The sequence below is a fragment of the Schistocerca serialis genome, chromosome 2, assembly GCF_023864345.2.
Source record: "Schistocerca serialis cubense isolate TAMUIC-IGC-003099 chromosome 2, iqSchSeri2.2, whole genome shotgun sequence".
NCBI classification, from domain to species: domain Eukaryota; kingdom Metazoa; phylum Arthropoda; class Insecta; order Orthoptera; family Acrididae; genus Schistocerca; species Schistocerca serialis.
The window spans coordinates 649080401-649216932 of NC_064639.1; the positions used below are offsets into that span (position 1 = coordinate 649080401).

The following is a 136532-nucleotide window of genomic DNA, read 5'->3' on the forward strand; positions in this document are numbered from 1 at the left end:
GTATCTTGTCATTAACTGAAAAGATTTCTCGATCTGATCTTATTGTTCAAACCCTATTTTGTCCATTTTATTACAGCCTCTTATATACAGGGTAGACAAAATTGTGTCAAGAAATTTTGACTCTGGGCAGCTGATGCCAGTAGCAACCAAAATTACTAAAGTTGTGTAGGTCGACAAAAAAATGCCTCTAAGCACTATGGGAATTAACATCTGAGGTCATCAGTCGCCTAGACGTAGAACTACTTAAACCAAACTACCCTAAGGACATCAAACACATCCATGCCCGAGGCAGGATTCGAACCTGCGACAGTAGCAGCAGCGCGGTTCCGAACTGAAGGGCCTAGAACCGCTAGGGCACAGCTGATGGCTGTAGGTCGACAACGCACAATTTTTAAACCACAGAATCTTGGCGCTACGAACTCCGATTGGCCGTGGGATTGTCCTGTTGCCGTTCGCTGACGGGCAGCGTTATGGTTGTCGGTTCACACGTACAAATGTCCTTCGCCCCGTCTCTGCCCCTATTGTGATACGAAAACGGCAGAACAAGGCATTCACCGTCATGCATTGTCCAGAGCATCCGGCAAGAGTCGAATCTCGCGGCCAATCGGAGCTCGTGGCGCCAAGTTTCCGTAGTTTAAGAATTGTACGTTGTCGACCTACACATCATCTGTAATTTTGATTCGTTCTGGCATCAGCTATCCAGGGTTGACATTTCGTGACACAATTTTTCTCCATCCCGTATTTCATTAACTTCATCTCTGCTGCCAATGCATGCTATTTTTCTTTTTCTGGTACTGTACATGATTCAGAGACATACACAAAAGCAGGTAAAGCCATAACTTTATAGGATTTCATTTGTGTTTCATTTCTCGTTTTAGTTCCCAAAGTTCCTTCAATTGTTGCAGAGACACCTTGATATTTATTAACTTTCTTCTCAATGTCTTCATCATAGTTAAAATTAATATTACATCAAAGATAACTGAAGTGGAACACTAGTTCTAAAATGTTCTTGTTTCCTCTGAAAATTATTATCTTTGTCTCCTTTGCAGATATATTTAAGTTGTAATATATAGCGTTTTGGCTCAATATATGTATATTGCTCTTTGTAAATTGTCTTCTCTTTCCTATATAATTATTGTTCGTTAGCATATAACAGAGTATTTAATGCAACGCTAGATCATATTTTAATCTCTAAGTGATTTCATTTTTCGGTTCATAACTAGGTCGTAAATACATAAATAAAATAAAGTGGGTGAGAGATTGCGCTCTTGTCGAACACCTTCATTTCATCTCACGTTTTCGAACCTGACCATATAACTGTTTTTGTATTTTCGTATAGACTCTTTACAGTATTAATGAAGTGTTTAGTAAAAACCTTTTATTTCCAATATTTTCCACTAAAGAGATCTTTTTACCTTATCGAAGGCTTTTTCATAATCAATAAATAACTGAATGTGTTTCTAAGTCAAATTTCCGACGTTCTTCAAACAATTTATGTAATAAATATATTATTATCACACAAACCTTCCCTTCTGAGATTGCTGCATCAATGATTGTTTGACACACTTGTTGCCTATATTTTCGCATAATCGCCATCCCGTCCACCGTACGTTGTGAACCGTGGCACAAGCTTCTTTATGCTCTCCTCGAAGAAAGTTCCCGCCAGCTCCTTCCTCCGCTTTAAAACCTCTTTCTGCACCTGCTCGTCCGCTGAAAATGTCATTCAACTCATGTGTGCCTTCAGGGAGAGGAAAATATAATCTGAAGGCGCCAAGTCAGGTGTTTAGGGGCACTAGGAACAGAGGGCTTGAAGTAGTTCCAAACATCCCAACTAAATCAGTCCAAGAGCGCCTTGGTGGCTAAGGCTGTGTAAGGGTGGGCGTTGTCGTGCGAAAGCACCCTCGTCTCGTCTGTATTCCCCTACTTTTCTTCTGAATGGTCCTTTTGAGATTTCCTGAAGCTTTCACAATGTCGCTGTGCGTTAACGATAGCCCCCTGAGGTAGAAATTCGACCAAAATGATGCCTTTCCGGTCCCACATTACTGAGACCATAATTTTCTTGCCTGAAATTCTGGTTCTGAAAATTTGGCAGATGGAAATGCCACTGTGACAACCGTCTTTTTGGCAGATGCTTGTACTGAGCCTTCCACGTTTCATCTCCAATTACAACAAACTCGCGCGCGCTACGGACGCGATTTTTCTTGTGCTGCTCTGTCAGCTGTTCTGGGAACCATCTTGCATACAGTTTCTGGTATCCCAGTCTTTCTGCGAATATCGTGTAAGACATGTGGAGATTTCTGAAAACACTGCAGAAATTCCATCCACTGTCAATCGGAGATATTTAAAAACAGCTTCCTCGATTTTTTAGTCATCAGTCAAAATGGAATATCTCCCATTCCTCTTCCTGTCATGAACATTTGCTCTGCCTCTTCTAAACTCCCTACAACACTTAAATACACTTGTTCCGTTCATATAAACTTCACCGTAAACCGTTTTGATTCGAGAAAACATTTCGATATGCATTATTCCTTCCGCGACTAGAAAGCGGGTCACAGCACATGGCTCGTAGTTTACGAGATTTCTGCCAACATCTTTCACGCAATGATACTACAAGTTGAATTTACGTACTACCGTGTTCCTGTGATGTTCACTCTGGTGAGGGGACCTCCCACTACCACTCTCTACCACTCAGGGTTGGCAACCCTCAAAGAACAAAAAAAACAGCGGTCTATTATGGTTACAGAACACTTACTTTCTGAATATGCCTCCTACCTAGACACGCTACTGCCTCATCACCGCTATTTTCCAGATTTGTATCATATTGCATTTTGCAGAGATTAATTAACTGACTATAAGTGTCCTACCCGCTTCATCACAGGAAAATTTATAAGGAAATTCTCCAAAATGTATATAAATTATCATATAAGTATTTGGTTCTTAACAGGGATGGGAAGAAGTACATACTAAAAATTCCAACGCCGTATTACAAAAACTACAACTCAGCATTTAGCAAAGGTATATTCAACAGCAATATAGAATATCATTTAATGTGGGCTGTAGTAAACCACGCATACATGGATATCGGGAGTCACATTTTGCGCATCATCAAAACATACGAAGAGTGCTAATGTCAAACGTTCTACAAGGCAGTTTTTCCCAAAATGCAATTTCAGTCACTCTGTGTTTTCGGTAGCTACTCTCTTGCATGGCACTAGATTTGTTCCTAGTGCCAAATCATTCAGAATTTTTTTCAAATATTCGTTAATAGATGGCACACGGTGTTGTGCCATTCAGTTCTTTCTTCTGGAGTTCCAAGTGCCATATATCACTGTTTCCTCCATCTAGTTGATGCATAGTTCGTGTGGTACGCATAATACGTGTAAGTTTTTGTTTGTATGAATAAAACATCATTGCACTGGAACGACATAATTCGAGTTTCAAAAGCAGTAAAAGAAAATAGAGAAGTGAACCCACAAAAGAAAGCGTATCTGTAAAATGTTACGAAAAGAGGAAGATAACAGATCTTAGTAGCTCTGAAGTGATTTGTAGAGATAAAGTGAGTGGGTACAGCTTTTCGAGCTGCTACAGACTGAGAAAGACCAATAAAAAGGTGTTAGCATATGGACGTAATGTGCTGTTCCAGTCTCTTCTGTACCTAAGGTCCATCACCGTTGCCTTTGGATCCCTACGTAATTCGGTGCTCTCCGATACACATGACCGAACAGCGGAGGAGTGGTACTCAAGCGTCAACTTTAGGTTACAATATCTCCGGATGTAATTAACATTTTACAATGCAACAAACGGCACTGATTACGTATTTGTTTATATGTTCAGATGTGCTAACAAAACTAACGGGTTCAATTTAAAAAAACGTAGGTTTGTGTTAAAAGACATACTTCTGTGCTTTTTTTTATGGTTTGTATTAACCAATTACACTAGCCCCTCTCCTCACGTTCGGTCTGTGGAATCGATTCGTCGGTATTTGATGTGGTTTACGAAATACATCCAGCGGTAACGTTAGGTGAATCACCCTGTATATATATCATTCCAGATGGGACACTGAGACACAAAGTGTACCGGAATCCAGCCCACACAACTCGATACATGCACGCGGAGAGCCACCATTATCCATTTCAGAGATATACAATTCTCCCCACGCCGACTGCCCATGCTTACCGAATACGTGACACAACGTAAAAGTAGAATTGAGAGAGCTACACCACACGTTTCGCCCAACGGCTTATGAGAACAACGTTATAAGAAAAGAGACAAAGGCTAGCCGGAATAAAAGAAGAGAAGAGGGCAATGAAGAAAAGCTTCCGTTAGTGCAGTTACCACAAGTGAAGGGCGACAGTGAAGGGCTGGGCAACGTCCTCCGCCGAGTAGGTTTAAAACCGATTTTCCACAGCAGCCACGAAATCCACAACATTGTAAGTACCACGAAGGTTGTAGTCAACAAACTAAATACTGCAGGAGTATATGAACTACGTTGTGAGTGCGCAGTTCCCTAAATAGTGGAGACGGGGAGACCCGTTAGCACACGTGTAGCAGAATATGAAAGCTATGTGTGATTAGCACAGGACACTAAATGGGCGATGGTGGAACACCGCCGTAACCATGGGCATCATCTCTTGTTCCAGGCATCCCTTGTGCTGGTGAAAGAGTCGTGGACGCGGCAACGCAAAATTTGAGAGAAGGTAGAAATTATTTACATAGACTGACTATATCAACAGAGTAGACGGCTACAAGATTTCCAGCGTTCTGGCTGCTAACTATCCCAGCCGAAAGGGCCGCGAACACGCGGAAACCTCACCGGGAGCGGAAACGACACCATAAACAACTGTAGGGAAACTGTCGGTGCATTTCCGCGCATACCAGGAAGAATACGCACCCACCAGAAGCCATATGCTGGTTTACAGACTGTCACCAATCACTGTCAAACCGCCGAGCCGACGAATAGCTTCTTTCCTACCCTCTTCCACTCCATCATGACTAGCCTATTATATCCAAGGGTCAATAAACATTCAAAAATGTGGCATATTGACACCTATCGTCTGCAATAAATACAGCTATCTTTTCTTCAGCAAAACCATTCTTATCCTGAGGAAGGCAGTTTATAATTAAAGTATTTTACACAATGACGCATTGCAATACCAAGAAGAATTTTAATCATCACGACCCCGGCTACGGGAGCCTACGTAGTTAAATGCTTATGAAACTATATGGAACGTTGTTCAATTCAGCATCTGATGGTTACACACATCTTATATTACTGTTCTTCTCAGTCAAGCTGCTACTCAGTTTGTCTCACAAGGGCTGAGTGCACCTCGCTTACCAACGCACTCCGCAGACCTCATGGTCGTTCATCAAAGTGCTAGACCAGCCAGACAGCGCTTAACTTCGGTGATATGACGGGAACCGATGTTACCATTGCGGTAAGGCCGTTGACATGGATTGCTCAATAGGTTCAACAATTCGTTACAGTTTACACATCCACAACTGGAGGCGTCAGCAGAATAAAATACTAATCTTCAATTTAGCGAGAACCAACCTGATCATGCTGTACGTCGTGGGTTTAGCTGCACTTCATGTTGCCAACCAGGAGCTCCATTTGAACTGCTAGAAAGCATTTATCGGTTACATAATTTGTTTTACCTCTATACTTGGATGAAAACAGAGTATGCCACAGTGGAAAAGTCGAAATCTTGTAAAAGAGTAAAGAAATGAATGTTTGGCAGGGTCGCAAATGAAAAAAGTGATGCAGACCCTGATTACGCACTGGGGAATACATCAGATATTGAGAATACTGTAAGTGTGGGTTAGCGCTTTATCGCAACCAGTCGAATCTCTAAACGTTTACTCACGGTATTCGCTAAAACTTTAACGTTATACGGGGTGTTCAAAATGTCTCTCCGCAGTGCCGTATGATTGTTAACCGTGCGTGCCATATGCCGCAGTGAATATACCGAAATGAAACTCAGTGAAATACAAATTATTAATTTATTGAATATTCATTTTTACTAACAAATTTTCACATTAAATACTGAAAGTGTCCCCCCTCCCCCCCCCCCCCCTGTTGATGAATACATAATTCAATTCGTCTTATCATATGGCACGCGCGGCTAACAATCATCCGGCACTGCGGAGAGACTTTTTGAACACTCCAGTGTAATACGTATGAATAAAGACATTTAAAGTCGTCACAGTCACTGCTTCGTTTTACCCTGTACCAATAGAAAGGTAGCCCTAAATGTGGAAAAATGTAAGTTAATGCGTATGAGTAGGAAGAAAAAACGTGTAATTTTCGGATGCAGCATTAATAGTGTCCAACTTGACGCAGTCAAACCGTTTAAATTTAGGGCGTGACGTTACAAAGAGATATGAGGTGGAATGATCATGTGAAAACCGTGATAGGGAAAGGAAATGGTCGAACTCAGTTTTCTGGGAAATTTTTAGGAAATAGTAGTGGAGACCACATATATGACGCTGGTGCGACCTATTCTTGAGTAATGCTCGAATGTTAGGAATCCATACCAGGGCAGATTGAAGGCAGACATTGAAGCAATTCAGAGGGGGGCTGCTAGATTTGTTGCCGGTAAGTTCGAACAAAATGTGAGTGTTAAGGAGGTGCTTCGGGAAGTCAAATGAGAATCCCTCGAGCAAGGACGGCGCTCTTTTCGGGAATCACTATTGAGAAAATGTAGAGAACCGGCATTTGAAACTGACCGCCGAAAGATTCTGCTGCCGTCAACATACAGTGCGCTTAGGGACCACGAAAATAAGACAGTAAAAATTAGGGTTCATACGGAGGCGTACAGACAATTGCTTTCCCCTCGCTCTGTTTGCGAGTGGAACAGAAGGGGAAATGTGTATGTGTGTGTGTGTGTGTGTGTGTGTGTGTGTGTGTGTGTGTATGAGAATTCCTGAGGGACGAAACTGATGACTTACACACTAGACTTAGAACGTACTTAAACTATCTAACTTACGCTAAGAACAACACACACACCCATGCCCGAAGGAGGACTCGAACCTCCAGCAGGAGGGGCCTTACAGTCCGTGACATGGTGCCCCCAAATCGCGCGGCCACTCTACACGGCGGAGGGGAAATGACAAGTAGTGGTACAGAGTACCCTCCGTCGCGCACCTTACGGTAGCCTGCGGAATATCTACGCATATGAAGAGGTGTATGTTGACGAAAGGTCTGTAATAATCATATTTAAAGGTCAGCATGTTTTATCGCTAACGTTAAACATATCAATTAACACTACTTTTATCCTGTTTTACTTCTCTACAAACGTTTGTGTATATTTATTTTTCCGAAGGAACACAGTCTACATCCCTTGAAAGAGAAGTGGGAAGTATTGAGGGACAATTTCTACCACTTTAGAATTAGCAAACAACTTTGATGGGCCACACCCTCTCAGCCAGAAAGCTACATATCTCCCATAAATCACTACTATTTTGGAAGCTATGAAGACAATAATGGCGAAAAGGAATATAGCAGTACATATGGTTCAGTGATGAGATGTGCTTCCACCTACCTGGCTATGTAAACTCTGAGAATACAGGTTAGTGGTGTAATGAAAATCCGCATGCACTGTTTGAGCAATCCCTGCATTCACAAAAGACTGGCGTGCGTTGTGCAGTATCAAAGTGTCGCATCATCGGACCAATTTTTTTCGAGTCTACTGTGACAAGTGTAGCTTGCATCGAAATGTTTCGGAAATTTGTGATCCAGTTGGACGTTGAAGAACTTACCCTCGGCTGGTACCAACAGTACAGCGCTACATGCCACATGTCTCGAGTGACCATGGCTGAGGTCGAAATATTTTCCCCCGACAAAGTGAGTTCGTAAGGTCACCTGATTTAACACCAGCTGACTTTTTCCTCTGGGGTGGCCTAAAAGGCAAGGTCTACAGGATCAAACCACACAATATGGAAGATTTACGAGAGAACATCATCCTTGAAATCCAGGCAGTGACACCAGAGGTTCTGTCAGCAACATTCGAGAATCTGCAGATTCATGTATAGCTGGGTTTACATGTTGAGGGCGTTCACTTCCAGTACCTTTCGTGATTGACCTTTATTTCTCCATGAACAAGGTGTGTCATGTCCATTTCGTTTCCTGATATTTATGCAAAGCCTTTAAGTGTAATTAAGCAAATGTCTCTTTGGGGAGACCTCTTTCGAGTTGGACACACCGTAGAACACGCGCACTTGTGGGCTAGCATTTTCTTTCAGCGACCCCTTCAATTTTACACGAGAAAATCCATTCCAGTTACACTGATGCACAACAACTGAGTTACAACAGAGAAGCAATTTATCAATCTAAATAACTGATTAAACGTTATTGGGATTTCATACTTGCACTTCTTTATGTAAGTGAGAATGTTCATTTGTGTGTGCGAGAAACTAGGAGGCCCACCATAGACAAGGGCAGACTTGTGACTAACTACAAATAGGTCAGTTGGAAGCATTTCTTTAGCACTGAATGGCCGCGCGGGGTAGGCTCGCGGTCTGGACGCATTGCCACGGTTCGCGCGGCTCCTTCCGTCGAAGGTTCGAGTCCTCCTTCGCGCATGTGTGTGTGTGATGTCCTGAGCGTAAGTTAGTTTAAGCTAGATTAAGTAGTGAGTAAGCCTAGGGACCGATGACCTCCGCATTTTGGTCGCATAAGAACTTACCACAAGTTTCCAAGTTTTAGCACTGAATTAATTCTGCGAAACAGAGCAAATCTGGTGGTAGCACTTCACGTGTTTCTTGTTGACAGTGATAGCAGGCAGTCATTCAGGCACACGTCAGCGGCAGTTCTTTTTTTTTTTTATCTTTCTTTGGGCCTTGTCCCACTTCTACGTGGGGTTGGCCTTATTATTATGGATTTGGCAGTGTTAGTGACAGGGGGTGGCTGGATGCCCTTCCTGCCGCCAACACAAACCCTCTGGGACGTCATTAGTGCACCCCAGATGTCTGCGTCTACTGTAAGCGATGAAATAGTGCGAACGTCTTCAAATATTTCCGAGTTGTGTAACTGAAGCGGAACGTGGGGACCAGCCCGGTGTTCACCTAGCGGGATGTGGAAACCGCCAAAAACCACATCCAGGCTGGCCAGCACACTGGCTCTCGTCGTTAATCCGCCGGGCGGATTCGACCCAGGGCAGAGGCGCCTACCCGAGTCCAGGAAGCAGCGCGTTAGCGCTCTCTTCTACCCTCGCTGGTGCACGTCATGTGTATGAAAGCAGTACTCCAGGTTTATTTAAGCAATCAGTCGAAGAGGGGGGACTCAGCTGCCCCTACCTATAGGTTTTACACAACCCACAAAGCGTTCAAAAGCCAATAGTGTGGCTCAAATGGTTCAAAAGGCTCTGAGCACTATGCGACTTAACTTCTGAGGTCATCAGTCGCCTAACTTAGAACTAATTAAACCTAACTAACCTAAGGACATCTCGCCCATCCATTCCCGAGGCAGGATTCGAACCTGCGACAGTAGCGGTCGCCCGGCTCCAGACTGTAGCGCCTAGAACCGCACGGCCACTCCGGCCGGCTTCCAATAGTGTGATTTTCATATTCTCTCTCTCGCTATGCATAAGCTATTATTCCTACAGAAAAAAATGTACTGGAACGTTTTTTAGTGGCTTACGGTTTCGCTGAAGGCCGCAATTTTCGAGATATTCAAGAAAAACGCGTTTGAAAGTCGCTTTGTACGTTTCTCTTGAATAATTCGAAAACTACGGTCTGTAGCGAAAACGTATCCTAGAACAACATTAGCTGCATTACATTTTGTACAAAGGTTCTGCCCATTTTTTTCTGTAGGGCTAATGATTTGCACGTAGCAAGGGAGAGAATTTGAAAAAATTGCGCATTTGATTGAAGGCTTTTTGGGCTGTGAGAGGATCGTCAGGCAGAAACTTAACGGCCCCATGCAACTAGCACTCGAGAGAACATATATGTTATTTGTTTCGTCTTCCCTCGATATAACAGCATATAGAGATGTGCTGGCAGTGGTGAGCCCAATGACAGCAATGAACAAATGTGTGTCTGTGTACAGACTCATGACGGATGTATTCATATGTGAAGGTTCAGAGGAAAGCGAACGTTGAAAGACTGCATCTGTCATCATCACAACGTCCCAGAACTTGCAGTGATATTATTAATTGTCTGTGCGCACGTTCACCTCTTCATAGCAGTAATGTGAACAGCAGTCGCTAGACACCTTAGGGGGAAAAAGACATTGCAACAAGAAGTAATTAACCGAAAGGGATAGAAGTCAGTAGATGTGATGCATGTGTACAGGCAAACAAATGGTTGCAGTTTCAGAAGACTTGGATGATTCATTCAGTAGAAAGATCTCCACAAATTGAGGGAGTCAATAACGTGTTAGTCTCCTCTGGCCCTTACGCAAGCAGATATTCGGTTTGTCATTGATTGATAGAGTTGTTGGATGTTCTCCTAATGGATAATGTGCCACTTTCTGTCCCACTGGCGTGTTAGTTAAAATTCGGAGCAGGTTTGAGGGCCCTGCCCATAATGCTCCAGACGTTGTCAATTGGGGAGATATCCAAAGACCTGTCTATCCAAGGTGTGGTTTGGCAAGCATGGAGACAAGCCGTAAAAACTCTCGTCGTGTGTGGTCTGGCATTATCTTGCTGAAACGTAATCCCAGAATGACTTGCCATGAATAGCAACAAGAATATCGTCGAGGTACCGCTTTGCTATAAGGGTGCCACAAATGACGACCCAAAGGGTGCTGTTATCAAAGAATGCCACTCCAGGCCATCATTCATGGTTCCTGGCCGTATGGTGTGTGACAGACAGGTTGGTATCCCATAGCTGTCTGGAACGTATCCAGGTACGTACTTCGCTGGTCATCGAGGCTCAGTTTACAGTGAAACTCCATCACTGAAGACAGTTCTACTGCAGTCAATGTGATTACAGGCCGAATACGTGCCTGGAGATTCCCCAGAAATTGGTGATATACCAACCTGACTGTCGTCTGCCATTCAGCTCTGCAACCAGGTTTGATGGTCTGATGTGCCATTTAATTTGATAGCAGGGCCCCTTTTATTGTCATAAGCGACTCCTTTACAGCGAAGTGGTATGTCGACGGTAGTCTATGCCCAGCTTTGTGGTCCTTCATGGCAAGCCATCCTGAGATTATGTTTCAGCAAGATAATGTGCGCCTGCACACAGCGCGCGTTCCTACAACTTGCCTTCGTGGTTGCTAAACCCTACTGTGACCAGTATGGTCTCCGGATCTCTTTCCAACTGAGAAAGTTTGGAGCATTACGGGCAGAGCACTCCAACCAGCTCGGGATTCTCACTGTCTAACGCACCAGGTGGACAGAATTTGTCATGGTATTCCTCAGGTTGACATCCATCAACTCTGTTTGACAATGCCAAGCCGAATAACTGTTTGCATAAGGGCGGAAAGGGCATCAACCCGTTATTGACTTGCTCGATTTGTGACGCTTTTTCTCATGACTTAATCATCCAATTCTTCTGAAGTTGTAACCATTTGTTTGTCTGTACATGCACGTCACATATACCGAATTCCGTGTCATTTGGATAATTTTATGTCAATTTTTCTATTTTTTTATTTCCTTTCGTTCGAAGTCTCCACAACATGTGTTTCAAGAAGATACAGCAGCACATTGCCCGTATTGTTCTGACCCACCTCGATACAGATGGTGTGCGACTTTGTCCTTGGCCAGTATGATCTGCACATCACTGTCCCACTGAAAAATGTTTGGCCAGTGATTAATGATAGACTGGCACGCTACCACTCGCCGGCCACTATTACTCATGAACTCCGACACAGAGTTACAGCAGTATGGAATTATGTACTCGTATGAGTCTATCAAGCTCATATCAACTCAGAGCTCAGCCTGGTTAAAACCATTGTTGCTGCTATAGGTGACAGCTCTGTGTATTAAATTTTGCACCCAGTATACCACAGACATTCTACAAATTCAGTCGTGTATTCGTGTTTCTATACTGTTCACACACGACCAACGAACTCGCCATACTTTCCATCTTTCCTTATTTTGATATTTCAACGCCCAGAAATGTACCTCGGATATAGTACACTGTACATCATGTAATTATTCACTGTAGAAGGCACAGTCAGTTGACGTTATACAATATTTATATACCTTATTAACGTGTTCTTGATTTTCAAGGCTATCATCAGACAATAAGGAACTGTTTTAAGATATGTGAGCTAGATAATGGGTAGGAGAGATGTGTCTGCGAAAGCCACAGAGTAAAAGTTATCTTTGAGAATGCAATCACAACATAGCAGAAAATATTAAAAGTAAGCAAAAAACTGAAGGTAGAGGTGTTGTAGAGCGTTAACCTTACGAAATTAATGCATTCAAACCAGGTTGAAAATAAATCGCTATTTCCTGCATATTATGACAATTTGCATATGTGTGTATTAATATAGAATTACTCATGACTACAAGGAAGATAATAAAAGATGTGTGACTGGGGCCTCCCGTCGGGTAGACCGTTCGCCGGGTGCAGGTCTTTCGAGTTGACGCCACTTCGGCGACTTGCGCGTCGATGGGGATAAAATGATGATAATTAGGACAACACAACACCCAGTCCCTGAGCGGAGAAAATCTCCGACCTAGCCGGGAATCGAACCAGAGTCCGTAGGATTGACATTTTGTTGCGCTGACCACTCAGCTACCGGGTGCGGACGACAGGGGAGATGAACATAATGTAAAAGTTTAGAAACTTATAAGTCGTTGAAATTCATAATAAGATAAATACAAAACAAAAGAAATGTCCAGCTGTCCACTCAGTGTTACATCCTCTCACATCTTTTCAAGTGCTAAACATTTCCAAACAATGCTCATCACCATAAAAATCATTATCTCTGTCAACAGTAATACTCTTGTTCTAATTCGCCGTATAGTCAACCGAAGAAAAAGAACGACAGCTAAAGGTTATTCTGCTCTTATATGCGTCATAGGCGAATCCTTTAGTTGCTTACAGAAAATGGAGGCATACTGCCCATACGTAATTTTAATGTGTTTAATTCATCATACAACCATTGTTTCGAAATTTACCTGTTCAGTTTATACACATTTCACATACTTTCCTACCCATTCTGCTCATTCACTTTGCTAAGCGTTTATTGCACTGTAATTTTCAAAGCATTACACACTATTTAGTATTCTCCTGTTTTACCATTTGTGCATCTTCTCAGCAGTTTTGCGTAAATTTTTGTATTTACAAGTATCTACTATGTATTTAACCAGAATTGAGCTTGTAATCTAGCTTGAGTCACCATAAAACCCTTGTTTTTTGTATTTACCTTTTCTTAGTTTTAATGTTTTCTGTTACGCCCTCATTATACTTTGATAATGAGTTTTACTCTGTGAGTTTTACAATAAACCTTTTACATACAGTATCTAATTGTTGAAGTACAGTCACGCTTCATCAGAAAGTATTTTCGATCTGTCTCGAAATCATGCACAGACTGCAGTAGCCACTTGCAGGACTGACGTGGGATAATAGTATCTGAATTGGCCTGTCGATGCTCTATCGTTTTTCATTCGGTTTCAGTTTGTTTTTCCACAGCTCAGTGAGCAAATGCTAGTGGCATGTTCCAAGGCTACTCCTTCACATCTACGTCTACTGCCGGTTGACAGACTGCTCCAACAATGGGCCGGAGTGTCATGCGGCGATAGCTCCGCTCAACGCCGCAGGCAGCACGTGCGTCTTACGTGGAACATGTTATGTAAAATAGGTCAAAGTAGCAGCTGTAGCTGCGTGTATCTTGCTGTCATATTAAAAAGACCCAACTGGAGCAGGCAACAACTACAAAGAAGAATGCACTGATTCTTTATTCTCCGTGGTGATGTTGAAACTTGCCTAACGATTCCTATAATCGCTTTCAGGTACTCGATATGACAACGTCGTTCGGGGCATCACCAAACTGAAGCCGCTCACTGCAGGTACAGTCTCTTATTGTGCACATCATCCCAGAAGTCCATCCTGTCCTTGAGCATGTTTTCCTTGATGGCGAGTCCACTGTTGCTGATCTCCAGGTACTTCCCGTTGTCAACACTGAAAGTTGGCCAGGACACACCCAGCACTGGATCATTCAGGTCTGGAGTGGGATTGCTGTGAACAAATTTGAAATCACAAGTGAACGGCAGGAAAATTATGTTGATGCAGGTATTATTCGTTTTGCGAAAGACAATCTGCATCATAAGTAAGCACATACCTAACGGAAACCATTATAAGTGAAGGGAAAGAAAAATTCTTGTTTCTAAAATGCGATCGTACGTAACACATTATTAGGACCTCGACTGTGATTCGATCCCGTAGGCCAGCCCTTTGTGACAATATTCTTTCCGTTTAGCTACCAGGACAAGGAAGAAAGAATAGAAAAACACAATATAACATTAAATATTCCACTTATGTTACGAAAAATCACAAGACATCTGATACCATCCAATAAAGACCGATGGTACTGACAACAAATTCTTTGTAACACTGCATTCACTCTACTTCACAGTACATGTCGCGTTTCTAAGCCCAGTGATAACGAATAACTTGATGGAGATTCCAGTTAATGTAGTTCTGTAGAGTACTACACCCACCTACTGAGATCACGCTGTGCGGTTCCACATTAGACTCGCTTTCGTCAGGAACGGGGTTCAAATCACCGTGTGGCCTTCCAGCTTTGTTTTCTGCAGTTTCCTGAACGATCTTGACGTAAATGCCAATATGGTACTAAGAAGACCAATGATGTCCTGCTCGACCCCGGTTCAGTGTTGTCAAATTAGCCGTTTTGCCCCCCTAATTTAGGGGGAAGATAGATGGAAAAGGGGTTTTTGGAGGGACTTCATTTTTACAGGGGTATTTTTTTTTTTTTGGGAGGGGGGGACTCTGAGAGAAAGAGAGACAGCGCATATGAACGACAGCGGTTGACATCATGGAGACTAGAGCAAAGCGCACATAGCGAGCTCCAGCAGTGGACACGAAAGCCGTACCTCTTGTGGCGGCGCTGCGGTCGGCAACATCTAAGACGTATATGTATGTAGACGGGGCTGTGATGGGAATTGTTTACTCTAGTCTCCAAGGCAACGGGATAGAACTTCGTACTGCGCAAGCGCTGAACGGAATTGTACTGCTATTGGTGGATGTTAACAAACAGCGTTACTAAGTTTTTCAAATAATGAATCAAACACCCTTACATAAAAATGTCTATTTTTATATCAATTAACATCATCACAACGCTTAAAAATTAGTCGATAAAATTCACCAGTGTCTGTTTATCATAATAGGTTATTTAGAGTATAAAATACAACTATGTAAGTAAAATCATCATTTCTTCCTACCCGAATGTTTCTATCAAATACAAATGCGTATTCAGAGTTTTAGGGGGTTAGAAGGAAAATTTAGAGGGATTTCGAATTGATCCTAGGGGGAACGTTTATTAAGAGTTGGCAACACGGCCCCAGTTTGTGATCCACGTACGATGACTTAACGTTGATGTAATGTTAAACTCATACATTTCTTGAATTAAATTTTCAAGCTGCAGTGGAGTGTGTACCGATGTGAAACCTCCTCGCAGGTTAAAACTGTGTGGCAGATTGAGACTCGAACTCGAGTCCGTTGCTTTTCGTGGGCAAGTGCTCTACCAACTAAGCTACCCAAGCACGACTCACGACCCGTTCTCATACTTTTACTTCCGCCAGTACCCCGTCTCATACCGTTCCAACTTTACAGAAGCTGTCCTGCGAAACTTGCAGAACTGCAGCTCTGCAAGTTCCGCAGGAAAGCTTCTGTGAAGTTGGGAATGTAGGAGACGAGGTACTGGCGGTAGTACAGCTGTGAGGACGGGTCGTGAGTCGTGCTTGGAGAGCTCAGTTTGGCACCGACACGGTAGCTCAGCGTTTTCGGTCAAAGGGTTAGGCTACTCTCTGTAACAAAAAAACCGTATGAACGGATCATCGATGAACTTGAACCAGTGCTATGGGATGTCTGCAGCGAACAAATGCAACGAACATTAACAAACAAAATGTGTTCAAGAGAAAAAAAAAAAAAGGTGGCAGAGCACTTATCCGCAAAAGGCAAAGGTCTCGAGTTCGAGTCTCGATCTGGCACACTGTTTTAATTTGTCAGGAAATTTGTATTCTTCTTACTTACGAGAAACTTAGGAAATTATAGAACCGTATTAGACAGAAACTGTTTTAGATTCATCCGAAATGGCAATAATACACTGTGAATGTACCCTGTTTTAGCGAAATTGGTCCACAGCTTGGTCATAGTGGAGATGGTACGCCTTTCTACGGAGGTCGGTTCGGGGATTCTCAGCAACCTTGGCTTCCAAACGTAGGCGATGTCGTCAGCGTGAGCAGCTCCTACGATAGAAAAAAAAAAATCTGCATCACAATTGTACTGCGGTTACATCATAAATCAGAAATACATTTGTGAGCAAAAATTAAGGACGACAACAAGTTTAGCATCAGGTGTGACTTTCAAGTAACTTAGCTCGATGCAACTTGTACCACACACAGAAAGACCTGCTGCTGCAAAGTGCAATAGATAACTGAAAGAATCATGCAGTGAGACGGACATAAACGACTCATTCATATACAATAATTACACTGAGGACACCCCTGGGCATTACAAAAAGTTCCTAGTAGTGGATGTCATCACCACTTACAGCAATGCTTTCTTTGCAGCGTGCTCCCAAGCTGGTCACAAGGTTAGTACGGAGTTGTTGCGATAGAGCTTTCCATTGCTCCACAATTGCGGTTGATAACTGTCGGATGGTCGTTGGTGCTTGTGGACGTTCCGCAATACGTCTCCCCAACGCATCGCACACATGTTCGATGGTATTTAAGACGGGGAGACAGGCAGGCCAATCTATTCGCTAAATATCCTATGGTTCCAAGAGCTGACCCGTCTGCACCACTGTTAGATGGAGTCACCAACCGACACTCACAAAAATGAAATCAGGATCGAATTCACCCCTGAAAAGACGCACATGGGAAGGAACACAGTAACACAATAACGTTGACCGGTGACTAATGTCGAACTTGATTGATTTAGCGTTTCAGATGTTATAATGAGGAGGAAATGACCATTTCTTTGAATACAGTACACTCAATAGTCAACGCTATTGCGACACTGTTAAGTGAACACTGTCGAATGTGATCGTTTTGTGGGTCCAGATGTTACGATGATGGCGTAATGATCTCTTAACCGTTCAATACGGTACAATCACTTGTCAACGTCATTCTAGCACTCAAGTCTTTCCCTTCTTTTTAGAAGTGTATTCAACCTTTACTTAATTTTTTGTATGTACACTACTAAAATTGCAACGCACAGAGTGTAGCATTCGATCCAGTAAAATTATTTGTATACTGAGGAGTCATTTCCATTTTTCTCGTTTGAGAGTATAGAGTTTTAAGTAAGTTTTAGGGAGACTATTTTATGTTTGCGTTATCATCCAACTAAGTTTATGATACACGTTCTCCAAAACTGTTTGTATTCAGTATCTTGGGAAACCGAGTCGAACGTAGTTACCATCATTTAACGTGATCTAGGCGTACAATGCCGGTAGTTGCGTAGTACGTCCGATCTGTACAGTGAACTACTTTTGTCAGGGTGTTTCCTATGACAGTTGCTCACACGTTTCGGATCGTTTTCAGGTGGTTCATGGTTCTATATAGCGTTTATTCCTCAACAACCCCGGGAAATAGAGACTAAGAGGTGTTAGATGCGACGCCGTGTTTAGGTCACACCAGCACTTCTTCGACTGACTGATGGTCCAGGTAGAGAATATCGCGAAAACGCCAAACATGAGGATGAGAGCAAGCGTGTCATATTTCTACCTTTCACAAAACAGCTCCGGAATGATAGAATATTGAGGTGTATGTGACTAGTGTGACTAATGCACCATCGAAGTGGAAGGGATCAATCACATGGCGCCATAAGAGACCACACCTTAAATTACTGCATTAACTTCCATGTCTAGTTGTACAGAGAGTGGGTTTCAGAGTCAAGTATTCGTCATCAGAACAGCTAGCCCACTCCGAAAACCCGCCACTCTCTCACAAACCATTTGAGCACTGATGCGTGCTATCTTAGGTAACCCCATTCACAGCTGATATTAGTCTTGTAATGAATAGTGTAACATAACCAGATGAAATGTCCTTATGTAAGAACAATTTGACAGCAGAATGACAGCTAGCAGCCACCCACTGGTTTACTGGGGCAGGCCGACTTGTAGGCGAGACCCATTTCGACAGGGTGTGCCTCACACCACATCATGAGATGGGCTGTCATTTGTTGGTGGATGGAAAACCGCGACCGTTGTAAACTGTGAAGCTGTAAAACTGTGGACTACTGCCGGCGTTTGCACAGACGGTAAAAATGGCGTAGCGGCACTGCTCCTATTATGATATTTCACAAAGGAGTAAAGGTATTCAATATGTAAAAACGGATGTTTGATGATAAAAATTGAGAGGAAATTGACTGTTTGTGATTCTTTCTGACACAACTAGCAGTTCCAGAGGTACACATAGTAAAAAACATATTTCACTACCAGTCTCAGAAATAAATTGATACGATATTCAACGAGGTGTCATAGATAGATCTTGGGGAGAATTATTTACTGACATACTTTCATTGTTAGCATGCTGGTTAGCTGGCTTGAGACCGTCGCTAATTATCGTACTTTCAGAGTAACTATATTTGTTCACAAAATTGATATGAGAGCAATGTGTCAACAGATCTCTGTGAAAGCTATCTTCAAATAAATGCATCTAGAACGATCGCTGGCCGGAGCGGCCGTCCGTTTCTAGGCGCTAAAGTCTTGAGCCGAGCGACCGCTTCGGTCGCAGGCAAGAATCCTGCCTAGGGCATGGATGTGTGTGATGTCCTTAGGTTAGTTAGGTTTAATTAGTTCTAAGTTCTAGGCGACTGATGATCTCGGAAGTTAAGTCGCATAGTGCTCAGAGCCATTTAAACCATTTGAACCTAGAACGATCGTACGTAGGTGTAGGTAGCAGGAGGTTGTCATTGATTACTGAACTCGATTAATGACTTTTGAGAAGCTTCAAAAATAGAAGAATGTTAGACACAGTGGCATGCACTAGTATGAAGGCCTAGTTATCAGAATAAAAATAAATTTCTATGCTTGTCGTATAAATTAAATCAAAATTAGGTGACGGTACATGCGTATTATTAATAACGTCAATTATGTGATACCTAGATGTACTACGCTAATTCTGAGTGCACTCTTCGAAATGGGGGCTTTTCCCCATAGGAAAGAACCTCTACTAGCTGTGTCAGCATAAAATTAAGATACATTTCAGCTGTTTAAAGGTTAGTACTCCACAAAAATGTTACATATGTTGGTATCGAGAGATTAAAACACATACAGTGAAAGATGGTGCATAGAAACAAGTTTCCAAATTACAAAAAAAGTGATAAAATTAAAAAGCAATAAGAAAATCAAAATTAAATGGGATAATAGGTATTCTGCTTAAATGTCAACTTATAATTACTTTTGGGACCTAGCTCTAGATTTTATAACAAAAATAAATAAATAAAGCAAATAAATTAGATAAAAAGTTTGTGCTTCTCTTCGCCCCCCTGAGATGAGTGTTACTCTTATTATGTTGTCTATTTATTGGCCTTTGTGCTCAATAGGGACATGCCAGAATCTGTTTTAGGTTCAAGAGAGTAAGAAACGAAATTTATCTGGCTCAAGAAACGTTTCATTAGCACAAAAAATTAAATTTTTGTCTGAATTGTGGTTTTTTGTTATGTTTTCCAAATGAAAGTTGTATGTGTATAATAACTTATTGAGACATAAAATGCTTAAGTTGCTTTGCCTCTCAGTACATTAAGTCGACATACTATTTCAAATTGATGTCACTGAATCTACAATTCACACCACAAGATATAGTGACAAGCTGTCAAACAACATCTTCCTGAACAAACATGACTCCTAATTTCCTAAAATAAATGTTTTTATTCTCCCTAGATTTTCAAAAAGAATAGTCATAATCTTTGCTTTCCAGATGATAAACTTATAGTGTGTACAATCTAAATGACTGCTTATTTCCTCCATGTACCTTAATCCAGCATAATCTCCTGTGTTGAGATCCCGTAAATTCTTGGTCATCTTGAAGAAGCTCTATGGATTGCTGTTTCTGTTCACCCCGCAAACATCGGAAACACCACTCTACATTTTAAGTTAGCCGAAATGCAAGTCACATTAAATTATACTTTAAATCTGAACTTCTGCTTAATGAAAAAGATCTCCAAATTCGCAGTCCCATTTCATTAACTAGAAGTTATTTTAAAGTGTAATTTAATGTGACTTGTATTTCGACTAATAGGAAATGTAGAGTTTTGTTTTCGGAATTTGTAGGGTGAATAGAAACAGTAAAAGTCGGTGCTTCTTCAGAAGAACAACAAGAATTTGACGGATACGAAGAACGACCAGACAGTGTTCTCAACACAGGAACGTTTAGATTGTATTGATGTAAAATTTATTATTTAGAAGCAAAGATCTTTTTGGGGGGGGGGGGGGGGAGACAAAGGCAGTTTAACACATGAGGAGTCACTTTCTAGTCAACGATTTGCCATTCTAGGTCTACGACTTATACATTCGAAGACATCATTTTGAAACATGTTGTCAGTGACTTCTTCAATTTAAATTTAGAATAAAGATTTATGCTAGAAACACAATAAAACAGCAGTTCATGTAATAACTTTTTGTATAGAAAAGAACATTTTGTGAACATGACAATTTTTTTTCTTGTCCTCTAAAATCCGAAACAAATTCTAGCGTGCTCCCACTCACCGCAAAAACCAATAAATAGAAAACATTATAAGATTAACACTGATGGTATCTATTGACCACTCTCTGTGCAGCGAAGATAGAAACCAAGTTTTTATTTTATTTTATTCTATGTTATATGAGACTCGTTTGTGCGAGGCACCTGTGTCGGTTTGGCCGGTGATTTAGCTTGCGAGGCACCTGTGTCGGTTTGGCTACATTGGCAAAATATTTGTAGCGAGAAGTACTACCGTCCAGAACCTAACTGTCCCAGGGACTTGGTGTTTGGCCCGTAATGAGCAACTCGTGATTAACTTTCGAAGATTCTCAGTGCAGTGAGCTGGATAATTAGTCGAAGATTTAGGTACTCCGATAGGACATTGATATAGTCACCATGCCCTGTGCATGTGTCTGAGGGTAATAAACAATTAACTGGACTTTAATTCTTACATTTGCGACTAGCGTTATTTGAAATTATCTGTAATCACTATTATTTAGGAACATACTCTGGTCATTTCCATGAGTAATACTTTCGGGAACAGAATGAGACGGTGTATGGAAACCCCTTTTGACACTACTGAGCCACAAACATTAATTATTCATTCATCGCATTGCACTTACGGGGTAATATTGTGGAAATTAATAAACATTAGTTTTATTTCAAAACTCCAGATGGGAGCAGAAGCGTCGCAACGCTCTTCACATCATAATTCATTGTATTCTTCACATAACTTGTCGACTTTCATGTTCGCATACATTCATTCACAGCCGTTTACTGTTATTGTGCACAGTTTGCATACCTTACCGTTCAAGTCTTTACTGTCGATAATTTCCTATATCTTTGCTTGTGGACACGCACTGCTGACCCAAAACATTATGACTCCATGATTAATAGCTTGGTTGTCCGTCTTAGAAAGAAATACTTGACTGATTCTGGATATCAGTTTCTTGGTATGTTTGTTGAGGTATGTGACGTCAGATGTCTTCACACTGGTCGTATACTTCGCGTAAATAACGGGCCGCTGATTTGAGTACGTGGTGGTTGTGCCCGAAAGCGACCCAGATGGGTTCCATAACATTTAGAACAGGCGAACTCAGTCGCCGAAACTTTTAACGTGAGTTCACTGTAATGCTCCTCAAACGACTGTAGCTGCGAGACATGGCCAATTATACTGCTGAAATATGACATCGCCGTCGAGGAAGACATTAAGCATGAAGGGATTCAGGTGGTTTGCGGCTGTCAGCGTGTCTTCGATTACTACCTCAGGTCCCATGCAAGCGCAGGAGAATGCCTCCCTCAGCATAATACTGCTCCCGCCAGCCTGTCTCCGTGGCGCGCTGCACGTATTGAGCCGCCGTTCACCTCGATGACGGCGTTTGTGGAGACGACCATCGACCTAGTGTAGCAACATTGCGATTCATCCGAAGAGCCCATACGTTTCCATTGATCGACGTTCGAATCCCGTTGGCTCTATGCTCATTGCAGTCGTAATTAACGATGTCGTCGTGAACAAATTGGTGTGATCTGATACGGAACTCCATGTTCAACAATGTACGATGAACGGTGTGTTCCAAAACACTTGTTCGTGCAGATCACCAAGATTATATATTCTACTTTACAGGGTAGACAACAGAGAAGCCTCCAAACAACTTGGCGCTTGGTGGTAGTTTCACTGTCCTTCTACCTCTTTGTGTAGATGCTCACGACAGTAGCACTTGAACAGCTTCACCTTTTTCGAGATACTCACTCACAGGCTTTGCGTAGCAATAACCCGTCCTTTGAAAATGTCGCTCATCTTCATGGATTTTGGCATTTGCAGCTTATATCTTAGCTAGGGTTATCCCCATCCATCTCTCCTTACCTTACATATTTTTCATGGCGCATCAGATTCCAGCATCATCACCAGGTGGCATCGAACCTCGCTTTGGGCAGTGGCTATAAATTTTTGGCTTATGAGTGTATGTACCGTGGCGACTGGCCTCAAATTCATCTCGAATGTGGGAAATTTTTTGACGTTTTGGTGGTACAATTCGAATTTATTTTTATTTGTAGCTATCATTTTTCAAGTACCGCTTCGTTATACTCAAGGAGAAACTTAATTTTATCCAGATTTTCACATTAAAATATATCGTCAGTTGGCTCCATGACGCTGAGTGCAATGCATCTTCTCAGTAAGAATATTCCTAGCAATGCAGGGAACTGAATGCAGGTCATCTAAATGGCAGTGAGACTAGCTGACCGTTCAGCAAACGAAAATAAAGGAATTTAGCTGTGGAGGAAATTTCTGAAAGTATAACAGATGTTACAACGTAATGCCTTTTCACCGCTTTCCGTAGATCTAGAGGAAATTGAGAGTAGTTGAAGGTTAAAAAAAATGGCTCTGAGCACTATGGGGCTTCACATCTTAGGTCATCAGTCCCCTAGAACTACTTAAAGCTAACCAAACTAAGCACATGACACACATCCATGCCCGAGGCAGGATTCGAACCTGCAACCGTAGCAGTCACGCGGTTCCGGACTGAAGCGCCTAGAACCGCACGGCCACCGCGGCCGGCCAGTAGTTGAAGCGACTCACCTGGATATTTGTGGAGTTTTAACATCTGTTTGTATAGGTTGAACTTGGCGTCTACGTCGAAATAGCTAAAGTAGACAGGCGTAGATGGGGCAAGAGCCAGCTGCACCTTGGCCACCTGTTGAGCAGCGTACGGAAACACAGGGTCACCCCTCGCCTAAAACAGACACAATTAACTGGACTGTGGCCAGTATTCCACTAACAGTTCTGCTGTCATGTCTACTGATGACGGTATAATACCATGTCAACTACTCAGTACGGGCTCTGCAGATTTAAATACAAGGAAGTGCGTCTCATCACTGACATCAAATTACAGGGATTAGTGTTGCTTATTTTTACATCCAGAAAAGCAAAACATGGTTCAAATGGCTCTGAGCACTATGGGACTTAACATCTGAGGTCATCAGTCCCCTAGAACTTAGAACTACTTAAACCTAACTAACCTAAGGACATCACACACATCCATGCCCGAGGCAGGATTCGAACTTGCGACCGTAGCAGTCGCGCGGTTCCGGACTTAGGCCTCTAGAACCGCTTGGCCACCGCGGCAGGCAGAAAAGCAATGAATTGTTCATTTCCATAGAAAATTTTATTTTAAAATGTAGATTGTTAAGCTGTTGGTGGACTAGTTGTTCATCTACATATGATCCTTCTGTTAGCAGTAGTGTATCGCCTGTATATCTGTAATAATACACTGATCAGCCTGAACATTATGACCAACTACCTAATAGCCAGCATATCCACTTTCGACACGTATAGCAGCGGTGACGCATCCTGACATGGAAACAGTGAGGCCTTGGGAGAGGGGCGTTGAGCTCTGACGCCACGTTCAATCACATACAATAGGTATTCGATCGAGTTCAGATCTAGTGAGTTGGGGGGCCAACACATGAACTGGATCTCGCCACTGGGTTCCTCGAACCCCTCCACCACACTCCTGCCCTTGTGACCTGGCGCATTATCTTGCTGAAAATTGCCACTGCCGTCGGGAAACATGATAGTCATGAAGGTATGTACGTGGTGTGCAACGAGTGTACTATACCCATTGGCCGTCGTGGTATCTTGAACGAGCCCCACTGGACCCATGGATGCTCAGGTGAACGTTTCCTAGTGGATAATGAAGCCCCCACCAGCTTGTCTGCGTCCTGCAGAACAGGTGTCAAGCAGGTGTTGGCCTGGAAGACAAGAGATTCGTGCCCTTCCATCGAGATGACGAAGATGGTATCGGGATTCATTAGACCATATAACGCTCTGCCACTGCGCCAACGTCCAGTGCCGATGGCCACGTGTCCAGTCGTAGTTGCCCATTTGTCGTGGTCTTATAACATTGGCAGAAGCATGGGTCGTCGGTTGCGGAGGCCCATCGTTAGGATTGTTCGGTGCACTGCGTGTTCAGACACAGTTGTACTCTGCCCAGCATTAAAGTATGATGTTAGTTCCGCCACAGTCCGCCGCCTGTCCTGTTTAACCAGTCTGCCCAGTCGACGACGTGCTACTTCTGTAATAAGGGGTGGCCGCTCAACCCCACGACGTCTGGAAGTGGATTCACTTTGGTTTTGCCATGTGTTGAAGACACGCATCACAGCATTCCTCGAACACCTGACGTGTAGTGAAGCTTCCGAAATGTTCGTGCGGAGACTCCGGTCCCTCGTAATCAACACTCTCGCAAACTCAGATAATTAACTTGTAAGCTGGCCGCTGTAGCCGAGCGGTTCTAAGCGCTTCAGTGCGGATCCCAGCTGCTGCTGCGGTCGCAGGTTCAAATCCTGTCTCGCGCATGGATGTGTGTGATGTCCTTAGATTAGTTAGGTTTAAGTAGTTCTAAGTCCAAGGGCCTGATGACCTCAGATGTTAAGTCTCATGGCTTAGAGCCATTTGAACCACTTTTGAATTAACTAGTAGTTCACATAACCATAGAAACATAAGTTCGTACGTCATAGTTGTATCTCCAATACAAATGTATCTCAAAACCAACGAACACGTTCTTCAGTTAGTGTGTTTCACAGAAAGCAATAAGAAAGTTTTCTGTTGTTTTGGGTACATTTACTGTCCTTAAAATAAAAATATTTTTATGTTGTGAGTATCTTATAAGGGGATGATCATAAAGTGTGCCAAGGGTTCATGATCGGTTAAAACAGTTTCCTGAATGTAACTTAAACAACTCTGTTCTTCGGAGGGTGTAAACTAAACTGTTTACACGCGATGGACCAAATCAAACATTCACTCAATTCGCCTCTCTGCTGTTTTAAATCCAACATAGTCTCCCCTACTGCTCTCAATCCGACAACCCGTGAAGGTAAGGAGTATGTTGGAGAACACATTTTCAACCTATCTCGTACTGGTAGAAAACTGCCTAATTCTAAATTTTTCTGTTTACGTGATGATACAGGGAGAAATCAAATTAGTGAGGGTAAGTCTAACAGGGGAACGAATGATACAAATATTTGCAGGTAGATGGTAGCAAATGGCTCTGAGCGCTTGGGACTTAAATGCTGAGGTCATCAGTCCCCTAGAACGTAGAACTACTTAAACCTAACTAACCTAAGGACATCACACACATCAATGCCCGAGGCAGGATTCGAACTTACGAGCGTAGCGGTGGCGCAGTTCCAGACTACAGCGCCTAAAACCTCTCGGCCACTCCGGTCGGCGATGATAGCAAATATCGTTATCTCCTGTCAGCGAGACCAAATACGTTTGGGTGGCACTGAATTAAGAAACAGAGTACTGGTGGACTCGGAGAGCTCTGCGATTTTCTTTACAGTAATATACGACTTGGCAAACAAAAGGTAATGAGATGGGGAGCTATTAATATCAATGGGGGCTACTCTCGGAAGAAGGTAGAGCTGGCAGAGGCTGCAAGTAAGATGGCGTTGGACGTTTTAGCTGTTAGTGACATTCGGGTAAGGGGTGAGAAAGAAGAGGAAGTGGGAGAATTCAAGGTCTACCTGTCAGAAGTCAAAGCAGGAATAGCACAATGAGGTGTAGGGCTTTACATCAGGAAAGAAATGGAACCCAGCGTAATTGCAATAACGTATGTAAACGAACGACTGATGTGGATAGATTTGACAGTGTCTAGCAAGAAAATTAGGATTGTGTCAGTATATTCGCATTGTGAAGGGACAGACCAAGATAAGATGGATAGTTTTTATGAGGCACTCAGTGATGTAGTTGTTAGAGTAAAGGGCAAGGACAGTGTTCTGCTCATGGTTGATTTTAATACCAGGATTGGAAATCGAACAGAAGGATATGAAAAGGTTATGGGTAAATTTGGAGAGGATATGGAGGCCAACAGGAACGGGAAACAACTCTTGGATTTCTGTGCCAGTATGGGCTTAGTAATCACAAACTCCTTTTTTAAACATAAGAACATTCCCCGGTATACTTGGGAAGACAGGGGAACCAGATCTGTCATTGACTATATAATAACAGATCAGGAAATCAGGAAGGGTGTGAGGGACCCACGTGTATTCAGGGTATTCTTTGATGACACTGATCATTATTTAATCTGCAGTGAAATTGGGATCGTGAGGCCAAAGGTGCAGGAGGTCAGGTCCATATGTAGGAGGATAAGAGTGGAGAAACTTCAGGATAAGGAAATCAGGCACAAGTACATAACAATGATCTCAGAAAGGTACCAGTTAGTTGAATGTAGTCAATTACAGTCATTGGAAAAGGAACGGACGAGGTACAAGGACTCAGTACTAGAAGTGGCTAAAGAATGTCTTCGGACAGTTAGTGTGTAAAGGTAGGATGAAGCAAACAGCTTGGTGGAATGACACAGTCAAGGCAGCCTGTAAAAGGAAAAAGAAGGCGTATCAAAAATGGCTACATACTAGAACTCAGGTAGACAGAGAAAGTTATGTTGAAGAAAGAAACAAAGCCAAATAGATAATTGCAGCATCCAAGAAGAAATCTTGGGAAGGCTTTGGAAACAGGTTGGAGACTTTGGATCAAGCTGCTGGAAAACCATTCTGGAGTGTAATTAGCAGTCTTCGAAAGGGAGGAAAGAAGGAAATGACAAGTATTTTAACAGGTCAGGAAAACTGCTGGTGAATCCTGTGGATTCCTTGGGCAGATGGAGGGAATATTTTGAAGAGTTGCTCAATGTAGGTGAAAATACGACCAGTAATGTTTCAGATTTCGAGGTACAATGGGATAGGAATGATGATGGAAATAGGATTACATTTGAGGAAGTGGAGAAAATGGTCAGTAGATTGCAGTGCAATAAAGCAGCTGGGGTGGATGAAATTAAGTCGGAACTCATCAAATACAGTGGAATGTCAGGTCTTAAATGGCTACACAGGATAACTGAAATGGCCTGGGAGTCGGGACAGGTTCCATGAGACTGGACGAAAGCAGTAAACACACCAATCTTTAAACATGGAAACAGAAAAGATTGTAACAACTACAGAGGTATCTCTTTAATCAGCGTTGTGGGTAAAATCTTCTCAGGTATTGTTGAAAGGAAAGTGCGAGTATTAGTTGAGGACCAATGGGATGAAAATCAGTGTGGGTTTAGGCCTCTTAGAGGTTGTCAGGACCAGATCTTTAGCTTACGGCAAATAATGGAGAAGTGTTACGAGTGGAACAGGGAATTGTATCTATGCTTTATAGATCTAGAAAAGGCATATGACCGGGTTCCTAGGAGGAAGTTATTGTCTGTTCTACGAGATTATGGAATAGGAGGCAAACTTTTGCAAGCAATTAAAGGGCTTTACATGGATAGTCAGGCAGCAGTTAGAGTTGACGGTAAATTGAGTTCATGGTTCAGAGTAGTCTCAGGGGTAAGACAAGGCTGCAACCTGTCTCCACTGTTGTTCATATTATTTATGGATCATATGTTGAGAACAATAGACTGGCTGGGTGAGATCACGATACGTGAACACAAAATAAGCAGTCTTGCATGTGTGGATGACTTGGTTGTGATGGCAGATTCGATTGAAAGTTTGCAAAGTAATATTTCAGAGCTAGATCAGAAATGTAAGGACTATGGTATGAAGATTAGCATCTCCAAAACGAAAGTAATGCCATTGGGAAAGAGATATAAACGGATTGGGTGCCAAATAGGAGGAACAAAGTTAGAACAGGTGGACGGTTTCAAGTACTTAGGATGCATATTCTCACAGGATGGCATTATAGTGAAAGAACTGGAAGCGAGGTGTAGCAAAGCTAATGCAGTGAGCGCTCAGCTACGATCTACTCTCTTCTGCAAGAAGGAAGTCAGTACCAAGACTAAGTTATCTGTGCACCGTTCAATCTTTCGACCAACTTTGTTGTATGGGAGCGAAAGCTGGGTGGATTCAGGTTACCTTATCAACAAGGTTGAGGTTACGGATATGAAAGTAGCTAGGAGGATTGCAGATTCTAGTAGATGGGAACAATGGCAGGATGGTGTCCACAATGAGGAAATCAAAGAAAAACTGGGAATGAACTCTATAGATGTAGCAGTCAGGGCGAACAGGCTTAAATGGTGGGGTCATGTTACGCGCATGGGAGAAGCAAGGTTACCCAAGAGACTCATGGGTTCAGCAGTAGAGGGTAGGAGGAGTCGGGGCAGACCAAGGAGAAGGTATCTGGATTCGGTTAAGAATAATTTTGAAGTAATAGGCTTAACATCAGAAGAGGCACCAATGTTAGCACTGAATAGGGGATCATGGAGGAATTTTATAAGGGGGACTATGCTCCAGACTGAACGCTGAAAGGCATAATCAGCCTTAAATGATGATGATGATGATGATGAAAGCAAGAGGCAATCAAACGTCCTTCAAAGGAAGGAAATTCTTCCGCATGTCAATGAATATGGTTGAGTTTCGACAGCTAATAGCTTACCTTGTGTTACGCAATCAAGCAAAAGGACAGTTGGTAATGTATTACCGAAGAGTTAGCTGATAACTGATTAGCGACGAGCGACTACCCAACCGATGGATCAGGTAATAGGTGGACCCTACGGTTTGAGATTATGAGTGAGGAAACCATCCGCCTTTCGTAAGACAAGAATATAGAGAGAAATATGAATCAGTGAGAAACTATTCATCCATATAATGTATCTTACTAAACCTATGAGACTTCCATTTAGGTTTCCAACAGAAATTCCTGGAATCTTTCCAACGCTGACGAAACAGCCAATTTGAGAATAAGCTTCCCGCTTCAAAGGAAGACACTCTCACAAAATAAATAAATAACAGGACGAAATCACCAAATTTAAGGTTAATTTCAGGAGTACCACAGGAGAATGTAGTCGCGTTGTTACTGTTTATAGTATATATGTCTGATCAAAAGTACCCAGACACCTATTATTAGACATTAATTTGGGTGGTCGAACCTTCGGCTTTATCGTGGCTTGAGCTCTGCTGGAGACACTTTCAATGAGGTGTTTGAATGAGTGTGATGGAATGGTAGCCCATTGTTGCTCACAAGCAGAAACCAGAAAAGGCAGTGATTTTGGATGCTGGCTTTTTGAGCGACGTCGACTTTGAAACTCACCCCAGAGGTGTTCCATTAAGTTCAGGTCGGGACTCCGAGTAGGAAAATCATTTCATGAATCTTTTTGTCTATAACCAATTGTCTCACACGTGCTTCTTTTTGACCCGGTGCACTGTCATGTTGATACAATCATCGTCCCTGAACTGTTCCTCTACCGTTCTACACAATGCTTTAAAATGTGTCCATATCGTTCCACATTTTGCGTTTTCTCAAGCGCTATAAAGGAATCACATCCTAACTGAAGTGGACTGACAAGGCAGCCAGTCCACAGTGACGGGTAGCCGAAAGAAAGGCACGCGTACACACACACGCCGACGGGCGTCAAGTACTGGAACAGGCTACGTAATTAATGCTATGAAGAAAAGTACGTAGCTGGATTAATACTTATCTTTAATCAATCATTGTGGTACATCGCTCTTGACTATACACAGGAGACTTTAATTACAATCACTGTAAGGCTAATGGCGCCTTGCTAGTTCGTAGCCATTAACTTAGCTGAAGGCTATTCTGTCTCTCGGCTAATGAGAGTGAAAGGCTTCGTACATCTAGTCGCTAGCTAGGTCGTCCGTCCAACTGGGACGAGTGCTTGTTCGTATCACGAGACCTGCCTTGTGGTGGCGCTAGGTCTGCGATCACACAGTGGCGACACGCGGGTCCGACATGTACTAAATGGACCGCGGCCGATTTAATCTACCACCTAGCAAGTGTGGTGTCTGGCGGTGACACCACACTAACCACGACAGACATCACCGTAACACCACAATTCATCACTCACAATCACTCGCTTCGAGTCATCCACTGTCCAGTGTTGTCGCCCCTTATGCCACAGCAAGTGCCGTTTAGCATTGAATAAAGAAGTGTGTGGCTTATGAGAAACTGCTCAACCACTGTACCCTAGCAATTGCAGAAATCTTTACGGAGCATCTACGATCACTTCAGGGACGGGTAGTTGATCCTGTAAGTAAATAACTGTGCCGCACATAAACAGGCGAAAATACGTATAATTGACAGATTACAGTACTGCTTATAAACCAACGGAAAACGGAAAATCCTGAAGATACCTAGAAGTAACCTTCCAGAGCGACCCGCTATTGCCTAACCACGTAAAACTAATTGTAGACAAGCAAATGCCAGACTGAGCTTCACGGGAAAAATTTTAAGGAAATTTAATTTAATCCCTGGTTGGATTAATAGAAAAAGTGGGGTACATCCAACGAAGAGCGGGAAGTTTCTCCCCGGGGTCGTTTAATAAGTGCGAGACTGCTACGAAGGGGAGACATTACACATTACGGAGAGGTATACTCTTAAGACTTCGATAGCGTACAGTCTACGAAGCCGAACATTATTTCCTCCAGTATACCTCTTGTGAAATGAGATAAATTGGGAGTACATACGGAGGTTCATCGATAGCCTTTATTCCAAGCACAATTCGCGAACGGGACAGGGAAGGGAGAAAATGGTAGCGGTACCAGAAGTTTCCTACATCGCAACCGTAAGTTGGCTTGTAGAGTATAGATGTAGATGTAAACAGATTTCAGAGAGGTGAGAGCGATCCTGGGGGAGCACCAGTGCGATGGACCATCCAGTTTTATTGTTTTCCTCAAGACTTCCCGATAAACAGTGCTTCAGGAGCGTAGTAAAGGCAGGTTATGATTAAAGTGCAGCTACTCACAGAGATCCAGCGTGGTCTGTAATTAACGTATGGGGGCCAAACTTGATAGATTTGCTAATGCGTTAATGTGGAACCGATTTACGCTGGAAAAAAATTAGTTCCAATTTTGGCCACCAGGTGCTGGCGCTGTACAGCATATTGTCGACGTCTCCAGTGCTCATATTGAGCAAATTTTGTAAGCGGCGGTTAATAATGAAATCAATATTACGGCCTTGTCATGTTATCTTCCATTAGGAACGTGGGTGCACTCGACAACTGTGATATGACCTTCAAACGATAGAGCACAGCACTCAGTCGTCTTTTTCTTTCAGATTTTATTAGGCAAATCTAGATTTCCGCTGGTGCCTAGCGATTATCAATGCACTATCTCATGATATCAATGCATGTTCTAGTACGTCATTCCTATATTTTTCGGGCTTCTGTCACAGTTCGTTCAAGACTGTACCTGTCTATTCTGCTCACGTCTCGTTCCTGTTCCATTATACACGGTGTTACAAAAAGGTACGGCCAAACTTTCAGGAAACGTTCCTCACACACAAATAAAGAAAAGATGTTATGTGGACATGTGTCCGGAAACGCTTAATTTCCATGTTAGAGCTCATTTTAGTTTCGTCAGTATGTACTGTACTTCCTCGATTCACCGCCAGTTGGCCCAATTGAAGGAAGGTAATGTTGACTTCGGTGCTTGTGTTGACATGCGACTCATTGCTCTACAGTACTAGCATCAAGCACATCAGTACGTAGCATCAACAGGTCAGTGTTCATAACGAACGTGGTTTTGCAGTCAGTGGAATGTTTACAAAAGTGGAGTTGGCAGATGTCCTTTTGATGTATGGATTAGCACGGGGCAATAGCCGTGGCGCGGTACGTTTGTATCGAGACAGATTTCCAGAACGAAGGTGTCCCGACAGGAAGACGTTCGAAGCAATTGATCGGCGTCTTAGGGAACGCGGAACATTCCAGCCTATGACTCGCGACTGGGGAAGACCTAGAACGACGAGGACACCTGCAATGGACGAGGCAATTCTTCGTGCAGTTGACGATAACCCTAATGTCAGCGTCAGAGAAGTTGCTGCTGTACAAGGTAACGTTGACCACCTCACTGTATGGAGAGTGCTACGGGAGAACCAGTTGTTTCCGTACCATGTACAGCGTGTGCAGGCACTATTAGCAGCTAATTGGCCTCCACGGGTACACTTCTGCGAATGGTTCATCCAACAATGTGTCAATCCTCATTTCAGTGCAAATGTTCTCTTTACGGATGAGGCTTCATTCCAACGTGATCAAATTGTAAATTTTCACAATCAACATGTGTGGGCTGACGAGAATCCGCACGTAATTGTGCAATCACGTCATCAACACAGATTTTCTGTGAACGTTTGAGCACGCATTGTTGGTGATGTCTTGATTGGGCCCCATGTTCTTCCACCTTCGCTCAATGGAGCACGTTATCATGATTTCATACGGGATACTCTACCTGTGCTGCTAGAACATGTGCCTTTACAAGTACGACACAACATGTGGTTCATACACGATGGGGCTCCTGCACATTTCAGTCGAAGTGCTCGTACGCTTCTCAACAACAGATTCGGTGACCGATGGATTGGTAGAGGCGGACCAATTCCATGGCCTCCACGCTCTCCTGACCTCAACTCTCTTGACTTTCATTTATGGGGGCATTTGAAAGCTCTTGTCTATGCAACCCCGGTACCAAATGTAGAGACTCTTCGTGCTCGTATTGTGGACGTCTGTGATACAATACGCCACTCTCCAGGGCTGCATCAGCGCATCAGGGATTCCATGCGACGGAGGGTGGATGCATGTATTCTCGCTAACAGAGGACATTTTGAACATTTCCAGTATCAAAGTGTTTGAAGTCACGCTGGTACGTTCTGTTGCTGTGTGTTTCCGATCCATGATTAATGTGATTTGAAGAGAAGTAATAAAATGAGCTCTAACATGGAAAGTAAGCGTTTCCGGACACATGTCCACATAACATATTTTCTTTCTTTGTGTGCGAGGAATCTTTCCTGAAAGTTTGGCCGTATCTTTTTGTAACACCCTGCATATGGAAATGTTTCCATGTGTTTTTCGTGCATTCACAGCGCCAGATTTTCACCTGGTAGACAAAATTGGAACTAATTTTTTTCCAGCGTGGACTGGTTTCGCTTATTTACCAATTTTGGCTGGCGTACGATAATTACAGCTCTTAATGGACCTCTGTGTGTGGTTGCACTTTGGTTATAACCACGCAGTGTGACAGGTCCTTTGTTTTATTGCTGAGACAGCACTGCTTTACAGATTCCACATGCCAAAAGTGGCCACTGTTGAAGTGGAGGTGGCCGATGGTACCTGCGAGTACTGCTGAAAGGTGTCGTCGCCGAGCGGCCTGTCCCCCAGGTAGAAGTTGCGGATGGCCCTCGCGATTGCCGGCCTCTCGTGCTTCTCGGCGCGCACGCTCGCCGGCACCAGGACCTCGAAATTAGCGTCGATGTCGCGCCACGCCGCCGCGTTGCCCATCACCCCTGGACACAACAACAAGACCGTCGTTTAATCACAATCGATAGCAGCGTCCCTCATCTGCGTTATTGCCTGGGCGCCTATCGTTTTTCCATTACTGAAACATTATCCTGAAATACAGATTGCTGACTGCCGCTGTTAGCATTTCAATGGAAAATTGTTCCATCAGCACGTGCCAGCCCAGTTATCAGATGGAAAACGCTAACGATTATACGTAACGAGCACGTCCTTTCTTTTATATGTCGGCTAGTTATGTGCCCCGTTACCATGTTTCATTCTGAAATCCCAACAGAACCTGTAGGAGATAAGTGCTATTAACAATAAAGCACGAAATCACGCAAACGATCACAAATGCTGAAACGACAGTGCATGAGCAACGTTCGGATTCATCATCGCACCTTAAAGTGGTGCAATCTAAACACTGCGCTATACCGCCACTAAATGACGGAAAAACTGATACTGTCAGACGACAGTCACTATGTGATCCCCCATACTTACACCCTTATACTGCAAATCTGCGCGGACTGGATACAGTAGGACACATTTATTGTTCTATACACTGGACTTCCAGAAAGCTACAAAGATATCCACGTAATGTAATAAAGAACTAATATATTAATTACTTTGATGATTTTTCTGTTTTGCTTCCGCTAACAGTCTTCCTAGTACACAGACATAAATACGTTATGTTTAGCGTCCATTTCTGTCAATCCAAATACATTACTAGCCATCAAAATTGCTACACCACGAAGATGACGTCCTACAGACGCGAAATTTAACCGACAGGAAGAAGATGCTGTGATATGCAAATGATTAGCTTTTGAGAGCATTCACACAAGGTTAGCGCCGGTGGTGACACCTACAACGTGCTGACATGAGGAAAGTTTCCAACCGATTTCTCATACACAGACAGCAATTGACGGACGTTTCCTGGTGAAACGTTGTTGTGATGCCTCGTGTAAGGAGGAGAAATGTGTACCATCACGTTTCCGACTTTAATAAAGGTCGGATTGTAGCCTATCGCGATTGGGATCTATCCCATCGCGACATTGCTGCTCGCGTTGGTCGAGATCCGATGACTGTTAGCAGAATATGGGTTCAGGACGGTAATATGGAACGCCGTGCTGGATCCCAACGGCCTCGTATCACTAGCAGTCGAGATACAGGCACCTTATCCGCATGGCTCTAACGGATCGTGCAGCCACGTCTCGATCCCTGAGTCAATAGATGGGGATGTTCGCAAGACAACAACCATCTGCACGAACAGTTCGACGACGTTTGCAGCAGCATGGACTATCAGCTCAGAGACCATGACTGCGGTAACCCTTGACGCTGCGTCATAGACAGGAGTATCTGCGATTGTGTACTCATCGACGAACCTGGGTGCACGAATGGTAAACTGTCATTTGTTCCGAAGAATCCAGGTTCTGTTTACAGCATCATGATGGTCGCATCCGTGTTTGGCGACATCGCGGTGAACGCACATTGGAAGCGTGTATTCGACATCGCCATACTGTCGTATCACCTGGCGTGATGCTATGCGGTGCCAGTCACCTCTTGTTCGCATTGACGGACTTTGAAAAGTGGACGTTACATTTCAGAAGTATTACGACTCGTGACTCTACCCTTCATTCGATCCCTGCGAAATCCTACATTTCAACAGGATAATGCACGACCGAAAGTTGCAGGCCTTTCTGGATACAGAAAATGTTCGACTGCTCCCCTGGCCAGCACGTTCTCCAGATCTCTCACCAACTGAAAACGTCTGGTCAATGGTGGCCGAGCAACTGGCTCGTCACAATACGCCAGTCACTACTGTTGATGAACTGCGGTATCGTGTTGAAGCTGCATGGGCAGCTGTACCCGTACACGCCATCCAAGCTCTGTTTGACTCAATGCCCAGGCGTATCAAGGTCATTGTTATGGCCAGAGGTGGTTGTTCTGGGTACTGATTTCTCAGGGTCTATGCACCCAAATTGCGTGAAAATGTAATCACATGTCAGTTCTAGTATAACATATTTGTCCAATGAATACCCGTTTCTCATCTGCATTTCTTCTTGGTGTAGCAATTTTAATGGCCAGCAGTGTATATTGAGCAGTGTTGTATACTGCCTACTTGTCAAATATGGAGTGTCTAGGAAACCTGCTTTCTCGGGTTGCTAGAAAACAATTCAAGCAAACTGTATAAGTAAATTTTATTACAAAATGAAATGGTTACAATACTTAGCTGTATGAGATTCAGACGTGTCGCGAGCAACGGGCGACAGACAAACAATAAATCTCTTCAGTATACACAGTTCGTAATACAAGAGAAATAAGACAGTTCCTAAGTCGCTGCTACACAAGTGGCTACTTCTGATGCCGCTGTGGAAGTTGTAGAACTGCTAGTCTTCATCTGGGCCGCGGCCAGGCGGCGGGGCGCTTATGTTATCTTCGTGTCGAGGGCGCTGCCGTCAGGTTGTCGTCCTAGAGAGGGGTCGGTCCACGTGCAATTGGCTGACATCTTCACTGCTGCAATGTTCCCGACCGGCGTGCCGTCGTTAGACTTTACGCAGGAACAAAATGTGGCTGTTACTTGGCTCTCCCATTGTTTCCTTTCCAAACATACATCTTTTTCGTGATTTGTAATATTTGTTTTAGTACTATCGTCGATCGCTTGCAATAACCACTTTCTATGTATCTACTCAGTTAATTTAGCAGACTTTTTGCTAGACCACTACATCGGTAATAGGTCTTTCGAGAGCCGGCAGGCCATCAGCCAACAGAATTATTTGACGGCTAGCAAGCCATGTGGGTGCCTTGTTCAGCCATTATTACTATTCTATTTTCTGTTACGTTGCTGCACAGTATTCTGGCATGAGTTCTGATGAAGTCACTTTTGTTTGATGGAAAGCCACATTACTGAACAGGCTGAACGACGTCTGGTAAGATGAATCCGATTTGTGTTCTGTGCTGAAATGCCATTATTGCGTGATTACCAGGGTTATATTAATATCGCTCCGCGCACTGCTATCCTTCCAATGCATACGCGCAGTGGAATACGTTCGTAGAGGTTGAGAATTATTGAGTCTTTCGAACCTGGTTACTATATCATTTACAGCTTCATTTCACTACGCGCACTGTTGAAAACCGTAATATTAACCTGCATAGTGAGGTTACTGTCGTACTGATAATTTTGATTACGTACCAACACGATTTTCTGGGTTTCGTAACGAGAAGCGTGCGTTATGTTACTGCTGCAAGTTTGGAAAGAGTGTGCTTCCTTTCTCAAGTTCAATACATCGTCGTAAGTTGAACTTTATCTACTAGCAACGTATCTTCCTGGATACAAACTTTAATCAAATGTGCCACGTCGCCAAGGTGCCATCTTGTCTTGTGTATCTCAAGCACGTTCCCTCCAGCTGTTTTCATCAACAGGCACTCACTCAGGGAGTGAAGGCTGATTATTATTATTAGTAACAAATCCCACAGTCTTTTACCATGCTAGTTAGTTTTCAGGAATTGTGTAAGATTCTGCGTCACTAGACGCAGATATGAGATATGTAGCAGCACTGCCTCAGTGAACTACTATCGTTATAGCACCGAAAGAATCTTATGTTTCTGTTGAATGATTTTTCAGCTGGTTGTCTATTTTCTCCATTCTCAGTTTGTGTGTACATAACAGGTGAAACAGCCCCATTGCACTGTCGGACTCTATAAGCGGAAGGCTAATACGTACTCACGCAACCTGTTGCTTTCATGAAACCGTTCATTCATGTATTGCGCACTATTTTAAGATGTGCAGGGCCCCAAAGTCCCCTATTGCTGCGCTCGGTTAATGAAAGTGTATGCTGTGCCATTACCTTATAGATGTTTCTCGAGTCAGCAATACGAACTTATTGTTTGGGCACTTCTTATTTCATTGTAGATATCACAAAAAATATCAGGGCATATTTATCATTACCGAAAAGATTAGTCGATGTTCCTTACACAAACACAGGCACAGCTTACAATACGAGTATTCATCGGCTAACTCATTCATTTACACTAGTCTTCTTTTCTGTGGTTGCGTACTAATTTCATGACGCTATTTAATGTTATATAAAAGGCATCGCTTGTTTTGATGTACGTACACTAATCAGGCAGTTCATTTTGGTCCAGTTTTGGCATTCGATACATTTACAGCTGTCGCGACGTGCTATGTTTAAGTTAATTCTTCGACGACTGACTCAGAGGCACTACATATCCACCCACCCCCCAAATGTTACGAGATGAAGGTTTAGGAATACTGAAGTTGCACCCGATGTTGCCAGAAATTTGTTCAGTAGGCTTGATATGTGCTGTGGTGGTTCAGTGAAATTGTAATTCGAAACTACAATCACCAAACTCCCAAGAATAGTAGATAGTAAACATCAACAACTGGATATGATCATACCCGATGTGGACGAAATTGACGACGAAAGGACGTGACTTTCGCAGCTTTCAGTACGTCTGCTGTAAAAAATTCACACCTCATGAACTACCAGGTGAGCCCTCTCCACGTCACAATACTGCCAGTACTGGCCCGTGTAAGTCTTTCGCTGCTTTTGTTGCGCAAGTCTTCTGAAGGACAGCATACCTTGACGCCACCATCGAAGTAAAACTTTAGACCAAGCAGCTATTTTATTGTACCTCAATTCAGTCACTAAATTCCCAAGACGACTAAAAAAGCGAAGCTTACAAAATCGCTGTGTCAACTTGGATAGGTTTCAAGTTGCCATTTGCCGAATCGTGTTTGCACTCCGCTATCAGTTGCGCCACGAACTGAGGCTTTACTGAGCTGAAATGCCCACATTTTATGAAATATAGATGGACGAGATAATTCAGCAAACCACGCCACTTGGGGTATTCACGTTCCCTACTCTGTGCCATGGCAGTCTGTTACAGGAAACAGCTGAAACTAATAACAGATGCAATTAGGATCGCTAGAGCTGCTTCTACAAATGAAGTCCGTTTTATTTTCACTGCATCACATACTGTGTTGCGTATTTATATTGCATGGTGTGGTTTACGTTGCCCACATTTCATGCCCACGTGGAAGGAATAGTCCTAATACATCGAAAAAGTCGCGCTTAAGGTCTCTTGTGTGGATGAAAATCGATGAGAATGAGTGATTATATCCCTGTGAGTGAACTATTGTTAATATGGTATTATTAACGCTAACAACAGACTACTTACAGATACATACATTAATAATTGCTTTGGAATATTGTTCTCAAGTTGTTGCGGTGTGTTAGTTGTCATTAATTCATCTGATTTTTTAGTCCATGCAGACAAAAAGTGAAGTATACAGGAGTATTATGAAGTTTTTGTGCTAGCGTAAAGACACTTAAACTGTCGATTTAAAGTAGACAAGGCTAAATTCGAATGTTCCTCCTGCACCAGATACAGTCTACGAGCTTCGCTACGGATCTTGTCATACCATTATCACTTTTACCGAAAGCGGAATATTTTTGAAAACAATATGTAGTAAATATAGCACTGAAATAAACAGTTTTAAAGTTTTTACTTGGTGCGTCAATTGCAAAGTAGAATCAACACACAACGCCAGTTTCAAGATTCCAGCAAATAGAACGTATCAGTCATTTATTGTTTTATTTCTCGATATTACAAACCTCAGTTTACAATATGCACATAAAACGTTCCTACAAGTGATACATGCTTGTAGTCTGCTGGTCTTTCTTTCCAGAAAACGCTAATTCATAAAGCCACGCTACCAGTATTGTGTTCAGATAAAACATATACACATCAAAAAAAGTTTTGTGTAACCTCGTTTCCCAGAACTCCTGAAGACAGACGTTGACTATGCATACGGTATCACAGATTCAGAGATATCACTAAACCCGCTCATAGATTTAAACAACCATGCATGAGCAGCCCCTATTAGACGAAGGGGACCGACAGCCGATCAGTTCCAGTCATTCCACCAGGAAGGAGGTACACGGCTCGTGTTGTCTGTAGTTCAACCATGCGTAGACGGTCAATACCGCGATTCGATCGCTTCCACATTCTTTCTTTGTGCCAGGAAGGGCTCTCAACAAGGGTACTGTCCAGGCGTCTCGGAGTGAACCAAAGCGATGTTGTTCGGACATGGAAGAGATACAGAGAGACAGGAACTTTCGATTACATGCCTCGCTCAGGCAGCCCAAGGAGCTACTACTGCAGTGGATGACCGCTACCTACGAATTATGGCTCGCAGAAACCTTGACAGCCACTTCGCCATGTTGAATAATGCTTTTCGTGCAGCCACAGGACGTCGTGACACCACTCAAACTGTGCGAAATAGGCTGCATGATACGCAACTTCACTCTCAACGTCCATGGCGAGATCCATCTTTGCAACCACGACACCATGCAGCTCGGTACAGATAGGCCCAACAACATACCGAATGGACCGCTCAGGATTGGCATCACGTTCTCTTCACTGATGAATGTCGCATATTCCTTCAACCAGACAATTGTCGGAGACGTGTTTCGAGGCAACCCGGTCAGGCTGAACGCCTTAGACACACTGTCCAGCAAGTCCAGCAAGGTTGAGTTTCCCTAATGTTTTGGGGTTGCATTATTTGGGGCCGGCGTATGCTGCTGGTGGTCATGGAAGGCGGCGTAACGGACGTACGATACCATGCCATCCTTCGACCGATAGTGAAACCATATCGGCAGCAGATTGGCGAGGCATTCGTCTTCATGGAAGACAATTCGCGCACCCATCGTGCACATCTTGTGAAGGACTTCCTTCAAGATAACGATATCGCTCGACTAGAGTGGCCAGCATGCTCTCTGACATGAATCCTGTGGTGTCACCGCCAGACACCACACTTGCTAGGTGGTAGCCTTTAAATCTGCCGCGGTCCGTTAGTATTCGTCGGACCCGCGTGTCGCCACTATCAGTGATTGCAGACCGAGCGCCGCCACACGGCAGGTCTAGAGAGACTTCCTAGCACTCGCCCCAGTTGTACAACCGACTTTGCTAGCTATGGTTCACTGACAAAATACGCTCTCATTTTCCGAGACGATAGTTTAGCATAGCCTTCAGCTATGTCATTTGCTACGACCTAGCAAGGCGCTATATTCAGTTACTATTGATATTGTGAATCATGTATCGTCAAGAGCGACGTTCATCATTAATGGATTAAAGTTAACTATTCCACCAGCTACGTCCGTTTTTAATAAATTCTAATTTCCTTGTCATGTTCCAGACCTCACGCCAGCCTGCGTGAGCTAAAACGCGTGCATTTCAGCCTTCTTTAGTAAAACGGTGTTGGCTCTCTTGCCAACCACAACAAATCCTATTGTACTTTCCTAAGATAGATTGAAAATTTCTGTTTATGGACGACGTGACCCACCATCCAGTCTGAGAGATATACTCCGAATCGCCGTTGACAATCTGGACAATCTGAACTCGTGGATAATATGCCACGACGAATATAGCCACGCGTCAACGCAAGAGAACGTGCTACTAGGTATTAGAGGGGTGTGTACAACAATCTGGACCACCACCTCTGAATGTATCGCTGTATGGTGGTACAACATGCAATGTGTGGTTTTCATGAGTAATAAAATGGGCGGAAATGATGTTTATGTTAATCTCTATTACAATTTTCTATTCGGGTTCCGGAACCGAGATGACGCAAACCTTTTTTGATGTGTGTATAAAATCCGTGTTCTGGACCGGTATACAGTTTCAGTCTGTTAGGAAGTTTCATACAGTGCACACTCTGCTGCGCAGTGGATTTTTATTCTGGAAATACATATGTTTTTATTTCCAATAGCGTAGAGACGATCATAAGCCATAATCTGAGGCAAACATATTCCAAATCCATCTGCAGAAAAGCATGTTTTAAAGGGAATATATTTCTGAGCAATACAATAACTAGCTGTGTTTCTACATAAAGGACTACGACAGTAATGAAAAGCACAGTTTAAAGTAGTGCGGAACAAATATGGAACCTCTTCAAAACGAAGCATAACAAACTATCTCGAATAGAAACTAACACCATTTTGTCATGAGTTTCCATCAACCAGGCTGATTCCTGGAAAACTTTACGTGGTTTGTCCTGTGTCTGCAGATACTCTTAGGTAAGATTCTGAGATGGGATGGAGCCGTTAATTCCGCCCTTTTCCGATATCGCAGCTTCCAGTCCCCCGCAACATAATTTTCCGATCACCGCTACGTACCACTGGCTTTATTGTGGCAGTACTGGCAGGCGTTGCGGGCAACTCTTGAGATGTGCCAAGAACTTTCTCTTCACTCATTGTAATAAAGTGGCGCACAATAGAAAACACTCAGAACATTGAAGTGCGAAACAATAACACAGTACACAATAATCGCTACCTAACACAGTACCGCGTGGTTATAATTAAACTTCCTCTACTTAACACGTTATAACACGGAATCTAATCACGGTACGAAGACCAAACCTGGTAGCATTAATGTCCAGTGTATTGCGTGCATGATTTCCATGCGTCACAGCGCCACCGTCCACTTCCAACTATGGTCACCAGATGCCGCGATCAGTCATTGTGATTAATAGTCACACACGTCTCACCAGTCGCAGTGCACTTGTTTATCTGTCAACATGAACATAGACAAAAGGAGCATGGCATTACTGGCCAACCTCTATTATTAATACAACAGTAATACTGTAGCTGCACTTCGAGGATATCGTTGGCTGAAAGGATTACGGAAGGGTCCTCTTTTTCCACCTGCTGTGCGGAGCACGTTGAGAAAGTTCTCATAGACAAAAGGAGCATGGCATTACTGGCCAACCTCTATTATTAATACAACAGTAATACTGTAGCTGCACTTCGAGGATATCGCTGGCTGAAAGGATTACGGAAGGGTCCTCTTTTTCCACCTGCTGTGCGGAGCACGTTGAGAAACTTCTAATCAACTTGAGAACTGGAGCTTCGCTCCGAGAAGAGACTGCCGACCGGTTGCACCACAGGTGGTTGATGAAATCGCTGTTGCTATGGCAGACATGCGCGCAATTCCCTATCATCAGGCAGTCCACGTGCTATGTCACAACAGTTGAACATTTCGTGGTACACTGTACGGAAGATGCTTCGAGCCATTCTGAAATGGTATCCGCACCTGATCCATATCGTGCAGCAGCTTGCACCACAGGACAAACAATGACGTGTTGACTTCGCTCTCCGCCGGCAGGTATGGCCGAGCGGTTCTAGGCGCTACAGTCTGGAACCGCGCTACCGCTAATGTCGCAGGTTCGAATCCTGCCTCGGGCATGGACGTATGTGATGTCGTTAGGTTGGTTAGGTTTAAGTAGTTCTAAGTTCTAGGGGACTGATGACCTCAGAAGTCCCAAAGTGCTCAGAGCCATTTGAACCATTTTTGAACTTCGCTTTCCACTTTCTCGCAAGGATTTAAGTTGATGAGGGCTGGCCCTGGACCATCCTATGGACAGACGAAGCTCATTTTTCTCTGACGGTTGAGGGGATTGCTGAGTGTGGGGATCTTCACCTCCAATCGCAGTGCATGAAGTTCCTCTGTATTTCGAACGTGTCACTGTATGGTATGGCTTCACGGCTACGTTCATCAGTGGGTCATTCTTTTTTGAACAGGTTGGCGCTCAAGGACCAAAGACGTGCTGTGTCACTGGCCAGCGTTACTGCGATATGCTTCGCCAGCGCTGCAGGAGAGAGAGATGCAGTGAACTCAACAGTTTACATGAAAAATAGGGACCCACCGCACATCGTTCGTGAAGTTCATCTGCTTCTTCGAAACACATTTCGATACGATCGAATTATCAGCCGATAGTTTCCAAATGCTTGGACGCCATGATCTCCTCATCTCACTCCCTGTGATTTCTGGGGCTAATCTGAAGCGCGGCATATCAAGAGAGATAACCAGCATACCTACGGAAATGCTTCTTTTCGCCATGCAGAATGCAATCACGCGCTTTCAGACTCGTCTGGATACTGATGGACGCCACATTGAGCTCCTTTTGTACCAGTAAAAGTACCGGTAAGTAATGGTATGATGTACCGGAGCAGCACTAGAAATGTGTTTCAAGTGAATGATTTTACATAACTTCTCTTCGTCGTGTCCTTGGCGTTAATGCAACCAAGTATGGTACTCGTACGGTAATTAGTTCCCGTGTTATAACGTGTTAAATAGGGGAAGTTTAGTTACAACCACCAGGTATTTTTTGCTATTTAATTTTGGCTGCAACCAAGAAGAAATGAATACCGACCGAAGCCTTCAGATCTACCGAATTCAGGACTGGAGAGAGGATCGACCAACTTATTTAACGCATTGTAGTTGGGACATGTGATACTTAGCTACAAATTAATTGTGTGTAACTGAAATACGCTTCATCAGCAGAAATTGCGGATATGCAAATGTGATTTCCTTCAGTCAGTTCAGGACAGAAATTCACCTTTAGCGTATAGAAAGCCCTCCTGCGAGTTAACGCCGAATATTGTGGGCACTGGGAGGGCTCGTCCGCTTGTCAGAACATCGTAAGGGTCTTCGCTCATGAAGACGTCTTCTTCGCTGTCGGCAGGTTCTATCGTTGGCCGGAAGGGAAACATCTTACGCGCCGCCTTGTCCTGTGAACAAACAATAACATATAATTTCTTAAGTTACTTTCGTGTTGGTGAGGCACAGTTAAAGTCATCTAACAAAAGATTTCGCTCCAAGCTATCTAGAAATCCATTGTCCAGCATCTCTGCCGGTTCCTTTATCACAAGTCTACTCTCACTGCCTCACTGGCAAGAGCAGATCTAGTAGAGTGGTTGGCGTCACAGCAAACTCTTTCATAGTTTTTGTTACGGAGTGCTAGAGAGCGGTAGGACTAAGTTTATTACTTGCACTATTTATCACCATATTGATTAAAACAATATTTCTTGAGTATAAAAGTATTTTAATTCCGGCTTTGCGCCTATAACAAATGGCGTACTTGTGTCACCAAACACGTTTCGTTTTATTGAGATAAATCATAATCAGTACTACGTAATGAAATATATTTAAAATTTGGCGTATGCGTAGAAAAAGGGACAGTTCGTTACAGAAGATGTTGGCTTTACTCACATTAATTTATGTTCGACTTTCGTTGACAGGAGGAAACGCCGTTTTCTTGTACGTTTTTTTAGGTATTCCTTCATTTTTCATTGTTGTTTTGCGCGTAAACCCACACTGCGTTGCGGACCTATACGTTTCTTGAAGCGAATCGTAACACAGAGTAACAATGTTTGTCTTTTTCTAACTACACAAGTCTCTGTATGTTTTGTGTGCGTAGTGTACCAAATTAACTACTAGATACCCCTTTAAAACTTTCCTGCTCCTCTGTGACTCGTCATATACGTGTTACGTCATTGAGTTATGTTACTGTGTATTTACTTAATGTGTTGGAAAACGAAGGAGTTGTGGTGGAGTTGAAGATCTAAATGGTGAGTGGGTATGTGTATGTGAAGGAGGGGTGGGGGGGGGGGAGGTGGCAGAGGTGAAGTAGGGGCAGGAAGAGTGAACTGGTTATGAGCTGGAGGGAAGAGGGGTGAGGAGGAAGAAGTGTAATGAAGGGGGGGGGGGTGGAGGTTTGTGTGTGTATTTGTGAGAGAGAAATGGGAGGAAAAGGATTTTTTCTCCATTAAGTGCTTTTTCAGTTACACTCCGAGACAGAAAAAAAGACGCACCACGAAGGAATAATCGGAATAGGACGGTAATAGGAAGCTGTGCACCCAGGTTTGTATCCCAGTCCGTCATAAATTTTCAACTTTCCCCATTGAATGACTGCCCACTCGCAGGAATGCTTGTAATGCGTTTGTATTTTAATTTACAGTAGCTTCTAGATCAAAACGAAAGGATAGACACCACATGTACCCGTATATAGAAAGAAGACTGGCCGCAGTCGCGGAGTCTGGGGCCCGAGTTGTACGGAAATGCAGCTGCCAATCCGTCTTGAGGATGAACGCCTCCTGCCTTTTCAAGAACAGACACCACAAATATCTATAATTAAGGTTACTGCATCCAGTGCTCTTTTGAATGCTGATGAATACCAGGCTCGAACTCTTACGGGAATCGGCGAAATGCAGTGAGTAATGAGGATATCGGACAAGGGGCACTACATTAGTAGTATGTGGATAATTTGAGAATTTGGGTCTGACGGAAGACGTTCTAGTGTAGATCGTACAGTGGAGATGACCACAGTGTCCGTATGGCAAAGTGGTCAGCGCATCTTCCTAGTAAGCCGCAAACCCTGGTTCGAATCCCGGTCTGGCACGAATTTTCAAATTTCCCCATTCATTTAGATCAGTGCTCACTCGCAGCCAGTGTCTATAATACCTTTGTATCTTACGTCTTCTTCCGCCCCGGGCGGAGCGGGGAGAGCCGTATGGCCCAACGGCGTCGCTCGGCTCTGGCGCTGGGTAATTCAGATCCCATGCCGGCAGCATCGGAGGGATGCATTGCCCATCACGACATACGAAGCAGGAACCCTCGTCTTGCCGATTATAAAGTTCCATCTTCGACGCGTTAACTACCAGGTCTGTGGCTCGCTTTAACTTTTATGACCACATCACAAAAAATGGTTCAAATGGCTCTGAGCACTATGGGACTCAACTGCTGAGGTCATTAGTCCCCTAGAACTTAGAACTAGTTAAGCCTCACTAACCTAAGGACATCACAAACATCCATGGCCGAGGCAGGATTCGAACCTGCGACCGTCGCGGTCTCGCGGTTCCAGACTGCAGCGCCTTTAACCGCACGGCCACTTCGGCCGGCACCACATCACATGAGTACTAAAAGAAATCCGCTAAATTTCGATTACGTGATAAGTCACACAAATCTGAAGGCTGTAAATTCAACTAAATACTTAGGGATTACAGTTACAAATAACCTAAACTGGAACGACCACATATGTAACGTTGTGGTTAGAGCAAACCATAGACTGCGATTCATTGACAGACCACTTAGAAGATGCTACAGATCTTCTAAAGAGACTGCTTACGCCATGCTTATCCGCCCTGTTCTGGAGTATTGCTGTGCGGTGTGGGATCCGCATCACGTGGGACTGACGGTATGATATCGAAAAAGTTCAAAGAAGGAGGGCTCGTATTGTATTATCGTGAAATAGGGCAGATAGTGCCACAGACATGATACATGAATTGGAGTGGCAATCATTAAAGCAAAGGCGTTTTTCGTTGCCACTGGATCTTCTCGTGAAATTTCAATCACCAGTTTTATCCTCCGATTGCGAAATAGTTCTATTGGCACCCAGCTACGTATGAAAAAATGATTATCTCGATAAAATAAGAGAAGAAAGGGCTCGCACAGAAAAATTTAACTGCTCGTTTTTTCCGCGCGCCGTTCGAAGATCTACTACAATCATTCCCTTATCTTCCACAAACTTGAGCGATGAGCTTTACAAAGTACACAGGCTCTATTACAGACCGCCACACACAAACGCAGTTTGTAACTGCACAGGTGCGCAATTCGCCTATGATATGCCAAGTCCTTCTTATATTTCGGCACAAACACGTGATAACAAATCAAACACCTGGGAGCGGTTCTCTTCCAACTTTTTTTACATTTTTTTTCATACTATCAGGTAGATCCAAACACAAACATGTTACATTTTCTATAGTTGTAAACTGAGTGATGCTCAAATGCATAGTTTCACAGCAGTCAGTTTTTTCGCCTGTACTTGCAGTATTAGGCCAATTATGGCCTGTTACGATTCCCGCCTTTTTCTCCGCTGCCAGAATCTCTTTTCCTTTAGCGCATAACGTTATTTATCTGACGTGGTAATCTCCCTGGACCTAATCTTTGTAGATGTTTGAAGCCATTTCTTTTTGTTTTCATCCAATTTTTCATACATATTCCAAATATTGAACTTCTTTCGAATATTTTCGTTTTGTATTTAATCTGTTCATTTTCATCCCTTCGCTGCTCTAATAATTCTCATTTATACTTCTTTTATTTATTTTTCTCGTCTTTTATTCAATAATCACGATTCACAGCCATATAATACGTACAGCAATGTGGCTATTATGAGTTAATAATTTCTTGTCAGACATCTGCAATCGATGACAGACACTGGGAACTATTAGGTCCAAACATCGTGGAATTTAGATTTCTGTATCCGATGGACTGCTGAATTAAATTTAATTTTTTGTACAACATTGCAACACATTCGATTCTGTTGAGCTACCCTTAACTGTATCATCGTTTTGATCTGCTCTTTGTGTACGCCTTCTGTGCTCAACTCTCCATAGTTTTTACTTTACCCAACTGCAAGGAATATAACAAAATGTCAGACATTTAATTAAAACAATTTTGTCCAATATAAAATAGCAGAGCACTCCAGCCGTGAGACATTTATCGTACTGTTAAGTTGTCTTTAAAAGTCTGCCATCTCATCTTCGCAATAAAAATAATTTCAGTACTGCTTATATCAATAGTTCATAAGGTGGACGTTACCCAATTCTCTGACTGATTTCATGAATTACATTACGAATTCCTCTCCTGCAGTAGGCCTGTCATCTCAGAGTAGCACTTGCAACCTACGTCCTCAATTATTTGTTAGATGTATTCTATTGTCTGTCTGCCTCAACACTTGTTACTCACTACAGCTCCCCCTAGTACCTTGGGGGTTATTCAGTAATGTCTTAATACATGTCTTACCATCCTGTTCCTTGTCTTGTCAGTGTTTTCCGTATGTTACGAGTCTTCTGAGAACTTCCTCAGAACTTCCTCTTTCCTTATCTTATCAGTCCACCTAATTTTCAACACTCTTCTGTGGCATCACATCTCCAGACGCTTCTACTCTCTCCTGTTCCGGTTTTCTCAATGTCCACAATTGACTACCATACCGTGCTGACCTGTACATTCTTAGAAATTTCTTCCTTAATTTCTAGCCTGTGTTTGATACTGGTAGATATCTCTTGGCCAGGAATGCTCTCTTTGTCCGTGACAGGCCGCTTCTTATGTCCGCATTGCTTCATCCATCATAAGTTATTTTCTGCCGAGGTACCAAAGTTCCTTAACTTTGTCTATTTTGTGATCATCAATTTCTTTCGCTATTCTCATTACATTTGTCTTTCGCTGGTTTACTCTCAATCCATAATCTTTTCTCATTACATTGTGTTTCTCATTACATATGTGTTTTCCACATATTCCTTTCCTCTCCGATTCTGCATAGAACCTCCTCATTCCCTACCTTATCAGTCCACCTAATTTTCAACATTCGTCTATAGCACCACATCTCAAATGCTTCGATCCTCTTCTGTTCCGGTTTTCCCACAGTCCATGTTTCACTACCATACAATGCTGTACTCCAGACGTACATCCTCAGAAATTTCTTCCTCAAATTAAGGCCGCTATTTGACATTAGTTGACTTCTCTTGGCCAGAAATGCCTTTTTTGCCATACCGAGTCTGCTTTTGATGTCCTCCTTGCTCCGTCCGTCATTGGTTATTTTACTGCCTAGGTAGCAGAATTCCTTAACTTCATTGACTTCGTGACCATCAATCCTGATGTTACGTTTCTCGCTGTTCTCATTTCTACTACTTCTCATTACCTTCGTCTTTCTCCGATTTACTCTCAAACCATACTGTGTACTCATTAGACTGTTCATTCCGTTCAGCAGATCATTTAATTCTTCTTCACTTTCACTCAGGATAGCAATGTCATCAGCGAATCGTATCATTGATATCCTTTCACCTTGTATTTTAATTCCACTCCTGAACCTTTCTTTTATTTCCATCATTGCTTCTTCGATGTTCAGATTGAAGAGTAGGGGCGAAAGGCTACAGCCTTGTCTTACACCCTTCTTAATACGAGCACTTCGTTCTTGATCGTTCACTCTTATTATTCCCTCTTGGTTGTTGTACATATTGTATATGACCCGTCTCTCCCTATAGCTTCCCCCTACTTTTTTCAGAATCTCGAACAGCTTGCACCATTTTATATTGTCGAACGCTTTTTCCAGGTCGACAAACCCTATGAAAGTATCTTGATTTTTCTTTAGCCTTGCTTCCATTATTAGCCGTAACGTCAGAATTGCCTCTCTCGTCCCTTTACTTTTCCTAAAGTCAAACTGATCGTCACCTAGCGCATTCTCAACTTTCTCTTCCATTCTTTTGTATATTATTCTTGTAAGCAGCTTCGATGCATGAGCTGTTAAGCTGATTGTGCGATAATTCTCGCACTTGTAAGCTCTTGCCGTCTTCGGAATTATGTGGATGATGCTTTTCCGAAAGTCAGATGGTATGTCGCCAGACTCATATATTCTATACACCAACGTGAATAGTCGTTTTGTTGCCACTTCCCCCAATGATTTTAGAAATTCTAATGTAATGTTATCTATCCCTTCTGCCTTACTTGACCGTAAGTCTTCCAAAGCTCTTTTAAATTCCAATACTTGATCCCCTATCTCTTCTAAATCGACTCCTGTTTCTTCTTCTATCACATCAGACAAATCTTCACCCCCATAGAGGCTTTCAATGTATTCTTTCCACCTATCTGCTCTCTCCTCTGCATTTAACAGTGGAATTCCCGTTGCACTCTTAATGTTACCACCGTTGCTTTTACTGTCACCAAATGTTGTTTTGACTTTCCTTTATGCTGAGTCTGTCCTTCCGACAATCATATCTTTTTCGATGTCTTCACATTTTTCCTGTAGCCATTTCGTCTTAGCTTCCCTGCACTTCCTAATTATTTCATTCCTCAGCGACTTGTATTTCTGTATTCCTGATATTCCCGGAACAAGTTTCTACTTCCTCCTTTCATCAATCAACTGAAGTATTTCTTCTGTTACCCATGGTTTCTTTGCAGCTACCTTCTTGGTACCTATGTTTTCCTTCCCAACTTCCTGTGATGGCCCTTTTTAGAGATGTCCATTCCTCTTCAACTGAGCCTACTGCGCTATTCCTTATTGCTGTATCTATAGCGTTAGAGAACTTCAAACGAATCTCGTCATTTCTTAGTACTTCCGTATCCCACTTCTTTGCGTATTGATTCTCCTGACTAATGTCTTACACTTCAGCCTACTCTTCATTACTACTATATTGTGATCTGTGTCTATATCTGCTCCTGGGTACGCCTTACAGTCCAGTATTTGATTTCGGAATCTCTGTCTGACCATGATGTAATCTAATTGAAATTTTTACCGTATCTCTCGGCCTTTTCCGAGTATATCTCCTCCTCTTGTGATTCTTGAACAGGGTATTCGCTATTACTAGCTGAAACTTGTTATAGAACTCAATTAGTCTTTCTCCTCTTTCATTCCTTGTCCCAAGCCCATATTCTCCTGTAACCTTTTCTTCTACTCCTTCCCCTACAACTGCATTCCAGTCGCCCATGACTATTAGATTTTCGTCCTCCTTTACATACTGTATTACCATTTCAATATCCTCATACACTTTCTCTATCTGTTCATCTTCAGCTTGCGACGTCGGCATGTATACCTGAACTATCGTTGTCGGTGTTGGTCTGCTGTCGATTCTGATTAGAACAACCCGGTCACTGAACTGTTCACAGTAACACACCCTCTGCCCTACCTTCCTATTCATAACGAATCCTACACCTGTTATACCATTTTCTGCTGCTGTTGATATTACCCGATACTCATCTGACCAGAAATCCTTGTCTTTCTTCCACTTCACTTCACTGACCCCTACTATATCTAGATTGAGCCTTTGCATTTCCCTTTTCAGATTTTCTAGTTTCCCTACCACGTTCAAGCTTCTGACATTCCACGCCCTGACTCGTAAAACGTTATCCTTTCGTTGATTATTCAATCTTTTTCTCATGGTAACCTCCCCCTAGGCAGTCCCCTCCCGGAGATCCGAATGGGGGACTATTCCGGAATCTTTTGCCAATGGAGAGATCATCATGACACTTCTTCAATTACAGGCTACATGTCCTGTGGATACACGTTACGTGTCTTTAATGCAGTGGTTTCCATTGCCTTCTGCATCCTCATGTCATTGATCATTGCTGATTCTTCCGCCTTTAGGGGCAATATCCCACCCCTAGGACAAGAGAATGCCCTGAACCTCTTTCCGCTGCTCCGCCCTCTTCGACAAGGCCGTTGGCAGAATGAGGCTGACTTCTTATGCCGGAAGTCTTCGGCTGCCAATGCTGATTATTTATCAAAATTTAGGCAGTGGCGGGGATAGAACCCGGGACCGAAGACGTTTTGATTATAAATCAAAGACGCTACCCCTAGACCATAGATTAGTCTTTACAACCATAGAGACATTAAATCTACTCTTCCTATCCATTCGCACTCTCCTCTGCGTCCATCAGACGAATTCACACCAAACCCTTATTGTTGCCGCCCTTCCTTTAAATTTCACCCTCTTCTCTGTGTTTCTGTGTGCTGAGGCAGTTCTCCAGACGGTTATTTCATTTCTTTTTCTTCACAGCTTCCCTGTTGTCACTTCACCTTGTCTCCCCTATATTTCCTAGTTGCATCATTCCTAAGAGAATTATATTGTCATCATCCTGTCTTTCTCTGAACATTTATGTGCTTCCTTAAACCGTAGATGAATTGAAGTATATCTTTTGTAATCAAAAGTTTCTTCGCAGTACCTTTCTTGTAACTATGTTTGTCCGGCCAACATCTGTATTTGCCCTTTTTATAAATGTACATTCCTCTTCACTCGAAATTCTTGCTGTGATATTGCTAATCATTGTATCCACATCTTCATCGAACTTAACACACGTCTCACCATTCCTCAATATTTCAGTAACCTACTTCCATCCATACCAATTCTTCCGTATGATACTCTTAACTTCATTCTACTCACCTTCAATACTAATCCGCGATCTGAATTTATACTGATCAGCCAGAAATTATGACCAGCCAATTACTATCGATATACACCCGTCCAGCCGATAGTAGCGTCACCTGGCGAGAAATGAGTGCTAGTGAGACACACACATGGTGCGTGTTGTATCAGAGCGCCTGCTGTCCATGTGTAGAATGGGGAAGGCGCACGATCGATCTGAGTTTGACAGAGGACAGATTGTGAACACCCGGAGCCTCGGCACGTGCATTTCAAAGCTGCACGACTTGTTCTGCGTTCGAGGAATGCTGTGGTGCATGTCTTCAACAAGTGGCGAAGCCGAGGTCAAAGTCAAGGTGATATCACGTCCAGAAGTCACGGCGCTGGACGGCCACCCCTCATTACACATGTCGGATACCGTCGGCTGGGTAGACTGGTAAATCGGGACAGGCGGCGAACTGTGGCGGAACCGACATCAGACTTTAATTCTGCGCAGAGTACAACTGTGTCTGCACACATAGTGTGCCGAACGTAACTACCGACGGGCCTCAGCAGCCGACCACCCATGTGTCTGCCAACGTTATATCGCCACGACATATCGGTAACTACGACTTAAAATGACACGTGACCATCGGCACTGGACGTTGGCACAGTGGCAGAGTGTTGCATGGTCTGATGAATCCCGGTACCTTCTTCATCATGATGACAGGAGGGCGCGAATCCGTCTTCTTCCAGGGAAACAGCGCCTTCACACCTCTTCTGCGGGTCGGAGACAAGGTGACAGTGGCTCCATTATGGTCTGGGGAACATTCATGTGGGCATCCATGGGTTCAGTGGAGCTCGTGTAAGACACCATGATGGCCAAGGAGTATCGTACACTGGTTGCAGTCCACATACAACCCTTCATGACGATCATGTTTCTGACGGCAGTGATATTTTTCAACAAGGCGAGGAATGTGAAAGAGTGGTTCGAGGAACACAGTGGCCCCCCACTCCCCAGATCTGAACCCGATCGAACTCGCCTGCAATGCGATTGAACATGGTGTCAGATTTCATTGCCCCCTCCCCGGAATTTTCGGGATTAGATGATTTGGGTTTGTAGAGGTGGAACGAAATCCCTCCAATAACCTACCAAGGCGTCATTGCTTCCCTGCATCGACGCGTCGTCGCTGTTATCCGTGCAAAAGGTAGACATACCAGCTATTAAGTTAGTGGTCTGGTTGATTGTTGTATACGTACACCTGGGTACGCTTTACAATCTAACATCTAATTGCGCAATCTGTTACTTATTACGATGTAATAGACCTGGAATCTTCCCGTGTCTTCGGCTCTTTTCCAAGTACATCTTCTCCTCTTGTGAGTCTTGAACAGAATATTTGCTAACACCATCTGATATGTGCAGAAATTAATTAATCTTTCTCCTCGCTCATTCCTAATATCAAGCTCATATTATCCCGTAACTCTTTCTTGTGTTCTTTCCTCTACAACCTCGTTCCAATCCCCTACAATAATTAGAGCGGCCAGTTCAATTTCTTTTAATTACGAGCTGTGGTAATTTTTGAAATAAGAATTAACATGCTACATCAGGAAAAGCTCAACTCCTATCTTTTTGTTGTAGTGGAAGATGTATTCTGCTATCTAAAACTTTTCATTGAGATCAGCGTTCGTATCGTAGCTATCGAGAGCAATACAAAACACGGAAAATGGGTCAATAGGATCACGCCACCTATAAGGAATTTCCTTGCTGTCACAGCGAACTCAGGTAGATATCCATAAGTAACTATCGGAGATGTAAAACTTATTTTAAATAGGTTTCGTAAGTGGTGCAATGCTGCACAAGACTTTCAGTCTGGACAGAAGGTAAACATTATGTTCTGATGAAGTGAAGTTCCCAGTGTGGCAGTTTGCTGATGTGGCACGGCGTCATCCACAAGGAAACAACGTACTCGATAACTATTGTTTCAAAGTACTCAAAACGTAATAAAAATCTAGACCTCTGATTGGCCGAATAGTTAGAAACCGAAATGACATCATAACCGCTAGGGAATCTCTCGGCGTCGGCCATAGCGAACAGCCGCGCGTTAATCATTGGCCGCACAAACTATTCTCTGATGACTTAACTATCGTTAATTAAAGTCAAAATCTTACTCAAAATTCAACAGAAAATGACTGCCAGAGTGTTGACAATAGTAATTATTGCATCGGACACCATTATGATGATGTAGAACCACTGTATATCAGGCACGAATGGATTAAATTGCTGTGTGACATAAGTGATTATAAAATTATTTTAGCATTGCGCTGTGGCACGAAATGCACGCATCATTAAAGCTGAAATCCCCAAAATTGACTAGAAGTGTTAGTTACTGAGGTCTAGCTCACTGTCCTACAATTTTCACTAAACAGTACTCTGATATCTCATCGAGTTCACGACGTGGCGCTATCAGCTGCTGCGAAAGCGAGCTCATCTATGTAACTCCATGTAGAAGGTCTCTATAGATACTCTTGGCGATGTGTAACGCATCTGCACATCCTCAAACACAATTTTTGCATGTACGGTTAGTTCAGTACAGGCACCGGTACATGAACTTACCAATGTAAGGGGAATGTTGCAGTAAGATCCACACACACACACACACACACACACACACACATGCAGAGAGAGAGAGTGAGGCATCTGAGAGCGTCCCATACACTGATTCATCGTCTCACATAAACGTCAACCACTGTTTCATGGATCAATCATGTCGTTCTATTCACCACATTGACCAAAGTCGCACATAAATTTTCGAGACCTATGACTAAATAGGAACAACATGACCATGAAGAGTGAGTCGTATCACCCCTCGAAGGATAGTTCTGCTGCTAAATTTTGTAAATGAATACATTTTGAAAAAAAAAAAGCCGTGATTATGTTAGCCGAAGATTCCGGCGTAAGAAGTCACCCTCAATAAGCCAACGGGTTTGTCAAAAAGGGCGCAGGAGCAGACAGTTCAGGGCACTTTCACACCCTTGGGTTGCGAAACTGCCTCTGAAGGCGGAATAAACAGCAATGATCAATAGCATGAGGGTGCAAAAGGCAATGGAAACCACTGCATTAAAGACATATAATGTGTATCCTCAGCACAAGTGGCCTGTGATTGAAGGGCTCGGAGAGATATAGGCATAAGCCACAACTTTCACGAAACTGAGTTTTTCATTTTGCGGCATTCTTAACAATGTCTTCTTCACAATGTGTTGAAAAAGTTCCGTGTTACTGCAACAGATGGCAGGCTATGACGGAGTGCAGTTCTATGTTGTGCCATCTCATGGTGGTTTCAGAAGATACATAGTCACAAGCCACGGCAAAATGGCAGGTGGGTCAGGAACGTCAGAAGCGTCTTCGGGTCTTCAACGCATATTTGACACAGACAGTAGAGGAAGTGAAGAGCTTTACCCTTTGGATCCTGACAGTGATGAATCTTGGCATACATCGACCAGCAGTCCCAGCTCACATGAAGTTTCGGTAAGTATATAAAACGATTTCTTTCTAGTGATTAATTTCCTGTGGCTTGTGACTTTGTTTCTCTCAACATTGCCAACGCATTTGACAGCCATCCTGTGTGTTAATGAAACTTGATGGGCACATTTATATTACTGCTTAATGGTGAAATAATGTAGTTTCAAAGGCAAAAGATGTGTAAAAAATATTTTCTCATTAATGTGATTTTAGCGAAATTTAATGTTTTGTGTGGCTTAAGACTATATCTCACGCAAATTCTTAGACTATTTGACTCTTCATATTATAGTTGAAATAAGTAGAATAAATGAAGAATCACCCAAAAAACCAAAGCCTTCAGGGAAAAGAAAGCGAAATATTGATCAGTGGAAGAAAAATAAAGCAAAATGTCAACGAAATGCTGGTCAGCAGTATAAGTCTTTAAAAACCCACAGGACTGTTCAGGCTGCTACTATACGAAGTCCCTGTACTTGTTTAAATAAATGCTTCACAAAACTGCTTGGAGAGGCAGAAAACATTTTTCATTCATTTTGGGACATAGGAAACTTTAATGCCCAGAATACTTACCTGATGAGCTGTATGAAAATGGAACCGAAAAAGTGGAGGTTTGTTCACTATTTAAATACATATGGTTTAATATTTTGTATATTTATTTCATTTTGTTTTATTTGTCATAATTTCTTTCAAACTATCCAAAAGATACTTCCAAGAAAATATCATCCAGGGATGTTACATTGCCGGCCGCGGTGGCCGTGCGGTTCTGGCGCTGCAGTCCGGAACCGCGAGGCTGCTACGGTCGCAGGTTCGAATCCTGCCTCGGGCATGGGTGTGTGTGATGTCCATAGGTTAGTTAGGTTTAAGTAGTTCTAAGTTCTAGGGGACTTATGACCTAAGATGTTGAGTCCCATAGTGCTCAGAGCCATTTGAACCATTTTTGATGTTACATTTTCTTATAATGTGAGGGTATGCGGAATAGAAGTCATGATCTGCAAGGAAGGTTTCCTAACGGTTGGTGGCTTACCAATACAGGCACGAAGAGTGAGGAATTTGCTACATCAAATGAAGCAGGTATTTGCAGTGCCAAAAGAAGATGGAAGAGGTTTGTATGTTACTCTGTGCTATAAGTTAGGGATGTACTCAAATTGAGTACTATACAAATATTTCTATTAGGAATAGGATAGAAGCTCATCTTTATTTTCTTTCAGGAAAACTACCCACACAAATTTCAAGACGAAGCTGTACAATGTGTTAGAGAATTTCTCAATGCCATACCGAAATATGTCATTACAGTAGGCAGCAGAACCCAAATAAAGTGTATTTGGATTGTGATCTCACAATTGCTTCCTTATTTCAAGATAAATACTCAGAATACTGCAAGGAAAAGCATGTTCCTGCAGTATCTGAAAGTGAATTCAGAGAAATTTTCGTATCTGAATTTAACATAGGCTTCAAACACAAAAATTGACACCTGTTCAAAATGTGATGAATTTGTAATTGCAATAAATAACCCAGAATTATGTACAGTAGAAGTCACAGAAAATAAACAACAATATGAACTGCATCTCAAAAAGGCTGACAGAGGACAAAGTATGATTGCTTCTTTAACTGCTCTGGCTAAAGAAAATTCGGAAGAGCATCATGTGACAGCAATGAACATGCAGCAGACGTTCCCCACACCTATACTAACAGTTGGTCCAGCATACAACTATGGTATCCATGACTGTGGATCAAAAAAGAATTATATGTTTCTGTGGAGCGAGAAAGATGGAGGACGGGTTTCAGATGAGGTTAGGGGCTGCTTATTGAAGTACTTGGAGACAGCTAATCCTTAGACAAAACATCTCCACATAATCACAGACAACAGCAAGGGTCAGGCAAAGAATTGGACTGTTATTGCTTCGGAAAGGTCTCTTGTTGCTACCAAAAGATTTGATTCTGTCCAGCATTAGCTCCCTGTGGTAGGTCACACCATGCTACCTTGTGATCGTGATTTTGGTCGCATTGAACGGTATGCAAGAAGCAGACGTCCAGTAGTGTACACTCCAGATGAATGGGCAGAAGTAATAATATCTGCGAGTCCAAAACATTTCATTGTTACTAAAATAGAAAGAGAAGACATCAGAAGTTTGGAAAGCCTGAAGACCTTGATCTCAGAACGTACAGAATCCACGTCTGGAGATCTCTACCATTTCAGTGACGCTACTCAATTTAAGTTTGAGTCTGAAGATCCCTTCAAGCTAAGTGTGAAGCACTCTTCTTCAGACATAGGAGCTTTCATGTCAGTGGATATTCGTATCAAAGGAAAGGAAGGGTAGTTGAACCAAATCCATATCAGCTGCCAGTAAAGTACAGGAAGCCACTACCAGTTAACTAGAAAATAACTTGATGATGTACCGTCTCTTATACCATACATACCTGCAACAAATCGAGGTTTCTTTCTGTCATGCACTGGAAATAAAGTGTACAATGATGAGGTAGAGGAACTTCCTTGATGTAACTGTATCAATGAAAAAGTAATTTATACATCTGAGATACCTGATATGTATATATTAATGTGTATAAATTATATATTCTACTTGCTGTGTAAGAGTAGTTATAACTTCATACTTTATGTTTTAAGTAACTTTTTGGGAGATGTAGTCATAAGCCACCGTTGACTACATCTTAATTAGAATCATTCTAAAATTAATATTTTATAGTAAGCAGACAGTTGACTATTTAACAACATGCTTCACAAGTATGAAGCATATGTTTGCAGTAGAAATAAGGTTTCTACTTTGTATTAAACATTTTCAGACCGCCGTGGAAATTTAAACTAGCTATATCTCAAAACTAGTTCGATGTGGCTTATGACTGTATGTCTCCAACCCCTTCAATTGAAAAAAGTGTCATGAAGATCTGTCCATAAGTAAAACATTCCGAACTAGTCCCCCACTCAGACACCCGGGACAGGACTGGCAAGGTGGAGGTGTCCATGAGCAAAAGATTGAATAACCAACGAAAAATTAAAGTTCTACGAGTTGGAGCGGGGATCGTGAAACGTTGAACGTGGTAGGGAAGTTAGGAAATCTGGAAAGGAAAGTGCAAAGGCTCAATCTAGATGTAGTGGGCGTCAGTGAAATGAAATGGAAAGAAGATAACGATTTCTAGTCAGATGTGAATAGGGGCATATCAACAACAGCATAAAACGCTATAACAGGAGTAGGATTCGTTATGAATATGAAGGTAGGACAGGGAGTCAGTTACGTGAACAGTTCAGTGATAGCTATCTTCACATCAAAATCGATAACACCGACGACTGTGGATCAGGTATGCAAGCCGACGTCGCAGACAGATGATGAAGAGATAGAGAAAGTATACGATGATAGTGAACGGGTAACTCAGTACGTCGAGACATATGAAAATCTAACAGTCATGAGGGACTGGAATGCGGTTGTAAGGGAAGAAAGGGTTACGGGAGAATGTGGACAAAGAGGAGAAAGGCTAATTGAGATGAGCAATAAATTTCAGCTAGTAATAGCGAATACTCTGTTCAAGAATCACAAGAGGAGGAGGTATACCTCGAAAAGGCGGGAGATACGGGAAGATTACAGTTACAACCCATCGTAGTCACGAAGAGATTCCGAAATCAGGCATTGGATTGTAAGGCGTACCCAGGAGCAGATACAGACTCAGACCACAATTTAGTAATGATGAAGAGCAGCCTGAAGTTTATGGAGTAGTCACGAAGAGTTAAAAGTCCCAAATGTTGGTTATGGAAATACTAAGGAATGAAGAAATACGTTTGATGTTCTGTGAGGCTATAGATTCTGCGATAATGAACACCTGAATAGGTAGCTGAGTTCAAGAGGTTCAGACATGCTAAAAAGTGTCGTTGCAGATGGTGGAAAGAAAAATATAGGTACAAAGAAGGTAACTGCGAAGAAAAGATGGGTAACACAAGATGTATTTCAGTTGATCCACGAAAGAAGGAAGTACAAAAATGATCAGGGAAATTCAGGAATACAGAAATACAAGTCACTTGGGAATGAAATAAACAGTACAGGGAAGCTAGACAAAGAGGCTGCGTGAAAAATGTGAAGAAATCAAAAAAGATATGGTTGTCGGAAGGACTGACTCGGCATGTAGAAGGCCAAAATAACCTTCAGTGAAATTAAAAGCAAGAGTGATAACACTAAGAGTGCAATGGGAATTCCGCTGTTAAATAGAGGTGAGATATCGGATAGGTGGAAAGAGTGCTTTTAGGGTATTAGTTGAAAACAGTATTGGTTGCAATTTTATTATTTTTTTATTTTTTATAATAAAAAAATTTTAAAAAATTGCAATCAAAACTGTTTTCAACTAATACTATTAAATACTGGTTTGCTGATTCATGCCACAGATGGATTGGAAGAATTTCTGTACTTTGAGGGCCTCTATGAGGAGGGGGACTTACTTGTTGACGTGACAGAATAAGAAACAGGATTCGATATAGAAGAGATAAAAGAACTTTGAAAGACTTAAGACCAAATAAGACGTAGGAGATAGTCGACATTCCACCAGAATTTTTAAAATCATGGGGGAAGTGGCAACAAAGCCACCACGTTGGTGTGCAGAATCTATGAGACTGGAGATAGAGACCTACCATGAGACTTTCGGAAAAAACATCATCTACACAGTTTCGCATATTGAGGGAGACAACAAGTGCGAGATGTATCGCACAATCAGTTGCTGACGAGAATAATACACAGAAGAATCGGGAAGGAAACTGGGAGTCTGTTCGAAGACGACCAGTTTGGCTTTAGGAAAGGTAAAGGCATCAGCAAGGCAGTTCTGACGTTGCGGATGATAATGGAAGGAATGCAAATGAAAAATCAAGACACATTGATAGGATCTGTCGATCTAGAAGAAACGTTGGACGATGGACAATGGTGCAAAATTCCAGAGAAAAATAGGGATAAGCAATGGGGACAGACATACACGTAAGACTTGGGTGTACTGTTTGGCCCCATTGGTCAGTGTACACTTGGAAGAATACCTGGAAGAATCAATGAAAGCAGTAAAAGAAAGATTCGAAAGTGGAATTAAAATTCATCGTGACAGGATGTCGTGATAAGATTCTCTGATGACGTAGCTATCCTCAGTGAAAGTAAATTGAATGAACAGTTTAATGAGTAGAGAATGTGAATTCAGAGTTAATCGAAGAAATACGAAAGTAATGAGAGGTAGCAGAAATGAAACCTCGAGAAACATGTCAGGAATGGAAGTCACAAAGTACTTGAAGTTAAGGACTGTAATAATGGAATGGAAGCTGGGAAATCTCATCGTTACTTTGATGAAAGTCTCAAAATAAAGGGGTGTACCCTTGTTTTTTAATAGAAAAACATTCTTTAGAGCCCTTCCAACGGTAATTATTTAATGTAAATTCTTGAATTATAGTCATCGCATGTTGAACATTATTTTAAGTTCGTATAGTTGTCTCTACAAGAGTTTAATGACAGTTCTAAATCACACATTCGCGTATTGCCTGTAAACAGTCTCCGAGGTACTTTTAATCAATAAATCACTTTTGAATGTTTTACAGCTCGTTCGTGGTGTACGAGTTCAAAAGAATAAAACGTTTTAACTGGGGGAATATATCGCACGCCGCCTGGGCCGTATCAGTTGTTAACTGCGAGTTTTCTAACGTCCGAAGAATTAAACCAATCGAAACCTACACATTCCAGAAAATCAACAGCACACGTAATATGCCAAGAGGGCAGACCCAGGGAGAGAGATACCCCTACAAAAGCTACCGTCTATACGTGGTAGAATATTAGCATATCTGGCTTCTAAATTAGCGAACACATAAGTGAACTGAGTCTGTAGACGTCTTCCCTTCTCGTCTCGGTCACCAGAGGCTCTTTCAAACACACACGGCGAGGGCGTGTCCTGCAGGCGGCTGCCGTGACAAGTTCGCTGGCTGCCAGCATCGTTGGTCGGCGTCCTGCGTCGCCATGGAAATATCGACAGTCGCGGATACCCAATCCCTCCCACCTTAATGGTCACGTAACGACGATAATGTCCAGGTCTAAGTCTTAAAGGTTTGGGTAGAGGAGAGAGAGTGACGCAGGAGGCCCAGCTAGCAGTTGTAGAGAGACGCCAGTATCCTCTGGTATGGCTGCTGGAACCTAGTGCGGCACAAAGTGAGGCAACTCATCTTTGCCGTGTTCAGTGGGCTAGTCCTCTGGTTTCGGAGTTAGCAGCTCAACCTCTTTTGGATGCTCTCCCCACACTGTGGAAAATTAACACTGCCGTAACCTTAAATAATAATCACGATGTTGGGGTAGCGAGTCGCGTTGCCTTATACACTGAGCGGAAATGGTGACATCGTCCTTACAGGCTGTAGGTCGAGGAGTTGGCTCTTTAGCTGCCAGCTGATTATGCTCAAGTTGCATTCATCTGTCTAGTCCAGTCGATATCCAGCCATGTGGACCCACGCCATCATACCCTTCAGGAAACTGGGCGTAAAATGTGATTGCTGAGGGTTGGGTGTCAGGCACAAGATACCCAATGACATATGGGGTCATCTTCCGTGTAGAAGCTCCACGAGACTACACCCAATTGCAGGCGTAGTGTTGTAAATGGCTAAGAAGTCTGAAAGAGCGTCATCCACTGGCATGGTTTGCGCAGCCTTACTCATTTGGGTCTTAAATGTCCTGATCACTCGCTCTGTTTCTGAATAGGTTGGTGGATGGAAAGGACCAGTGGTCATGTGCTGGATACCATTGCAAGAATAGAACGCCATAAAATGGGAGTCATTATCAGAGCACTCAGATGGATCTCTCTGTTATGGAGGACGTCCTTAGTGTATGGGGATGTTGGACAGGGCGTCCAACAGAATAAACCGCATTTCCCCAAGAAATGGACCGGCGAAATCCAAGTGTACACGCTGAATCGGCTCAGGCAACAGTGAAAATTTGTGGGGAGGGGTCGCTTGCTTCTGTGGACTGGCCTGATACTGCGTCCCTGCACCATCAATGTGGGTGTTTATCGCAGGCCAAAATATATGCGTCGAGCTAACGCTATCATGCGAGATGTACCCAGTGAGAAGAATACAGCAACCGGAGGATGCGTGGATGGAGCGAAGACAGAACTACAATGTGGTATCCGTCACCCTTAGTTGTAAGCAACAACTCTCCCTGGCAGGCACTGAGGAGCTCTTTCATACTGAATTAAGATCGACAATCGGTATGGGCGTCCGCCATTCTGTGTGAACCGGTACAATAATGTTGCACAACACTGGGTTGTGTCTTGTGGCTACCTCTACTTATCTGATACTGATGTGAAATTCGTGCAGCATTGTTTTAAAAGCATCTTCCCTATCCTACTTCATAATGGGACTTTTGGGCAACTTGCACAGCGCATCAGTGTTAGAATGCCGTTCTGTAGATCAAGAACTGAAACCATAAAAATAATTGTGAGAAATAAAGCCCAGCGCTGTAATCTCGGAACCGTCTTGCCAGAGAGTCTAACTTTAAGATTAAACAACAATACCAATGGTTTATGATCCTTGGCCAAGTGAAATTTTGAGCCGTACAGGAAATCGTGAAACTTTCTAATACCAAAGGCAATGGCTGGCGAGTCTTTCTCTATCTTTTGAGCGTCGGAATTAGTTTAGATGCGAAATAAATTTTCTTTGGATCACAGGTAGCAAGGTAACACTGTTTTAGTCGCAAAAGAGCTTGTAGCCATGTGCAGCATACTATTGATATATTTATCCAGCTTGCTGCAGGTCCACAATGTGACCCCATTTAGGTGGCTTAAACTGTTCAACAAGAGATCGTACATTTCTCAGAGGTTGCATGATTGGAAACAAACTTCACGCAGTTACCACTTGCAGAGTCAAAACAGAAGCTACCCAGACAGACTTCCTGAGCGCCGTCCGATCGTGTCAGATGGATCACTAATATTGCAACTCCTCAATACTCACATACTCTTATATGACAAAAGTCACTGAATACCTGTTAATATCGCATCGATCTCCTGTTGCCTAGAGTAGTGCAGCAATTCGTCGTGGCATGGACTCAACATGTCGTTGGAAGATCCGTGCAGATATATTGAACCATGCTGCCTCTACAGCGGCCGTCATTGCGGAAGTGTTGCCGGTACAGGGGTTTGTGAACAAACTGACCTCTCGATTATGTGCCATACATGTTCGATGGGATTTATGTCGGGCGATCTGGGTGGCCAGATCATTTGCTCGAACAGTCCACAATATTCTTCAGACCAATCGCGAACAATTGTGGCCTAGTGACATAGCGTATTGTCATTCATAAAAATTCCAGCATTATCTGGGAACATGCAAATGGTTTACACGGAGTCGAATATAACCATTTCCAGTTAGTAATCGATTCAGCTTGACTGGAGATTCCAGACCATTCTTTGTAAACACAGCCCACACCATTATGGAGGCACCACCAGCTTGCACAGTGTCTTAATGACAATCTGGGTTGACGGTTTCGGGAGGATTGCGTCACACTCGAGCCCTATCGTGAGCTCATACCAAATTAAATCGTAACTCTTCTGAGCAGGCCACAGTTTTCCTGTCGTCCAGGGTCTAACTGATACGGACACGAGCCCAGGAGAGGCGCTACAGGCGATATCATACCACTAGCAAAGGCACTCACATCGGTTGTCTGCTGCCACAGCCCAGAAACGCCAAATTTCACCGCGCTGCCCTAAAGGATACGTTCCTCGTACGTCCGACATTGATTTCTGCGTTCATTTCACGCAGTGTTGCTTGTTTGTTAGCACTGACAACTCTACACAAACACCGCTGCTCTCGGTCGTCACGTGAAGGCCGTCGGCCACTGCTTTGTCCGTGGTGAGAGGTAATGTCTGAAATTAGGTATTCTCGACACGCTCCTTACACTGTGGCTCTCGGAATATAGAAGCCCCTAACCATTTCCGAAATGGAATGTCCCATGCGTGTAGTACCAACTACCACTCCGCGTTCGAAGTCCCGCCTTGCGGCCATAATCACTTGGAAAACCTTTTCATATGAATCATCTGACTAAAACTGACAGCTCCACCAATTCACGGCCCTTGTATACGCGATACTATTGCAATCTGTATATGTGCACATCGTTATCCTGTGACTCTTGTCACCCTACTGTATTGTACATTGCTGCCATTGGAAACAGTCATTGAGGGCTTACATTAGGCAGAGTTAGGCGGGGAGGGGGAGAAGGATATGGAAACAACAGCGCTGCTCCCCCTGCCCCCGCACCCTCCCCCCCCCCTCCCCTCCCGTAGAAATGAACGTATCTTAGAACCGAGTGTATCAGGGTAATCTCAGAATTGCTTCATACAGTGTAATGCTGATAGACATCATGTAACGTTACCACGGTTGAGGACAGCATTAGTTACCTGTGCGGAGAACGCCAGGGGCGCCTGCTCTACGAGCACCTTGGCGGGTATTTCTCTGAGGAAGTCCGCTAGCTGGTGGGACGAGGCCCCCTGCTGCAGACCCAGGTGGCGGGCCAGCCGGTGCGTGCGCTCCGCCATGGGCACCAAACAGCCGCGGAACGCCACGGCGCTCTGACATATCATGCGCTGGAACAGCCCTGCAACCGGCGACAGGTGAACTTGCAGCACGGAGCAAACTGCAGCAAAAAGTGTTATTACTCTCTACTGGCCAGCGTTTCTCGCTAAGAACACGTATGTCTCAGTTTGAACACCTGGAACGGAGTCCCGTTGGCCTTCTGAAGGGACATAAGAAGTTGCGAGGCCAAAGAAGCAGCGATACTATCACGCAGGTCTACTAAGTGGCGCCCGACTGGAACGCGTGCATGGGGCTGGCAATCAAATGCACATCTGTAGCTTGTTTTATTAATTAATGTGAAATGACGGGGAATCTACGTAAATTGGGTGACATTCGCTCCATCCTATAAATTAGCACCCAGTCTTTGTGGTGTGCCATGAGAAAGAATTAACTAAATCAGTACTAGTGTGGACCTGGAGAAAGTACTGCCTTAGATGAAAAAGGATACATGAAAATCTGAGAAGAATTTGGTAAAGTACGTACCTACAGGGTGACTACAATTTAAGATCAACTACCCGTGAAGGTCCAGTGTGGGCTGTTATTATCGTATGGCAGCGAATCGTGGCAGATACGCTAATACGTTAATGCGAGCAGTTCCGATATATGCTCGAAAAAATTTAGTTCCAATTTTGGTCACCAGGTGCAATTCTGGCGCTGAATACCATCTCGTCGACGTCTCCAGGCCTGATATTGAACAAATTGTTAAATCGGTGGCTAACAATAAAATCACCATTATGTCTTTCTCACTTGTTTGCGCTTTTCTGCCCACGCCCCTTTCCTAATCCTTTACATATGTAAACATTTCTGTACGTTTCTCTTGAATTCATAGCGCAGGTTTGCATCTGGTGGCCAAAATCAGAACCAGTTTCTTTCGAGCGTAAACCGGTGCCGCATTTACACATTAGAATATCCGCCAAGTTTCGCTGCCATACAATAATTACAGTCTACACTTGAATTCTTTGAGTTGCTGTACTTTAATTATATGCAACCGGTACAATACTGTCACCATAATCGTGCACTTAACACGAAAGCAAAGTCGTCAAGTATGTCCAATACTTAACGTTGAAAGCAAGTCGATAGTTTAAATATAAGACAAAGCATGGATGGAACTGTTCTCCATGTTGAACTGAGGCAACATCTTTTTATGTGCAACCTTCAATTTTCTCGACACATTCAAACGTTTTGTGACCAAGAAACTTATAATATCTATCAGGACTTTTAAATATTGAATAAAGAAACGTTTGTGCCACCCATTCTTAACTCATGTTAGGAACATAGGAAGGTACCGAATCAATTTAGATGCATACTGGAAGATCCGTTAATAGTAGATTCCCTCAGTAAAAAAGTGTTACCAAAACACTCTGTGAACTTTAACGGAAATCCATACAGTGAAGAGACGTTCGTTTCGGGAAAAGTTATTCAGGGTGCAGAAACATTCCACTACCACCAGCATACATATTCTACGGACAGCAGGGATAAGAGGTACTAGAATCCAAGACAGGCATACACTCGACCATTTTTCCTTAGAAAAAGGAATGGCCACAAGGCAGAATGTACACTCCGGCATACACTGTACAACTGCTTGCATAGTAGGTATAGTAGATGTATGAACAACTAGAAAAAAATGTTGAACGGAATAGAGTTCAGACTTAGCAAGGAAAATTGAGGTGAAACAGTGAAAATCGTGAAATTATGAATGAGAGCACAAAATGGATTGGTGATTTACTGGAATTCGGAAATGAATTGAGACCGTACCACAACGTTATGAATTCTGTTATCCAAGAACACGTATCATTTGAGATATCCAACAGAGACGAGATATCAGATGCAGACGGCTGCAGGCGAAAGAAGTTTCCTTCAGCAAAACAGCTCATCCAATGCAGAGGTGCCAGAGCAACACGTATAAAATGAGGCTATGGAAAAGTCGAAAGAAGCGAGATTGTAGATGTTGATTCTTTTCGGCCACTCAGTACAATCTTTCAGACTGAAATAAGTCTTAACCTGAATGTAGTAATCAGATTGATATCTCTGTGAGCTATAGCAACTATTGATTGCCTATATTAGTGTGGCTGTAAGCAGATTTGAAGTCCATTGCTTCCGGATAGAGTCCAGTGTGTTAAACACTATGCCACCACGTTAGTTAATCAATTTTTATCACTAGCGAGTGGATAGTGAGACTTGTACCAACACATCCCGAAAACGAGATCTGCATACATTTTATTTATATTTTATGTTCTTTTCAACACAGACTCGTGAATGTCGTACCTGGTTTCGACCAGCCGTTGGTCATACCAGCCATTGGTCATCTTCAGTCTGAAGGCATGCATTTTCTTCCTCAGAAAATTTTCGTTGAGGAAAAGCGGGATATGTTATGGGACATTGTGGAATATTCCCAATTCAGCCCGTACAGTTTCATGTAGTTCCTACAGGTGGCGGCGCTAAATATGGCCTTCAAAATGGCGTCTGTAACAGATGTGTGTTCCAAGCAGAGACCTGACAGTGAACTTCTTTTAGCAGAAAAACAGAGCATCGCAGACATTCATTGGTGCTTGTAGAATGTTTACGGAGACTTGGCAGAGAACAAAAGCGCGTTGAGACTTTGGGCGAGGCGTCCGACATCATCGCAATAAGGTTGTGCAAACCTGTCCGATCTCCCGCAGCCGGCCAGCAGCACACAGATGTGACTCCTGCAGTGTTGGAATGTGCGAACACTATCATTCGCGGTAATCGACGGATCACAACCAAGCACCTCCATCCTCAATAGGACGTCTCTCTTGGTAGTGCTGACACATTCGTCTGCCAGTTGGGGTATTAAAAGGCGTATGCCCGATGAGTTCCTCGCCGCCTAACGGAATACCATAAAGAGTAACGAAGGACCATCTACGAGGAATTGCTTGCACATTGTAAGACAGACAGTGACAAATATTCTAAAACATCGTCACAGGCTATGAAACATTGGTTTATCGCCTCGAACCGGAAAAAACGCAGTCCATGGAGTGGAGCACACCACCTATCCTCCAAAGAAAATGTTCAGAGCCGTACCTTCAGCCGATTGAGTCACGGCGACTGTCTTCGGGACTCTGACGTGGTTATTCTGCTTGATGTCCTCCCGCATGATGTAACTACAACTCCATAGTGTCCCGTGCTACTCTCATGAAATCGAATAGACTAATTCAGCGTGTTCGTCCCCACAAAAATGCAAACAAACTTCTGCTTCTTCATGATAGCGCAAGGCCTCACCCAAGTCAGCGCAACCGAGACGAGCTCACTGAACTTTATGGGACTGTTCACCCGCATCTATCCTACAGCCCGGATCTCGCACTTGCAACTTCCATCCGTCTGGCCCAACGAGGAAGCACGTTGGGGAGGTTACTGATGCGGCAAGACTTTGGCTGCAAAATCGACCAGTAGAGCGGTATGATGCGAGCACATAGGCCCTCCCAGCAAAGTGGGCAAAAGCCATCGCATTGGACTGAAATGATTTGAAAACAGGGCTTTGTAGCCAAAAAAGTGGGGAATAATATTATATATTGAAGGCTGTATATACCCAACCTTTCAGAAAAAAAGTGTTGCTTTACTTGTTGAACGACTCTCGTAAAATGTTCTTGTGACTGTGTCGTGAATAAGACAAACAATTAAAGAACGTAAGTCAATCACTTAATCTCAAATGGACTATTTCACTTTTTTATTTTATTTTACTTTATTTTTACAATAAGTGGGCCTTCTCACCTTCTGCAGCTGAAGACAGCATGATAAGGTGACAAGACCTGCTGCCAGCACTTTCTCCGAATAGTGTAATGTTCTCCGGGTCCCCTCCAAAGGCAGCAATGTTCTCCTTCACCCAGCGCAGAGCCATCAATTGGTCTTTGAATCCCATGTTCCCAGGCACCACGGAGTCTCCAGTGCTCAGGAAACCTGCAAATCGTTACCGTCGGCTAAACTGAGAATGAATGGGAATCATCTTAGAACTACAATTGTAAGAAAAGTGAAAATAAGACAGAACGACCATCATACATTGACGAGCATTTGTTTTAGGAGAGTTATTACGCTGGAGATGCTACCAAGGCACACGGAATGTTTCGGTGTCTCGCGCGACTAGGGTCAGGACGGTGCCAGTACGTCTAATGGCAGCCAGATTGTGGGCACAGGGCACATTTTACGTGCGAGTCGAGCGAGCACTGCGGACGTCACGTGTCACGGTGTACCTGCCCTATCTGATCACATGTGTCCGGACATCGCTGTGTAATGCGCAATTGACAGCTAGATGTCATGAGAGGCGGACACGTCAGCATAAAAGGAGAGTCTTTTGTTGTCACTGGGGAAGCAGAAAATGCAGAATTGGTCGGGAGAGTTCAGCAACTTCGAACGTCGACTAGTTATTGAATGTCACTTGAGAAACAAATCGATCGAGGGCATATTTCTGCCCTTCTAAAACTGCCAAAGTCGATTGCTCGTCAATGTGTTTGTGAAGTGGAAACGCAACTGAATAATCGCAGCTAAACCGAGTCAAGGCAGACCACATATGCTGACGGACATGGACCGTTGAGCATTCTGTAGAGTAACTGTAAGACAAACGCATGAAATCAGCGGAAGCAGAGCCGTATTAGCCACGTAGCAAGAGCTAGAAAATGCTGCGGGCCTCGTCCATTAGGGGGCTTCCCACCTGGCTATAAAACTGTGAAATCAGATGTGAATGGTACTCTACCTACCATCCAATTGGAAAGACGTTGGTGATCAAATCCACAATGAGTAGTAACAATTTTAGCTCAGTTCTAAAACTGAACGCTGGCCACATCATACATTATGTATCGTTAATTTGACAACGCCGCAGAACTTGCATGGGAGATTCCTAACGTAGGCCGCACTAGTTGTAACAATCCGATCAGCTAGAATAGGGCTCTATTGATTATCAACAAGAAACTGATTAATGGACTCTATATTTATTTTTGTATCTCTAGTGCCACAGTCATTCCATCTGTGTTTCGTACAGTACACCTGGTACCAGCCGTCTAGAGCAGAGCTTGCTTTCCTGTTGGTGAACTACTGTTGTATAGCGTGTAGCAGTTTCGCAGATCCTGGATTTTTTTTTTTTTTTTTTTTTTTTTTTTTTGCTGTCGTTGTTTCTCTTCCTGTTGCTGTGGACTAATAGAATACAATACTACACTGATATTTAACATCCTTTTTCGGATTTACCTAGCGCTGGAGTCTTCTTTTGAAAGAACTGTAAGAAACTAGTTCAAAAAATCAAGTTTGAAAATCTTGTCGGACACAGTGGCACTGACCCGAGCAGATGCTACGAGACCACTTGTATGTGGTATTACCGCTCTCAATCAAGTTTTGAATGAAGTATCTAATAGCATGGAGAAAATAGTAAAGTGCTATAATAAGGCCTACGGACTACTTTCGAAGATGGATACTTCGTAAACGGAAATAACTATACCTTGGAACTAAATCCTAGAACGCTTGCAAGCGACTAACGCTTCTCTGCATCTTAATATGGGTTACGTCCTTTATAAATTGTTACGTGGTTACGTCCAAGCAAAGCAGTCACCATTTTCAGATTCTGAGGCAAAAACCAAAGTACTGACCCGATGTGAAGAATATAACGTCAAGACGATGCACGTGAAATACAGTACGACCATTGTAGAGGCTCTAATACACTCAACACAGTAGGAGAAAGCCAAACCCCTGCATAACACTTTGAAATTTAGGAGTTTACTGTGATAATTTATAACGTGTTGTCTGCGTTAGTTAAACACACAGAAGCGCACCATCAAGTGACTAGTGTATTTGGAATACTTCAGTAGTTTAAGTATTTAACAACAGAAGAGATCACCTGCCAGAGTGGCCGAGCGGTTCCAGGCGCTACAGTCTGGAACCACGCGACCGCTTGCTTCGAGCATGGATGTGTGTGATGTCCTTAGGTTAGTTAGGTTTAAGTAGTTCTAAGTTCTAGGGGACTGATGACATCAGAAGTTAAGTCCCATAGTGCTCAGAGCCATTTGTACAGAAGAGATCGTAAAAAGAGCTCCAGTTATCGTCAGTGCTTACCCAGACGATTTGGAAGAAAACCTAGGTGGGTGACTGGCGCAGTTTGCTCAATGTAAGTTGCTCATAACACATTTGGCTGCTGGTATTGATAGGTAAAATCACGAGCCCCTGGAACTGCAGTTCTATAAACTACTCATGAAAAATTCATTAGAATAGTCTTTCCCAAATGTAGAAATCGTCTTAAGTATTTACTTGCCTTTGATGATCTTAAACTGCAGTGGGTAATGTTCGTTTTCAACATTAAAGCGCCACACCATGGAACAAGAACACCTAAACAAGTTCGTGAACACATAATATGATTTCCTTAGCGACATTGATTTGACTAGTTTCATCTTTAAGTTTGCCCAAATTAAAGTAAGAGAAGTTTTTTTTTGGAGTGCTGTTATATATTATTTCCTAACTCTGAGGCTTAGGGCAAACCAAGGGCCTGCGCGCACCGCACTGGCTTCATCCAGCACTGAGCGGAAGGAATCAGTTTCCATCGGATTGCCACGGCATAGAATCATTCATCACTCCATATCACTAGTTTCCAGTTATCCACTCCCCCGTAGCATTGCCCTCTATACCACTTCAAGTGTCGCTTCCCATTGACCACAGACATGTTTTGCTTATCAGGAGCTGCTCGACCTTTGCACCGCTTGTTTAAATCACTACCCACAATTAATGTCCTACTTTGGCTGCTGGTAGCACTTTGAAAGTCACAAGTGACTCATTCTGCTGATTTCACGCGTACTTTTTTTTCTTTTTTACAACCACCCTCTACAGTGTTCGACGGTACTTAACCTTCAGTACATGATTTGCCTGGTCTCGTTTTAGCTGTGGTTGTTCCTTCGCGTTTCCACTTCACAGCCACATCACCAAGAGTCGGACTGCACAGCTTTAGCAGGGATTTGTCCTCAGGTGACATACAATGATTAGTCCACCTTCTAAGTTACTCAGCTACCCTCACCGATCCATATTGCTGTTACTGCTTCTCTACTGATAACACAGTACTTCCAGCCTCCTTTTATACTGGCGGGCCCGCATTTCGCGACATACAGTGGTTAACCCTTGCATAGGGGTGTCTCAGTACTTCTGATTAGGAAGTGTGCGTTTATATGCCTTAAAAGTAGCCATATAAAATTATAAGCTAATTTCTGTAGGCTTATATCGCAAGAGTACTATCCCCTATTAAGTAATTAAATACATTTGTAATATTAGCTACGGACTCCAGGATGACTACTAAGGGTATCCTCGTTTTTATATTCATAAGGCAAAATGATGACACACTTATTAAGGTGACAAGTTCATTGGCATTGAAAAGGGGTTAACAATAATCAGCTAAGCAGGGATTCAGAATCTGAACCAACCCACCTGTAGTCAAACGAAAAATATAAGGTAATGATTGTGACCTTGTTCCTTAATTAGACTCCTGTTGCAAACAACGAGCGAGAAGAATGTTTCAGCCAGGACTTAGCACAATATCACATGGAAATTACATGAACGTGTGAATTTGGTGCCATGTTATATGTTAATTACGTACAGCTGCAAACAAGAATTTCATCTAATTAGCGTACGAGTTTAGATTAACAGTTTGTAAGTATTCCGGACATACCGTCTGAGCTTTTGCCTGTAGAGCGTCACAATGTAGGTATCAGATGCCTGATCTAAGAACAGCAGACAATAGGCTGAGAATCTGAATGATCCAGGGGTAGCATTGAAATGTGTAGTACGGGTGCAAAGGTAATGTTACACCACGTTTTCTTTGCGTATGTTATTCAAGAGAACCCGCTTTAGGAAATAGAAGGTACGTGTACACATTACGTAGTTTGTTGACAAACGAACTCTTCGTCAATATGTTTCATTTGAGGCACAGCAACAAGCTATAGTAACTGGTATCGTGCCCGTTCGAAGATACACAGACCGCCAAGATGCGATGGCTTTTACTCGAGACATTCTAAGTGTGAGTTAATATAACAGAAAAAAACTTCACAAAAAAAACAACAATTAACACCAGAAAGGCAGTCCCCAGCATACGCTACATCTACATCTACATTTATACTCTGCAAGCCACCCAACGGTGTGTGGCGGAGGGCACTTTACGTGCCACTGTCATTACCTCCCGTTTCTGTTGCAATCGCGTATGGCTCGCGGGAAGAACCACTGTCTGAAAGCCTCCGTGCGCGCTCGAATCTCTCTAATTTTACATGCGTGATCTCCTCAGGAGGTATAACTAGGGGGAAGCAATATATTCGATACCTCATCCAGAAACGCACCCTCTCGAAACCTGGCGAGCAAGCTACACCGCGATGCAGAGCGCCTCTCTTGCAGAGTCTGCCACTTGAGTTTGCTAAACATCTCCGTAACGCTATCATGGTTACCAAATAACCCTGTGACAAAACGCGCCGCTCTTCTTTGGATCTTCTCTATTCTCCTCCGTCAACCCGATCTGATACGGATCCCACACTGATGAGCAATGCTCAAGTATAGGTCGAACGAGTGTTTTGTAAGCCACCTCCTTTGTTGATGGATTACATTTTCTAAGGACTCTCCCAATGAATCCCAACCTGGTACCCGCCTTACCTAAAATTAATTTTATATGATCATTCCACTTCAAATCGTTCCGCACGCATACCCCCAGATATTTTACAGAAGTAACTGCTACCAGTGTTTGTTCCGCTATCATATAATCATACAATAAAGGATCCTTCTTTCTATGTATTCGCAATACATTACATTTGTCTATGTTAAGGGTCAGTTGCCACTCCCTGCACCAAGTGCCTATCCGCTGCAGATCTTCCTGCATTTCGCTACAATTTTCTAATGCTGTAACTTCTCTGTATACTACAGCATCATCCGCGAAAAGCCGCATGGAACTTCCGACACTATCTACTAGATCATTTATATATATTGTGAAAAGCAATGGTCCCATAACACACCCCTGTGGCACGCCAGAGGTTACTTTAACGTTTGTAGACGTCTCTCCATTGATAACAACAAGCTGTGTTATGTTTGCTAAAAACTCTTCAATCCAGCCACACAGCTGGTCTGATATTCCGTAGGCTCTACTTTGTTTATCAGGCGACAGTGCGGAACTGTATCGAACGCCTTTCTGAAGTCAAGGAAAATAGCATCTACCTGGGAGCCTGTATCTAAAATTTTCTGGGTCTCATGAACAAATAAGGCGAGTTGGGTCTCGCACGATCGCTGTTTCCGGAGTCCATGTTGATTCCTACAGAGTAGATTCTGGGTTTCCAAAAACGACATGATAAGCGAGCAAAAAACGTGTTCTAAAATTCTACAACAGATCTACGTCAGATATATAGGTCTATAGTTTTACGCATCTGCTCGACGACCCTTCTTGAAGACTGGGACCACCTGTGCTCTTTTCCATTCATTTGGAACCTTCCGTTCCTCTAGAGACTTGCGGTACACGGCTGTTAGAAGGGGGCCAAGTTCTTTCGCGTACTCTGTGTAGAATCTAATTGGTATCCCGTCAGGTCCAGTGGACTTTCCTCTGTTGAGTGATTCCAGTTGCTTTTCTATTCCTTGAACACTTATTTCGATGACAGCCATTTTTTCGTTTGTGCGAGGATTTACAGAAGGAACTGCAGTGCGGTCTTCCTCTGTGAAACAGCTTTGGAAAAAGGTGTTTAGTATTTCAGCTTTACGCGTGTCATCCTCTGTTTCAATGCCATCATCATCCCGGAGTGTCTGGATATGCTGTTTCAAGCCACTTACTGATTTAACGTAAGACCAGAACTTCCTAGGATTTTCTGTCAAGTCGGTACATAGAATTTTACTTTCGAATTCACTGAATGCTTCACGCATGGCCCTCCTTACGCTAACTTTGACAACGTTTAGCTTCTTTGTGCCTGAGAGGTTTTGGCTGCGTTTACGCTTGAAGTGAAGCTCTCTTTGCTTTCGCAGTAGTTTCCTAACTTTGTTGTTGAACCACGGTGGGTTTTTCCCGTTCCTCACAGTTTTACTCAGCACGTACCTGTCTAAAACGCATTTTACGATTGCCTTGAACTTTTTCCATAAACACTCAACATTTTCAGTGTCGGAACAGAAATTTTCGTTTTGATCTGTTAGGTAGTCTGAAATCTACCTTCTATTACTCTTGCTAAACAGATAAACCTTCCTCCCTTTTTTCATATTCTTATTAATTTCCATATTCAGGGATGCTGCAACGGGGCTTATGACCACTGATTCCCTGTTCTGCACTTACAGAGTCGAAAGGTTCGGGTCTGTTTGTTATCAGTAGGTCCAAGATGTTATCTCCACGAGTCGGTTCTCTGTTTAATTGCTCGAGGTAATTTTCGGATAGTGCACTCAGTATAATGTCACTCGATGCTCTGTCCCTACCACCCGTCCTATCCTACTGTATCGTCACGTCGCTTAATAAGCAAGAAGAGAGAAGAAAGCTATGGGACTGAACTGTCTGTATTGGCTACATGGGAAAGTTATGCATTAGATGTCAGTAACGTCCGAAGTTACGAGGCTTGCCTAGAAATTAATGCACGTCATTTTCGTTTTCAGCCGAAAACAATGTGACGAAAGCGAAACGTTACGTATGTATTACTTGCAGTCTCCTGCATGAGTGCGTCAAGTTTCCGTTGCTTCCAACAAATAGCGTAGCTGCAGGACAGTTTCTAAATGGCGTCTGTAGGTGATGTACGTCACAAGCAACGTGACGTCATTGAATTTGTCACTGCATCGAATGAAACTGTGGGTAAAATTCACAAACGCTTGTGCAAAGTCTATGGAGCATCTGCTGTCGACAGAAGTACAGTTAGTCGCTGGGCACAGAGGGTGACGTCATCATAAGGCGGTTCGGCGGAGCTCCACGATTTGCAGCGGTCGGGGAGACCATCCACGACCGTTACACATGACATGTTGCAGTGAGCTGATGATGTCATTCGCGAAGACAGACACATTACGACTCGGCATTTTGAGGACGATGAGGAGGTGAGTCACACACTGAAGCAGTGGCTCCGCCACCAGGGTAAAGATTGGTACCAACAAGACATACATGCCTTGTTTGGCGCTGGAGTAAGGCCAAGAACTGGATGGAGATTACGTGGAAAAATAGGGTGTGTAGATAAAACACCATTCTTTCGTGTGTGTAATTCTGATTATGTTCAATAAAGAACTGTCGAAGAAAAAAATGCTGTGCATTACATCCTGGGCAATCATTGTAGATCGCAAACAACCAGATACTGTAATTGTGCAGTGTCTCAAGGATCAAGGCTCCTGTCAATGATGATCTATTCGTTAACGGCTTCCAGGGAGAGATCACACAAGATCCTGTATGCCATTAACAATCCACACGCAACGGAAACATTTTAGGCCTTGTAGCTACAAACAGGCCTGACCTAACTGAGATGTCAGTATAAAGACAAGGATTAGTAAAAAATTGTAAATTTGTGGTAAGATCTTATGGGACCAAACTGCTTAGGTCATCGGTCCCTAAGATTACACACTACGTAATCTAACTTAAACTAGCTTACGCTACGGACAACATACACACCCATGCCCGAGTTCGATTCCCGGCGGGGTCAGGGATTTTCTCTGCCTCGTGATGGCTGGGTGTTGTGTGCTGTCCTTAGGTTAGTTAGGTTTAAGTAGTTCTAAGTTCTAGGGGACTGATGACCATAGATGTTAAGTCCCATAGTGCTCAGAGCCATTTGAACCATTTGAACCCATGCCCGAGGGAGGACTTGAACCCCGATAGGGAGAGCCTCATGGACAGTGATAAGACGCGTCAGACCGCGCGGCTACCCCGCGCGACCCAGGATTAGTGATCGTGATGTCATCATACCGACAATGGTTACTAAAGTTAATAAATCCGCCAAGAAGGCCAGGAGAGTGTTTATAGCTAGGAGAAACAGAGAAGCAATTGTTTGCATCCCGCTTAGGTAATGAAAGTACAAGTAAAGGGATTATGGGCAAAGTTTAAACTGATTGTAAATCGCGCTCTGGGGACACATGTGCCATGTAAGTGGACTCTCCGTGGTTTAATAATCAAATTCGTAAATGGTGAGGAAACAGAGACTATTGGTCTCTCGGTTCAAAAAAAGTGTACGTAAAGTTGACAGGCAAAAGTTAATAGAAGTTCCTGCACCTTTAAGAAGCTCAATGCGCGAAGCATGCAACAACTTCCACCGTAATACCTTAAAAAAAGATTTTGCCGAGAACCTGAGAAAATTTCGGTTGTACGTAAAATAACAAAGCGTGTTAAAGGCTTCCATCCAGTCACTCGTCGACCAGACTGGAATAGCAGTAGAAGACAGCATAAAGAAAGCTGAAATATGAAATTTCATGAGAGGCCATTCACGCAGGACGATAGTACAAACATATGGTCATTCGACTGTCGCGCTGACTTCCGCTTGGAAGATACAGAAACTGGCATACGTGCCGTAGAGAAGCATTTGAAGCAGTTGGAAACCAATAAGTCGCCAGGCGCAGATGGAACCACAATTTGGTTTTGGCCCATTATTTGCCTTGCATTTAGTGTGAATCTCTCGCACAGCGAAAAGCCCTAAACTGCAGGAAAAAAGCGCAGATGTTTCCTGTATATAAGATAGATAAAAGAACTGTCTCGTATAAATACGGACAAATTTCCTCACCATCGGCTTGCAGAATTCTTGAACACATTCTGAGGTCGGATATATGTGAGCCCCACCAAGTCAGATTAAAGGACGATACCGAAGTAATTCAGGGGCATGTTACAAGATTTGTGACTGATAGGTCCGATGAGCACGCAAGTATTACGGAAATACTTCGTTAACGCAAATGGGAATCCCTGTAGGATAGGCGACGCTCTTTTCGCAACAAGCTGTTGCTATAATTTAGAGAACCGGTATTTGAGGCCAGCTGCAGAATGATTCTACTCCCGTCAACGTATACGTCGCATAAGGACCTCGAAGAGAAGATATGTTAAATTAGGGCTGGTACAGAGGCTTTCAGATAGCAGTTCTTCCTGTTCCACTTTCACAAGCGGGACAGGAAAGGAAATTAGTGTAGTTGCGTCACGAAAATAGGCACCTCAGGGACATCTTATTATCGTACAGCAATGCCAGTTTGTGATAATACCAAATGTTAGGAGAAACAAATGGTTCAAATGGCTCTAAGCACTATGGGACTTAACATCTGAGGTCATCAGTCCCCTAGACTCAGAACTACTTAAACCTAACTAACCTAAGAACATCACACTAATCCATGTCCGAGGCAGGATTCGACCCTGCGACCGAAGCAGCAGTGCGGTTCCGGACTGAAGCGCCTAGAACCGCTCGGCCACAGCGGCCGTCTTAGAAGAAACATCTCTAGTTTGCGTCTAGAATTTGACGGAGTACTTTTCATAAAAAATTATTGCCAGCTGCTACTAAAAACTAAAAACTAACGTTACAAGAAGTTTTGAAGGAAAATATTTTCTTTACTTCGCCCTGCGGAAACAACAAAACTACAGACATATTTGGACTGAAAAAAATAAGTGAACATTCTCGAAATTTGTAGATGCGCACGAAAACGTGAAAACATTAAAGTATTCCAAGATAAAAAATTAAATATCGTAAAGGGTTTGAATCTGTTCCATCTGTGTAGCAAAAAATCTTGTCACTGATGAATCTGCGTTCTGTTGGACTTTGTAGGAACTTCCAGAGACAATATTGATAATAAAACTATGAAAATAGTTTTGGTAAGGTCTGAGATGTCATTATTGTATCGTGCCAAGTATGAACACATTTTATTTACGAGAGACTCCGTGCACGACAGCGCGCGAGGCCTTGCGTGCCGTTGCTCCTGCATTTCGCTCCATTCCGTAGAACACTGAAACCGTCATAAACACAAAATACCGCACAGAAACATTGAGCATCTAGCTGGCGATGTTAAAAGTGTACATGTGGCAGGAAAGCTATGAGGCAGGCGAATCACATCGCATAGCGCCGGCTATCTGCAGGAAGCGCTGATTCCCTTGAGGTAATGATACAGTGCGCCGTCCTTGTAGTGGTACAACGTACCCTGCTCCACGCAGCGTGCCGTGATTTCTGGAGTGTGTATGTAGATGTAAATACAGACGTAATGTGCTGAGAGTGATGAAATCAAGAAAATCAAAACTGCTGTCAACAATGGCGGCTATGGCTGTAACGCGTCTATACTTTCGTAACTGCAAGTCGAGTAAAATTAATAAAGAAAGAAATACAGAACAATATCCTCAATCCTCCTATCCCCTCCCGCAAATTATAAAACGACAAAACTAATAGATAAGCCAAAATCGCATTTCTAATTAGGTAATTGATCCCATTGTTGCATCACTTAATCCAGAAACAGTCGCCGAATTCTACTGATCCACTATGAACAAAATAATTTCGTTATTCAGCTACCATACACACATCCATATTACTCATCTAAAATTGTCAGAAGTCTCGTCCTTACCCAAAGGTCAGTATTTTGACACTGTCCTTAGTTTGAACTCACTTTTGCTGTTACTGTTATTATTTCTTTCAGCTATAGCAATGGACACATGCTCAGTGTTTGTACATCCATCCTTACCCAGAACACCCAGGCGGTAGTTGATGGTCACGACGACGACGCCATGGCCCAGCAGGTAGTCAGGGCCATACAGGTCACCGTCGCCAGACCCCGTCGTGAATCCCCCGCCGTGGATCCACACCATCACCGGCTTCAGGGCATCACTCGCTCCCGATGGTAACTGTAATTTGACCCAATTCCTATGAAATAACGCGGCGAGATCGTGAGTCTCTAAAAGGTTAACTAGAAGTAACAATCAGAAGCGCATTAATAAGGTGCCGTACCTCTGGTGTGTAAACATTGAGAAAAAGGCAGTCCTCGTTTCCGACGTACTTGTTCGTTATATCGTTGATCTGTGGAGCAACTGGGTACTTAGACGTCGCATCCCTAATGCCAGTCCATGCTTCTGCTGGCTGAGGCGGCTGCCAAAAATAAATAAATAAAGTTACACAAACCCTCAAATCAGTCTAATTTGGTGACAAGCATAAACGTAGGCATACATTTAACCAAAAGGGGGAAAGATTTTGAAATTTCCATATTTGTTATAACTGACAACGTGTGCGCCACATCTGAATTTCACACGAAGTACACAACGTGTCTAACGACAATATTTTTCTCAGATTACTCTGACAGATAATAGGAAGTCATACTAGGGAGTTGTAATTAAAGTGCAGCTCCTCATGGAGATTTAGTGTGGACTGTAGCTACCGTATCGCAGCGTAGCTTGGTAGATATGCTAAAGCGTTGATGCGGAACCGATTTACAGAGCCAACAAATAGTTACACTGATCGGCTGTTCCGTCGGTTGTTGGAAGAATATTTTATATATTGTGAATGGAAACACACCCAACACTGATGCAATATTCTACAATGTATATTATTTATTTCACAAACCAATTTTCGGCTCTTATACCATCATCAGGTACGAGGATAAATAAGCGGTGTAGTGAAATTTTGTTGGATCAAAAATTTGAAACTAGTGAATCTACGGAGCATCTCTATTTCTGGAGAGGAAAAATGTTGATACTAGATTTAGGAATAAAACAGTAGGGATTATTTTAGAGTAAATGGAACTTAAAATTACTTAGCTAAGATGAAATATGTAAGCTATTAACTAATGAACTCTGCAATAATTACAACAGTTGTTCACACAGGAATATAAATTGAACAATACACTTTGGTGACATAGTCCAAAGATGTGGCTGAACTAAATGGTCTTGTCTTTAATAGGTCCTAAATTGAAAACAGATAAGATGTAATAGTGAAACTAAGCAGTTGAGTGAAGCAGTTGTGATTATACAATGTAAAATTTGTTAACACAACAAGAGATATTGTAGCAATTGAAATAAAGGAAAATGGGGGATGTGAGTAAGAGGAGTAATTTTCAGCATAGCCTGTATGGGATTAACTGGCGAGTGAGGAAACTATGTCTAGACATTCAATCTAGGCCTGGGTTCCAATTCTGTGCACGAGGAGCTAGTCTGGCGCAGTACAGCATCTCGTAATCTCCAGTGCTCATATTGAACAAACTGTGTAAGCGGCGGTTTATAGTAGCATCAGCATTATGCATTTCTCACTTTTTTGAGCCTTTCTGACCAAGCCCTGTACATATGGAAACATTTCTATACGTTTCTCTTGCATTCACAGCTCAAGATTTGCACCTGGTGACTAAAATTGGATTTAAATTTTTTTTCAACGCAAATCGGTTCCTCATTAATGCTCTAGAACCTCTACAAAATTTCGCTGCCATACACTAATTACAGACCGCACTGGACCTCCACGAATAGCTGCACTTATAACGACCCAGTACCTAAATAATCTATCCAAATAATACACTTTTGTCTTAGTATGAATATGGATAGGATCTCCTTATTTAACGATCTGAAATTATTTCCCCGTACGATGAAATCTAGTGCATCCAACGATTTATAAACTAAACCTAGAATGTATTTTCGGAAGATATTTTAGTTCACAAACCAATACCATTATACTGAACTTGATAATTAAAAGTACGAACTAGAAAGAAAATCAGAATACTCTTGAAATTTTTTTAACTATTAACAAAACTACACACAAAAAATATTACTCACATGTACTCCTCAAAGTAGCAAAACAAGGAAAAAACAATAAAAAGGCTCATTTAATTTTTACACCTTGTACAAGACTTTTCTTCCATCGAAAACCTCGCATCTGATCGTGTTAATGACTTTCTTGTAGTACTTTCTACTTCTATGCCTTCTATTTTTGTAGTTCACTGGATTAATTAAAGTGCAATGCTTTAAATGCTACCGGTTTTTGGTATCTCAGGCCAACATTCGACGAAATGACTGATGGAACTATGAAAATTCCCAAAATAACACCAAGCTTTTTTTCCTTATACATTTCTGCACACAGTAATTATTTCAGTGTCTAGTCAGTAATCATAAATACATTCTAACATTAACACGTTGGAGAATTTCTGAATAGAATCATGGAATGAGGACGGAGTTGGGAAACTAAGGCTGCTAAACATATGAAAATTGACTACTTATAATAATAATGGAACTCGGGATGACTAATAAATTATAATTACGTAGGCTCAATAGATATTTACTGACGGAAAAAAACAGGCAATACGAAATCAGAAGTTGTTTTCAACTTCTATAGAAAAAGGTACCAGAGACGCTCACGGGAAAAAAGTCAAGGTTATCTACATTTTCATTCTAAAAGAAACCTCACTGCCAGCCTTCTGAAACAGTTTTGTGAGAACCAATATCATTACGGCCCTTTCCTTAAGTTATCCAACTTCAGGAAATGAAATGTAGAAGATGCGTAAAATTAAGTGTCTTGGTGCCTAACAACGCAAAAATTACAAACAGCTAGTAAGATATTCTGCCAGGCAACATCAAGTCTGGAGATTATTTACGTACTAGGTAAATGCGAGTTAGTTTCCATTAGTAACTCCCGAGGAAGAAAGGGACGAAGCATGAATTCAGCAAAGGAGACAATTATCACCAAAGCTACAATCATTTATGAATAATTGCCCTAAAATATTTATCCTGTAATTAACAAGCTTTCAAGTCACATCAGGAATATCAAATGGTGTCAGTGGTGAAAATATTATTCTATGAGTCATGTGCAGATCTCTGCCAAACACGTTACTATGTTATAGTTTGTGTGGGATTTTGTGACCTCTAATGAAGAGACACTGTAAGCCCCTCCCCCTCCCCGCCCCCACCCCCACCCCCTATCTATATGTGCTGCTATACATGGGGCTTAATAGGATAAATCATTGGTATGGAATGGGACAGACCCTTTCTTGCGACACCCAGTGACTCACAAACCCTGTGGACACTTTTGCACACCGGGAGTGCCATATGTATCTCTTAAATCGGCTGGCGCGTGAAGTCAAGCTACACGTGTCTACTTAACAGAGGTCCGATATCATAAACATAACTGTGGATTATTAAATACATTTCTAGTAGCCCAGTTGTTACGTAATTCTTTTGTGATGGGAATCAGATTTAACGACAGTAAGGATTTCAGTTTAACATCCAAAGTAACTTCTGAAATACACAAAATTAAATGTATCACTTTCTGACATACAGACATGTTTTGTTTGCCGAACTCAGTGAAGATTTTCAACTGAATACTTGATCATTAAATAAATGAGTAAACAGCATTTTGATTAAAAATATAAAATTTTGGTAATAGTTTCAGTTACAGACAGTTGCTATTATTTTATGTGTTGAATGACAATATTTTCATTCGTTGTGTTGACTGAATGAATGAGGGGGTGAATGAGATGTGAATGTGAAGTATGAATTGTTGCTATTAATAAATTAATTGTTAGTGAGCATGTGAATCGGATTTTGCTACAGTGAGTCACAGACATGAAGGAATACCACGACTGTAAAGTAGCCATTTTTCAGTTGTTTTGAAATAAAATAGTTTCTTCTGCCCTTCAGTCTGTAAAGACGAGATTAATTTGATTTTATTTGCTTTTTGCAATGTGTTAGTTTAAATTTTCCGTAAACTGATTTAAGAACTGTGACTGGCAAAAAGAAGACGATACCAGGTTACGTAAATTGAAAGGGGGAGATTATTGACTACTGTGTTATTCGACCTTTCAGAGAAGAGATATTTCGTGCGCTTTGGTAGCGGGAGAGGATTTTAGTCCTTGAGTCTTGAGGAATTCGTGGTCTGCTCTCGTTCAAGTGTATTTTTTTTTTTTCTAAACGTGGTGAACTACATGGGTTGAGACAGCGTTTAATACCATTAAATATCGAATGTTTTCTACAAATGGCTTATTAACTTATAAAGAGTGTGATTATTTCAACAACAGGTCGTGAGTTAAAATCTTGAGCTGGCTGCTAGATACAAAGTGTGCTGTAAACGTGAAAGGGTTTGTGCAAACTGAGCGTATTTTCGTACTTCCATTTCTGGAACTATGTTTTAGGATGGACTAGGTAGTAAAATTTGTGTACCTATTTGTTTACCTATAGGGTCAATATGGAGCAGATACTTTGAGAAAGGATTTTTTCTTCGTTTGATAGTTACTGTCAGACGTAATGAAATTAACTCGATTCACATGGGTAGGACAACAAAATAACTCTACCCATCCTGTTTGCATGCGTAGCGCAGCTAGTTCCTTATAGCTTTCCTCAAATCAGAAGCACGATACCTAGCTGCCTGCGCTTCTAAAGAACTTACTACCATGCTGAGTACTTCCAATGTTATCAGAAAGACGAAACAGGCCGCATCGCTACAGCGTCCAAAATACCTGTGGTTATTACCAAAGCAAACATAGCTTCAACATAACAAATGCTATCATCACACACGCAAGATCGACTACTGGTGACGCCGTTAAATCTGACTTCACCTTCGTGGCAACAGCCGGTTTCACAAAAATGTCCGTGAGACAATGGAGAGGGAGGATACAGCACCAAGGTAGTGTCCCGTATATTTGCTGGAGGTAAACCCCTCCTCACCTCTCTCCTTCAGCGTTTTCTTTAGTGTGATTTCCGTAACATTAACACCATAGCTTGGCTGGGTCTGTAATATTTCATCAAAAATTTATAGCTGAATCATAACAGATACATCAGAATTGATGTATTTGGAACTTCTCAGTATCAATCGCTGTCTTGACGTACAAGTAATTTTTAATGTTTGCCTAAAGCTTAACTACTTGGTGGAGCCACGATAAACGAACAGTAACTATCATACTGAAGGTAATTAAAATCGCTCATTATAATGTTTGCTAATAGGTGGTTGTTGTAAAAATCTTTTAAAACAAGACACAAACATTAACTTTAAAGAGCCACTGTCTCAAGTTTCCGTAACATATAATGTCTTTGCATTTTGTAAAGAAATTTCAACTACTATGACATTTTGTGGATATAATTTTAGATGAAGTTTGTATAGTAAAAAACTGTGTGTTTTGCAGAATACATACAAGTGTCTCTTTAAAACAGACACTCTAAGTAATGAAATGTGTGTAGATATAATAGCTGTAGATGAATGTGTGGTGGCTTTTCGTAGCAAAATAATCCGTTCACAGAAACAAGATAGAAATGGAACTCAGATATTTCATTATTTCCGACTTCAAAAAAAGTACATACGTTTCCTTTTTATTATTCACACCATTTCAAGAGAGTAATCAAGTGAGTCTGAATAACATCATTAAACTGAGGCCAACAATCCAAGCAGACGACACAAGTCTACAATATTGCTCTATCAACGTACAAACACCTTCCTTATCTCAGCCATATATAACTTGTTTCATGGTAGATAAAAGAACAGACCGCAATCTCAGCTGGGCTCTTATCATGTCCGATTCGTCAAGGTCGACAGCAAAACAGCCACACTCCATGTTACACAAGAGTCGATGCGATACAGCACTTTCTAACGCACTAATATTTGACGGATGACCAGAAAAGGACGTCCTTCTTAGTCAGTGTCACAATGAAAATGCAAATGCAGTGACAGAGTCACTGTCAAGCACATAGTTTTAAGCTGTCAAGAAGTTTCTAAGGAATGTTTTGTTCTTTGATGATGCGTATTAATGCCGACGTATGGGTTAAAAGCTTTGTCACACACGGGTGAGACATATTCTGAACACTACCTATGTCGCGAAGGTTCCAGTACTGTTTATGGGATTTCACTAATTACCTGATACAAGTACAGCGTAATTCTTTATTCTCAAACGCCAGCACTTCCAGGACTCGAAACTAATCGTATCTTTCTAGTAGCGTAGAAACCTGCTTCCAATTAAAACACAAACACGCATGATCGAAAACGGAGTACTCAGTAAAACTATCATACTGTAAACTGTCGCATGGATGCTAAAACATTGGAGAGAGAGAGAGAGAAATAAGTGAGTTCTGAACTGACTCCTAATGAACACAAGACAGAGGAAATGCTACTGGAACCAATGACGTTGCTTATTACATTCTAGTAGAAGATGTAGTAGTAGTAGTAGTAGTTTTATTCATCTGTAAATCAGTTTTACAGGGATGCTGGACGCCTCTTGGTTCTGCAATTTCGCAACAGAAATAACAGAATTCATATATACATGCATTTACATTCTCACAGGTCTAGCGTACAAGGATGGGACAGGTGGTCGACAGTGGCCTTACACTAGAAACTGTGGTGGCATTTACCTGAAGTGATGTAGGGAAATCACGTAAAATCTGAATAATGATGGCCACAGCCTCAACCCTCTTGATTTCAAGGCCGGTCTGTTTAAAGCAATGTTACCTAGTTCAGTTTATCCCCATGTACAGTACAGTTTTATAAATAAGTTATTTAATAATTTAAAAGCAAGCAGTACAGTGTTTATCCATTTCTCACTCCCATTAACTACACACACACACGCACTATACCAGCATCGTTTCATAAAGTAACACTTCGGTCGGTTGACGTCGGACCATTGCGATGACCTTTGTGTTCCACAACTTCCCATCTGCAAGCCTGAAAAACTAAATAAGTATTACTGTACAATGAGTGAGATGTTCAATTTAGAAAGAGATTAAGAGGATTACACAATTCACAGATTTGTGAGTAAAGCTCTCCACAGAAAGCAAAAAAGAAAAGGAAGGGAAAGAAAAAAAGGTAAGAAGAAAGAAAGGGAAGAACATGGTGTGGAAGTGTTATGTGATATGATAGCCGTTTTACGATCGTTTTATTATTCCTTCGCGTTATATTTTTTAACAAATCTCTACTCTGTTTTATGTAATTAAGCCTTCACTGCATATGACGCTTCTTTAAATAACTTTTCCACTACTTTTATTTCAGCAGTCTTTTCTATCTGCTTGGGCAGATTATTGTATAGTTTTATTCCTTGGTAGGAAACACTGATTGGGCGTTTATGTTCATTCTTTTTTGGTAAATGTAAGTTCAGACTAGATCTTGTTCCTGGTCATGTACAGAGCTGTTTCGCCAGACCAGTTATAAATTTCATGTGTTCAAGTGATTAGTAAATGGTGTAGTTAAAAGCGTTGGTGTTTTGAACAGATCTCTGCAATGAGCACAAATGCAACTTTTTTTTCGTTGTTATTCTTTTGGTCCTTTTCTGTGAACTGACATTCTATATCAAACAGCGAAAGAATTGGTTCCTGTTTTAGCAAATATTGCATGTCGCTCGAACAACAACGAAGCTTCTCATGTGTATGGTAATATATGCAACTCGTCCCAGATTTCAAGAAATGCCTCAGGAAGACGCGCAGAACTACAAAGCAATTTGTTGTAGAATTGTGCGACGTATCTGTGCTAGAACCAATTGTATGAACCCACAATGGTGTCGTGTTTATTGATCTCTAAAAAGGCCTCGCCAGAATTCTACACCTTTGCCTAGTAAATAACGGGTTAAAAGATCAGACAAGTAACTTGATTAGAAACTTTGTAGCTAATAGAATTCTGTACGTGATTCTTAATAAAAAGAGAATGTCACAAGTGAAAGTTGTCACTAGCATCCAATATCCACGGGTAGCTGTCATGGGAGATTGTAACAGCTGTCGCCAGTGGATACGCTTGTAACAGTAGCAACTTCTGCTTTATGCACAGTATTTGGTTTAGTTTCCGTTTTCATATACACCTGCGGAAAAGTGAACTGTATCTGTGTATTTTACTGTCGACGTCAGTGTTTACTAACTTCATCTTAAGGCTTTTGTGAAAAGTTTGAGTGTATTTGGTTTGGATGAACTGATTTTGGAGTACAGTGCAAACTAGAAGCAGCAGAAGAATTTAGGTAGCATCCAACAACCTTTTGGCTTAGTGTTCCTTTACTTGTGATAGAGACAAAAATTGATTAAAGTCGGATAGAGACTGTGTCTGTTGTGTACAGATGCATGAGGAATTGGCCACCATCCCTAAATAGCTGGAAGCTGTGTTGACCACAATCGAGAGGCTTCTGACTGCTGCCCTAGGCTGCTGTAGCTTTGGGGCACCTGAGACGAATGCTTTAGTTCCACTGGAGCCTCCAGCGCTGCCTCGGATCCCTGAAGTCGCTGCGGCTTTCGATTGGCGCGTCCCAGCCGGTCGACACTTATCTCACGGTGCGAGATAGCAAATATCTGGGTGGAAGACGAAAGTGGATATCTGCCACACAGATGTCCCCTTACGCCTTAAAAACAGGTTCGAGGTATTGCTCACTGCTGAAAGTACGTCCGAGCCAGGCAAGATGCTTCGTCTGTTCGGACTGTGGCCAATTTTCGTGCGAGCTCCGAACACGCACAGAGAGTGACGTAGATTGTAACTGGTAGCTCCGTCTTAGGCAGGTAGTTAAGCCCTGCTGGGAAATATCGGGCACGTCTGTAAACAAGGCCAGTGTCTAGCCTGTTTGCTTGCCACGAGAGTATCATCCGAGACGTGAAACACGTTGTGCTGGCAGCGACAGAATGCACTGGCTGTACCTGGCATGAATGACGCCTGCTGCCTGGTTTCGGAGACCATCCCCGGGGAAGGGAGAGGAGGGGTTGAAGGGTGTGGAAGCAAAGCTATCGTTTTGTAGAATCATTCCGAGGACAGATCGCGTTGCTGTGACGATCTAGAACGAAGATTTCTCGACCTCCGCTGTCAGGTGCAGAAGTATAGGGCTCCCCTAATAAGTCAAGCATGGACTACACACAGAAGCGGATAATGGGGTAGTGGAGTACAGGTGATACGCACATGTGGGTTTTTTAGGGTAGAGAAATCCCTCCGGCAGCCCGATAAGATGTATTTAGATTCCAGACAGGGTAGCATTTGTCACTGCAGGTCGGAGAAAGAAGATGTTAATATAGTTTTTGTTAGCGTCAGGATCGGCTATGGGAAGGAATCGGGACTATACTCACTTATGAACAGTATCAACTCCCACATAGCACCCGGGACAGAAAGTGGCTGAAACCAGGTATTAGCAGCAAATAAAATCTTAACGCCGATTGAAATGTATACAGCAAAGATAGGTCGAAGGCTATCAATGGAAGCGTGTTTATACCCATAAAAACACACAGTTATATCAAATGACATAAGAACAGATTCAGAATACAAAATAATTTGGGCGAAGATAAATATTAAAGGTAGATCAAGCGTGGTCATCTGACGCTTTTATACGCCACCTGGCTCACCAGCAATAGTGGCGGAACATTTAAGGGGGTGCTTGGAGAATATTTCACGTACGATTTCCTGGCCATGTTATAGTTTTAGTTGGAAGTTTGAGCCAGCTGTAGACTGGGAGACTCAAGTGATTAGGAAAGACAGTAGGGACATGAGATCCTGTGAAATTATTCTAAGTGCCTTGTCTGAAAAGTAACTAGAATATTTAATTACAGAAACAGCTCATGAAAGTAACATCTTTGAAGTGCTGGTGACATACAAACCCGAACGTTTCGACTCAGTACGGAACAGGCAATCAGTGATCTTTAAGCCGTTACAGAATTACTGAATATCGCTGTAAATAAGAACGAGTACTGCAGCGGTTAATGGTAATGGCCACCATGCTTGTGGTGCGCGTTTAGAACTTCTCTGTAGTTCCCTTTTTTCAGTTTCTTCGTACAGAATACCATTAAACAGTATGATGTACAAAAGTAGTCATTGTTTCTTTGGTAATTCCATCAAAAAAACAAACATCACAGCAAACTTTCTTCAAATGTGCACTCCATCTGTAACAGAATAGATTACATAATCGTCTTACACGCAACCGTTTGCTGAGCTAGAACAAAATTCTGGTGGTATTTGTTGCAAAGGAGTGACAAAGCATTTAATAAAAGCTACTGTTTTCGAAAGTGGTACCGGAAAACACAGTTTGTTTGGATGCAGAACAATTGTTCTTTCTTTGGTAATTTTCGATGCGAACCACGCGTATTTGATCATTCCTGTGAATGCAACATTTTGATTTTTTTCGTGGGTATTTCAACCATACTGTAAAAGTAAACATCAGACGGTTGGCTAATCCATAGTGTGGCAACTGTAAACCCCGGCCGCTGCACTCCGCTCGCTTGGTCGAAACATGACTAACGCTGCGGGTATAGGTGGTAACCATAAAATTTTAATATCGATTTTCTCGGAAACTAGGGGCCGTAGCATAAAAAGCCACGAGCCATGTACTCATGATAGATCCCTCTACAACGTAATTAAGTTTCATCAAACTCCGTGATTACTAGGTCTGATGGTCTCCTTGTCAAATTACCTGAGAGGGTAACATGATCCTCAGCTCAGAGGTTGGCAGCAGACGTTTCGTGTAGTGCCATCCGGCAGCCCCTCCAGGGATAAGCCCGTCTCTACGGACGCAGAAAGCGCCCCTGTCAAGTGCCCGCCACAAGCTGTTACCGGAGTTCAGTTGTGTGTACTACTTCTCCGGATACTCAGCCTCTGTAATGATACTACTGCGTCAATACTGATCCTGTAACGCACTTGTATGATTCTGGATTGTACACTGAATTTGCGGGCACTTGTGTCCCACTGCGACCTATTTAAATTAGGAAAACAATTTTTACTTTAGAGTTGTTTTCTCTTTCATTCTCTATTTTCTGCTATAGAATCCATGCATCTATGCTTTAGACAGTAATGCGCCGAGCAAAATTGTGAGGAATGGAAAAGAGCCATCGTGGTTCGACAACTGTGTTCGAAAGCTGATACGAGAGCAAAAAGAGCTCCACCGCAAATTAAAATACAGCCAATGCTTTACAGACAAACGAAAGGTAATTGAAGCCAAAATTAGCAAAAGGATGGCCATGAGTGAAGCGTTCAACAAGTTCGAATGTAAAATACTGTCTATCGACTTGACAGAAAATCCTAAGAAGTTTTGGACTCGTATTAAATCAGTAAATGCATCTGAGCCTTCTGTCCACACACCCAATGACGGTAAAGATACTGAAACGGAGGATGATAAAGAAAAGGGAGATGTACTAAACATCTTTTTCACAGAGGAAAATCGCATGCAGTTCCTCTTTTAAATCGTTGCACGAACGACGTAATCACAGATACCGAAATAAGTGACCATGGGACATTAAAGCAACTGTAGTCGCTCAACAGAGGAAAAGCTACTGTGCATGACTGGGTACCAATTCGATTCTACACAGTGCACACAAGAAACAATGCTTCTCTTCTAGCAGCAGTGAACCGTAGGTCTCTGGATGAATAAACCATTCCTAATGATTCGAAAACAGCACAGATCATTCCCATTTTCAAGAACGTTCGTCGAACAGACGCACGAAACTACAAGCCTTTATCTCTCACGTCGGTCTGTTGTATCGTTTTAGAACACGTTTTATACTTGTGTATCATGAAATTTCTGGAAAGCAAAAATGTCCTCTTTAAGCGACAGCGTTCAGAAAACAACGATCGCGAGAAAACCAGCTCGCTCTGTTCGCCTACTGGACCTAGAAGGCAGCAGTTTTAGGCGTACCCGTAGATGCCGTGTTCCCTGATTTCCGGAAGCCATTCGATACAATTCCGGATGATCACCGAAAGAGGAAAATACGAGTGTACGGAATACCCGACCAACTGTGTGATTAAACTGGAGAAGTTCTAGTAAACAGAAGACTGAATCTTATCTGAACGGGAGAAGTCTTCAGACGTAAACGTAACTTCGGACATATCCCAAGGGAATGTCACTAATAAGTTTCACACTACGTATAAATGGCCTAGTAGATAACGTCGTAAGTCCCGTAAATTTTTTTGTGGCCGATGCTGCTACGTACAGAGAAGTCGCAATGCTGAGGGATTGTAATGAAATGTAGGAGGACAAGCAGAGGGTCGACGTTTGTTGCTGGGAGTGGGAATCGACGCTCAGCATAAACAGATGTAACGTGCTGCCTACACCTAGACTGCAAGACCCGTAATTGTGTAATTAGACGACTGCAGAACAGTCATTGGAAGAAGTTACTTCCACAAAATATCTAGGACTAAGAGTACAGATCTGAAGTGGAACGACCACAAAAAATTAGTCGTGCTTAAGGTAGAAGGCAGACTGACATTGATTGGAAGAATTTCCAGAAATGGTAGTCCATCAATAAGGACGTAGTTTAGAGAACCCTCGTTCGACCAATACCTGAATACCACTCTTCAGTCTGGGATCCGTATCAGATAGGACTGATAGAGGAAGCAGAGAAGATCCAAATAAGAGTAGCACCTTTCGTTACAGGTCCATTTAGTAAACGCGTAAATGTCAAGCGTTACAGAGATTATCAACCACCTCCTGGCGAAACCCTGCAAGAGAGACAATTTGCATCACTTAATGGTCACTGTTTAAGTCCCGAGAGCCTATGTTTCTCAAATTGGACAACAAATATATTGCTTCCTCTCACGTGTATCTCGCGAAAAGACTATGAAGACTAAATGAGAGAGATTCGAGCCCACGTGGAGGCTAACCAGCTATCGTTCTCCCGCGAACCATTCGCGACTGTAAAAGGAAAAGATAGAAGTAAGACTAATACACAAAGTGTCCTCCGCCACAGATCGTGAGGTGCATTACGATGTAGATGTAGATTTCAGAGGCAATGAACGCATACAGTCTGTTCCACATGAAAGTATACGCCGTTATCTGTATGAAATAAAAGACGCCACTGTAAATGTTTGTTTACAAGCAAATACATGTTATTACTAATTGCTCAATTACCTAATAGTTTGTCCAATCGCCACCCTTATCGATTGTAGCTTGGAACCTTTTCCGGCATGCTTTTCACACGATTTTCTGCATATTGTGTCCATAACGATCTCCATATCGTGCTGATTTTACATAACAGCTACTTCAAAGTATATATTGGCTTCCCTTTAAGCTTCATCTTAATTTACGATCAAACATTTCGATCGGATTGTATCAGGAGACACTGCAGGCCAATCTATCGTGGGCATCCCATTGTCTTGTTTCGTTCGCTGTACAGAGACGGCCGCGACGTTTCGGATCACTATCTTCTTGAAGCACCCAGTTTGCCTCGTTCGAACCAAATAGCTTCTTAACGGACCTCAGAAGGTATTTTGATAAACATTGTACTTATTTTCAGCGCTTAAATTGGCTTCAAGTAAATGTAAATAGCCGAAATTGCAACCGACCATACAAAAATTTCAACTCTTGCACTTTCTATCTACACACTGCGCAAAAGCGCATTTAGTACAGGTGATAGACCACTAGCACAGATATAACAGCGCACGTTACATTTAACATTATAGCTTACACTATCTTGTGGAACTGATTGTAAATCTATCCGCGGAGAACTTGGACCGCAGACTGTGATGTATCGAAAGCGTGATAATTCACAATAACCCGGATGACCAATTCTTGATTAGAAGCAAATCACGATTTATCGCCAAGAGCTGCAGAGAATTTTTTTTTATTATTGATACTATTGATTTTACGTTGCTTAGAGTGACGTAAATGTTCTATAAAACTCATGCTTGCCCACGGACCAAACGTGGTTGTTAAATAATGAAAGTTTATCAACAGCACTTGGCAGTAAATCATGACGTTCTTGAATTATTGCGAGCTGCGGGACACACCCCTGTTAAGACTTTTGATTAATGATTGCAATTTAAGTTCTTACACAGCTAGTTCAGAGGTAGGTATTGCTATATTTCCGCCAGTGGTCATGTTCACTGATTCCCAGCGTCAGCGGTACAGGGCGAGAGGAAAGCTGGATCACATACGGTGAGCACAAGAGGCATGGACGCTCTGCAGCCACAGATGGAGTAGGCTGGCAGTTGTTCCAGCTAGTCTGAGAGTGGGATCCTTGCTAAAAGCCTAGTGCACAATGTGAAATGTGCTGACAATAGTGAACCCCAGGAGGCACTAAGGCAGTGCGTAGGCAGAAAAGAGTCGAGGATGCACACTGGAGGCGCGTGAAACTCCTGTCTGGCAGCAGCAGTTTTCGCCTGCCTTAAAAAAGCGAGAAACGTGCTGAGAAGTCATGGACCTCTGCAGGCACCCAGAAGGAGCATAAGGCACAGAGCGCCAAGAATCCGCACAGGGAAGTATGTGAAGTTGTGGAACTACGGAAGAAGTCAGCCTGTTTAAAAATAATGTTTTCTGAACAGTAAGAAGGCTGGTTATAAATCATGAACGCCAGTAGATTCTTAAACAAAACACAACCGTAAGACAGTCCAGGCCTCACACAGAGGCGGTCATTACAAAAAAGTGTAGTGTGGGTGCATCCACAGCAGCTAAGAACTGTAGACAAGCCATTGGAACAATGTGCACATACGCCAGGAACTACCACGACGTGAACATTTGAGAAAGACTCCAATGATCGATTCACACACAAGCCCACGCAAGATGTAACATTACCACCATTCACTGGGATGCACGCTCATGAAACGGCAATCAGTCATTGGATGGCAATAAATTTAGTCTGTCAATGACAAAACAGCGAGGAGGAAAAATTTGAGCGGTCTGTGAGCTAAGGAGGCTGATGGGAGGGCGGTAAGAGAGACGGCGCGCAAGCTAGGTGACATGGAGACTGTCCCACCGACCGCCTACATAATCTGCTCATTACTGAGCCGTGGTAAAATTTGCTGTTTTGGAGGGTGCGCCGCAGCGCGTTGTGTGAAGCAGTCGCCCTCCGTTTCTAGCAGTGGCGACGCTGTGGCAATCGCAGCTTTGGTGTCTCCCTCTGGTGGGAAATGGGAAAGGTTGCCTTTTCTAGTGCATTAAGGGGCGCTATCAGCTCTGCGGTTGTCCACCTCCAAACCCTCCATCTCCTTCATCAGGGCAATTTCCAACGCCTCCCCCTCCCGGATGACGAACTTCGCCGTGACATCTACCCTTCCTTCCAATTATAACCTGGCCTTGTTCCCTCCCCCCCTCCCCAGGGCCCCCTTTTTCCTCTCCCCTCCTTCTCCCAGAGCGGATTTTCCTCCTCACACAACCCCCCCCCCCCGAGACCCTGTGCCCCATACTTGCCTCTTTCCTTCCCACATCCCTCCCTAACTGGCCCTCTTCAGCGCGCCCCCCACTCATCTCCCCCCTCTCTTCTCTTCCCCTCCCTCCCTCCCTCCCTCCCCCCTCCCTTCCTCCCTCCCTCCCTCCCTCCCTTCTTCCAGTCTCCCTCATCTCCTTGCTCCTGGCAGATCCTCCGTTTTGATCATCGTCAGTGTGCCACGTCAGTGTTGTGTTTAGTGCTGATTCTCCTGTGCGTCAAGAGGTGTGATTTTAATTGTGTACTGCCTTGAGATTCGCCGTCAGTGTTTGTTCTGTGCTACGCCATCCATCGATACCTTTTATGCTCCAGTCATACTGTGCCTTGTGTTCTTTTAGTTGTTGCAGTGTGTGACTTTTTGTGTGTGCCCGTTTTTTAGCTATCGCCTTCCATGATGTTCCCCTTTTTATATCTATGTTCACCATATTCTCTCCTTTGTTATTTTTAAATGTCTTCTATTGTTTGTTCTATGTCTTTCGGCTGAAGAGCAGCGCATAAGCTGCTGCCAGCCCACCCTGATGGGGAATTGAAATACAATAAAGAAAAAAAAAAAAAAACTCTGCGGTTGGTCGGTCGGAGTGAGTCTGGTCAGTTGGTCAGCCAAGTCAGTCTGGATCTGTCTCTCGTCCGCATTTGTGAGGCAGTTAGTGTCTGTCTGTCGTCCAGAGTGCTATTATGTGTTAGGCCGCCAGTCTGCTCGAGTTTCTTCAGGCAATGGCCATCGGCGGTTGGATCGATCAGTTGGTCGGTCGAGCATTGGGACACAAGATGACTTGTCCGCCTTGAGCGTCGGCGCATGTGAGATCACCACGTCAGTCCAGGAGCCGCGCCGTATAGCGAGGAGTAGTGGCTTCGCGGCCGACACGAGAGCAACAGGAGTCAACCCACGACATCGGGCTGGCCGGTGCGAGCTCCGACGCCGTGAGACGGGAGATCGGCGCGCCTTCCTGCGTCCGTTGAAGCGGACGGTTCGGGAGAGCGTTTTGGGGGTGCTGCGCCAAATCTTCGCCATACATCGCAGTTTATTAGAACTTCAGTGATTCGTGATATGTTATTTCATTTACTTGTTAAATTCTGCTTGTTTTCTTGGTCAGTCTCTCGTCCCCAGCTTGCTCGTCTGTATCCCGTCCGCATTTGTTAGGCAGTTAGTGTCTGTCTGTCTGTCGGTCTGCCGTACGTTAATAGCTGCCTTTGTCATGTTTGTCGGATTCGGTGTTAACGAATTTATTGCTTAAGGTGTAAAGGTCGAATTCCTGAAACATGTTTTTATCTTGCCTATTATCTTGAGAGGCGGTATATGTGTAATGTAGAGCATGTTTGTACATTTTATGTAAAACTGCATTTCACGGGTTTTTATTTAAGTGGTCATTTTAGTATATAAAGTTGCCACCCTTCCACCGTAAGAGTTTTCTTTTAAAAACAAGTTGCACTTTCGGTGACAAGTTTTTTTTTTAATGTGAGTGTTTTGTACCATTTCTATCCCTCCTATGGGATGCATACATTATGTGTTTTTGTGAATTGTTAAAATTTATAGTTGAAAGTAATCTGGTCTGTTGCAGATTTGCACCAACGTAGTCTTTCAGAGGTTGTAGTGATCGGTCGTGACTACGGCCGTGTTAAAAGGGAGCGGCAAGGTTCTCAGCCCAAAGGCTCATGCTGTCAAAAAAGAATTGTTATTTCTGCCTCTGAACAAATCGTAACTTGATATTTAGAGGGTGCTTTCTTATTGTAATTGTTAAATCTGTTTTTAATTTTTTTTAAATTTCCATTTGTTGAAAGAAATTTATTTTCATCAGTTACCCACTGGCAACTACTTACACGCTCACATAGTGTGATTAAATGTGTTAATGTTCTTGATGAATCGCTAGTAAATAAAGTAAATTATTTAAGAAAAGATTTAAAAAGAAAATCTACGGTTCAATTACGACTTATCCTTACTTCCATCCTAATGTTCATCGCCGTTTTGCGATGCTTTTCCCGTTTCCAGTGCTTGGTTATGAAGCGCTCGATTGTTTCAGTTCCTTGCCTAACATCCACTCTCGACATCGTGACATCGCTGTTTCGACTATGCCAACCCACGGTGACAGTCGACACGGGAAATGTTACAGAGGCCTCAACGATGAGAGCTACCGACTCGCTACCGCCACTACGAGGCCGTACCGACCCAGAATCCGTCACCACACACGAATGACCATGAATAAGTGTGAGATGATTTATTTCTCACTCCTTACTGAGTTATGTTCACGTCCAATCAAATCGGCCCTGGGATTTGTAATTTTATGCAGAGAAGGCACTGTAATAAAAGCTAACATACCATGTTTTAGTCATCTAAACAACCTGATTCTTTCACTTATGAATCTTTGCTGTTTGATTTCACTTAACAGTGCAGTCGTTGTCGCACTGCGGGAAAAGAGCGACTCATCTCACATCCAAAAGGGCATGGTCATTGGCTTTCGTGCCCAGGGCAGAAGAATTTTCGAAACGGCTAAGTTTATGAACCGCTCGTGTTCCGCCGTGGTAAAAGCAACTGTGCATGACCAAATGGCGCTTTCCAAAATAGGCGCAGAGGCAACTGTGATACCACACAGGCCACGGATGACAGGGGTGAACGACGCCTGCAGAAATGTGTTCTAGCGAATAGACTTGATACTGTGGAGCAACTGACCGCCCAAATCACCTACCGTTCAGCAAAAATTGGCGCGTATGAGCCTCCATAGCCGGCGCCTGTTTATGCACCCATGCCGACACCTCTTTATCACTAACGTGCACTGGAATTTGAACGCGAGTACCGCAACTGGATGTCCGCCGAGTTGCAACAGGCGGCCTTTTCAAATGATCTTTTTTATGCGGGTGAAACGCCTGAATGCAAACACCTTGAAACAATCGTCAGAAGAGTCCAGGCCGGAGGACGGAGAGTTATCGATTGGGAATGTTTTCGTGGCATTACCAGAGTGGTCTCGTCATTCTAGAAGGTACAATGTTTCAACACAAGAATGCACCTATCCTGGGGTACTGAGCCGCGTGACTCACTGGCAGTACATCGATTCGCACGTTCGTGTAATCTTCTCCTGCGCGTTGAGTTGGGGCGGCATCGCCGGCTGCTGCCGTGTTTTTGAACAGCTGGGAGGTGTGGCTCCGAACGGGGGGTAGTTAACAACGGACACCGGTTAACAGCAGACGTCTCCTGCCTGTTACGACGTCTAGGTTGGCTTCAGCACAAGTCGGCACTGTGTACAAAGCCGGTGCGGTGTTCTAGAGGAACCGCTTCGCCGTGGTGTCTGACTGCCGTAAATTTGTTAATTTGTGGAATTAGTGGCCGTTCCAAATTGGCCTCGTTATTGTGTGACTATGATATGAATGTATGAAGTTTCTTGCAACTATAGATGGGTCAGGAAGGCATTACGAGTGAGGATATGTTTTGCAATTAAATATTTTGTTTGATAAATTGAAGAGTGGTTACTGTTGATGTAGATTTAATCTGTGCCAAGCATTATGAATACTTATCAGAGTTCTGTCCGTTTACGTTGCAGCGTTGTTTTTTAAATGGCAAGAGTGAATATGAGTCTTCTAATCTAATGTTTGCCAAAATTTTCGAATTCGGGGGTTGGGTTGGATATATGCATTGGCTTGCAGGGGGTTCTCAGTTCTTTCCAGTGTCTGCTAAGCCGGCGTGCCCGGTTTATTTATTCGCGCTGTTAAGCCATTGCGCTACGTTCGTGTACTCGTATCGTCACTGTCTGCTAGCTGTTTGCGGACTCGTTGCCGGTTGACTGCGCTCGCTAAGATGCTGGTGTCCGCTTCTTTCTTAGGTACCCACCAAAGCCTGATACATCTGTTGTCTTGTTACATATTATGTCTGTTATCGAATTTGATCCACTCTGTTGCCGCTTGCTTATGGCCAATCTTAGTCTGTTACAGATGTCACTTCTTGGATTTCTGCCGCCACTAGTCTCTTACGTGTGGCGTTGTCACGGTATCTTGCCTGGAGACGAGAGTAATACTGGTGGCGCGCAGCCTAAACTTGTACATCTTGCGAAGTTTTGCTGTAAATTTTCTTTTACATTCAATAGTAATAATTTAAAGCTTAAAGGGCAAATAAATGTCTTAATCCCACTATGTGTGGCTAATTCACTCTGACATTGAATGTTCGGTTAATCCGGTTACACATTGCCGTGCTCTGGAAGAGAATAAGAATAGACGCCTTACGTTCTAGGTAAGCTAGTGTTTAGAGTTATTTGACCACGATAGTAGTGTTTCTTTGAGATTGGCTGCTTCTAGTGCTAACGTTTGTTAATCTTTGTATTATTTCTCTACTTCTACTTTACATAAATCTTGGAGAAGTTGCATGCAGTTGCCTTGCAGGAAAAAAACTACTTTCACATTAATCCTGTGTAATTTGGCCGTAGGCTTGGGTGGAATTAGCAGCTACTTCACCCCGCTGTCATCAAGGCTATATAGTTATTTTATTGTTCTGTCATGTATTTGTTCTTAAATTTTTAAAAGTCTTTTATGAACTTCAGTTATTTGTACAGCAAGAGCATTCATTATGTGAGTCCCTGTGTTTAAGTGCAGTCTTATCATGACTTTGCCCGTAAATTTTCCTTGCAGTCTGAATTTAATATTTTCTATGAGATCCAATGTTACAGTAATTTTGGAATAAAGGGGCACACTGAGTACCTGTGTTTACTTTCCCAGAGGGTTAATATAAATTGTTGACATTCTCACTGATTGCTGTATAAAGTTTATTTATTGTAATAATTGTGACCACTTAAATTGAGTGATCGTTAATCGCGTTCTGAACTTAAATAAAGGGTGTATAACTACGAATGCTGTTGCCCCTGTAAATATTTGGGTTCCCCTTTCACTCCACAGCCACTTGCGCTGCACCTTGCGTCGTTTTAGCTCAGAAAGACGCATCGACTTACGTGCGTGATATGAAGAACACAACGATGAGTTTACCGTATTTGCCTGGCCACCATAATTCTCACATTAAAACCCAATTCAGCAGTCCGCAGCTCGTGGACGTACGGTAGCGTTCTCGCTTCCCACGCCCGGGTTCCCGGGTTCGATTCCCGGCGGGGTCAGGGATTTTCTCCGCCTCGTGATGACTGGGTGTTGTGTGATGTCCTTAGGTTAGTTAGGTTTAAGTAGTTCTAAGTTCTAGGGGACTGATGACCATAGATGTTAAGTCCCATAGTGCTCAGAGCCCAATTCAGTATCTGCCGTACCACCTTCATCAGTCTGTTCGCGTCATTGATCCTCAGCCGAGAAACTTACCGCAGCCGGAATGACTACGCATCCAAGTCGGTACCTTCCAGAACCTCACTGAGTCTCTTCCTGCTCGTCTTGCAGTAGTCCGCGCTGTTAAAGGCTTTTGACAGCCGGCCGGTGTGACCGAACGGTTCTAGGCGCTTCAGTCGGGAACCGCGGTGCTGCTACTGTTGCAGGTTCGAATATTGCCTCTGGCATGGATGTGTGTGATGTCCTTAGGTTAGTTAGGTTTAAGAACTAGTCTAGGGGACTGATGACCTCAGATGTTAAGTTCGATAGTGCTTAGAGCCATTTGAACCATTTTTGAGGTTTTTGGCAGATCGTCGCATTAATATGACCCGAAGATGTATGCTGTCTGCTAAGATGCGTAGGACCCCAGTATCTTACTCTCCGAATTCCAAGATCTCAAGTTAAAATACAAGAAACATACATCCTACTTCTCAAGTGATCATCGTTAAAGTAACATACGAGAAATTTGAGCGTGCATTGGTCGATAAGAGCTATCTGTCTTCCTGTGTACCACCCCGAAATTCGGGAAGAGACGTTTTTTGTGCACCCTACCACACACTGCACAGTCTAAGTAGCAGATCTGATTAATATCCCATCATAAATCTAAGCATGTTGGCGATTCCATTCTAAGAGGTTCATATTTTTAACCTAAATGTACTTTTCTAACATCATCAATACCACTTCCACTTGTACACGTTTCCCAGTTTGCTCTTTGCAGTGCCACTGAGGTGCAGTTCTGTATGCTCAGTTTTAACACCTGTGTGGTGAGAGTGACGGTGAGAATAGGTTAACTTATGTTAGTAGACGAAACCTCAGACACCTATTTTCGCACGTGCATATACTCTAAATTTTAGAATTCCACTATCCACACTGTCAACTGATCATTGTCACTGACATATTCACGATAGGCGCTGACTTACACTCAAGCATCTGACGCAAATACACAATGAATTCAGTTTTGATCAGAAAGTAGCTAGTGTAAAACGGGCTAAGCAGCTAAGCTTCGGGTAAACACTGAACTGAGAATGCCGCTACCTATGAAGCACTGACCTTGAACCGGAGCGATCCCACAGGTGGCTTTGCATAAGGGATACCCAGGAAGCTGCAGAATGCGGTTCCGGTGGGTGACGTCACCAGCTTCCCCCGCAAAGAGCCCTGCCGCACCGCCGCCAACACCGCTTTCGCCGTTGACATCTCTGTCGGACTATGCTCTCTGGCTGCTGCTGCCGCTTCCCGCGTGGCGTCATCTGTTACGTATGCGCGCCAAGGCCGACCGTCACGTATACGCAAGGAGTGGGGCAGGCGCCTTGCTATTGACCCAGCAGTCGCCAGCTTATGAAATTACCGCCTACCTAGCACATGATAATGCAGACATGAAAACAGCAACAACCTATGTTCTTAACACGTTACATCTCACTGTACAGTGCAGGCCTGTAAATCTCGCGTTGTGCTCTCGATATTTTTATATATCATTCATTCAATTTTCTCTGGAAACCCTTCGAATCGAGACAGTTTGAATCGAGCTGCCAGCGTTACTACTCTTCGCACGGAATTAAATGTAAGATACGAAGACTGAGCAACGAAAACTGAGACCAATTGTTTCCTGTACTTTCCTATTTGTACCATGAATTTTTGAAAAGAGTGGGTTTCAATGTCGCAAATACCTGACAAAAATGGCGTGCGCAATGTGTTTGAGGGCTGGCAGGAACGCTATAAAAAGTTCATTCCAGTAGGAGGGGCCAAAGATTATGTAAGTATTGAAATGGAGTAGTAAACATATGTGAATAAAATCAGTTTCAGTTTTTGGTGATCAGCCTTCAGAATTCAGAGCATGAACAGCCGTTTGAAACTGTGATAATTGCGAGGTTATTAAACATTAGTAGTCAGCAGTGGACGCAAATAACAGTAACCGAGCGGAACAATTTACAATAGTAGTGTTTCACTCACTGACTCTTCCGCGAAACACCAAAGTTTCTAAGTCCAAGACAGTCGTTTCATTGGTGCGTTTTTCGCCACAGAAACAGTCAGGTGTAGATTGTCGAATAGCAGTTAATGTGGTTGTTACATAGGTGGACACATCTGGTGAGTATGGCGAGTGCGGAAGACGCTTGCAACGTTGGCTGTTTTATCTTTCCTGAGTTTATCTTGGTATTGGATGTTCGTGTTTCTGTTAAGTGCTGTTCATTCGCTTCTAAAAAAAGCACTGTCTCATTCATCGAACGGATAAATGGCGTCAGAGAAGTAATGTACCCCCATATACAGAAGAGCATTCAAGTAAAATGATTGAATGTTATTATTGACCGGGATACCACGTCTGCAATAGACTTCCTGGTGCAGTTTACGTGTTTGACGCCACTTCGTCGACATGCGCGTCTTTCTAATAAAAATGAGAAGCCGTTATTGGGAAGACAGAAACACCCAATCGCCATGTGAAGAAAATCTGCGTGCCGGTTGGAAATGGACCCCGTGATTTAGAAGCAGCTACGCCGCTCACCAGGCCGCAACTCGCGTACAAAAGATAGCTAATTTGTGTTGGGAGCCTAATGTGTTTGGAGAGAAAATGAATTCCTGATGAAAGCCTGCCGCCTACATCTGCGTACATATTCTGGAAGGCACTCACTGTACGCTGCGTGGCGGAGGGTACCCTGTACCACTACTAGTCATTTCCCTTCCTGATCAGCTCGCAAAAAGAGCAAGGGAACAACGACTTTCCATATCAGAGTCGTTCAGCAAAGCTGATCGAGAGCGCGGAGGTGCATGAAATAAACACAGCAACAGGCGGGAGCAACGCAAAGAGCGGGAGCCGTGTCGGCCGCCAGTTCCAGCCGTCAGCGCATTCAGACGTGGATGGCAGGAGCAGCAAGCAGCTCTCAACAGCAGGACCTCAGCGCCACCTTGTTTCGATGCTGCATGGGAGGATTTGTTACATTCTACTGAACGCGATGGTCGCATAAAATGTTTAGTGTGCCACAAAGTCTTAAATCATATAATGAAATGAAATTTAAGACTTCATTATGCAGTAAATCACGCACCAGAGTACGACACATACACTATGTGATCAAAAGTATCCGGACGCTTGGCTGAAAGTGACTTACAAGTTCGTGGTGCCCTCCATCGGTACACATACACTATGTGAAGTATCCGGACGCTTGGCAGAAAGTGAGATAGAAGTTCGTGGCGCCCTCCATCGGTAATACTGGAATTCAATATGGCGTTGGCCCACCATTAGCCTTGATGACAGCTTCACTCTCACAGTCATACGTTCAATCACGTGCTGTAAGGCTTCTTGGGGAATGGCAGCCCATTCTTCACGGAGTGCAGCACTGAGGAGAGGTTTCGATGTCGGTCGGTGAGGCCTGGCTCGAAGATGGTGTTCCAAAACATCGCCGGCCGAAGTCGCCGTGCGGTTAAAGGCGCTGCAGTCTGGAACCGCAAGACCGCTACGGTCGCAGGTTCGAATCCTGCCTCGGGCATGGATGTTTGTGATGTCCTTAGGTTAGTTAGGTTTAACTAGTTCTAAGTTCTAGGGGACTAATGACCTCAGCAGTTGCGTCCCATAGTGCTCAGAGCCATTTTCCAAAACATCCCAAAGGTATTCTATAGGATTCAGGTCAAGACTCTGTGCAGACCAGTCCAGGGATGTTATTGTCCTGTAACCACTCCGCCACAGTCGGTGCATTATGAACAGGTGCTCGATCGTATTGAAAGATGCAACTGCTATTCCCGAATTGCTCTTCAACTTTGGGAAGCAAGAAAGTGCTTAGAACATCAATGTAGGCCTGTGCTGTGATAGTGCCATGCTATACAACAAGGGGTGCAAGCCCCCTCCATGAGAAACACGACCACACCATAACACCAGCGCCTCCGAATTTTGCTGTTTGGACTACACATGCTGGCAGATGACGTTCACAGGGCATTCGCCATACCCACACCCTGCCATCGGAAAGCCACATTTTGTACCGTGACTCGTCACTCCACACAACATTTGCCCACATTTGAATCGTCAAATATTTTCGCTCCTTACATAAAGCGAGGCGTCGTTTGACATTTAACGGCGTGATGTGTGGCTTGTAAGCAGCCTCTCAACCATGAAATCCAAGTTTTCTTCCCCCCCCCCCCCCCCCGCCTAACTGTCATAGTACCTGCAGTGGATCCTGATGCAGTTTGCAATTCCTGTGTGATGGTTTGGGTGGATGTCTCCCTATTACATAATACGACCCTCTTCAACTGTCGGCGGTCTCTGTCATTCAACACATGTGGTCAGCCTGTACGCTTTTGCGCTGTTCGTGTACTTTCACGTTTCCACTTCGCTATCACATAGGAAACAGTGGACCCAGGGATGTCTAGGAGTAAGGAAATCTCGCGTACAGACGTATGACACAAGTGACACCCAGTCACCTGACCATGTTCGCAGCCCATGAGCTTCATGGAGCGCCCTATTCTCCTCTCTCACGATGGCCAATATGATATGGAGCACATGGCAGTAGGTGGCAGCACAATGCACCTATATGAAAAACATGTTTCTGGTGGTGTCCGGATACTTTTGATCACATGTATGTATGTCGACGACAAACGAAAGGAAATAATCTTTGAACTGAAAGCCAGCTTTTCAAACCAATATGGTGGCAATGGAAGGAGTGACAAAACTGCTACGTTTCACGTCAGTTTTGAGAGCTCGTCCTCCTGGTTTTATTTGATACAAATATTTCGTATTATTTGCAGGACGTTGATCATCCTGGAAGAAACTCTTTTGTGAAAATTAGCTACAGAATTTCTCATCAGACAGCAGTGCACTTGAAGCCATTTGCTGAAGATGAATTTATTAAAGAATGCCTTCTAAGAACGGCGGAAGAGCTGTGCCCACAACCAGTTGCACAGCTACAGTCTCTGTCACTTTCTCGAGCCACTGTCTTGCACCGAGTTGATGATGTTCGGTTTGCGGGGCGCTCCACTGCGCGTTCATCAGCGCCCGTAAAAAGTAGCCATTTTTACACAGTCGGATTTTTTCACTCCAATTAGCCACTGTCACGAATGATGATGATGAAATGATGAGGACAATACAAACACCCTATCTCCATTGTACTGTGGTGAAGAATTAGCAAAAGACTTGTATGCTCAGATGCCAAAGATATTAAAGACAGTGCTGCTTTTTGCCTGTCTTTGGATGACTCTCTTGACTTTTAAGGCACAGCACACCTGGTAATTCTCATTAGGATAGTAAACAAAATGCTGGAATTTCGAGAGGACATGTTATATCTCGTCAGTATGGGGTAGTGGAGGGGGGAGGGGTGCAGCCCCAAAGTATCATTATTCAAGATGGTGGTCGTGATGTCAGCTGATGATGCAGGACTTGGCAACAGCAGGACTTGACATCATCAAAGATGGCGGTCGTGACATCAGCTGAAGATGCAAGTACTGTTATCCAAGATGATGTCTTTTGGCAGGAAACTGCCACAGCCCCCTGTCATGCCCCTCTGGCAGGAGGTTCAAATTCCATCAGGACATTGCAACACACCACGGCTACCTCTACTAACCTAAGAAAATGGCGGGAAGGTATCAGTTAGGCTACCTCCACTAGCCTAAGTCACCCTACTGTCATTTCTTCCTATGAACTTGTGGGAAGTTCAATATCCAGCAGGACATTGCAACACACCACTGCTACCTCACTAATCTAAGAAAATGGTGGGAAAATAGCTCACTTGGGCTGTACTGTAAGAGAGGCGACTCGTTTAGAGATATGACAGTGCCAGAAATATGATTCACTTACGGTTGTAATCATTAAAGGACTTCTCCATAGGATCCAATGCAGGTATGTGGTTGAATGGAAAGATTTGATTCCAAATCATAGACGTCATTGCTAGTGGATAGTGTGACACTAGAGATCTGAAAAGCTAGTGTACTTTTCTTACAACTTCAATCAGCACAACATACGGCACTGTTGTTTTCCTTCTGAATCAGTCATTGTCTGTAATTCAGTCGTATCTGCCCCCGGTACCTGAGTGGTCAGCACAACAAAATTTCAATCCTAAGGGCCCAGGTTCGATTCCCTGTTGGGTCGAAGATTTTCTCCACTCAGGGACTGGGTGCTATGTAGTCCTAATCATCATTATTGCATCCCGACCGACGCGCAAGTCACTGAAGTGGCGTCAAATCGAAAGACTTGCACCCAGCAAACTGGCTACCCAACGGGAGTCCCTAGTCACACATTTACATATGCTCAGTGGATACATCACCAATACTCTGACATGGTATTGAAATCCCCGGGCTAGCAGGATAGAGCGGATGTGGTTATATTTGTGGAAAGGGGTCAAAATAAGTTACTGTTAGTTGCACTCAGCATATAAACTTTATTTCCTAAAACACACAGTCACACAAGCAAGAATTAAAACTCTCAAAGCTTTAACGAAAGACTTTCTTTGATTTAATTTAGATTGCCTGAAGGCCACATCAAAAATTCAAGGCACATGGCCTAAGCAAGGAATTGAAGTACAGGATTTCTTCTGGAGGTTTCAGTTCTTTAGAAAAAAACTGTTTTTCTTCAATATAAATAGGCTGAAAGCCTTAGCTTAAATTTTTCCCATAGAACTCGGCTGAGGGCCTCACATTATTCAAGAATAAGGTTACGGCTTAAGGCTGAGACAAAGATTTACAAAGTTTAATCTAAATAGGCTGAAAATTCGGCTGAAGGCCGCATATCAATAAAACAATTTAACGGCTTAAGGCCTAGTAAGAAGAGATTTACATTTGGAAAGGCTGAAGTCCTTATCTTAAAATATTTCGTGTAAAACTCGGCTAAAGGCCTCATACTAAAGAATAACAATCTTATAACGTAAGGGAAAGACAATTTGAGTTTTTAATTTAAGAGCACGCAGCTCGTGGTCGTGCGGTAGCGTTCTCGCTTCCCGCGCCTGGGTTCCCGGGTTCGATTCCCGGCGGGGTCAGGGATTTTCCCTGCCTCGTGATGGCTGGGTGTTGTGTGATGTCCTTAGGTTAGTTAGGTTTAAGTAGTTTTAAGTTCTAGGGGACATAGTGCTCAGAGCCATTTGAACCATTTTTTTAATTTATGAGAGATTAAAACTTGGCTGAAGGTCACACACCATACAGTAAACAATTTTACAGCTTGATGCCTAAAGGGAAGAGCTTCTAAATTTCAACTAAACTAGGCTAAAGGCTTTGTCCTAAAATGCTTCACATAACTCTCGGATGAAGGGCACATACGAAACCCAAACCATCTCATGGCTTAAAGTCGAGACAAAGAAATTTCCAGTTTTTAATTTAAGCTAGAAAACTCGGTTGAAGGCCACATAAAAACTAGAAAATATTTCTTACGGCTTAAGGCCAGACAACTTTTGATTTGAAAAGGCTGAAAACTCGGCTGAAGGAGACATACCAACTTGAAACCAGTTTATGGCTGAAGGTCAAGGCACAAGGAATTTTCAATTTTAATTCTGAAAGTCTGAAACGCGGCTGAAGGCCACATACCAACAAGAAATAATTTTTTTTATGGCTTAAGGCCTAAGAACAAAAGCCTTGCAATTTTAATAAGCTAAAACTCAGCTGAAGGCTACACAGAGTACCTAAAAGGAAATTACTATGTAAAATATAAGGAGTGGCGCTCATAAGCTTCCAAGGATCGGCCTGGGATGGTAACACTAACACACATTTAGGTGAGACAGGCTGCCAGACCGACAACCTCTTAATTGGAACGCAACCCATCTGAAAGCCAGATGAAGAAACCAACCAACAAGATCAGTTCTCTACCACCCGACCAGCAAAACGACAACAACGTGTCAATAGCACAACATTCTGGATACTGGTGCCCAATACAGCCAAGTCAGAATAAACGCCGTAAACGCCTAAAACTACCAACAATACCTCAGCTGTCGAACTACATGCCGTGCTGGACAGCATCAACACAATTAGGAAAATACACTGCCAAAACCTACCTCAACGACCAGAGCAGGTTACCGGAACGTCGATAGCCACAAGGCACAAGATACGGCTGGCACACTTCATTAATGAAGGAATGAATTGAATTAAGTTAAACACCACACCGGAAGACGGCTACAATTCTAGCCAACTTCAACGCACGCAGGTTGTTGCTCGCGGGAACCACCCAGAAAGTGACAACCAGGATCAAACGAAGAGTTGTGATAGCAGTTGACGCTTGACAGTAGGCTAAGTGAGCACTCAGTTTTAGTGTTCAGGATCAGAGGGCGACGGACTTCGTAACCATCAAAAGAAGCGCCTCATCACTACAACCACAAGCGCACGCAGCCAGCTGTTCCGGCCAGACTATGGGACACGGAGACTTCCTCCCTGCTCTGCCCCAACCGACCAACTGCCACTCACCACACAGGCAGAAAATATATCCGTCACACCATAGATAGTACAGCAGTACTAGTATCGATGTACGCTGCTACTACCACTCATGGCGATAAGACAGCAATGTTATGGCGGTAAACAAGTAAGAAATAAGACATCACTGCACTTCAACCAATGGTAAAAAAAAGAAGGCATGATGCGAGCCAGCAACAGCTCAGGATTCGAGACAGAATACGTCACAAATACTGGGGAAAGATCTGGCGGCATGAAGGAGTTGCAAATACTGGTTTCATACCAAGCTCCTTAGCCGAATCATTTTAAAAATTCAGCGATTTTATCAGGAGGTAGCTTTGTGGGCTAGATGTAAACGGACTGCTGATCTGCTAATATACACTCCTACGATCATCATCTTGGTATTTTTCTAGAAAAACCAATTCATTCGGAGGTAATTCAATTCCTCGATTTATAAAGCCAGTATAGCTTTTAACATGGGTACTTGCGTGCAGCTGAAGAACTAAGACTGCTTGTGATGGTGATGTGGTTGTGTTTTTTAACATCTGCAGGTGTGTAAAACGATTACACCTCTCTTTCTAAGACACAGTGTTACCACTCGCAAGAAAAACTTATGAGACATGCCCACCAATTATCGATTTTTGGTCAGTATTATTTCGTATCGCTGGCAATCAGTTATTGACGGAGTATTATAGTACATTAGTTGAGGATCTGTTATGGGTTCGCCTTGGGCATTAGGCTTATAACGTATATGTTTATGTTCAGACATGTACAAAGGAAGATATGGATCTGACATGGAATACTGTGACAGTAAAGGGAAGAATATGTCAGGTCATAAGAATGGTACAGATATTTCTATTTCCAGAACCACAGCCATCAGCAGGGTGTATTTCGGATACTTTGCTCACTGTCGAATGTCTTTCAATTGAGACTGCGATCATAACAGTTAATTGTAAATACAATGATAAAGCATATATGTAACCGGTTTTCTAGGATGATTCTGTCTATGCGCGCTTGGCATGCTGCGCCAGTGATGGGAATAATTCACATTTCCAGTTAAAGGGAGGAGCTGTCCGAATGGAAAGGTCTGTTGGAATCTAGGAATGTAGCTGACTTAACCGAGTAATCCTCTAGACGGCTGTGTTGGGCAGCTTTCGTCTTCGCTTGCAAATTTGAGAAAATTCAATATGGAGATGTGTCTGTGCTGGACCATTATTCCCTCCCATGTCAATTTTCGGACTGACTGTTTATTCACAATTGCCGCCTTTATTTAGTTGGGGGAACATCGATTGTGGTGTGTGCATCTAGCAGGTGAAGGGCGCGTTTGCTGATCTCTAGACATGAGAAACACCTTAGTATTATGGTAAACCATGCGAAAATACATTTTTCTTGTAATCCTAGAGTCTGGAGCTGTGTGTAGAAAAGCAAGCAAGCAAGCAGGTCCAGACCAGAACCAGTAATGCATTTGCACCGAGGTGAAACGAGCTCGTCTTTGCACTACGGTTCTGAGAGTGAGTTTGATCCACTGAGGGCACTCTGGTCATGCATTGGGAGTGGATGACCACCCAAACTTGCATGGAAATATCTAGTGCTGCAAGTATACCTACAGTGCTGTCTGTCTTTTTGGTATATGTATGAATAATGTTAAAGGGTGATTTTGTATGATGCAGGAGACGAACTGAATGTTTACTACATCGACACAGTACAGAGTGATATATTGCTGGGTTGGAGATCGGTTTCACACTTTAATATTCAAACTGCTGTCCTCAGTGGGAGACCAGTGTAATTGAGTAAAAGTCTTTCCGTATCTGACACCACGTAGGGCACTTCCTGAGGTTTAATTGTCAGTGCACTATGTCGATCTGTGTAATATAGCTTTTTGCTGCTGAAAGTCTCGTCTACAGAAAGAGAGAAAAAGGTGAACGGTGCTTCCACTCAAGCAGCATCAGTAATTAAGCAGGTAAATTCGAGAAGAGCCAATCATAATACCCTTTCATTCACAAGACATCATTTGTGTTGGGATATAGGAGTCTCTACATAGTGGTGGAAACGTTTACGTATGTTGAAATCAGGAAGGGTAGCACGTGATGGATGGGGTACCATGTTAGGACCACGTTCTGTTAGGGCAAGAATTTCCATGCGTACAAGCCGAGACATCACGAAAGCTCCTACAAAAGCTGCTTTACATCTACATCTACATCTACATGATTACTCTGCAATTCACATTTAAGTGCTTTGCTGAGGGTTCATCGAACCACAATCATACTATCTCTCTACCATTCCACTCTCGAACAGCGCGCGGGAAAAACGAACACCTAGATCTTTCTGTTCGAGCTCTGATTTCTCTTATTTTATTTCGATGATCATTACTACCTACGTAGGTTGGGCTCAATAAAATATTTTCGCATTCGGAAGAGGAAATTGGTGACTGAAATTTCGTAAGTAGATCTCGCCGCGACGAAAAACGTCTTTGTTTTAATGACTTCCATCCCAACTCGCGTATCATATCTGCCTCACTCTCTCCCCTATTACGCGATAATAATTTGCACCCTTTCGATGTCCTCCGTCAATCCCACCTGGTAAGGATCCCACACCGCGCAGTAATATTCTAACAGAGGACGAACGAGTGCAGTGTAAGCTGTCTCTGTAGTGAACTTGTTGCATCTTCTAGGTGTCCTGCCAATGAAACGCAACCTTTGGCTCGCCTTCCCCACAATATTGTCTATGTGGTCTTTCCATTTGAAGTTGTTCGTTATTTTAACACCCAGGTACTTAGTTGAATTGACAGCCTTGAGAGTTGTACTATTTATCGAGTAATCGAATTCCAACGGATTTCTTTTGGAACTCATGTGGATCACCTCACACTTTTCGTTATTTAGCGTCAACTGCCACCTGCCACACCATACAGCAGTCTTTTCTAAATCGCTTTGCAACTGACATTGGTCTTCGGATGACCTTACTAGACGGTAAATTACAGCAGGTCATTTATATAGATCAGGAACAGCAGAGGTCCCAGGACGCTTCCCTGGGGAACACCCGATATCACTTCAAAAAAATGGTTCAAATGGCTCTGAGCACTATGGGACTCAACTGCTGAGGTTATTAGTCCCCTAGAACTTAGAACTAGTTAAACTTAACTAACCTAAGGACATCACAAACATCCATGCCCGAGGCAGGATTCGAACCTGCGACCGTAGCGGTCTTGCGGTTCCAGACTGCAGCGCCTTTAACCGCACGGCCACTTCGGCCGGCGATATCACTTCAGTTTTACTCGATGATTTGCCGTCTATTTCTACGAACTGCGACCTTCCTGACAGGAAATCACGAATCCAGTCGCACAACTGAGACGATACCCCATAGGCCCGCAGATTGATTAGAAGTCGCTTGTGAGGAACGGTGTCAAAAGCTTTCCCGAAATCTAGAAATACGGAATCAACTTGAGATCCCCTGTCGATAGCGGCCATTACTTCGTGCGAATAAAGAGCTAGCTGCGTTACACAAGAACGATGTTTTCTGACACCATGATGATTACATATCAATAGATCGTTCCCTTCGAGGTGATTCATAATCTTTGAATACAGTATATGCTCCAGAACCCTACTACAAACCGACGTCAATGATATAGGTCCGTAGTTCGATGGATTACTCTTACTAACCTTCTTAAATACTGGTGCGACCTGCGCCAATCTGTAGGTACAGATCTATCGGTGAGCGAGCGGTTGTATATGATTGCTAAGTAGGGAGCTATTGTATTAGTGTAATCTGAAAAGAACCTAATCGGTATACATCTGGACCAAAAGATTTGCCCGTATCAAGCGATTTGAGTTGCTTCGCAACCCCTAAGGTATCTACTTCTAAAAAACTCATGCTAGCAGCTGTTCGTGTTTCAAATTCTGGAATATTCCATTCGTCTTCCCTGGTGAAGGAATTTCGGAAAACTGCGTTCAATAACTCCGCTTTAGCGGCACAGTCGTCGGTAACAGTACCATCGGCACTGCGCAGCGAAGGTATTGACTGCGTCTTGCCGCTTGTGTACTTTATATACGACCAGAATTTCTTCGGATTTTCTACCAAATTTCAAGACAGTGTTTCGTTGTGCAACGTATTAAAGGCATCTCGCATTGAAGTCCGCGCCAAATTTCGCACATCAGCAAATTTTAGCCAATCTTAGGTATTTCGAGTTGTTCTGAACTTCGCATGCTTTTTCCGTTGTCTCTGCAATAGCGTTCGGACCTGTTTTGTGTACCATGGGGGATCAGTTCCATTTCTTACCAATTTATGAGGTATGAATCTCTCAATTGCTGATGCTACTGTATCTTTGAATTTGAGCCACATCTCGTCTACATTTGCATAGTCAGTTCGGAAGGAATGGAGATTGTCTCTTAGGAAGGCTTCTAGTGGCACTTTATTCGCTTTCTTAAATAATATTATTTTGCGTTTGTTTCTGGTGGATTTGGAAGAAACGGTATTGAGCCTAGCTACAACGACCTTGCGATCACTTATCCTTGTATCAGTCATGATGCTCTCTATTAGCTCTGGATTGTTTGTGGCTAAGAGGTCAAGTGTGTTTTCGCAACCATTTACAATTCGCCTGGGTTCGTGGACTAACTGCTCGAAATAATTTTCTGAGAAAGCATTTAGGTCAATCTCGGAAGATGTTTTCTGCCTACCACCGGTTTTGAACAAGTATTTTTGCCAACACATCGAGGGAAGGTTGAAGTCCCCATTAACTATAACCGTATGAGTGGGGTATTTATTTGTTACAAGACTCAAATTTTCTCTTCAGTAACTATATCAACGGAGTCTGGGGGTCGGTTGAAGGAGCCAATTATTAACTTAGTTCGGCTGTTAAGTATAACCTCCACCCATACCAATTCGCACGGAGTAACTATTTCGACTTCACTACAAGATAAACCAATACTGACAGACACAAACACTCCACCACTAATTCTGCCTAATCTGTCTTTCCTGAACACCGTCTGAAACTTCGTAAAAATTTCTGCAGAACTTATTTCGGGCTTCAGCCAGCTTTCTGTACCTATAACGATTTCAGCTTCTGTGCTTTCTATTAGCGCTTGAAGCTCAGGGACTTTCCCAGCACAATTACAACAATTTACAACTACAATTCCGACTGTTCCTTGATCCAAGCACGTCCTGTATTTGCCATGCACCTTTTGAGATTGCAGCCCACCCCGTACTTTCCCCAGGCCTTCTAACCTAAAACACAACCTCCGCTACCCGTGTAGCCGCCAGCTAAGTGTAGTGAACTCCTGACCTATTCAGCGGAACCCGAAACCCCACCACCCTATGGCGCAAGTCAAGGAATCTGCAGCCAACACGGTCGCAACACCGTCTGAGCCTCTGATTCAGACCCTCCACCCGGCTCTGCACCAAAGGTCCGCAGTCGGTTCTGTCAACGATGCTGCAGATGGTGAGCTCTGCCATCATCTCGTAAGCAAGACCGGCAGCCTTCACCAAATCAGATAGCCGCTGGAATCCAGAGAGAATTTCCTCAGATCCAAAGCGACACACGACATTAGTGCCGACATGTGCCACCACCTGCAGCTGGCTGCACCCTGTGCTCTTCATGGCATCCGGAAGGACCCTTTCCACATCAGGAATGACTCCACCCGGAATGCAGCGGAGTCCACTCTGGATTTCTTCCCCTCCTTAGCCGCCATATCTCGCTTTCTGGGACACTACACAATTTCCGAGAGGTCGACTTGGTTCTTAATTTATATAGCCATTTGTCATCAGTATAACACTGAGAACCTTATGTTATATGCTCTTGCGATGGTGTGTAGCTATACACGTGAGTTTTGCGGCGATGCGTCGGTCACGCTGGGCAGTTAAAAGCACAGCTAAATGGAGCTCAAATGTTCAAATGGGATCATGAGGAAGAGAAAGCAGCCTGTGGTATTCTGGGAAGCGCTGGAACAGATTTCTGCAGCATCTGTGAGGGTGTGTCACTCTGCAGTTAGGTCTTTGCTCCCGTCTAGTGGACCGGGAGCGGCTGGCGGTGCATGCACGCATTGTTTGCGTGTCTGTTGCATTAATTTGCGAGCAGGTCTATAGGCTGTACTATGTGTTATTTGAACAGTTTACGAGTAGCGAGCGTGTCTGCTGAGCGTTTTATATGCATTATTTTGATAATTTACGAGTTGATTTCGTGTCTGCACTTCAGTGTACTGCATAATTTCGGTGATTTACGAGTACTTTACTGGTCAGTATGCTGACAGCTGCATTATTTCTGTAATTTACGAGTTGTTTGTGTGTCTGTACCTCAGTACCTGGCAGCATGCATGGACTGTCAGATCGAAGGCCTGTGGTCAGGAGGGTGCACGACGTCTTAGTAAACCGGATCTTGCAAGCTTTAAGTTGAATGCATTTTGATTCGAGTAGAGAAACCTCCACCATTGTGAGATCTTGCGATTCTCCAGTGTCTTAGGTTCGTGTTGCTGCTCGTAGTGTTGCTGAGGCGAAGAACAGCGAGTGGAGTGCTTGGGGATGGCGGATCTGATTTGCTTTCCTGGACTTGTAACTGCTATTTATTGCATTCCGTTTGTTACTACCGTATTGTTAAGTTCAACTAGTGGTATGTTTCCTGTCTCGTGGCCACTACTGCCACAGTTACCTGCCCTGGGGGTTAGTGTATGTAACGGCAGTGTATGTTTACTCGCCTTGCTGCTGCTGTCCGGTGAGGCATGTAGTTTTGACAGTTTTCTTGATTGTAGGGTGGTTGGCAATTCTTCTACTCTGGTGGTAGTGATTCCTTTCTCGTTCTGGGCGCTCTAAGCACAGTATTCTGCTCACAGAGTCCAGACCGCTGGTTCCGGCTTTGACGTATTTTTACATCTCTACATATGGTTTGTTGGACGCCATTTAGCCTCAGCAAGATTATCATTAGTCTTCGTTAGACTGCCACTAGTCTGAGGTACCATCTTGTGAAGTGAATATAACTCTTGGCTGCCTATCGCATTGCTCACAAAAGTGTTTTTTGCCGGACCTACTCAAAGGTTGATTCCTGTTGCACCATCTGTGACTGTACCTTGTGTTTTATTATTGTATTTGCTGTTTTACTGTATCTTTTTAAAATTTCCTTTATAATTGTCATTTTTGGCGTTACAGCAGGGTTAAATAGTTGTGCTACCAAATTTACCATCATATTGTCTCACCCGTTTGGTGATCAGTTGACTGTCTTTTTAAATTAACCTTTGCTATTGCAATTCTGTTTTACAGTATGTTTGTTAAAATTTTTAATAATTGCCATTCTTGGCCTTAAGCCATGACTGATTACCTTCCTTAAAATTCTAATAGGGATCACACTGCCTTGTTTTTAAAACAGTATTTGCTATATCTGTATTTTATGCACATTTGGTAAACTGTAATGCACTGAAAGCACTATTAATTACACAGTTGTTTAATCCTTCGTTAATAACGAGTGATACCTTTATTTGCTGCAGAGATGGAATTACCCTTTAAACAAATAAATGTGTGTAATTGCAAAAGGGAACGAATAGTACGTGATTATGGCCCCATCCACAATCATAACCGAATCCTGCCTTTCTTGACCATCAGGTCACGCATACGGCATTATTTAAGAGTAGTTTGCATGCCTGCAGAATGTGTGCTGGGACCCCAAGCATGTCAGTGTGATAAATGAACTACGTGCAATCTGTCCCTAAATAAATTGTTCGAAAATAAATAAAGTACACTCCTTCCTCTCTCCAGCAGTCCAGCAAAGGCTGTCATTTTCCCGCCATTTTCCCCTCCAGACTACCATCGTGGATTATGTCACAAGAGGGACGACAGCACCCTCTGGTGGCAGTGCTGTGTAATATGTCAGTTTGACTCCTGACCCCATGGTGAACACACAGGATGGAGGAAATTCGTGTAATTGCTTAAATAAAGACATAAGTCCTACTCCCGCCATTTTCCCTCACTCCAGACCGCCATATTAGATTAGGTCACAGAACGGACGACAGCATCCTCTCGTGGTGGTACTTTGTAGCAGGTCAGTAGGACTCTGGACCCCATGGTGAACTCACTTGATGGTGGTACTGCCTCTAATTGTTTAAATAAAGACTGAAAATAAAGACTTATGTCCTTCACAGGCTGAGTCCTCTTCCCACCAATTCCTAGGAAGAGGTGGCGATTGGATAACTTAGGTTAGTGGAGGCAGCCCCAGTGACCTATTTTCCCACCATTTTCTTAGGTTAGTAGTGGTAGTAGTGGTGTGTTGCATTGTCCTGCTGGAGATTGAACTTCCAGCAAGTCCCTAGGAAGAGGTGGTGGTCAGGTGACTTAGGTTAGTGGAGATGCCACAATATACCTATCATCCCGCCTTTTTCTTAGATTAGTGAAGTTAGCTATGGTTTCATTGTCCTGGGGCGCGTGATGGGTGGCGTGACACTTTCCCGCCAAAAGAGGCCATCAGCCTTAATGGTACTTGCATCAGCAGCAGATGTTAAGGCCGCCATCGTAGATGATGTCATGTGCTGTTGCCATGTCTTGCGTCATCAGCTGACGTCACGGCGACCATTTTAGATGATGTCATCAGCTGATTCCACAGCCGCCATTTTGTATGACATCACCAGCTGACGTCACGGCCGCCATCTTGGAAAACAGTACTTTGGTGCCACATCCCTCTTGTCCCCCTACTCTCGTCCCATTGAAGGACACAACATTGGTCAAGACATGTTCAATGTAATTGACGCAGTTGTGGAGAAGATTGGCGGGAATTACTAACTTCCCATAGAAAGAGACAATGCTGGTGCTACGACTGGTGAAATCACTGGCTTATCAGGGCGCGTTCAGAAAAATGAAGGATCACCATCTGTTTATCCCTATATGCTGCCTAATGCGACAAAATCATTTGTGTCCCCGCGCGGTCTTGGGCGCCATGTGACGGTCTGTGCAGCTCGGCCCGTCAGAGGTTAGAGTCCTCCCTCGGGCATGGGTGTGTGTGTGTTATCCATACAGTAAGTTAGATTAAGTAGTGTGTGGGCTTAGGGACTAGTGACCTCGGCAGTTTGGTCTTATAAGATCTTACAGCAAATTTCCAAAACGTTGTGTTCCAGGAGTGTAAAACTGAGTTATGTAATGAGTTTGGTTGTGAAAATCACTGATTCTATTCGAGCAAAAGGACTTAACCGTCGCTTGTTCAAAGAGTTTCTGGACGATTTCGCTTGTGAATATAAAGATTTACCTTACCTCTATGAGGTTCGCTTGCAAGGCAATGGTGTTCTTATCATCCATTTCTGTGACAATATGAAGGATTCAAGAAGAAAACCGACTATCTGGTAAAGGAGGCCGGAAGTCAGAAACTTCTCTTACTTTTCGAAACTGTCAGCGTTCAAAAACGTCGTCACTGCTGCAGATTTTGGAGAATGATACCTTCTCTCGTGGATTCTAAAGGGGAGGATAACCTTTGGAGCCGGTCAAGCTAGAAGACAATGGTTAAGGTGTGTTAAGATGCTGAGCACAGTAGCTGAACATTTATTAGCTTACTTAGTTTACACAGGCGTACACAGGCATACAATTATTCATACATATTTTCATTAAAAACGTTAAAACCACTGAACGTTGAAACATAAATATGGCGTAACTTTTTTAGAATATAAAATATTTCAAAATATTTAAAAGTAATTACTGAAATTCAAAATTACTGAAAATTTCCCCTTTTACATTAGAACCTTTAATTCTCAATGATCCAAGGTATTTAGAAGAATTGCTGAACTTCTAGATTGCTCAAGTTCCTTTTTATTTTAAATATTAGAACCAAAAACTTTTAAAACTTAAAATTATTCAAGGTATTCTTTCTAGACCAAATAATATTAAGTTCATAAACTCTTTCACATTAGTGCAGTGTAACTGTCCGTAGGGTAACTGACATGTGAATTTCTTAACGCCAGTTCAACCAGACTGTTTGCGATAAAACGAACGTTATGGTGGTTGTAGAAGAACCAATAAAATAAATTTAACTATAATTCAATGAATCATAATATACGCTATTGCGGCCGCACACAAATCAGCTTTTCATCAGTATCAGATACATCAGTACACGGTTCATTTTGCTACCGCCCCAAGCTAAGGACAAACTCTATAAACAACAAATTATCAGTATCAGTCTTAACCAACTTTGGGTTCATCCTGCCTCTTCAACAGGAGTCAATTTGGAACAATACAATGAAACCTTGATGGGATTGATTGACAGCTTTGTAATCACAGAAATTAATTAACTCCCTTACATGTGAATTCCGGCTAATGGAGCCTGTGAGCACGTATCCACAATCACGAATTTCCCTGTAGTTGACACCACTTCCCAAGAATACCGTGCACACAGTTCAACATGATTTACGCAGTCCGGAAAGTCTGCATGAGAAAGCCATCCGATTAGCGACACATACATGGAAATTTGCATAACAATACCAGGCTACAATTTTGTGACACTACAGTCAACGATAAGCCCATCTCGCTCTTCGGAGCAACATCCAATGTGATGTGTCCCAGAGGAAATACGGAACATGCTACCGAGACTTGAAAATCGAAATCTGTTTAATTTACAGGATGACCCTGCACGCAACCAGCGTCGATCACAACGGACGAATTACTGTTCCATCTAAGACGAATGACCCAGCTTAAATTTCAAACAGAATTCCGAAGCTAACCAAAATCATTGGAAGTGCGAGGTACTAGTTCCGTTTGATGTGTTCCCCGCCATCCGCCGACTAACAGCAAACTCCGGGCTGCTGAACCATCCCTCGGACGACGACATAGCGCTTCCCTCGCTTCAGTGCTAGTATGCGTTCAGCTCTCGGTGCACGGCTGACTCCACCCTCTGTCGTCCAGTCCACCAGTCCCCCCAGACTCGACCGGCGAGCGCTTAAGACCACTATCCACGCCCGGCATCTCTGACCACCGAACAATCCCCCTTTCCACAACGGCGCGGTGACGCCAGAAATCGATACAATCCCATGTATACATTGCACATGTGCAAACCGAAAATCATACGACCGTACCAGAGAGTATACAGATGTTTTAAGAAAACTGCGTATTGAATTTGAAACAAGATTCACTGATATTTCGCGCTTGAAATCATATTTAAGAACTTTTTCCACAGCGTACTCTATGGACGTAAGTTGTGTAACCCACCCTCTCCAAAGGGAAATCATAGATCTTCAGTGCTGTTGGGATTTGGAAGTTGGATATCAGAGCAGAAAGATTTCTATAAACATTTGTTATGTAAGCGTTACCCGAAGCTTCATAGATATGCATCACGGGTGCTTAGTCTTTTCGGACCAAAGTACAATTCTGAGCACTTCTTTTCCCTAATGAAGCTTGTAAAACTCAACTGAGAGGGTCCATATCAGGTTATAGTCTGGAATGTGTTTTGAGACTGAGCTGTGCTGAATCAGTCTTCCCCAACATTGAAGCTGTTACTCAAAGAAAAGTAAATAGATGTAGAAAACAGTAATATAAAACTGAGGTGGATTAATTTCGTATAGCTTCTTTGTTATTTAGTTCCCTAGTTCTGCCTTACAGTTTGCCATCGTCTGTTACACTACTGGGTATTAAAATTGCTACACCACGAAGATGACGTGCTACAGACGCGAAATTTAAGCGACAGGAAGAATATGCTGTGATATGTAAATAATAAGCTTTTCAAAGCATTCACATGAGGTTGGTGACGGTGGCACACCTACAACGTGCTGACATGAGGAAAGTTTCCAACCGATTTCTCTACACAAACAGCAGTTTTACGGCGGTGACTGGTGAAACGTTCTTGTCATGCCTCGCGTAAGCAGGAGAAATGCGTACCATCACGTTTCCGACTTTAATAAAAGTCGGATTGTAGCATATCGCGATTGCGGTTTATCGTATCGCGACATTGCTGCTCGCGTTGGTCGAGATTTAATGACTGTTAGCAGAATATGGAATCGGTGGGGTCAAGAGGGTAATACGGAACGCCGTGCTGGATCCCAACGGCCTCGTATCACTAGCAGTCGAGATGACAGGCACTTTATCCGCATGCCTGTAACGGATCGTGCAACCACGTCTCGATCCCTGAATCAACAGATGGGGACGTTTGCAAGACAACAACCATCTGCACGAACAGTTCGACGACGTTTGCAGCAGCATGGACTGTCAGCACGGAGTCCATGGCTGCGGTTACCCTTGACGCTTCATCACAGACAGGAGCGCCTGCGATGGTGTACTCAACGACGAACCTGGGTGCACGAATGGCAAAATGTCATTTTTTGGATGAATGCAGGTTCTGTTTACAGCATCATGACGGTCGCATCCGCGTTTGGCCGCATCGCTATGAACGCACATTGGAAGCGTGTATTCGTCATCGCCATACTGGCATATCACCCGGCGTTATGGTATGCGGTGCCATTGGTTACACGTCTCGGTCATTTACAGCACTTTGAACAGTGGACGTTACATTTCAGATGTGTTACGACCCGTGGCTCTATCATTCATTCGATCCCTGCGAAACCCTACATTTCAGCAGGATAATGCACGACCGCATGTTGCAGGTCCTGTACGGGCCTTTCTGGATACAGAAAGTGTTCGACTGCTGCCCTGGCCAGCACATTCTCCAGATCTCTCACCAATTGAAAACGTCTGGTCAATGGTCGCCGAGCAACTGGCTCGTCACTATACGCCAATCACTACTCTTGATGAACTGTGGTATCGTGTTGAAGCTGCATGGGCAGCTGTACCTGTGTACACCATCCGCGCTCTGTTTGACTCAATGCCCAGTCGTATCAAGGCCGTTATTACGGCCAGAGGTGGTTGTTCTGGGTACTGATTTCTCAGGATCTATGCACCGAAATTGCGTGAAAATGTAGTCACATTTCAGTTCTAGTATAATACGTTTGTCCAATGAATACCCTTTCATCATCTGCATTTCTTCATGGTGTAGCAATTTTATTGGCCAGTAGTATATTTACGACGCCACAGTCTTCCACAAAAGGAAAATCAGCCAGCTTTGCGCAGCGCCGCTTGGCTGTCACTGTCAGGCGAGAATTCAAGTGCTCAGCGTTCCTGCTCTCAGAGCTCCGACGGAGCCGGAGCAAAGAGCGTAATCATGCTGCCCCATGCAGCGGTGCCTTGAACGGCACTGGTTTACATTCTTCCATATGAGCCCTAATTTCTCGTATCTTATCTTCGTAGTCCTTATGCGAAGTGTATGTTGGCAACAGTAGAAGCTTTCTGCAGTCACCTTCAAATTTCGGTTCTCTAAATTTTCTCAATATCGTTCCTCGAAAAGAACATCGCCTTCCCTCCAGGAATTCTCATTTGAGTTCACAAAGTATCTCCGTAACACTTGTGTGTTGTTTGAACCTACCAATAAGAAATCTAGCAGCACACCTCTGAATTGCTTAGATGCCTACCTTTAATCCCACCTGTTCGGTATCTCAAATATTCGATCAGTACTCGAGAAAAGGTCGCACTAGCGTCCTATATGAGGCCTCTTTTACAGATAAACCACACTTTCCAAAAATTCGTCCAATAAACCGAAGTTCACCATTCACCTACTCTACCAAAGTCCTCACATGCTGGTTCCATTTCATACAGCTCTGTAACGTTACCCTCACATACAAGGAGAATGTGACTGTGTCAAACAGGACACTACTAACGCTTTATCCGAACATTTCAGGTTTGTTTCTTCTACTAATCTGCAGTGGCTTACATTTCTCTATATTTAGAGCTAACTGCCATACGTCCCGCAAACTGCAAATTTTGTATAAGTTATTTATCATTAATTTCATGCAGGTCGATTTACGACTATTTGGCGTTACTACTTTCAGCTCTTGCCATCATAGTCCACAAACTCGAGAAATAAAATTCAGTGTCAGTATATGGTAAATCTTGGGCCTTTGTAAGGTGTGTTCATGTAATTAAGTTTTACTTTTCTTCTTCGTTCGTTTGTAAAGTACTGCAGTACTCGGTACAGAAGTTTTGTACTGAAACAAATGGTTATTTCTGCCGATGCTGTGATAGTGCTATTTTTCAAAACGTGTTATACTGCAAGAAATAAATACTACTATTAACTTGCAAATTTAATGTGAATTTAATGAAATTTGAATATGCACAGCCCTCTACCTAGTGAGACAAGAACCTGAGCCAGACCCAGATCGAATCCATGCTGCAGGTTAACGACAGTGACTGGTACACCGGCCAGCCCAAGTGTGGTATGTAGGCGGTTTCCAACGCTCGTCCATGAAAATGCTGTGCTGGTATCCAATTTGTGCCTCAGAAAACGCCACATACTAACAGGTAAAATACGATGACGCACAGAACGAATTTCATGCAGTTGACGAGACAGGTGGCGTACACAACTTCCTTCCCCTTAGGTAACTGACAGCTGCTGCGGCAGGAAGGATATCTGGGCGCAAAAGTCACATAAAATAAACCTGCTACAACGTGAGTAAAGCGGACCCTGTACTAAACGGAAATAAAGCTAAGTGAAGGGAGAAAAGGAGAATGAATTTAGAATACAACTAAACACTACTTCCATCCTAACTGAGGTGTACAGACGTTAAGCGAAGTTCTGCAACAGCCACAACAATAGATTAGTAGACTTGTGGGACTTTGTGGGATGCAATTATGTGAAAGGTGACAAACAAATACTGTATTACTATCAGGTTTGATTCTATAGGGACACAGTTGTGCGCAGCGACTGTGTTCACTTCAAGTAATAAAGGGCACAGCGACGAGTAGCGAATGACGTTTACAGCATATCTATATTTCGGTCACTGTGTGGGTATCTTCAGTGCAGCAAATGTAAGTTAAAACATTAAAAACACTTGTATATGCACGTTATCGCAACTGTACTATTCATGTCAGAGGTTGAGTTCACACTATGAATTCATTCTCTGACATGATTACTGTACTACAATTGGGATTTTGTGCATATACAAGTGTTACACTTTAATTTACATGTACTGCTCTGAAGACGGCCACACAGTGACCGACATCTATATATGCAGTATATATCATTTGCGACTGATGGTTGTACCATTTACTGCTTGAAACAAATATTAATCCACAGAATTAACTTGTTTATGACAACAGTGATTATCAAGACGTAAACTGCGAAGAAAAGGTTTTAAATAACTTAACAACAGCTGCAAAATAACACGAAGTAAGGAGTTGACTTTTCATCATATCAAACAGGTCAACAAATACAAAAAAATTGATAACTTACGTTATGGGAATTTAGTTCCATCTGATTAAGTATACAACTGATCTTACCGTTGCCAAAAAAGATGTTTCCTTCTTTATATGGCCATAATATCTTGCCACTGTTTTTCTCTCATTTCTTGCCCTCATATGCATGTTCTCTCTTCCAAAAAGAGGCACAGAAACACGGTGTATATCAGTTTAGTAAATAGGAGCCTACAAAAGAAACGTAAGAATCATGTTTTGGAAAATATACTTTAAATTGTGAGATCTGTGCACTAAAATGTCGTGGAGTGTTCCATTACTTCAAGAAAACACACTTTCTATAAATTGTCGGTAGCTGTAAAATGTTCAACAACTAATAAAAGTCCATTTTAATAGTAACCTAAAGAATTATTTGATGACCAACTCCTTCTTCTCCATTGATGTATTTCTTATTAGAAATAACTGATGTATTTATGTTATTAATAATATCAAATAATGCCAATATTAGTATTATACGAATTATTAGTACTATATGACTTCTGTACACATTCAGTGCAGCAATGCGATCATTGTAACCAGTTGTTATGCAATTATTTTTCAATTTGATGATGCACGGCTACCTCAGTGTATCGAATATTTCAATGTTTTGTGACAAGTTATTTATTACTTTTTAAATAAAAGGTGTTCAAGGTGATTTCTACATATTCCACATCCACAAGGACCGTTTCACTTGCTATCTGTGGTAGATAGATTATCATATTTTTATTTTTAATTGACTATTGCATTTTCTTGATTTTCTGGCACTTTTATATCTTGGAGGATCTGCTCATTACGGACCCACTAGAAGAAAAGTGTATCTACACTAATCTAATCTTTAAACATGTGGCATAAGAATGATATCTCACTTTCTACCAGAAAATGACTTACTCGAAGTCGTTAAGAACATCGTCTTGTAGTCGAATGGTAGAAATTAACTGAATAAAGAATATTCCAATTTTTTTACAGAATACTTTGGTAATTTCCGTAGTGAGAAGGGCTCTCTGTGCAGGTATCAACAATGACATGTAGAATACACTGAAAACCTATACGAGACGGTGGAACTTCCTGATGATGGGATGGAAGAAACAAGGGAAGTCGGTATGGGAGACATAGATGATCCATTACATTTTACAGCTAATAGAGCTTCGGAAGTCATAGACAACATAACTTCAGAATTTTTAAGAGCACTAGGTTAGTGGAAACCGGACGACCAAATTAGTTTGTGACTGGGGACATAACATCAAACTATTGGACAAAAATCATTCACAGAACACCAAAGATAGGAAAGGTAAATAAGTGTAAAAACCCTCCTACGATCAACTTAACATCTCAAGCATCAAAGCTATTAACAAGAAGAACATACAGCAGAATGAAAAACAAAACTAACGATCTGTCAGACGACAAACAGGTTGGTTTTAGGAAACGTAAAGGCACCCAAGAGGGACGTTGCGCTTGATACTGGAAGCAAGACTGAAGAAAAACTAGGAGACGTTATTAGGATTGGTAGACTTGGGAAAAAAATTCGACAATGTAAAATTATGCAACATGTTCGAAATTCTCAGAAAGATAGGTGTAAGCTACAGGGAAAGGCGGGGAATACACAAAACAAGAGGTCACAATAAGAATGAAAGACTAATGACAAAGTCTCAAATGAGAAGTGGTGTATGACAAAAATATGCATTTTCTCCTCTACTGTTCATTGTAGTCAGTAAAATCCCAGTCAATGAAATGAAAGAAAGGTTCAGGTGTGGGAATAAAATTCAGTGTGAAAATATACCAACGATAAGATTAGCTGCCGGCCGGGGTGGCCAAGCGGTTCTAGGCGCTACAGTCTGGAACGGCGAGACCGCTACGGTCGCAGGTTCGAATCCTGCCTCGGTCATGGGTGTGTGTGATGGCCTTAGGTTAGTTAGATTTAAGTAGCTCTAAGTTCTAGGGGACTGATGACCTCAGAAGTTAAGTCCCATAGTGCTCAGAGCCATTTGCACCATTTGATAAGATTAGCTGATGGCATCGCTATCCTCAGTGAAATCCAGAAAGAATTAAGTAATATTGCACTGAATGAACAGTCTACTGAGAGCATAATGTGGATTTAGAGTGAAGCAACAAAAGACGAAAGCAATGAGCAGTATCAGTAAAGAGTTTAAGTTAGCAGCACTGGGGACCATAAAGTAGATGAAGTGAAGGAATTCTGCTAACTTGGAAGTGGAATAACGTTTCAGAAGCGGATCAAAAATTTAAAAAGCAGCCCAGTCAAAGAAAGTATTACTGGCCAAAATAAATCTACTAGTACCAAACGCGAGTCTTAATTTGAGAAAGCAGTTGCTGACAACATACGTCTGGAGCACAGTTTTGTACGGGAGCCAATCGAGGCCTGTGGGAAAACTAGATACGAAGACAATCAAAGCGTTTAATATCTGGTGCTGCAGGAGGATGTTATAAATTAACTTACAAAAGAAGTAAGGAGGAGATTCTTTGCAGAATCGACGAGGAAAGGAACATATGCAGAACTCTAACGAGAAGAAGGTACAGAATGGTAGGGCATATGTTGAAACATTAGAGAATAACAACTTACATGTTACTAGATGTATCTGTAGATGGTAAAAACTAATAACTGAGAACATTAGACGCAAGTGCTACTCTGCGATGAAGAGTTTCACATAAGTAATGAGGCAGAATATATTCTGGTCCAGTTTGTATTGTTGCCAGATCTCCTTGTGGAACGCCCTCCCCTCTTTCCCAAACCCTCTCCCCTACTGTACTTCTCTGGGCCAATTTCACTGGGCGTCAATGACAGAAAATTAAAAGGGGCATTATCGTAATGATCAGGAGAGCTGTTTAAGACAGGATGATTCCCAGACTTCGCATGTATATTTAGGAATTGATACATGACCCAATAATCTTAATTTAAGAGCCACTATCAAATGGCTGCCTGTGTACTTTGCTTTATCTTAATTATTATAATTTATGGCTCAATATGGTTGCCTCTGTACAAATATCACCCTTATTTTAATTAGCAGAATTTATGACTGAAAACGACATCACAGTCAAATATGAATACCCCGACAGTTCGTCATTACAGTGGGTGTGTAAAATTGTGTGAAATCAATATGAAGTGGCATGTATTGACTAGAAAACGTGCCAGAACAGCGCAACTGTAAAACTATAACTTTTTAATTAATTTAAGGTACTTGTTTTTACATTATCAGTGAGTTAAGACACATTGCACTGTGCTGACTGAAGTATTATAGCTTAAGAAAAAGGCCATAAGAAATTTGTTCTTACAATAGAACAATAGAATTGTGTTGAAACACGTTGCACACCACTTGCTGGCATATTACAACATTTTTTAAAAAATTGTGGAACTTCTTCTCAGAGTGTCAGTGTTCTAAAATACTTCACACTGAACTACATCCCACTCAGAAGGAGACAGACAGGTCTCACTGTGTCATCTGACTACAGAGCTGATGAGGTGTGCTGTGCTGCACCTCGCCACATTATGTAGCATGAGAGACTTACCATGCTCCCAGCCACCTTGGTGTTGACAAATGATCTTGCGGCAGCTTCCACATACTTACTTGACCATCAACACACACACACACACACACACACACACACACACACACATACATACATTCAGGGCAATAGTGAAGGCATCACAGCGCATGTGGATGGCTCTTTCTTGCTCTACCTCTAGAAGCTCCTGTGGTATTTTACTGTGGTGAGAGAGCCAGGTTGCTGATTAATATCGTGCACTGTTCTGAAGCATCATACTCACTTACCTCCATATTATATAACATTCATTCTGCTTTTAAGTAATACATGCAAGTCTTTGCCTGACACAGGAGCAGCTGCAACCAGTTTGCTGCTCCATGAGTGCTATGCAAATAAAAAAATAGAGGATATATAATGCCAATATTCTATATGCACAAACATGCCACAGTAAACTTACAATTTCTGCCAGGGTACTTGTTCATTATATAATGCCATCAGTCAGTAAATTCATTTAACACACATCAAAATCGTTTTGCACCACCCCGGTTTCCAAAATCCCTGGAGACCGACGTTGACTGTGGATATTGTATCACAGACGCAGTTGCTTTGATTGTTCAGAGATGTCACTAAGCCCGCCCAAACATGTAAACAATCATGCTTGAGCAGCGCCTATTAGACGGAGGGGGTTCGACAGTCGATCATTTCCTGTCATTCCACCAGAAGGAGGTGCACAGCTCATGTTGTCTGTAGTTCAATCATGCCAAGACGGTCAACACCGCAGTTCGATCGCGTCCGCATTGTTACTTTGTGACAGGAAGGGGTCTCAGCAAGATTAGTGTCCAGGTGTCTCTGAGTTAACCAAAGCGATGTTGTTCGGACATGAGGGAGATACAGACAGACAGAAACTGTCGATTACACACCTCGGTCAGGCTGCTAGCTACTACTGCAGTAGATGACCGCTACCTACGGATTATGGCTTGGCGGGACCCTGACAGCAGGGTCAACTTGTTGAATATTGCTTTTCGTGCAGCCACAGGACATCCTGTTACGACTCAAACTGTGCGCAATAGGCTGCATGAGGAGCAACTTCAATCTCTATGTCCATAGCGAGGTCCATCTTTGCAAACAAGACACCATGTAGCGCGGTACAGATGGGCCAAACAACATGCCGAATGGACAGCTCTCGATTGGCATCACGTTCTCTTCACCGATGGGTGACGCATATGCCTTCAACCAGACAGTCGTCGTAGACGTGTTTGGAGGCAACCCGGCCAGGCTGAGCGCCTTAGACACATTGTCCAGCGGTGCAGCAAGGTGGAGGTTCCCTGCTGTTTTGGGTGCCATTATGTGGGGCCGACGTACGCCGCTGGTAGTCATGGAAGGTGCCGTAACGGCTGTACGATGGCTGTGAATGCCATCCTCCGACCGATAGTACAACCATATTGGCAGCATATTGGCGAGGCATTCGTCTTCATCGACGCCAATTAGAGCCACCATCCTTCACATCTTGTGAGTGACTTCCTTCAGGATGACGATATCGCTCGACTAGAGTGGTCAGCATGTTCTCCAGGAATGAACACTATCGAACATGCCTGGGATTGATTGAAAAGGGCTCTTTATGCACGACGTGGTCCATCAAACACTCTGAGAGACCTACGCCGAATCGTGTTGGAGAGTGGGACAATCTGACCAACAATGCATTGATGAACTTGTGGATGGTATGCCATGACGAATACAGGCATGCATCAATGCAAGAGGACGTGTTACTGGGTATTAGAGAAACCGGTGTGTACAACAATCTGGACCACCGGCTCTGAAGGTCTCGCTGTATGGTGGTACAACATGCAATGTGTGGTTTTCATGAGCAATAAAAAGGACGGAAATGATCTTTATGTTGATCTCTGTTCCATGTTCCGGAACTCTCGGAACAGAGGTGATGACGGCCACGGTGGCCGAGCGTTCTAGGCGCTTCAGTTCGGAACCGCGTGACTGCTACGGTCGCAGGTTTGAATCCTGCCTCGGGCATGGATGTGTGTGATGTCTTTAGGTTAGTTAGGTTTAAACAGTTCTAAGTTCTAGGGGACTGATGACGTCAGATGTTAAGTCCCATAGTGCTCAGAGCCATTTTGAGCAACAGAGGAGATGGAAAACTTTTTTCGATGTTTGTATTTGTTAATGGACTCTCACACAATACCCTGACAGACAGATCATAATAATTTACTACAATGCGTGTGTGCACTATATTAAGTTAGCAATCCATGCATACAAAGGGTTCCTCACACATTTCACAGCAAATTTTTTAACTGCCTGCAGGGCACATACAGCATGATTAAACCCCCTCATATACAGCTTGGCTGCACCTTGTTAAACAATGGACACAGAAGGTGTAAATTTTGAATATATGACTGTAGTGTCAACATCATCACTCCCCTCTTATTGGCTGAAAAAGATATGGTGGGATTTATCACAATGGCTGGTTACATGTGCACCCTACCTTCTCCTCCTTGATCAATTTAGTGCCTCGTAAGACAGCTGCAACAGCATCATCTCTCTCTCCTCATACTTGTCGAGAAAATGGAGATAAATTATACCACTGTCTGTTTACAAGTATATTATGGCAAAATAACGTTTCAAGAAACACATTAGTATCATTATGTTTGGTGAAAAAACTACGTGCCGGCAAAAAAGGGAGCAAACGAGCTCACAGCAATGCGCAAACCTTTCAAGAATGTGAACGATAGGTTTCCCCTGTTGTATATATAAACCAGGAATTTATCCCGCCATTGATGAGATACACAGCTTGTCTAGAGGACACTTCTAGCGTTAAAAAGTTTTTGCTTTTCACATTTAACCAAATATAACATTGATGGTGATAATTTATGGCAATGTTTGCCGACAAGATAAAGTATGCAACCTTTAACACTAGATTGCGTACTCACGGCAGTTCTCCTTGGCCGTTTTTTGGTACGACTTGGAAAGAGAGAAAAATTAACGAATGATCGCCGATGCGTCGGTTGTCGATTGTGTTCAGGAGACATACAGATTGATTGCGTGAAAATAGTTTCTCAAATGACCTCTTAACCCGGATTGCTTTCACGCAATCAGATTCTTCAATGAAATTACCTAAGGGACCTATTTGAATAATAAAAAAAAATTGGAAATGAATGCAAAACAGTGAAATTTTGTAAAAATTTGTCAGATCGGAAATTGAACACATTAATGTTCTCTTAAACACAATCGAGTCACCGCGATAAAAAGCGAACCTGTAACAAAGTTCATTTAAACATAAACATTATTTGTGGTTAATTTAAAGAAAAGAATAAGCATAGATTTTCTATAGAGTGAACCATCAATATGTTCTCAAAGAACAAAGGCGTTAAACTATAAACATTAACAAATTTACAATGAATACAAAACTTACATTTTTATGTTTTTCTCATACATGGAGCAGTCCAACAATCGCTGCTTTTGTATGTGTGATATTTTGTAAAAATTAAATGTTCTGGCGTGCGCGTAAGTATTTTTTATCGTCACAAGGTTTAGAAAAGCGTTTTTTTTCTTGGTGATAACGTGGTTTATCACACTAAATGAAGTATAACTTGTAGCGGTGCTACACAACACGTCTTAACAAGTCGGCGACCAAACATCAAAGGTAATGAAGTACATGTTAACATATCGGCGACCAGAAGTACAACTAACTATAAAGACTCTAGAATTTTCCTAACAAATGATAAATTGTTCTTCCTTCTGTTTCGCAGCTTCTTGCTATCAAGCGCTGCGGCAATAATTTTAAGTACCTTTTAAACACTGGCCGCGCGTCTTGTTATAGGCGCAAGTTATAAACAGATTTCGTTTCTTTACTCTCGCGTTGTCATGCTTAGTATCATTACAAACTACAGCTCGATGGCTGTCCTTTTCTCATATGCAAAATGTCTGAAATCCAATAATATCACACACTGTCCCGTTGAAGTGTCTGTGACGGTAAAATTGTACAAATATGGCATACTTATGCACGTGATGTCAGAAGCAATAGACAGAATAGACACAATAGACAACAATATGTAACACAATGTAGGTAAATTACAGGATTTATCCTAGGAAGAACGAGGTTCAGCAACTGTCGTTATACGTCTGCCTATGAAAAATACTTCTTGAAATGTTACTACGGACTGCAGTGTTACTATAGGAACTCTTCAGCCAAACAGAAAGTATATTCCAGACACACTAAAGACCATCAGAGCGAATCGAGAGCGATATTCATTAGCGTTCTTGTTCACTGACCGAACAACAGGCAGGCCACCAATTACCTTGGTGTCGTACATAGAAAAGAAAGAGATAGGGCCAGAGAAAAATCCCGCTAACGTTATCAATAATGCTTCAAGATGAATTTGCTGTGGGAGCGGAGTACGAAAAATCCAACATAAATACATTGCTGTGTCATTCGAACAAGACGCAGCCAGGGAAAACGCACCACAGCCACAAAGATGAGAACTGGTACCAGTGCCATAGAAACTCACCACTTGCGCGCCTTCCACCAGCGCCACGGGCGGCGCCGAGGATGAGATTATCGACTTCACCTCGGACAGTTGCCGGCCGAGTACAATCCGCCAATGACCGGACGTCAACGGGCAGAAGTCTACTCGGAAAACAGCAGAGCAGCTCTTGCGCACTTGGATATAGATCATCGTCCAGTGCTGACTTGGACAGGGAATGTCGTTTAGTGAACTCTCAGAAGTGAACAGGCACTTGTTGTGAATTGCATTAGCTAGGTACTGTGAAGTTTACTTATGATTATTTGCACTTAGCCATTGAGGGCCTTTTTTGTTTTATATTACAAGCAATTTTGTAGACTTCATAATTCAACAAAGATATGTAAACCTTTTTTAACTCATTTGTGTGACACGGTTACTAAGTTCTTGGAATGTTGTAGAACCTTCGTTCTCCTATCCTGTTGCCTGACCCTGGGACATAGCTGTGTAAAACTGGCAGGGAGTAATTGCGTTAGCGGTGTACTGCACTAAAAGCCGTTTCACGAACTCACAAACTCGGCCTACAGTAACGACAGTGGCAACTCTGTCTCCACCGGGGTGGCGACCAGGCCTTTTCCAAACTGGCGACAGGGACTTACAAAACTGGTGACAAGGGTTTACAAAATACACTACTAGCCATCAAAATTGCTACAGCACGAAGATGACGTGCTACAGACACGAAATTTAACCTACAGGAAGAAGATGCTGAGATATGCAAATTATTAGCTTTTCAGAGCATTCACACAAGTTTGCCGCCCCCTGGCGACACCTACAACGTGCTGACATGAGGAAAGTTTCCAACCGATTTCTCATACACAAACAGCAGTTGACCGGCGTTGCCAGGTGAAACGTTTTTGTGATGCCTCATGTAAGTAGGAGAATTGCGTACCATTACGTTTCCGACTTTGATAAAGGTCGGATTGTAGCCTATCGCGATTGCAGTTCATCGTTTCGCGACATTGCTGTTCGCGTTGATCGAGATCCAATGACTGTTATCAGAATATGGATTTGGTGGGTTCAGGAGAATAATACGGAACGCCGTGCTGGATCCCAACGGCCTCGATCACTAGCAGCCGAGATGACAGACATCTTATCCGCATGTCTGTAACGGATCGTGCAGCCACGTCTCTATCCCTGAGTCAACAGATGGGGACGTTTGCGAGACAACAATCATCTGCACGAACAGTTCGACGTTTGCAGCAGCATGGACTATCAGCTCGCTGCATCACAAACAGGAGCGCCTGCGATGGTGTACTCAACGACGAACCTGGGTGCACGAATGGCAAAACGTCATTTTTTAGGATGAATAGGATGAATCCTGGTTCTGTTTACAGCATCATGATGGTCGCATACGTGTTTGGCGACATCGCGGTAAACGCACATTGGAAGCGTGTATTCGTCATCGCCATACTGGCATATCACCCGGCGTGATGGTATGGGGTGCCATTGGTTACACGTCTCGGTCACCTCTTGTTCGCATTGACGGCACTTTGAACAGTGGACGTTACATTTCAGATGTGTTACGACCCGTAGCTCTACCCTTCATTCGTTCCCAGCGAAACCCTACATTTCAGCAGGATAATGCACGACCGCATGTTGCAGGTCCTGTACAGGTCTTTCTGGATACAGAAAGTGTTCGACTGCTGCCCTGGCTAGCACATTCTCCAGATCTCTCACCAATTTAAAACATCTGGCCAATCGTGGCCGAGCAACTAGCTCGTCACAATACGCCAGTCACTACTCTTGATGAACAGTGGTATCGTGTTGAAGCTGCATGGGCAGCTGTACCTGTACACGCCATCCACGCTCTGTTTGACTCAATGCCCAGGCGTTTCAAGGCAGTTATTACGACCAGAGGTGGTTGTTCTGGGTACTCATTTCTCAGGATCTATGCACCTAAATTGCGTGAAAATGTAATCACATGTCAGTGCTAGCATAATATATTTGTCCAATGAATACCCGTTTATCATCTGCATTTCTTCTTGGTGTAGCAATTTTAGTGGCCAGTAGTGTATATAATTCCACTAATGGTGGAATTGATAGCATTGATCAAATGGATCGTACGTCCATGTCCAAGAGGAGAACAAAGAAAAGTACTTTACTCTCTCATCAATACCTGGGCTATCAACGCAACGTCCCAGATAGATTGATAAGAAATGCATCAAACGGAAACTTTTCCTTCTGCAAGCTGGGTTCGAACTAGTGAAACCACCGGTAACAGAGAGAAGTAAGTAATGTATGGTTATCTAAACGAATGTCCGCCTGCTTAACCGGGTGGTAACGTGCTTGCCTCCCATGCAGCGGGCCCGGGTTCGATTCCTGGCCGCGTTGGAGATATTCTCCGCACGTTGACTGGGTCTTGTCTTGTCCACATCATCATTGCACCTTTATCCTCGGCCGCAAGTCGCCCAGTGTGAGGGCGACTGAAATCAGACTTGTACTTGGCGGCCGAATCCGAAACGGACCTCCCGGCCAAAAATGCCATACCACCATTTCATTTCACATCCAAACGAATGCTTGGTCAATAAAAGGTATTGTACAAAAGAAAATAAAAAAAACGTGAAAAGACACGCTCATCAGATTCCCGCAGGGGAATTTCGTTGCCATGTTTATGTAAGAGATGGTAAAACAAGGAAGCAGAAGCACAGCAATCTAATTAAGCGAAAATAGTGTTGTAGACAGTGTCATAATCATGTACGTGACACACATTCAGAAAGAATACTGAAGTGAGTCTTCTGCCTTGAAGCTCAAGACTCAAAGAAGTTTGTGTGGAATGTGTACTGTATCACGTATGGTTACATAAAATTTTTTTGAACGTTTACGAACTGCGTTGAGACATAGAAAATAAGGAGAGCAAGTTGCGGCTCCTAGCTGATCTAGCCAAAAAGTGAGACGGACAGATGAAAGTGCAACGCGCCTCGAAAAATCTGCGGTAATACGACGAGATGGACGCCCATCAGTTCGTCAACAGTGAATTTTCTGAACGGATAATCATTCTTTTGAATTAAATCTGATATGTATATTCATTTATTAAATTTTAATCACGATTGTATGAAGATTTGTGCTATAAAGACGTGTACTTAATTTAGGGAGATTGAAGTGCATTGTTGAGTACCTTAAGAAAATAATTTTTAATTTGATGGGGTTGCTTAGACACAGTCGACTTGAAGTCAAGTGCACGCTGTTTACAGATCGTTGAATGGAGAATGAAATTATTTTCAGTCTAAACTGGCTCGTGAAAAAACCAGTTTATTAATTGCACCTGATTATATTAAATGTAATTATGGGGTCTGAAGTTGAACGTTCACTTCGAAAGTCTATAAAGTCTGCCGTTCACTTGACTCCATCACAGCCAAATGCCCACATAGCAGTTCGTCATTGCACTACGACAATCAGCCCTGTTTCATGCACACCTTATGATTAACTGAACGTAAGAAAACAAATAACAGAGTGTTACACGTATCACTGAAGTTTCAGAGAGAAGCAAGTCGATTGATCTACTACAAGTAAGTGATTTTCGGTTTTTGTATATAAAAGCGGGACTACAGCATTACATATTCAAACTGTCGAAACCTTGGAAGTGAATGTATAATTACTTGTGTGTAGCGAGACACTAAATCCATAAAGATTTCGTTAATCTCTTTAAGGTTACCTACATTGCTGATATATAATTTATTGCTGTAACAGTAACGATAGGAATTCAAGATGACATTCTGAAATTTATTTTTTGCAGATATCTAAAGTACTAATTTAAATCAAGCTGACTGACTGGGTGATTGCACTGTATGAGTGTGAAGAAAGGACATACTAACGTATAAACGATTTTCAACATAATTA

General features: G+C 42.9%; 1 protein-coding gene across 2 annotated transcripts; it reads right to left on the minus strand.

The window, feature by feature from the left end:
* Positions 1 to 13834: 13834 nt before the first annotated feature.
* On the minus strand, positions 13835 to 102314 carry LOC126457728 (juvenile hormone esterase-like). 2 transcript variants are annotated; one of them, XM_050094264.1, is made up of 10 exons: positions 102166 to 102314; positions 80753 to 80890; positions 80490 to 80649; positions 69636 to 69821; positions 65732 to 65928; positions 44490 to 44661; positions 33905 to 34077; positions 23398 to 23551; positions 16253 to 16382; positions 13835 to 14133 (listed from the first exon to the last, which is right to left on the minus strand). In XM_050094264.1, the coding sequence occupies exons 1-10, from the start codon at positions 102307 to 102309 to the stop codon at positions 13956 to 13958; spliced, it is 1632 nt and encodes a 543-aa protein (XP_049950221.1). In that variant the 5' UTR covers positions 102310 to 102314; the 3' UTR covers positions 13835 to 13955. The 2 variants fall into 2 exon arrangements, with proteins under 2 accessions (XP_049950221.1, XP_049950223.1); XM_050094266.1 differs by lacking the exon at positions 69636 to 69821.
* Between the last annotated feature and the right edge of the window lie 34218 nt (positions 102315 to 136532).

Coding starts and splice junctions, on each gene's coding strand:
- LOC126457728 (XM_050094264.1), bottom strand. CDS start 102,309: ATGTCAACGGCGAAAGCGGTGTTGGCGGCGGTGCGGCAGGGCTCTTTG. Junction 23,552..33,904: donor CCTTTCAGCAGTACTCGCAG/GTACCATCGGCC, acceptor TGTCTGTTTTAG/GCGAGGGGTGACCCTGTGTT. Junction 14,134..16,252: donor ACCAATTTCGCTAAAACAGG/GTACATTCACAG, acceptor ATTTGTTCACAG/CAATCCCACTCCAGACCTGA.